The sequence below is a fragment of the Megascapheus bottae genome, chromosome 10 (genome assembly GCF_031878675.1).
Source record: "Megascapheus bottae isolate mThoBot1 chromosome 10, mThoBot2.hap1, whole genome shotgun sequence".
Lineage (NCBI taxonomy): Eukaryota > Metazoa > Chordata > Mammalia > Rodentia > Geomyidae > Megascapheus > Megascapheus bottae.
Genome location: NC_143518.1, coordinates 33417048 through 33561226, shown reverse-complemented (window position 1 = coordinate 33561226; position 144179 = coordinate 33417048). Strand labels below are relative to the sequence as shown.

Sequence of the window (144179 nt, the reverse complement as noted above, 5' to 3'; positions counted from 1 at the left end):
AGAGTGCTTGCCTAGCATGCATGAGGCCCTGGTTTCAATTCTTCAGTACCCATAAACATAAATAAATTAATAAAATTAAAAAAACTAAAAAATATAATTAGCCTGCATATACATATTGAACTCATCTATGTCCAGAGAATAGCATTCCATCTTACTAAGCATACAGGATACAGTTCCATTGGAGTTGGTTGTCAGTGTGCTAGTCATTCTTCCAGGGGTAGGAAGTGACAACTGGTCTCAGTGAAAGTTATGCCCTTAGTGAGGATGGCCTCAGAGTTACTCTGCCTTCATGAAATGAAGCCACTTAGGAACATGGAAAATTGGGCTAGGAGTTTGGACTAGTGATAGAGTGCTTGCCTAGCATGCACGAAGACCCAAGTTCGATTCCTTAGCACCACAGAAGTGGGGTTGTGGCTCAAGTGGCAGAGCAGTAGGTCTTGAGAAAAGCCAACAGAAGTGCTCAAACCCGGAGTTAACCCCCAGGATTGGGAAAAAAAAGGAACATGGAAAATCTTGGGGATGACCTCATGCAAGGAACTTGCTGATAAAATAGCAGTGTAGGTTAGACCCGAGAACCTTGCATTCTCAGAGTATTCATTAGGATTTTCTGAAATCTCTGACCCCTATAATTTCATCATTGTTTACATTATTTAATTATGGCCTCTGATAGACTCATTTTTGTTCTGTTATTAGACATGAATTTTAGCGGAATAACCATCAGCCCAAACATACCTCTCGATTCTTTGCCATATCCTACCTTTCAAGATAAATCAATATGTCATTAAAATGTTCGTGCATGGGAAGATCTCTCAGAAGGCAGCTGGGGGAGCCAGGAGGTGTTTTTGCAGGAAGGGATGTAGTCAGGAGTCTTTACACAGCCCGTTTCCCCAGAGTGGTGTGCTTCATACCCAACAATCCAAGGGGGTAGGGCAGAGGACTCCTTTAATTCATATAGAATCATTTTTTCTTAATTTGGAATTGTAATGGTGATTTCAATGTTTAATGAGTCATGGGGGAGGAAAGATGTAATATTAGGGCAACCCTGCCCATCTACAAGTTAAAGAAAAATAAAGGCCAGATTCAGATGGCTCACATCTGTAATGTTAGCTACTCTGAAGATAAAGATCTGGAGGACTGAAGTTGGAAGCCAGAGCTCACAGCAGAGTCTGTTAGACTCCATCTTCAATTAACCAGCAAAATACCAGCATGGAAGTGTGGCCCAAATGTGTTCTAGTGGAACTAGGCTTCTAAGTAAGAGTAAATTCATTGCAGTGTGTGTGTGTGTGTGTGTGTGTGTGTGTGTGTGTGTGCGCACATGTGCACAGAAAATGGCTTTTTCCTCCCTGATGCTGTCATACATACCACTATCGTTCTTAGTTTATGTTGATATTCCTTCTTTCAGGGCCATGAATTCCTTGAGGATGAAAAGAATGTAATTTATGGGTTTCTTCCCTGCATCTTGCTCATAATAGGTTCTTAGGTAATATCTACTAAATGAGATAAGATAAAAGGCACACATTTTGTAGCTCAATAAATCAAAGCACAGATCCTTCAAACTAAAATGTTCTTATTGCCTCCTGTGCCTTTGGTAAACAACAACTTACCGTTTATGAAGAATGTACTGGATTGGTTCCATATCTTAGCTATGGTGAATGATGCTTCAATGAACATGCTTGTGCTGATAGCTTTAGTATGACCTTGCTGTGGTCATTTGGATAATTGCCCAGTAGTGGGACTGCTGGGTCACAGGGGAAAGCAAACTTTACAAGTTGGTTTTCAGCTCCTTGTGTCTTTTCCTAATGGGTTTTCCTTGTCATGGGTGACGCCAAGAGAAAGAAGAGGAGCCCAGATGAACCTCTCTTATATGATCAGGTTAAGGTAACCAAGGGAGGTCTGTCTTTAGGGGAGTAGGGAGGGGAAAGTGGAAGAAAATGAGGGAGAGGGTAACTGTTCAAAATGAAATGTACTGGGGCCAGGAGCATAGCGTAGTGGTAGAGTGCTTGCCTAGCATGCATGAAGCCCCGGCTTCAGTTCCTCTGTAGGACATACACAGAAGAAGCTGTAAGTGGTGCTGTGGCTCAAGTTGCAGAGTGCTAGCCTTGAACAAAATGTGTCCGAGGAGAGTGCCCAGGTCCTGAGTTCAAGCTGCAGAACTGACAAAAAAAAAGAAATGCACTCATTACCTTACGTATATGTAACTGTAACTGCCTTTGTCATCATCTTTACAAAAAATATAGTACATGCTAGGCATTGATTAGTAGCATATACTTATAATCGTAGCTACTCAAGAGACTGAGATCTGAGCATCATGATTTGAAGCCAGTCTAGGCAGAGAAATCAGAGACGATTGTTCATCTCCAATTAGCTACCAAAAAGCTGGCTCAAGTGGTAGAGCACCAGCCTTTGGGCAGAAAAGCCAAGTGACAACATGAGATCTTGGATTCAAGCCCCACTACTAGCGTGTGGACACGCGCGCACACACACACACACACACACACACACACGAAAAGAAAGTACATCTACTATGTACTGGGAATTGTATCAAGCATGTTTGATATAATGTTTTGACCATTAACAAGTCATTGACTTGTTAACGTTGTTAACATTGACTATTAACATGTCATCAATTGTCTTGTACAGATGAAGAAGCAGAGCTCATCAAGCTTAGATAATTTGCCAGATCACATAGTTAGAAAGTAGTGGTACTATCTAGTATATTGTATATGTTTATTTGTTTATTTGAAATAGGATAAGGAAGGGGGAAAACGAGGGGAGGGGGTGAGGGGAGGGAAATGGGGACAAAAACATGAGAAGGGGTGTCAATGTTTGTGAAGTAATGCCCCTTCTATCTGGTGAATGTAATGTAACCCTTTTGTTAATTATAATTAAAAAAATAAAATAGTGGTACAATTGAAATCAAAGCCTGAGCTCTTAACACAGGCTCTGGAGCCTTCCATTTCCTATGATTGATATTCTGTGCACAACCTTCTATTTCTCATACAAATGGAAAAGCCACTGCCCTTCCTTCCTGAAATAAAAAGAAACAAGGCCTCTTCCATGCTCTAGGCAGTTTGGCTACTCAGAGAGGATAAACCAATATTATCTAGGAATCATGGTTAACTTGGGTTTGCTTCAGCTGCTAAATCCCAAGGAGCACGTGAGGAATTCGAAGTGTTCCCATTAGATCTGAGTCTGGGGTGAGTTGAAGAAAAGATTGTTCTTCCCTCAAATGACTACTCTGTTGTCTTCCAACCCTGGAGTCCCAGCAGGAAGCTCTCTCTCTCAGAGGGAGCTGTTTCAAATCTTGCCCAGTTTCAGGGTGGGAAATACCAACTAGAGGAAGGATTAGCTCTTTCCAACTCTGTTACTTACTATTGTAGACAGGAAAAGCGAAGATATTGTTGCGATTCAATGACTTATTTTCAGAAGGATTTTTTTTGGACTGTCCTGGAGCCCAGGCACTGTATCTGAGCTTCTTTTTGCTTAAGACTAGTATTCTACCATGAGACACAGTACCACTTTTGACCTTTTCTGAGTAGTTTATTGGAGATAAGAGTTTCGTAGACTTCTGCCCTGGCTGGCTTCTATCATGATCCTCTGACTTCAGCCTCCTAATTAGCAAGGATTACAGGCATGAGGCATAGGCACCCAGCTTTGAGAGGGATCTTAATTGGCTGGTTACTCTTTGCAAGGTCCTATTCCTGGAGAAACCTCAGTTGGTTTTCAGCTCCATGTGTCTTTTCCTAATGGGTTTTCCTTGTCATGGGTGATGCCAAGAGAAAGAAGAGGAGCCCAGATGAACCTCTGAACCTCTCTTATATGATCAGGTTAAGGTAACCAAAGGAGGTCTATCTTTTCTTTCTGCCTGCCTTTGCCTTTTTTTTTTGCCAGTCCTGGGCTTGAGCTCAGGGCTTGAGCACTGTCCTTGGACTTTCTCAAGGCTAGAGCTCTACCACTTGAGCCTCAGCACTACCTCTGGCTTTTTCTATGTATATGGTACCGAGGAATCAAACCTGGGTATTCATGCATGCATCTGTGGAAAGATGTTTCTCCCGCAATAATTGCAGTTAAAAAGATGGCTCTGGAGACAATGTGGCCTTAGCAGGTTTAAGTAATCTTAGATAATTTTTGTAAACATTAGTGACACTAAAATATCTGTGTCATAAGTTTCTGTGGGATTAAGTTTCTGTGCTAGAAATGTGAATGACACATAGTAAAGGCGTTTTAAAGTGAGCTGTTACTGATATTTGGTTGATGAACTTTTGTAATACCCCCACCCCCGCACTGAGGACCAACCTCATAAATCGGGTGGGATTTACTGTTAGACAGCTAGGCATTCAGAAAATTAGAACTCAGTGAAGACCGAGGATCCTGGAGACCTATGGGTCACTGAGGACCCTGAGATCTTGAGGTAATTTAATATGGAGAGAGACAGATACACATCTTATTTTTTTTTTTTTGCCAGTCCTGGGACTTGAACTCAGGGCCTGGGCACTGTCCTTAGACACATTTTGCTCAAGGCTAGTACTCTGTCACTTGAGCCACAGCACCACTTTCAGCTTTTTCTGTGTATGTGGTGCTAAGGAATCAAACCCAGGGCTTTGTGCATGCTAGGTGAGCACTCTACCACTAGGCTATGCTCCTGGCCCCACACATGTTATTTTATTTTATTTTATTTTTTTTGCCAGTCATGGTCTTAAGCTCAGGGCCTGTCCTTGGATTTTTCTCAAGGCTAGGACTCTACCACTTGAGCTTCAGCACCACTTCTGGCTTTTTTTTTCTAAGTATTTGGTACCAAGGAATCGAACCTGGGTCTTCGTGCATGCTAGGTAAGCACTCTACCACTAGGCCAAACTCCTGCCCCATATGTTATTTTTAAGACAGGAACTAGGGTGTGTTTTTTGTAAGGATGTTATCTTACAGGGCTGAGGCATATTCTTGCCAAGAGTGTCAATCACCAGCTCATTTCTTTCTGGTTGAAGGCATTCTTAAATCCAATGACTGTAGATGTATTTGGAATGGTATTTAGGAAAATGGACTTCTTTATTAAAAACAGTGTAAAAATAATATAATCCAAAGTTAGAGAAAGGCTTTTAGGAGGTGGGCTGAGAAAGGGGAGAGGACTTTGCCCCTCATCCTATTTACTGAACATATTATAGTCATTTTCTATAAAAACATAACTTTTGCTAAATTGAAATTTCAGTCATGACATTTATACAAGTTTGGTCAGGGACTTGCTGAATATCTTCAGGGAAAAGATTATGGATCCTTTTTGGGGGGGAGGGAGGAGCATCTTAACCTACCTGGATCTGGTTTCTAGTTTTGATGAAAATAGATGACGATAGCCGGGGGCTGGTGGCTCATGCCTGTATTCCTAGCTACTCAGGAGGATGAGATCTGAGGATTACGGTTCAAAGCCAGCTCAGACATGAAAGTCTGAGAGACTTTTATCTCTAATTAACCACCAGAAAACTGGAAGTGGCGCTGAGGCTCAAGTGGTATAGCAGTAATCTTGAGGTGAAGAGCTCGGGGACAGTGCCCAGGCCCAGTTCAAGTCTCACAACCAACAGGGAAAAAAAAAAGAAATAGATGAGTGTATCTTAGCTTGTTCACTGTGTATTGTGCTCAGCTATAACATACAGGCTAAAGGTTTCCAAAGACTCAGGATTCAGATGTCATCCATATGGCTTTTGGTTGATAGATTTATATAGTTTATGTGGTGAATTTACTCAGCATTTTTTAAAATTGTATTTTATTGTTGTATTTTATTGAGGGGTTGCAGTTACATTTGTCAGGTAATGGGTGCATTACTTCTTGAACCTTCTCATGTTTTTGTCCCCCTTTTCTACCACCCCCTCCCTATCATCTTGTTTTTCCCCTCACCTTCCCTATTTCAAATAAACAAACGTATATACAATATACCAGGTAATAAAGTCAAATACAGTAACCACATGAGATAAACCATAAAGGGAAAAAAAGAGAAAAGAAACTTCACATAGTACATTAAGAACAACAATCACAAGGGTAAACCTCTTGTCTGCTTTGTCTTTATGGTAGTCCCCATATCCTCTGTTTCTATGCTGGTCTATCTAGGTCTTTGGTCAGATTATCTTGTCCCTTTCTCCTTCATCAATTAGGCCACCCAAATTGTAGGAAACTATGCACGGAGAAGGGAGTATTGAATAATACCTTTTATATGTTGGTTATAATAAACTACACAGACGCTGAGGCTTATACATCACAACAGCAATTTATTTCTTACAATTTTGGTAGGTGAGAGTCCCAGATAAAAGTGCTAGCAGAGCTGGTGTCTGGTGAAGGTCTCTTTCCAGGTTTGCAGGCAGAGACTTTATATTATCCTTTACATGAATGATAAAAGGGAGAAGGGAGATCCCTGGATTCCTTCTTAAATCTCATTTATATAAGAGGGCCCTTCTCTTATGACCTATCCATTCACTGAAGGCTCTAGAATCACCATACTCGAGATTTCATTTCAACATAGGCACTTGGGGAGAGGGCGTGACGTCTATAGCTGAGTTCTGTTCATAGCAGAGGAAGGCCATGAGTTGTATGTTCCACTCCCCTTACTGAGTCATCTTATAAATGGCTTCATTTCAAGAGAAAAAGGTTAGTTTCGGGTCCCTCTTGAAACATTTACATGACGCTAGCCAAATGCAGGAGAGACTGGATCTATAACCTCTGGAGAGGCCTTGTGTGTCTGCTTTGGGCCACATCCAGGGCCCTGCCCAGACTTCGACCAGCCTCCTCCATCCTCTTTCCTGGAGAAGTCCACAGTGAGGGTAGGAGTCAGTGTTTATCTTGGTGGGCCTCCCTGATGTGGACACTGCTGCTCTGTTTGCCTGCCTCAAGTGAGCTGCTCTTCTTTAAGTGGGTCAGGCACTGTCCCCCAGTTGCTTGGCCTGCCAGTGATGTTGGTCCTGGTTTCCCAGGGCCTCTTGGATCCTAAGGACAGGACTGATAACCTCTATTTGTACCAACCTATCAAGAAGAGCAGCCAGTTATGATCTGCAGCCAGGCCTGCAAGCACCCTTAACCCAAAGTCTTGAACAGTGAGTTGAAACTTCACTTCTCTTTTATATCGGGCTGAGTCATTGAACAGGTGGACCTGTTTAATTATGCATAGCCTGTACCAAACCCAGCTCTAGGGGTGAGAATGAGCCAGGTCTGCTTGCTGGCAGCCGAAGCTGGTGAATTATACTGGGTATAAGAAAGAATGATAGAATCAGACTGTGCTCAAATTCCAATTCCATTGCTTCCTGGATGTGTTAACGTTGGCAAACACTTTTCCTTCTCTGTGTCTGAAATTTCCCCTGTAGAGAATACACATACTTTGAGGATATCATTTTAAGGATTGAATACATTAGATTAGCACTGAGGATTGATATATTTAGAGTAAGAACGTAAGTAGTAATGATAGTTGGTTATTTTGAACCTAAGAGCAGGACAAAGATTGGCACAGTATTTTCAAAACATGATTCAACTATTTGGTGTCTATAAGAAATTCTCTTCAAATATTGATACACAAGAAGAGATAGGTAGACCATGGCTTTAGACTGTCCCAGGTAAAAGTATGAGACTCTATGTGAAAATAGAGTCAAAACAGAAAGGGTTTGGGGTATGTAACTCAAGTTGTAGAGTATCAGCGTAGTAAGTGCAAGACCCTGAGATCAAACCTCAGTACTAACAACAAAAAAATCCCAAGTAAATAAAGAGAATAAACACAAAGATACAGGCATATTGAAATAAAAGAAAATATTTTATCATACAAATACTAATCAAATAAAAGCAGGACCAGCCATATTAATAGATATGAAAATCTCAACAAAATATCAGAAAATGTAGTATATGAAAAAATTACATGTTATAGTTGTTGGATTCATTTCAGATGTGCAATACTAATTTTTACATCATATTAATTATGATGAAATTATGATAAAATATCTTTTTGGAAATAGGGCATAAAAAGGAATTACCTTGACTTAAATAAAGGACATTTATAATAAATCTACAGCTAACCTTATCTGTAATGAGGAAGGGCCTTCTCCCTAAGACTGGAATTAGGGCAAGGATCCTGCCTCTGCTCCTCTCACTCTTAATCAGTATAGTTCTGGAAGCAGTAGTAACTGCAATAAATAAATAAGGAAGTAAAATTATAATTGAAGGTGACGAAGTGGGTTTTTTATTTCCCTTAGTCTTGGGGCTTGTACTCGAGGCCTGGGCTCTGTCCTTGAGGGTCTCTGCTCAATGCCAGCATTCTACCACTTGAGCCACAGTGCCACTTCCAACTTTTTTCTGTTTATGTGGTACAGAGGACTCAAACCCAGGGTTTCACGCATGCGAGGCAAGTACTCTACAACTAAGCCACATTTCTAGCTCTGACATTTTCTTATGTAAAAAGTTCGAAGAAATCCTCTTAGAACAAATTAATGGGTTTAGTAAATACAAGCATCAAGTAAATTTCTGTATGACAATAATGAATATGGAAACACCCAATTTAAAAATACAATGGGGTGGGCACAGTGGCTCACTCCTGTAATCCTAGCTGCTCAGGAGGCTGAGATCTGAGAATCAAGGTTCAAAGCCAGCCTGGGCACAAAAGAACCTGAGACTCTTATCTCCAATTAACCTCTAGAAAATGGGAAGTGGGGCTTGGCCAAGGATAGGGTGGTAGCCTTGAGCTGAAGAGTTCAGGGACAGAAACCAGGCCCAGAGTTCAAGCCAGATGACCCACAAAAAAACCCCTCAAAAACCACCCCCCCCAAAACCAACTTAGTCTAAATGAGATCTTTGGGTCCTTACTAAATATCACTTTTATTGATGATAATGAAGATAATATTGGTGGCTCAAACTGGTTACAATCTTTCAGGTCACTTAGAGCAAGGTTCACCATGTTAGCTTTTCTTTTTTCTTTGGTCGGTCATGGGACTTGAACTCTGGGCCTGGACACTGTCCCTGAGATCTTCAGCTCAAGGCTACTGCCCAACCCCTTGAGCAACAACACCACTTCTGGTTTTCTGGTGGTAAATTGGAGATGAGAGTCTCACGGGACTTTTATGCTTTGAACCAAGATCCTCAGATCTCAGCCTCCTGAGTAGCTAGGATAACAGGCATGAGCCATCTGCACTCAACAGGTTTCCTTTTTCTTTTTTTTCCATATATTTTTATTGTAATTAATAGAAGGGTTATATTATATTCATCAGATAGAGGGTGCATTACTTCACATACATTGATACCCTTTCTCATGTCTTGGTCCCCATTTCCCTCTCCCCACCCCTGTCCCTCATCTTGTTTTCCTTCCTTCCCTATCTGATTTCAAATAACCAAATACACATATATCAGATAACAAGGTGAAATACTGTAACAATATGAGATAACCAAGGGACAGCAAAAGAGATGAGAGATAACACAGTACATTAAGGACAACAATCACTCAATATGGCTTTTGTTTCTATATCCTGGAGGTCCTTTCATTTAGTGTCATACTATATGGCCTTATGTATCTAGGTTTTGTTCTATTGTAAATCTCTGGTAGGAGAGCCCAAGGTTTCTACTGATTATGACAAATGAGGGAAACCATTGAGCCTATGTTCCTTTGAGTCTGGCTTACTTCACTTAATATGATTTTTTCTAAGTCATTCCATTTCCTTACAAATGGGGAGATGTCGTTCTTTCTGACAGCAGCATAGAATTCCATTGTGTATAAATACCACATCTTGTTGATCCACTCATCAACTGAGGGACATCTGGGTTGGTTCCCTATCTTTGCTGTGGTAAATAGTGCTGCAACGAACATCATTGTGCTAGTGGATTTAGTATGTCCTTGTTTCTGGACGCTAAGGAAAGGTAAATGCCAAGTAGTGGGATTGCTGGGTCATAGGGAAGCTCTATGTTTAGTCTTTTGAGGAACTGCCATATTGCTTTCCATAGTGGTTGAATGAGTTTGCACTCCCACCAGCAATGTTGTAGTGATCCCTCCTGGCCACATTCCCTCCAGCATGTATTGTTAGTAGATTTCTCGATCATGGCCATTCTAACTGGAGTGAGGTGGAATCTTGGAGTTGTTTTGATTTGCATTTCTTTTATGGCCAGAGATGTTGAGCATTTCTTCATGTGTCTGTCTATAGGCCATTCTTATTTCTTTTTCAGAGAATACTCTCTTTAAGTCTTTGGCCCATCTTTTGATGGGATGGTTATTTCTTTGGAGATTAGTTTTGGAGTGAGTCAAGTTTTTGAGCTGTTGATATATTTTAGATATGAGGCCTTTGTCCCTTATATAGCTAGTGAAGATCTTTTCCTACTCTGTAGGCTTTCTAGTTAATTTGCTAGTTATGTCCTTTGCCATACAGAAGCTCTGCAGTTCAATGCAGTCCCACTTATCCAGGATTTCTCTGATTTGTTGTGTTTCTGGGTCCTTATTAAGAAAGTTTCGACCTGTGCCAAGGAGACCTAGTGTATCTCCTATTCTTCCTTATAAAGTTTCCAGTGTATCTGCTTTTACTTCGAGGTGTTTGATCCATTTGGAGTTAATCCTGGTGCAGGGTGACCAATAAGTATCCAACTTTATTTTTCTGCAGGTGCTTAACCAATTCTGCCAGCACCATTTGTTGAAGAGGCTGTCTTTTTTCCATTCTACCTTTTTGGCTCCATTGTTAAAGATTATGTGGCCATAGGTCTGTAGGTTAATATCTGGGTTCTCAGTTCTATTCCATTGGTCTTCAGGCTTGTTCTTGTCCAGCAGGTTTTCTTTTCTTTCTTTTCTTTCATTCTCTTCCCTTCCCCTTCCCCTTTCCTCCCGTCCTGTTCTCCTTCCTTTCCCCTTCCCTTCCCCTCCACTTTCCTTCTCTTTCCCCTCCCCTTTCCCCTTCCCCCCCCTCTCTCTCTCTTTCTCTCTCTCTCTTTCTTTCTTTCTTTCTTTCTTTCTTTCTTTCTTTCTTTCCTTCCTTCCTTCCTTCCTTCTTTCTTTCTTTCTTTCTTTCTTTCTTTCTTTCTTTCTTTCTTTCTTTCTATCTTTCTGACACTCTTGGAGCTTGAACTCAGGGCCCGAACACTGCCATCAGGCCTTTTCCTCCACTAATGCCTTGCCACTTGAGCCACAGCACCACTTCTGGCTTTTCTATGTATATGGTATTGAGGAATCAAATCTGGGCTTTGTACCTCTCTACAAGAAAGATTGTCATGACTCACAGAGTAGGGGCATCCAGAGTGTGTCAGTAGATGTGAGACACCCCAAAATTGTCCTGGATTAAACTGAGTTGTTCTGTCAGAACATTGGCTAGAGAAGGCTTTAGGAAAGTACCAAGGAACAGAAAGGGAACCTGAGAGTCTGAGTCCCAATGTATCCCTAGACAACTGCCAATGGATGGTTCTCAGGTTTTCCATTCTTTTATCAGTGGATTGGTATATTGGAATTGGTATTCATGAATGATGAAGACACAAGGCCCCTGGGTTCTTCTTACAATGTTCTGCCAGAAAACTGCCCCTCCTTTTGTTGTGACTTCTGAGTTTCATAATTCAGATTGATTGTCACGGATCTCATTCTGGTAAGCAGCACTGGCTTTGCACACTATTTGTACATCTCTTCAAACTAAGGTCTGGGCTGCACTGTGGATTTGACTCTGGTTCTGGTTCCAATTGCTATGTGATCTTCAGGGATAGTGGAGAGCAAAATGCCAGGCCCTGTTTAGTCTTTCCCACAGCCCTATAAGTGCAGTTATTAAACTTGTTTGAGAACTGAAGGAGCATAAACACACAGAGAGAAAATAACTTGCCCTAGGTCATACAGTAAACAAATAGAAGAATTAGGATTTAAACCTAGGCAGTGAAACATGAACATATGTGCATTTTGACTACTAAGTTAGTTTACCGGTCCAATGTCGGGCTTTGTAGGGGATGATTATCTCCATTTTTATCAAAAAGGAAATTGAGATTTAGGGGTGTTATAAAACCCATATGCAGTCACACAGCTCATAGAAGATGGGCTATGTACGTTCCCAGGCTGCCTGGCTCCAGACACCACATTCCTAATTAACCACCACTCCAGTGTGGAAAAATCACCAGGCTTGGGGTTAAGATACTCAGGCCAACTTTGCTAAAATGCAACACATGGAACAGACTGACTCACTTCTCCTGTATGGTTCTCCCTCATTTACCCAACAACTATTTCTAGCAGACCTACTGTGCACAAGGCACGATTAGTGCTGGATACATACTAGTAAAAATGGTCTGTGGTTCCTTGACTCTTCTGTTTCCTCATGTGTGAAAGATGACTAATTCTCCTTTTCAAAAAACAGACCTCTTTTTTCATAAACACGGTCAGGCCTTCCTAATGGTCTTTACCATGACTAAAAACAAATGAAAGCATTAATAAGGTGGAGCGGTTTTTGTTGAATCACATAGGCCTTCACTCCCATCCTTGAGGAGATGTGTACACTGCTTCCTGCTCCCTGTCCACATTCTTTTAAGAAGCATTGGATGGATCCCAACAATAAAATTAAAAATTAAAAAAAAGGAGAAAAAGGAGACATTGGATGCGATTTTTTTTTTAAAAAACAAAGGGATCTACAGCTAAATTTCTTAATTGCTTTGAAATGCTGGGATTGTGTTTAATTCGTATTCTTTTTTCTTTTTTTTTCCCTACCAAAGTTTGGTTCTTGGCATAATACAATAAATAAAACTTTACTCATTGCTTTTACTGAAAAACTGTTCCTCCCCAAGGGGCATTGCTGGTGTGAGTCATGTGTTCTCTCACCAGCTGACATTTCCCCATCCTGTTTTTGGAGGGCCAGAGTCTGACACAGCAAGCCTGCAGGCTCTTCATTTAGGCCCTTGTGAGTTTCGATGAGCTTTTGGCGCTAGGAAATGCCTGGGCTGCTTTCACTCTAGAATTTCATGGGAAAGGATACTTCACAGACCTCTTAGGAATAGCATTTGGCTTATGAAGATCTCCTGAGGACTGGGTGCTGGGAAGAATGGCTTCTCTGAAATTCATTCTGAATTACTTCACATTGTTCTCCGAGAGCTTCTTGAGTTCATGCATAAACTGTCAGGGTTAGCATCCCCACATGTAAGAAGTGATCATGTCATACTTGAGGCTTGTACGAAAGAATAGAGAGCAGGAGGGTTAGTTTGAGGGTCTTAAAAGGAGTGATAGGTGTTATGGAAAACTGTAATTGAATTCAACAAACACGGATGCAGGCATGTTTGGTGAGAGGCACATAGAGGAATTAGGCCAGGGTCTTGTGGCTCTGTTGAAGAGTTGGCTCATCCTGATATATAGCCTCTGCCCACTTCCATGTTAGAAATCATCTTCTCATGGCTGATTTCAAGATACCCCCACAGTACTAACTGGCTCCAAGAATTCTTGAAAACATAATATTGTACTCTGTGCTCTTGCTGCCACATGTGCTTTCATAGCTGACAGTCCACTGGGAATCTACATCAACTGTAGAGATGTACAGGATAGAAAAGCATCCAGGGGCAGCAATTCAGCTCTGTGGTAGGCACAGTTACACGGTCACATGCAGGGAAAGGGAGGGAAGGCAGCCGAGGAAGGCTTCCTGGCAGGGACATACATCCTGAAGATCTTCCTGCCTCCCAGCAAGGAGTTATGGCTCAGTCTGGCTTTAAGATCCCTCAGACTAGCCTGCATTTGCCTGTCTAATCTCTTCTCTCACTTTTGGCAACATAAATCTTCCGCTCTAGCAGGTCCAGTACAGTGTTTTCAGTCTTGAGAACACGTGCTCACCCTGGCTTACCCCACCCTCGTCATTTAGAAGGAGCTTTCTCTTCACCTCCATGCCCCTGACTCACACATCCTCCTTTATGCACAACAATTCCAAGTCATGGAAAGCACTGCCATAAAGGGAAAAGCTGATAAAATAGGTGGCATGAAAGTGGAGGATTTATGTTCATGAAAAGTCACTGTTAAGAGAGGCGAATAAATCAAAGAAAATACTGAAACACTTATACCTAATAAGGATATGAATTCAGAACATAGAGAATGATGGCAAATCAATAATGGAGACTAGAGCAGGAACTTCACACGAGCGCATCTCCAAAGGACATTTGTGAAAAGTTGCCTATCTTTAGTACATTTACATTTCATCCAAATGGCTGAAAGGGAAAAGACTTGCGCTGTCAAGTATTGTTGAGGATTTGAACCAACAGAAAATACAAACCTATAAATAAGTCAGGTACAACCCTGTTGTTCTCACCGTGTGAATGTCATGCCCAGGCGCAATTATTTGTCTTTTGCTGTCCATTGGGTTTACTTGTAGGCACATTCTAGTTATTACAAATGAGGCTAGTTCTGTATCCTTAGTACTTACTACAGTTCTTTAGATTTAGAAATTGTTCAATAAATATTAAACAATCGAATGCTTTTTGAGCTAGATGTTTATGACAGGAGGAGACTCCAAAGATAATTTTATTAATAACAAATAGAAATATATTATAGTTAAAACAATTTTCATGATCATACAAAAGCCAGACCAACTTTATGTGTGAATATTTTAATTCCTGATAATTTTATGTTTTATAGTTTGTCAAGCATATAAATTATATGTTATTTCACTGAGTCACTTATAAAATTTCAGTTTTCATGACTCTGAAAAATCTAAATGTGAAGATTCACAAATATCTCACTCTGGTTTCAGGCCAGTGTGACTACTGTGGCTTATTTCTAGAACGGAGATTTCATTTCTAGATTAAAATTCTGGAACTTTGTTAGTTTTGTAAAAGTTTTGGTATGTGAGGTAGAAATTCTTTGCGATTTGCCTTGGCCTTGCAATGAAAGATCGTCACGCAACGTGAGTGGGGTAGACCAGCTAGGATGAGTAAGACGCTTCTAGGCGCATACTCTGTAACCACATTAGAAAAGGCATGATTGATCCCCATGGGGGTAAGAGAATGGAGTGGAGCAGGGACTAAAATTGGGGAAATGTAGCACCATTTCAAGAAAACTTCTTTTCTTGGTTTGTACTTGGGTTTGAACTTGAGGCCACACACTTGTTAGGCAGGTGTTACACCACTTGAGCCTATTTTGGTTATTTTGCAGTGGGATCTTGTGTTTTACCTGGGCTAGCCTGGCCTGTGATCTTTCTCTTTCTGTTTCTATTTCCTACGTTGTTGGGATGATGGGAAGATGATAGAAACGTACGATGGTGCTTAGCTTTTTCTGTTGAGATGATCACTAGTGCACACATCCCCCCCCACCCACTCGCCAAGCAAAGCTGGACTTGAATCGTGATCCTTCCATTTTTGGCCTCCTGAGTAGCTAGGATTACAATGTGATACAGCAAGACCAGCTTCAAAGTCTTTTAAAAGTTATTTTAACAGCACAGGATGCACTCAGAATCACTCTATGTTGTAAAATCACTAATATTCCAGATGCTAGCTTAACTTCTCTAAATGTACTTTCTTGCTTAATCTTGACAACCAATGAGATCAATATCATCATTCCATTTTACAGATGAGCCAATTAAGGCTGAGAGAAGTTAAATGTTTTACCTAAGGTCACCGAGCAGGGGCATGGTAGTGCTGTGTTATGGAACCTAGAATCTCTACCTTGAAATTTACTAGGCCATAAGTCATTGGGTTCTATAACCACCATATTGGAAAAAACATATAATTCTTTCTACAGTGAAGTAACTCATTCTAGTAGCTAACTCAGTCTTCCCCTATGTTCTTGCTGGGAATTACACATGACATAATACCCTCACCATGCTCCAGTTTTGGCAAATTATGGCAAATTCTCCTGGTTCAGCAGCACATCTAACCCAGAGAACACACAGAAACAAAACCATCTATACCAAATAACGTTGATGTCATGAAATTGAAATTGTAGGTGAGGCAGTTGAATACACAGACTGAGCTAAAAGGGTCACCTCTGGGAGAAATCCTGACTGCTGAAAAGGAGACCAGGAACAGCTGGGTACCTTTCCCTGTAGGCCAGAACCCCTACTCAGGCCTCTGGACACAGGACTCCAGCTGAGGGTGTGTTTGCTTGGCTATAACTCCTTCCCTTCAGAGTTCCTCTCTGGGTGTCCTATTTCGTGAGCTCCACAGAGTTCCAGGCTTCCGCCTGCTGCAGCCCGGACTCTGGCTCTAATGGTTGCCTCCTTGGCCAGAGCTGGGTGAAGGTTTGAAAAATGACACTGATTGGATGCACATTTAGTGGAGGCAACTGTTGGATCAACACCTCACCAATCTTCAGTTCCAAATAAAACTGATAGCGACCCGCACCTAGTTGGGACCCAGACCAATGGCTAAAGAGAGGCCTCTTCCCCTCTCCTGTCCACAACACACCCTTACTGAATGCTCTGCCTGCTGAAAGCAGAGGAAGCCCTGTGCCTCCAGCCTCCTTCCTTGTCTCTCTTCCTCATTCAGCCACCAGTTTCCTCTGATGGAAAGCCTCCACTTGGCCGACTGGGTAATCCTCTGTTTGAAGATGCAGAATTTACTTCCCAATTTCTGGACCTAGATTTTTGTGTTCAGCTGCCAAGAATCTCCACTGTTTTCTTTTTGGCAAAGATTTTTACTTTATAGGAAGCTCAAGTAGAGTCCTCTCCTTGGGCTTCTACATCTTTTTTGATGGATCCTCCCATATCATTCTGTACCGATGAAGACTGGGAGACACATTTGTACCAGGAGAATTTAGAAAAGAGATCACACCTCTATGACAGTTCTTTCTCTGTCACTTTGCTTGTTGAACGTTATGGAAGTCATAGATAGGGATTATTGGCTAGAGTGTCTGTTTCTTAGAAAACATGAAGTTATAGACACTTAAAAAAAGAACCAAGGAATCTCTTACAGTCATTTTCTGACAACTGAAAGATTTCTATAAATTTATAACAAATATAAGATTAGATGTACATGGAGAAATATGTTCCAGGAAAAGACTGAGCCTGACAACCTTGCATGCTAATATGGACTGTTACTTATTAGAGGAAAGGATGTGGGACCCTTTGTTTGCTTTTGGTATGTTTGTTTTTACTAAGGTGTTGTCATGTCATGATTATTTAATGTGCATGGGCTCTAGCCACATACTAGGGACAGTCAAAATGTATTTACTATGAAATGTGATTTGTTCCAGTTGTTAAAACAGCTCCAGTTGTAATAATAGAGGTAAGACTTCATGCCAAGCACTATTATAAGTATTAACTCATTTACTTCCTATGCTGAACCTCTCAGATGGAACTGCTTTTTAACATCCCACTTTTAGGTGAGTGTTAGTGGTGTGCTTAAGAGCATAATGCTAATAAAGGTCAGAGTTTAAACTGAACACCAGGCACTCTGTATCATTCACTGAGGAATAAAGCTTGGTAGGGCTACTGATTTAAACAGGCTGAGACTTTCCTTAATCACCCTGCAGTTATGGATGCGGATGCCAGCAACTGCCAATTAAAGAGATCCTTTATAGACTAGGAATAAAATTGGTTAACTTGTTAGTCACTCACATGTGCAGTTGACCTACTTATTCTATTACAACTTCCTTCTTAGAATACTTTGCAGAGTCAAAATTAAGACTGGAGCAAACTGAGGAGAAAATTGAGAAGATAGGATAGTTGAGAAGGAGAACTATAGATGGCAAAGCTCAATGTGATATTGAGTCCTAGCACAGAACACTGCAGCAGTCTGGGTAGATGCTTTGCTTGCTAAAGCAGATAGCCCTACTGGTTTCATACTTGAGGTTGTTCAGGTCTCCAGGCAGCAGTGTCTATGATTTTTCATTTCTGTACCTCCAGAGATGTTTCTGATTCCCAGTATGACTTTCTTAGGAAGTATCATTTGCTGTGCCCTGCATTGTAAACTTACATTATTTTTTTCTATTAAAAATTGGATAGCTGGGCACAGTGGTTCATGCCTATAATCCTAGCAACTCAAGAGGCTAAAATCTGAGGATCACAGTTCAGAGTGAGCTCAGGCACTAAAAAGTCCACGAGGGGCCGGGAGTTTGGCCTAGTGGTTAAAGTGCTTGCCTAGCATGCATGAAGACCCGGGTTCGATTCCTTGCTACCACATACATAAAAAAAAGCCTGAAGTGGTGCTGAGGCTCAAGTGGTAGAGCTCTAGCCTTGAGAAAGTCCAAGGACAGTGCTCAGGCCCTGAGCTCAAGCCCAGGACTGGCAAAAAAAAAAAAAAAAAAAAAAGTCCATGAGACTTCCAATTAATCACCAGAAAACCGGAAGTGGAGCTGTGGCTCAAAGGGTGGGGTGATAGGCTGAGTGTGATTATGTAATCTGGTTCCCACAAGCCATTCCACTGGTGGTTGGTATATGCCAATCTGTATTTCTTGACTTGCTCCCCCTTCTTTCCCTCTCTCTCTCTCTCTCCCTCTCTCTTTCTTTTCCTCTTTTTTTCTTTTCTTTTTATACCAGTCCTGGGGCTTGAACTCTGGGCCTAGATGCTGTCCTGGAGCTTTTGTACTTTAAGGCTGTGCTATAGCACTTGAGGTACAGCTATAGTTCTAACCTTCCCCCCCTCGCTCCCCCCCCCCAGGGAGGGAGTAGTTAATTGGAGATCAGAGTCTCATGGGCTGGCTTTGAACCACAATCCTTAGATTTCAGCCTCTGAGTAGCTAATACTACAGTTGTGAGCCACTTGCTCCTGGCAATTCTCTATTTCTTGTTTAAGCCAACAAAAGTATGGAAAAAAATAATGAAACCAAAAGGAATGTTTTCAATGCATTTAACTTCCTTTAAATGCACTCTGATTTCTATTCTGCCATCCATTTTTTATCTATGTGAAAGTCTCATTTCAGTTTCACAATCCACTGAAAAAAAATTAGAGCCAAGTTTCTCTCCAAAATTCTTAAACCTAAAGGATGTGATTTGGAGATTTTCATGAAACTAGTTTTGATAACTCTCAGATTTTCTTTCTAGTCAGCCTCCATTCTTGCCTCTCTTTTATTAGCCCATACACCACTCCTTTAGTCAGAGAAAGTGATATCCCACAAAAGCTCAAACTATAATCATAAGCATCTGCAACTCTGTTTTCAAATAAACATCATTACTCAGGAGAGCTTCTTTAAACAGCCTTAGACCATGCGGAGGTGGGGGGTCTGCTACGTTAGCAATCACCATGACTGTGCCCTAGCTTATCTCTTGCCAAGTTCCTCATTTCTAATATGGCAGGAAGACAAGACTATGGGTTTTCAGTCTTAGCCCACTGATTACTTGATATTTAATAACAATATTCAGATTTCTACCAACAACACAATCACCCAATGCTCTTTTTTATTTTTTATGGTCGGGGTAATGTATAGAGGGGTTATAGTTACATTCACCAGGTAGTAGGTGCATTACTTCTCACACCTTGATACCGCTTCTCATTTTTTTTTTGTGGGTCATGGGGCTTGAACTTGGCCTGGGCACTGTCCCTGAGCTCTTCAGCTCAAGGCTACCACTCTACCCTTAAGTCATAGCCCCCATTTTATAGAGGCTAATTGGAAATAAGAGTCTCAGGTTCTTTTGTGCCCCTGCTGGCTTTGAACTGGGATTCTCAGATCTCAGCCTCCTTAGTAGCTAGGATTACAGGTGTGAGCCACCGTGTCTGGCTGCTTCTCCTGTTTTTATCCCCATTTACCACTTGCCGCCCCTTCCCAATCAGCTTGTTTTCCCCGTTCCCTTTTCTATTTCAAATAAACAAATAAATGTATATACAATATACCAAGTAACAAAGTCAGATACTGTAACAAAATATTAACCAAAGGGCAAAAAAAGAGAAGAGAAATAACAGTGCATTAAGAACAACCACACAAGATAAAGCTCTTGTTTCCATAACCTAGAGATCCTTTCATTTATTCTCATCCTATATGAACTTATGTACCTAGATTTTGTGCTATTGTAATCCTCTGCTAGGAGAGTCATATATGTGTACTATTACAAATGAGGGAAACCATGGAGCCTATGTTTCTTTGGGTCTGGCTTACTTTACTTTATATAATTTTTTCCAAATCTTTCCATTTCCTTACAAATGGGGTGATGCCATTCTTTCTGATGGCAGCATGGAATTCCATTGTGTATAAGTACCACATCTTGTTGATTCAATCATCTACTGAGGGGCATCTGGGTTGGTTGCATATCTTTGCTATGGTAAATATTGCTACAGTGAACATCGTTGTGCTAGTAGCTTTAGTATGTCCTTGTTTCTGGACGATTGGGTAAATGCCAAGGAGTGGAATTGCTGGGTCATTGGGGAGCTCTATGTTTAGTCTTTTGAGGAATCACCATATTGCCCTCCATTAATAGTTACTGATAAAGACAAAGAGAAAACTTTAAGCTAGCAATTTCTTTTCCCATTCTTTCTTCTACCTGTGGTGTTGTTAAGTGAAATGGGAGAAAAGCCACTAATGCTAGTTTTAATGATATTCAAGACTCTTATAAAAATTTACGATTTGGAGATATGAGAACATGGGAAACTGGAAAAAAACCCAATAGATGTTGTTAGATTAAAATACTTGAGTAGGATTTTATATGTCAGAGTTGATATAATTATTTCATGCAACTATTCAATAGCAATATATATTCTTTTGGTAAAGCAATTGAGTTTGCCTTCCAGATCTCCCATATTAAGTTTTTATTTTTGTGGTACTGGAGTTGAAAGTGTGTGCTACACAATGGCTGAGCAGGTGCTCTAGCACTCGAGTCACACCCCAGAAATACTACTGTTCTTTTTATTTTTTGGCTTTAGTTATTTTACATGTAGGGCTTCATGTTACCCTGGGCCAGTTTTAGACTACCATGCTCTACCTATGGCTTCCTGTGTAGTTAGGGATACAGCATTCAACTAAATAACTTACTTGGTTTTATTCATGAAATAGGATTAAGCGGTGGTATTTATGATATCTCTGTCTGCCTCTCTGTTTCTTTCTCTTTCTCTGCACACCCCTCCTATCACCTACCAAAGTGTGGTATCCAATAACTTCTTAACATATTCTGACAAATTAGTATTGAAAACAGTTTTCTCTTTTGGAAAGTTTGAAAAATATTTTAAAAGACTGGATTTAGCAATGTGGCATGCATTAGGATGTTATCGCTCGGGAGACTCTGAAGTGTGTTCAGAAATATCTGAAGTATTTTCTGATTGCCACGTAGCCTATAATAGATATATCTATTGCCTACTCCTTGATCTCGGAGTTTATAATGACATAAATATAGTTGGCACAATATAAATAAGATAAAAATGGAGATAAGAATAGATCATATGAAAGAAAACCTTAGCCCCATTCAACAGAAGGTAGTTAATGTCAACAAGGAGTTGAAAGAGGGAAGGTAAGAGTAGAAAAGGGAAACATGTTTTCTAGAGGAATCCTGTGCATTTAGTACCAGCAATGCTTGACAGAGTCCACCGACACACAATTAGCATAGGGTATTGAGACAAGACACAATATACTTGTACATTGATACATTGAATGAAACCCATCTGTCTGACCATTTAAAGATAATAAAGCATGCATTTAAAGTATACTCATTCAACAAATATTCTTGATCACCTTAAGTGTAGCATGCAACTGTGTTAGAGATTCATTGGTGATGACAAAAGGGGTTATTTTTTTACCTTCATGGAATGTAAACTTAAGAGTAGGCTAGTATCTACCCTTCGTTAGACACCCCAAAACCTAGCTCAGTAAGGAGTCTGTGAAATCTTGCAATCAACTCTTTTGCAGGTATTGCAGGTTCTTGTTTATTTTTATATGCTATGGATTTGGTAATAGCTTCTCCCTTTTCATCTAATCCTAGGTTTTTCTTGAGTCTGTCTGTCTTTCCCAAGCCTAGTTCTATATTCTTTGAGCATACAAAGATCCCCAAGGGATTGGTGATACCATTCTGGGGACACCAATGGATCTAGTTGCTTTATGCACATTCCTGTGATTAATGATCCTTTAGCCCAGACACTGGCTAAAGAGCTTAATCTTCAGTTTCACTTTGGATCTTCAATCTTCCAATTGATACAGAGAATACTCATCCTGTAATGAACACATGTTTAGAAAAGAGCCACCTGTGTGGACTGCTATTCAACAAAAATTATTAGCAAATCTTCTATCTACTATTTGTTCTGGTGGAAGTACAATATACAGAGTTCAAGGCATGAGACAGACAAGGTATAGACAGTATTTCTCTGACCCTGCCTCTGCCTGTCTTTAGATTAGTAAGTTCTAGTCGCATACCTTCATCATCAGAGAATGCCTTGCATCTATGGAATTGAATAGCCTGATTGGTAGGTAGAGGGGGTTCATATTTGCAGGGTAAGTGTGCACATGGGAACCTGATTCCCTCTCTGTGTGGAAGACTGCTTAGTATACTCATCCGTCCTTCACATGTGATTTTTTTTTCTTCACATGTGATTCTTACTAGCCTCAAATAGCTTTCTTAGTCCTTTGGACTGCCATAACAAAATATGCTAAGTTGGGTGCCTTACCAATGACAGAAATTCATTTCTCATAGGAGGCTGTTAAGCCTAAGATCAAGGTAGCAGCTTCTTGGGAAATCTGGTCAAGATTTATTTCCTAGGTTATATAGTTGGTGCCTTCTCACTGTGTAGCCACGTAGAGATACATAGTAGAACAGATAAGGAATCTCTCTGGAGTATTATTTTTTACAAGAGGCATTTTTATTAGTTTATATTATATAGAGGAAGATTTCATAATTACATTTCCATATATATGTACAACACATTTCAATCTATCTCATCCCCTAAGAGTGCATTCCCCCCACCCCTGTTTTTGTTTTTGTTTTTCTGATCCTGGAGCTTGAACTCAGGTCCTGTGCACTGTCCCTGAGCCTCTTGATGCTCAAGGCTAGCACACTGCCCTTTGAGTCACAGTGCCACTTCTGGCTTTCTCTGAATATTCAATTGGAGATAAGAATCTTATAGACTGTCCTGCCTGGGCTGGCTTTGAATCACAATACCCAGATCTCAGTCTTGTAGTAGGCTAGTATTACAGGTGTGAGTCATAGGTGCCTGGCCTCACCTACCCTTTCCTCACTTTTAAAAAATAAGGGAACCTGAAGATCTCCCTGCCATGACCCTACCTCTTAGGACCATCACATTGGGGTTTAGGATTTCAACCTATGAATTCTGGGGGAACATATATGCATTCAGACTCTAGCATAATCAATAAGCCCGCTGAAACATCATGATGGTTTTGCAAGATGAGTTCACGAAGAGTCTGTAGTGAACTGGACAGCTTAGTTAGTTCTAGCTTCCAGTTCTCCTTGAAGGCTCTGCCAGATCCCACTGCAGAATTGCCATTTTGTTTGGGGGCAAGCACCAAGGGATAAAGTCCCAGCTCCAGTCCTTTTCACAGACTCACCCAATCTTTCTTTGCAGATATGAGCGCTTGTTGTTTTGCTTTGAAGATACCTCCAGGTCCCAAAGGAGATGTTAGCCTCATTTCTGCAGAGGCCTTTGGCTGGACTCTCTTGGTACTCCCAGAGGTGAGAGGCCGCGGTTCCTGCAGCCTCAGGCTTGGCACTAGCTCCTCCCTGGTGGGCCCAGGAGCCCAGATCTCCAGTCTGACTCCAGCCAGGGCCTTTCTCTGTCCTAGAGTGACCTCTCAGGCTCTCCTGCTGACTGGCTCTTAACAGCTGCTGCCATTGGTGATTTTCATTCCAGATCTGAGCCAATGGGTTTCTGAAAGGGACGGTGCGGGCTTCTCTCTCACTTCCACTCTGGCCTGGGTCTGGCTGGGCTCTCCTCTGTGGTCTGGATGAGGAATGATGATGAACTTGGGCTGCCCCTGGTTTTGTTTGGTGATATTTAAAGCAGCCAAAGCTCTCATTACTGTAATACAGTACGTGCCCAGGCAGGACAGGGTAGCAGAATCCTTCCTGGATCTGGAGGGAGCTCAGCTGTGTTATGGAGAATGTTTAGAACTATGGCTGATAGAATTTTTAGAGTGCCTGGCCTGTGAGGTGCCTTGAGGCTCCTCCGTTCTCATCCATCCTAACTTCTTTGGATGAAGAGAGGGAGCTGAGTCCATTTTGGAAAGGGATGACTGTCCTGGCTCTAGGAGGATGTATAGCAGAGCTAGCCCAGAAGTGGATTTACTGGCCCAGCAGGTGTAGTTTCTGATGATGTCCTTCTTACTGGCTCAAGATGATTCTAAGGCTTTGGATCAAATGAGGAAGATTCATGCAAAGCTTAGCACACTGCCTGTTGTATCAAAAATGTTCTATAAATGGTTACTATGATGCTCAGAAACCCTGAGGAAAGGAAGATCAGGCATTCAAGGTCTTATTGAGAAAAAAAAGAATTCAAATACAATTAGAAGTAGTGTACATACTATGTGATTATATCTAAGTTATGAGGTATAGATTCAATGAGTCTAGTGAGAGAAGAGCTAGATTATTGACAGTTTATTATTTCAGGCACTGATCTAGGGAAATACCATAGAGGAGGGAATGACCTGTGGAGAGAGCCTCTGTGCTCCATCCACGAGGTTCACACGCCAACAGAACCTTGAAGCAACCCCCTTCTACCACCCTATCAGCTGCCTAACCCGCTTGCTGATGACTGACAAGCTCTGTGTTCTGATCGGGAGCTCACAGCTTAGACAAGGAAGTGAGCGTCTGTAAAAGATGTTACCACTAGCAAATGCTACATTCAAGTGTATGCATATTCCCAAAGGAACCGTGTCAGCCAATAGGTGGGATGAAATAACTCATACAGGAGCTCAGAACGAGAGATAGAAAGCAAGTATGCATTTACCTGGTTAATAAAAGGCCAACTCAAACACACCAGCCCTTGTCCAAAGGAGCTGGAATTGAGTCTTTCTGCAGACGATGCGGCATTGGTGAGGGATTAGACCCCAAAATAACATTCTGAAATTGTACTGAGAAATCTCCCTGGCCAGCATTGGATGGACTCTTGGCCATGGCAATGTGGCACTGGGCTAGGAAGTGTAGAGGGTGAGATTGGGGTGGGGGCAGGCTCTTACACATCCATTTTAAGTGCCAGGTGCTGGTGACTCGGGGAAACTTCCTAAATGGAGATGGAAGCTGCAGCTGTTTAATCACTTCAAATAAATGTATATTTTCTGCTCTGGTTCAGAGGCTGCCGGTTAAAGTAACATAGAAGGGAATATCCAGCCATCAATGTGAAGGAAACATAAAATAGAAAGGGCAAAAAGCTGAACTTGTTTTTGATCAATGGCATTATTGTTTTGGCAAACATTACAGGTGCTGTGGGTATAATTGACTCTAGTGGAAGGAGTAGGGTCCAGGAAAGCAATTCCAGACACCCCAAACCAACTGCTGAATGAATCTTTGAGGATGGGATTTGTCCAAGATATTAGGGCCTTTAAACCTTTATTCTTAGTTTCTATATGTCCTGGGGCCCCAACAAATAACACCCCATCTTCCTCATAGGCAGGTAAAGGTGAGAACAGTTTTTGAAGCCCTAGAAGGCCTTCTGAGTCAATGAGAGAGTCTGCAGGTGTCGGATCCATGGAGATGGGGAACAAACTGGTTCCCTACTTTTTCTATCTCCCAATTTTGAAAGCCTTCCTGAGACTTTTACGTCTTTCATTGGCCAGGATGTTGAAACTTGGCATTAAAAGAGATTCCTCTTTTTTTTTAAAAAAAAATTATTATTTTGTCCCTTCCATTCCCTTCTTGTTCTACTTGAACTAAAGGCTTTGTACTCACTTTTGGCTTTTTCACTCAAGGGTGGCACCCTGATATGTTAGCTGTAGGTCTGCTTCAGGTTTGGCTGGTTAATTGCAGATAAGAGTCTCATGGACTTGTCTGCCTGGGCTGGCTTCAAATAGTAATTTTCAGATCTCAGGTCCTGAGTAGCTATTATTATAGGCACGAGCCACCAGTACCAGGCTTTTTCATATATTATTTTCTCTTGGCTTCTCTTAGAGTTTATCTGTTGTTCATGTAAGCCCATGTCTATGCCTCCTGCTGTATGGTCCCATCCCTGAGCCATGTGCTAGAGAAAACCAAACCAACCAACCAGACAAACCTGTTGCTGTATTTTGATATATTGCTGCCAGGTGACTCAACCCGTGCCAGACTCACATGGATACCCAATAAATTGTACTTGGCTAATTAATTTGTTTTTCCTCTGCACTATGCTCCCACCATTAAATTAAGTGACAATAGGTACTTACTTCCCCCCAGCAACTGTCTTATAAGTTGCACATATATATATATATCTCATTTTAAAAGAATGGATATTACTTTGTACTTTTAGTTGTGTCCAGATATACCTCAATATATCTATATAGATACCCAGCAGAAAGTGAGTGTCTGGCTTGTTTGGAAGTATCTGACTTGTCACATGTTTGAATTTATCTCTACAGAACAGGCTCAAGAGGTGAAATATTCCTTATTTCCCTTAGCACATGTCTCAGAAAAAGTGATTCCTGACTCTTTGTGGCAAGAGTACCAGGGTTATCCTTGATTATATAATCTGGGTCCCGAACATGTGAAAAGAGAAAGATATTTAGCTTGCTCTGCCAACAAACCCTGGATGGTGTCTGGAAAAGTAGATTCCAGTCTTTTCTTTTATGGAGGATCCCCATAGAGAATATGAAGGAGGCTTCATTGGCATCACATATAATGTCTTCTAGGTTCAAGAGGGTCCTCTATTGCTTGATGAAATAGAATTTATGTCTCAGGGATGTCCCAAGCCCATGTCTCAAGCACCTAGCCAGGCTGTGCACATTTTTGTTGTTTTTAAGAGATAGCACAGCCGGGGATTTCTAGAGTAACATGGTCCTGGGATTATCACAAGCAAAGTAAGTTTCTTGACCCTGTGGCCTTGGGCAGCTGTATTGGAAGGCTGTTGGGGTGTGTACACCCTCTCACCCAAGGATAGGTCAATACTAAATCAAGCAGAATGATCACATTGTTGTTTCTACAGACCTCCACCCATGCTTGGCAGCTTTTCAGACTTCTGCTGTGCCTGTACAAGGCTAAGACACTGGACCTTGAGCACTGTCAAAGGCCAAGTCTCTACCAGAGTGGAGTATACCCAGCGAAGACTCACAAAATAAACCCAGGAAAGTTTTGTGTGCTGGCTGTAATTAGGGAATTTCTATAGTTGTTGTCACAATTTATTGCAACTTAAATGGCAGGCCAATCAATCAATAGATACCAATAGATAGATATTCTTTGAGTTTTACAAAATAAAGAGATGCCCAGGGGAGAAATTCCTTTTTTATCTAACTTCCAAGCATAGAAATGTATGATAGAAATACAAGTACATGTTCACATTTATGAGCCAGGCACTATTCTAAGCACTTTTTATATGCTATACTCAAAACATTTTTACTAATGAAGAAACTGGAGTGTCAAGATCAGTTGTGTGTCTGGGTGAAAACAGGGGGTCTGGCTTCACACAAGGCAACTGCCAAGGGGTGCTGAGGGAGGGAGCCTGGAGAAGAGTATTGAATGAGGAGACCCAGGGGCCAAGAGCAATGCTGCTTCTGACTCACCCCTGAGTCCTCAGAGGAAACGTGTCTTATACAAGCAGGCCCATCCAAGTTTGTCATCAGCTTACTTCCAAGATTCAGGAGAGAGACATAGCCATTGGATGTTATTATATCTCATGTGGTTTCTTTACTATGAATCCTGCAATCTCCAAGGCAATGGAAGGATTGATGATGAGTTAAAAGCTCAGCAATATTCAAATATGAATATCTAGGTTTGGGGGACCATCAGTTACCTGATTGTCAGAGCTCTTTCTAGGGCAATAGTCCTAGGAAAGAGAAACAAGTAGAAGTGTGTCTTCTTGAGGATCTCTGAGGGGTTACAGCCATCATTTTCACTCCTTCCATTTTGATGGAAATAAGTCAGTTATGATTATGCTCAAGGGGGAGGGAAATTGAAAGCTGGATGTCTATGGGAGACTGCCAAAAATTCTGTGGGCATAAATTCAAAGCACCACAGAGATTTTCCAAATAATTTCATTTTCATTTAAAGAAAAGTTACCTGACACAGACAAAACCTAAAGAAAGTATACATAGCTTTGAATTTCTGGAAAGAAAAGCCAGGAGAGGCAGAACAATAGAGAAGAAAGTGGTAGCCTAGATGACCAGAGGCATGGCTCCACTTCTGTCCAGATGTTGTCTTTGGAGAGAAGTCATCTGATTGTGGGGTTGCTTTGCTTTCCTTGCCACTAACTGGAGAAGATTGTGAAGGATAACGTCTCAGGACAACAGCTTGCGCTGTGGTTCCTTGTGGTTCTGTGATTTGGAAGGATTCACGTGTTTCTCAGGTCACTTCCAAGATCTCTCCTATTGACCTTCCCATATTAGAATTTGGACAGATAGCTTCTTTGCTCACCAGCACGTGCTTCAGAAAGCTGAGGAGCTGGAGATAGAGGTGGGATGGGGGAAGGAAAACGAGGGAGGGTGGATAGGAAGGATACCCATGAAAAAGATGATGTTCAGCTGTTTGGAATGCAGAGAAAGGAGTAAAAGACCCCAGGGAAGGGCCAAGGACTGTGGGTGCTCAGTGAGACCTGGCCCACGGTTTAGAAGGCCAAGGGCAATGGTCCAGCGTCTAATCTACTGTTTTGCGTTTGAAAGTGGTTTGCCTATATTTTATAATCATAGCCTTCTTCCTGGTGATCATATAGTGGCATTTGATTCGACATTCCTACTAAGTATAAATCAGGTAGAAGACAGATGAATGATGTTATAGCATCACTGGTGATTTATTTCTGCCTTGGTGTGGGGGGGGGCGTGCTCTGTAGCAGTGACTGCTTAGCATCTTTTCTTCTTGGAACAGGGAAAGAATGAGAGAACTCGCTGGTTCTTTTCCTCCCTCAGCTCTAGTAAACCCTGATTGTCTCATTGATACAGATGAAAAGACAGAGATGGAGGTAAACAAAGTGCTTTTCTAATGAAGGCAGAAACAGAGCTTGCCGTTCCATCCCACTTTAATCAGTGTGGGTCAACCCTACTGCATCCTGAGACACTTAGGCATTGGGCCATTGTAGGTCTTTGGCTCAGCTCGCAGGGATGGTATTTTGCAAAGCATGCAGTTGGGACTCCCAGAGCAAAGCTGGGAGTGAGGAAGACTTGGACAAATCCTCAGGAGTCAAGATAAAACAAATACCTGTCTGGGATGGTTTTTGTTGTGTGTAGATGTGTTTGTCAGTGGGGGATGGGGGGGGAGGGTGGGCATCATTTGCCAAAATCAAGGTCATTTCTTCATATTTATTGGCTGAATATGAAACTGTCTCCAAAGATTACTCTTCATATTTGTTGAATCTGAAATGAAAATGACTCAACAGAGAGGATAAACAAGTTTTGAATGAACTCTGGATTCAAGGCATGGCTTTAAAGTGTGGGGGATTTCTTCCCCATACCAAAGCCTGATCTTCACCTACATGCAAGTGCCATGTGCAGTTATTTACACACACACACACACACACACACACACACACCCCAGTGCGCGCGTGTGTGTTTGTGTTTTGTGTGCCTAATCCAAGTCCCTTTGTCTCATTTGTCCTCGTGCTGTAGCTTTTCTAGGTCCCCACCCTTTTCTGCATGGAAGGCCAGTCTGTGCTTAGGTGGAGGGGCTTGGGCTGCAGGCCAGGGGTGATTTTGCAAGAGGGCCAATACTTCTTTCTAGTCCCTGTCACCTACTCAGTGACATGATCTCTGAAGGCAATCTGAATTTTTATTCTCCAGCAGAGTCAGGACCACCTAAGATTATTCCTATCTCTTCAGTCTGGGAAAACAGACCAGGAAGAATGACCCCTGCTCTATCAGACACACTTTGTTTTGTATGCTAGCTGTTTTATTGAAAAGTTGGGTAGACAGTAGGTTTGGGGTATATTGAATTGCATTTGGTATGTACTGAAAGCATTGGCTATCTGAAGGTCCTCAATATCGGATCCCTTTGTAAAGTGAAAAATGTTTTGGTACTGTTGGCTACTCACTCAGTGAGTAAGTAGATGGAATGTGTTTGTAGACTAAATGTTGTTATAAATGTCTTGTGTGGGATTTGTTTTCCAAAGTTATCCTGCATTGCATCCTTCTGCAAAGAACTATTTTGTAACAGCTTATGATTTATGAGTTTGTCAAGGTCAGCTATTTATTACACTGGGATATACCTCAAGTTCTGCTTCAGATCAAAAGGTGATATTCAGATACAGGGAATAGGACCTCTGCTCTCTGGGAAGTATGTCTACTCTAGGGAGCTGAGGAGGAAGGGAAGTATTTAAATCTTTCCATTGTGTTAGTGCAAAATACCCTAGGGGCTGCCTGTTCCGCTTATTCTTCATATTATCATGGGGGAGAAAGTTGGGGTTATTTTTCTAAAAGGATGTTAGCTATTAGAGATCTATTTATACAGATGTTTCTCTTTATGTCTATACCATCTAAATCTATCTATCTATCTATCTATCTATCTATCTATCTATCTATCTAGTTAGTTATCTGTCATGTGTTGTCACACACACTTAAGAAACTTGTTTCTTAGATCAAGATGTCACTTCACTCCCCCTGACACAAAGAGCAAAGCCCTGTGTGGAGACTACTGAGCTTCTGAATCAGGTGCTAGGGAGACCTTAATTTCCTCTTCACCTTTTCTCACGTAGTAGCTCAAAAAATATTTTAGCCCAACTGGGCAACAATGGCTCTTGCCTGTATTACTAGCTACCCAGGAGGCTGAGATCTGAGGCTCATGGTTCAAAGTCAGCCTGGGCATGAAAGTCCATGAGACTCTTATCTCCTATGAACTACCAGAAAACTGGAAGAGATGCTGTGGTTCACAGTAGAAGAGTACTAGCCTTGAGTTGAAGAGCTCAGAGACAGTACCGAGGCCCTGAGTTCAAGCCTTGCGACCGACAAAAACAAAAATAGCCCTTGGCTCTCCAGTTTCCTTTGACCTATGACCTCTCCACAACCTGGTGAAGGGAGGACTGGAGATGAAGAATGATCCATCTCCAATCAGATATTGCAAAATTTATGGGAGGTCCCTTGCCGCAGTTTCTTCTGGAGTCAGTCTGGATTATTCATCTATGCTGGCAAGGAAAGTGGGATTCTTGGCTACAAAGGACAATTCTCTCTGAGTCCACATGCCCATTGATGTTCCTCAGAAAGTGTTTGGCTGTGGGTGCAGAAAGATTGGACTTGGAGTTAGCAGAGCTGGAGTCACTGCTAACCATGTCTCTTTGTGAGCCAGGCAAGTCCAAGTTAATTGCAATTTAATAGAGAGTGAGACAATTTTTCTGCCCTTAAATGACTTGTGGGCTGATTCGATAGACAGAGAAGTCAACAAGAGGACTCTATTTAGTATGAGGGGTGGAAAACTGCAGTAAGTGACCTTATCTTCCCACTTTGTAAAGGGATGATGGCAATTCCTCTCCACAAGATTGCTGTGAGGCTCGATGATGTAATACATTTTTAAAAGGCCTAAGGTGTAAGGTTCAAAGCATTCTAAGATAGAAACACAGAAGTGAAAATTCTCTGGAGACAATTCCTGCTTCCACTATGTTCATACTCAAAGTAGATTGATCATATTATCTCAGTATTACAAGTGACTCTTGACGTGTAAAGTATGTTTTCCCCAGGCTCTTGACTCAACAGATAGTCTGCTGCCAGGAATAATGTTTTCTTATTTTTGTCTGAAAAGCTAATATAATTTATTAATAAGGAATGTATTTTTCCTCATTAACTATCAACACATTACAAGTAGGGCTAAAAATCTCCTTTTGATCACCATTCAAAATCTCCCTTGCCAAATACTACCATGTAGCTTGCAATTCCTCTTCTGAGGGAACTGTTTCTGGAGGCGTGGCGTTTAACCTGCTAGATCTTCTATGTATATATAAAAGTGTGTACATCCATAAAAACTTACGGTGTGCCTTACACACACCTTTCAACTTTCTTGTTTACCTCAAAATATCACAGATTGCATACCATGCAATAAAATCTAGCTCTCACTCATGCTCCTTTATGATTGTCTAGTATTTCACAGTGGAGATATACAATAATTTAGATTATTTCCTTATGAATGGCCATTTTCTCAACTCAAGTTTTTGTTCTTTGAAAAACATTTCAAAACACTTCTTTATGAATGTCTCATTTTGTATACATACATCTTTCTTTGAGGTAAGTAATAGTAAGTGGAACATATGGAGTACATTTTATATAAATTATCCTTAATTTATATACCCAATGGAAGAACATGGGAGTTTGCATTTCTCTAATTATTGCCAAATTTCATATTACATTTGAAAACTTTACCAATCTGTTGGGTAGGATTGGGATCCAGTTACAGCTTTAAACTTTGATTTTCTGACTCCCAGAGAAGTTAAATAATTGTAGGTGTTAACCCACATTCTACTGCTCCCTCATGTCTATCACCCTCATTAAATGATGTCTATTTGCTTAGACCATCCTTTGTAGTACCTGAAAGTGATCTATAGTTGAACACTGGTGGCTGTAATTTTAACTACTCAGGAGGCTGGAGTATAAGGATAATGGTTCGAAGCCAAAGGACAATGCCTAGGCCTTGAGTTTCAAGTTCTAGTATCATTACACAAAAAAGTGACTTACTGAGATTATTTATACAAAAAGTTATTTTGTTACACAGTTCTAAGTATTGATCTTTGAATTGTCTGCCTATGGAGTTATGGTTTCTTCTATTGCAATGAAGTGTTGAAAAAAAGAATCACTTCATTTATGGATTTTTTTTAAAGTTTTTTCTTCTATCAATTTCTTTTTAGGCAGACTTTTCTTACCTCTTGCTTAAAACAAATTATTTTGTATTTCTTAAATTCTTTTATGATAGTTCTATCCTGTGGGGGGTTGTGTGTGTGTGTGTGTGTGTGTGTGTGTGTGTGTGTGTGTGTGTGTATGGGTACTGGGAATTGAACTTAGGACCTCACCTTCTTGTTTAGCCTTTTTACGTAAGTCTGGCATTCTACCTACCTGCTGAGATTCTCCAATTTTGGCTTTTTGCTACTAATTGGGTATAAAAATCTCATGGATTTTTCTGCTTAGGTTGGCTTTAAACTATGACTCTCAGATCTCAGCATACTGTGCAGTCAGGATTTTAGGCATGAGCTACTAGTTCCTGACAGTGGTTCTATATTCACATCTTGGATTATTTATTTTTGTTCAAAATATGTATAAGCTTTTGCTTTTGGTACTAAGGTTGTAACTCAGACCCTTGCATTTGCTAACAGGTACTTTACTGCCTGAGCCAAGCTTCTCATAACTTTTGCTCTGATTAGTGTTGAGATAGGATCTCACATTTTGCTTGACTGTCCTGGAAGTGCAAACAAATCAGAGAAGACCCTGTGGTCCATATTTCCCACTTATTATCTACCCCAAAGAAAAATGCCTTTTCTTCTCTCTTTTGTCTCTTTTTCTGATTTCTGTACCCTTTGTCTTGTATGTAAGTTTATCTCATTTGGGAAGGGTAAGGGAAAGCACAGAAACAGTGGAAAAAGGGTGAACTAATTCAACAGTGATATTCACTATGTTGGAAATGAACTTTACAGCTTTTGGGGGGAAAGCGACTCAGGAGGGAAAAACCTGGGAGAAAATGAGGGAAGGGGGTGACACTGTTCAAAAAGAAATGTACTTATTACCTGACTGTAACTGTAACCCTTCTGTACATCATCTTTACAAAAAAAATGTCAATAGAGCAAAATGAAAGCAAATGCACAGAGACGGTACAGCATAACAAGAGAGCATATGGATTTGGGACCAATATGAAATCTAGATGCACAACCTTGACAGATTGAAAGATAATTCCTCAGGAACTTTTTGCCATGTCCACGGACATTTTGTCTGATGTTTTTCTCATGAACTAACTAACTGGAATAATGATTATTTAGGAGGAAGAACATAGGCATTTGAATTATATCAAGGGAAAAATATGTCAATAGGACTTTTCAGGATTGTGTTAACCACAATCACGTGATGGAGTGGTGATTTCTCATTTTTGCAGAGAAAAGATAGTTTTTTTTTTTTCTGACTCCTTTCCTGTGCTGCACCCTTTGCAGGAAAGTAACATGCAATTGACAGCTAAGGAGTATGAAGGAAAGAAAATAGCCATACTTTTCCTCCTTGTGAGCAAATTAGCTATGTAAATCATGTGGAATTCTTTTGCATGGGAAATAGTCTACTCTCCACTACTCTCCATTCGTTTATTTAATCATTTGTTTACATCAGTGTGGACTCATGGATATTTATTTTATACTCTAGGTCATAATCTTATTTCATTGCTCAAGTTTATCTAGCTTTGATTTTTTTGAAGATCTTTCAATTGGGTTCCTATGTCTCTTTTACATATTCCATCAGTTTTTGGTATGTGTTTTATGTGTCACTTCCTTAATTTCTGGCATTAAAAGATGTTCTCTTTTGCATGTTCCTGACCCAGTCCTGGGACCAGAATTCTTTTTAAAGAATCCTTAGTTCCTTTTGTGAGAGAATAGAATTAGAAAACAAGATCTGGGTACTAGGTTTGAATATTATCACTGAATGTTGAAAACTAGCATGGTCAAGCCCTCTCAGCTAATGGGGGAATATGTACACTTCTTAACCTATATATAGAAACAACTATCAATATTTCAAAAGATAAGCACCCCTACCTTTAATAAGCTAACTCTGAGTTCATAGTGGTATGTCCTTACGTGATCTATTATCGCAGGACCATTCTGAGGAAAATCATAAACATAAACATAGGCTGAGTGCTCATGCCTGTAATCCTAGCTTCTCAGGAGGCTTAGATCTGAGGAAGGTCCATGAGGCTCAAATCTTCAGTTATCTATGGAAAAAGCCAGAAGTGGAATTGTGGTTCAAGTGGTTGAGTGCTATCCTTGAGCAAAGGAAAAAAAGAAGCTCAAGGACAGCCCTCAGACCCTGAGTTAATACTGTGGACCAGTACAGACACACACACACACACACACACACACACACACACACACACTCCAAAGCAAACAAAACAAAAGAAATTCCCACGATCCCAGTTATCACTCTAGAAATAATCAATCAGGAGAAATTTTGAACTTAGGTAAGTTGAAATGCAAACGGATTAAAATTATTGAATGCTTATTTTCTGAGTTTGATATTATAATCAGTACTGAAACTGTGAAAACATCACTAGACAGCATAAATGAGTTTTATTTTACTATTAGTATTATTTAAGTACTTATTTATCATACTAAAACATTATTACTTGACTACAGTTTTGTTTGATTCTAATTTCATGAGTATATAATCTAGTGAGATTTGAAATTTCTCTATGCTAGTCAACTCTCAAAGTCTGTGATTTAGAGTTCTACATGTAGAAATAAACACTGCAAGAGCAAAGAATCAGATGTGCAAACTGTGTTCTCTTATATTGGTGATATCTGACATTCCCCTCTCTTCTTCTCTTTCTGGTTCCTTGAAATGCAGGCTCCAGTTTCAGGTCCATCTTCTGAGATGATCCTGATTCCCAGAATGCCCTGGGTGCTGCTCTTGCTGCTGCCTCTCTGGAGTTCCACAAAAGCTCAGGTTAATCCAGGTAACAGAGTTATCTGCTGGAACATCTGCTGCATGCCCATATTCAAGTGTTGATCTTCGGAAGAGCCCTGCTCAATGGCAGGTCATTTGTCAACTCAGAAACAGAAAGTAATATACTCCTCCTCTCTTGATGTCTTGCATTTTGAATATTGTGAAAGAATCACTGATATGAGGGACTGGTAGTGCCCTTCTTTTTGAAGCTGGAAGGGGAATGGAACAACTACTTGCTTCTTTAACTTCTAGGACAAACAGAAGGAGAGAACTTTTAGGTAACTTGGAGAATTCTGCAGGTCAATGATCAGCTAGGCCTGGATTTTACCTGGAGAACTTGTCATCCATCTGGGAACCTGTTCCAGTGTAATCCCTGTCTATTTTTCTTGTATTCGATCATGTGCAAAATAGATACGTTACAGCCAAAAAGATTTTTTTTCATTATACACATTTCTAACATCAACCTGAAGTGTTACAATTATCATACGATAATGTGGTTCAGTAGCCTCTCTATATTCAACTACTTAAAGCAAGAGTTCGTTGTGTTTATGAGTTTATAATTTAATGGTTTTTGCTGGACTGGGTTGGATTGCTTTCTGAACCTTCTTGGTTTACAAGCATATTTTGGAGCCAGCTGGCTATTGGCTCATCTTTGATGGCGCTGGCTCTGATGACTAGGGAAACTTGGCAGTGTTTTGCTTTACCGTCCAGCAAACTAGCTCAGGTATGTTTACATGGAAGTTGTTCAGAAACAGCAGAAGAAGGAATGTGCATGCATTGTTTTTCCTAGTTGCTATTCTGGTCACATTTGTTAGGACCTCATTCGTTGATCAAAGTAAGTCACACGGCTGTGCTCAGACTCAGCGGTGGGGGAGGAAATAAAACTTTTGCACAGTAAAGGGCTAGATACAGGGTTGGGTAAAGAATTAGAGCCATTTTGATTCTTCTATAGATATAAACATATAAGAGTTTATGTAGTCATATTGAACGCATCTCTCAAAATAGATCCCAAATCAGGAAATAGAATTTATCAGCACTTCAAAGTCCTTTTCACATTGCATTCCCATTTTATGCTGTTTTCTAGTAAGATAGTGTAGTTTTTGCTATTTCTTTTTTTTTTTTTGCCAGTCCTGGGCTTAAGCTCAGGGCCTGAGCACTGTCCTTGGATTTTTTCTCAAGGCTAGAGCTCTACCACTTGAGCCTTAGCACCACTTCTGGCTTTTTCTAAGTATGTGGTACCGAGGAATCGAACCTGGGTCTTCATGCATGCTAGGCAAGCACTCTACCACTAGGCCAAACTCCCGGCCCTATTGCTATTTCTTTTGTATAAATGGAATCATATGATAGAAAAATATTTTAGGTCTGAGCTCCTTTATTCAACATTTTGTTTATGAAATATATCCTATTGCTGTTGATAGTTATTGACTGTTGCTGCCCCACTGTACAATAGAAACTTGTTTGAATACTTTAGCTAGTCTACTATGAATGGAAATTTGGATAATTTCTTATCAAGAACAGTTACAAATATGGCTCCTATAGGACCCATATACAACATTATATTGTATAGAAATTATGAGAAAGATAAATACTTCAATGTATATGAAAGTTTAAGTCCTGGGTCATATGAAATAGGTGATGTATGAGTTTTCTAAAACGATTTTTATCACTTTCTCACCCCACAGCATGGAATTTAATTGCTCCATTTAGCTGTGATCAGATTCTTCGCGCGTGCATGTGTGCGTGTCTTGGGGCTTGAACTTGGCCTGGGCGCTGTCCCTGAGCTCTTCAACTCAAGGCTACCACCCAACCCCTGGACCTGGGTGCCGTCCCTGAGCTCTTCAGTTTAATACTGCCCTACCCCTGAGCCATAGCCCCACTTCCCATTTTCTTTTTTTTTTGCCATATATTTTTTATTGTAATGATTACTTTAATAAATCTCTGTTTTTGGTACAAACCAAAACAGTTGTTTTTGGCACTAATGAAGTACTCAAGACAAATCAACTTTATTAAAAAAAAAAGGTTCATTAAGCTTACATTATTGGGACTCTAACAGCAGATGGTAAGTGATTAGGAAGTCAGAAGGTGAGAGGGGCAGGTTTGACTTTTATAAGAAACATCTTTTCAGAACTGTTATGAGGTCCCACGAGAAACTGCCTTAATCCTCTTTTAGGGTAGGACCCTCAGTGACCTGAGGACTGGACACTGGCCTAGCCTCTCCCCCGCCACCTTAAAGTTTCTCATATTGCTGCACTGGGGGAACAAAGTCCCAACACATGGATTCCTTGGGTACAATCAGAATTTATCAGCACTCACCATGCGGGCATTTGGGCTTACAATGTACGGACACCTTTCTTTCCTGCCACAGTGTTATTATGGGGGATCACATGAAGTCATGATGAAAGTGATAAGGGTGTGGGGAGAGTTTTAGGCAAATATTGAGCTGGGATTTGTTCTCTGAGAAGAGAAGGGAATTAAAATCACCCCAATACTACAAAACTGTAGTTTCTTAGATCGGATGATGATGGAGAGAAGGGAAAAGGAACCATTATGATCTGACATCTCCAAGACAGACTCGAGTTGCCTGTGAGATATGGAGTTTTCTACCAGCACTGATTCTAACAGCCATTCTGACTCCAAGGAGATACAGCTCTCTGTACCCAAGCTGACTGTATCTATTACAGTGTGTTTTCCCTAACTATTGTGCTTGTTGACTTAAAACTCTTGTTGGTTTTAACAGGCAGCTCTCTGAAGAGCCCTGATGGAGCTAGATAGGCCTCAGGAGCTTTGATGGTTTAGAAACATACATAATAAAGTAAACAAAAGTTAAGGCAGTTAAAGCTTTGAGGGATTTTTTTTATGAGCATAAGTGGGAGGTGATGAGTTGCTAAAAAATAGGCAGCTTGGACAAATAGTAACTCAGAGAGGAGGATGAACTTAGGTCTCTGAGCTGTAACTACTAATGAACAACTAAAGGGCACATCTTCTGATGTCCAGATCTGAGAGAGTCTGTGTGCGTGCAGAGGTGGAGCAAGCCTGCAGTACATAGGGGCGTGAGGTCTCTGCCTTCATTCTTTAATGCTTGTATTTGCCCTGCTCTTATTTTATTTATTTATTTATTTATTTTTCAATCTATTTTTTATTGTAATTAATAGAAGGGTTACATGATATTTGCCAGATAGATGGTGCATTAATTCACATACATTGATACCCTTTCACATGTCTTGGTCCCCATTTCCCTTCCCCCCCACCCCCACCCCTCATCTTGTTTTCCTCCCTTCCCTACCCAATTTCAAATAACAAATATAAATATATCTGATATATCAGGTAACAAAGTGAGATACTGTAACAATATGAGATAACCAAGGGACAGCAAAAGAGATGAGAGGTAACATAGTACCTTAAGAACAACAATCATTCATTATATGGCTTTTGTTTCTATATCCTAGAGGTCCTTTCATTTAGCGTCATACTATATTTTCCCTGCTTTTATTTATAGGGAGAGTATTTTGGTGGTTACAAATAAAAGGGAGAAGTGTCTAAATTTTGTGCAGATCTCTTACTCTGGCACTTCAAGGGAGGAATTAAGATTTTCTCTTTTGAGTATTACAACTTGCTATAAAGATTTAAAGTCCAACAATGTTCCTTTTATGTTCCAAGGATTTCTAACGTACAAAATGACTCATCCTGCACATAAGGATAGCACAAGCTCTAGGTGTAGAGATAAAATTATAGTCTTTTTCAAAGTATTGAGTAAATATACTCTAATTTATTTGTTTGCCTTCCATAGGTTGGAGCAATGTCTAAGATTGGTAGTATATTTTCTTATTGAAGAACTTGCTGAACAGTGATAGATTAATCCGACCAAAGGAAGAAAAAACAATAAAGATAATGTGATATATTTCTGGCTATTAGTATATATATTTTTCTTTTTGTCAGTTGTGGGACCTGAACGCTGGAGCCGTGTGCAGTCCTTGAGCTTTTCAGCCCAAGGCTAACATTCTACCACTTTGAGCTACAGCACTACTTCCAGTTTCCTGGTGTTTAATTGGACATAAGGGTCTTACAGACCCTCATGCTGGTCTGGCTTTGAACTGTGATCCTCAGATCTCAGCCTCCTAAATAGCTAGGATTACAGGTGTGAGCCACCAGTGTCCAGCTTCTTGATATATTTCTTGAATAAACAAAATAAATACCATTTCTGTTACAGAGAGGAGATATTTCTTTTGTTTTAAATGCCTTGTTAGTAATATTGAACCTTATATCGTGAATATGTGCTATAATACTGAAAAGAATAAACCTGATTTTCTCCCATGAAATGTAAAAATTTATGGAGTTCTGGATATTTGAAGTATGTTATTCTTTTATTTTTCCGTCGTGGGGCTTGAACTCTGGGCTTGGTCGCTGTCCCTGAGCTCTTCAGCTCAAAGCTAGTGCTCTACCACTTGATCCACAGCACCACTTCCTATGTTATTCTTTTTTCGTATTTTTATTGTAATTATTAGAAGGGTTACATTATATTAACTAGGTAGAAGGTGCATTACTTCACAAACATTGATACCCTTTCTCATGCTTGATCCCCATTTCCCGCCCCCCACCCCCACCCCTCATCTTGTTTTCCCCCTTACCTATCCTACTTCAATTTATGTTATTCTTTATACCTCTAAAATACTCAGAGCTTTAGTAAAAAACAAGCTTGCCTTGGCTCCATAGGGAGCTAAGGTGTCTTCTCTTGGAGAAGGAATGTTAGTTTTCAAAGACAATGTAAATTCAACATCCAGATTAGCTGGTGGTTGAAGCAGCTGCATCTGCTCATACATCTGCACTCTGAGTTGTTACTGGGTATGAGCATGAGTTGTTGCTCGCACAGCTTCTCAAAGAGTTCTGTGTGCTCTTACTCCCTCACAAGGCTAGAATAGTTAGGTTTTTTTTGTTGTTGTTGTTGTTTCTCTTTTCTTCCTCCTCCTCCTCTTCTTCTTCTTCTTCTTCTTCTTCTTCTTCTTCTTCTTCTTCTTCTTCTTCTTCTTCTTCTTCTTCTTCTTCTTTTTCTTCACATTCCCACTCCTCTGTCAGTGCCAGTATTTGGGACATGTTCTGGATAAGAACAAAACTATAATGAATGATTGTTGTCCTTAATGTACTATGTTGTCTCTCATCTCCTTTGCTGTCCCTTGTTATCTCATATTGGTATAGTATCTCACTTTGTTATCTAATATATTGAATTTATTTGTATTTGGATATTTGAAATTTGATAGGGAAGGGGGGAAAACCAAGACGGGTGGGGGGTGTGGGGGGGGAGGGAAATGGGTACCAAGACATGTGAAAGGGTATCAATGTATGTGAATTAACGCACCTTCTATCTGGCAAATATCATGTAACCCTTTTACTAATTACAATAAAAAATAAAAAATAAAAAAAATAAAAAAAATAAAAGATATAAAAAAAAAAGAACAAAACTTTTTGTGTTTTACATAGCCCAGATCTTCCCCAGCTCTGCTGTTTTTGTCCCAAATCAATCCCCTACCAGTATACGATTCAGAAGCATCCTCCCACCACTTCTCTAAACTAGCACAGGCTGAAAGTGGCAGTAAATCTCATGCCTCTCTGCGATTGCCCTTTCTCTGATGTCTTAAGCTTTCCATTCTTTTTTTTTTTTTTTTTTTTTTTTTTTTTTTTTTGCCAGTCCTGGGGCTTGAGCTCAGGGCCTGAGCACTGTCCTTGGGATTTCTCAAGGATAGACCTCTACCACTCGAGTCACAGCATCACTTCTGGCGTTTTTCTATGTATGTGGTACCAAGGAAATGAACCTGGGTCTTTGTGCATGCGAGGCAAGCACTTTACCACTAGGCCAAATTCCTGCCCCGGCTTTCCATTCTTTTTTTTTTTTTTTTTGGCCAGTCCTGGGCTTGAGCTCAAGGGCCTGAGCACTGTCCTTGGACTTTCTCAAGGCTAGAGCTCCACCACTTGCGCCTCAGCACCACTTCCAGCTTTTTTCTATGTGTGTGGTACCGAGGAATTGAACCTGGGTCTTCCTGCATGCAAGGCAAGCACTTTAATCACTAGGCCAAACTCCTGGCCCCTGGCTTTCCATTCTTATAGTGTCAATAACAACCAGTTGTCTTCAAAGAGATGATTTAAGATTTTTAGCTTTTCCGGTTACTCTCAAGGGGAGCACTGTTTCTGACAATTTGTGCTATTCCATCTAGAAACAAAAAAAAATAATTTTTACTTTGTTTCCAATGTGATTCATATCAACTTATTTGTTTCACATTTTGAGTTTACTACTTGGAAGCTCAGGATCAAAGTTAAAGCTCATGACCAGACAAGGGTAAAGAACCAAATATAATATATTTTAGATATTAGCCTTTATTCTTATTTCCTATTCTCTTTTCTTGTAACTCACATTTCATCATATATTCATTTGAATTTTATTTTATTGTTTTACATTCAAAATTATCTTTAAATAGTTATACAAAGAAGTTGCTATTTAACAAAGCAGTTTTATAAATACAATGTATATAATGCAACTTTCGAAGCCAATCCAGTCATTGTTAAAATGAGTCAGAGTGAAAATAATTGAAGAATTAATGATGTCTAATGTTTATTAAATAAGATTACTTTAAGTTTTTTACATAGGTTAACTCCAAATTTTTTACAAGAATCCTAACCACATATACCATACTATTACTAAACTTAGAATGCAATCTTATGTAAATTTTATTGTGTGTACTCTACTGGAGCTTAAAGTCTGGGCCCCATATTCTTCCTTAGCTTACGATTGGTACTTTCTCACCTAAGCCATGTCTCTACTTTCTGATATTTGCTGGTTAATTGGAGATGAGAATCTTAAGGTTTTGTCTGCCCTGGACAACTTTAAATTGTGATTCCTCAGCCTCTTGAGAAGCTAGGATTATAAAAGTAAACCAGTACATTTCATAAAATATGCTACATTCTTTGCTTACGTTATATCAAATCTTTATACAACCCCGTTTGGCAAGATAATTAAGGATAGGAAGCTTAAGTTCACAAAGGGATAAGACATAGTAACTTAGCCATGAGGTCATATAATTTGGAAGCAACACAATCAAATTTTAAGCACAGACCTATAATGTTTCCAAACAATGCCCAGTTTTCCCTCTAAATTCTTGAACTTCACTGAACCCTGTTTTTTCTTTTCAATACATCTCCTCCTTTTAGGGAAAGGACATAGTGTTTTCCTATTAAGGTTTCACTGACTTATTTAACGAGAAAGAAGAACATGTCTGATTCATACCTCAGCACTCTGAATAAGTCTCTACAATTTAGAGACTTATTTCCTGGAGCTCTGTAATATTCATTTCTAGAAAAATTTGTAGGTGTCAAGTAATATCATGATCACGGAGAGTTTTATTTCCTGAGGAGATTTTAACATAGAAAAAGAGGTAGTCATAGATAGACCATATACCTGAAGAATAGCTCTATAGACCAAAGAAATGAATCCACATAATCTTTCTTGGTCCCCTGCAAGATCCCATTGTACAGCTATTTACCTGCACAGAGAATCAAGGTGAGTGGTTGGTATCCAGCACATGTGGAACAGGGAATTAGGTAATGGATTCTTTGATTGAACTTGTCCTTTCTGGAACTGGAATTATCTTTCTGGAACTGGAAGACCTAGATCTTAGTGGTCTGGGGCTACAGAAGAAGGAAGAACTGGGGATCAGGAGACCTGAATTCTAGTCTTGGTTATGTTTGTGCCTTGTACATCCTTCAGCAAGTCAGTTCACTTTTGGGGGGGGGGCTCAAAGGTTCTGGTAATTAGTGTGGAGCAATGGAGTAGCTGGGAGCTTTAGATCTATTCCTATACTTAAGTCATTGCAGATGCTCCTTTAGATCTTAGATTGGCCTGGGCCCCATTTTTGACCTCAATGTGCCCTCTAATCAGTGGTGTTTTCCCAGAGAGGGCCAGGGGCCAGATCTCTGGGCTCAGGCCTCACGTGTGCTGTGTGTATTTTCCTGGAAGCTGCATATAGGACATTCACTGACAGAGAGTCTGTGGCCTGCAGTGCATAGTGAGATGGTAAACATAGTGAAACAAGCAGCTCTTTCAGCCTTTCAAACTTGGCAGGAGAGCATGAAAAATAATTCTTGGGAAGCTGGGGACTGGTGGCAGCTGCTTCTCCTCAGACTGTCTGCCAGGCCCAACTGGAGCTTGGGATGGATGGATGGGGCCCTCAGCTGGGCCAGTTGCAGTTTATGCTGGTACTTTTCCACTCTGGGAAACTGGAAAAGTCAATTGGCTTTCCTGTCTGGGAGATTGGTGTGTAGTGGAAACCACCAAGACAACACAGGAGGCAAAATCAAGAGCTATGTCTTTGTTGCAGGGTCTCTTGCTTCCCATGTGATTGATCTAGCGCTTGCCTTTTTTTTCTCTATCTTTCATGGTACAGCGAAGGCAGATTGGTGGGATCTGATGAACAGGGAAGAGAGCCAAGAAGAAAGAATAGGACCTGATATTTAGAACTTGGGCCAACTTTTGGCACTTCTGAATCTACCCTAATGGCTGGGATTCCTTCCACAGAGTTTGCCCAAAATAGGCATGTTCAATAGGAAAACCACACTGGTACTGCTGAGAAGTGCCACGTTGGTTACCCTGAGCCAAAGCTTCTTTTGGTTCCAAAGTTTTAGTAGGATGAGAAAGGCCATCCAAGATCAGCTTGTACTTTTTCCTGTGTCTTTTCTGTGAGGGCCCTAAGAAACCATTAGTCTTAGTAGCCATGTGACCATGGCTACTTTACTGTTTCTTAGCTCTCATTCTTTATTTTCATCTCTACATTCCCAATGTCTAAATCTCAGCCTAACTCCCTTTGTCCAAGTATGGTTTGTACAGTAGTAATCCCTTATCTATGGTTTTGCTTCCTGTGGTTTTAGTGGCCCAAGAATGACTACACTCTGAAGATATGAAATGGAAAATTTGAGAAATAAACAATCCCTAAATTTTAAGTCTAGCATAATGAAATTGCATGGCCTCCCATTCTGTCCCAACCAAGTCTCACATCATTTTATTTTATTTTATCTCATTATGTAGAAGGCTTTATAATAGTCCAGATGTGAAGTGATGGAAGTTAGGTTTTATGTGGGAGGAGAGAAATAGCCGAGCTTCAAGAAATGCACAAGAGGTGGAAGTTGCTATACTTGCTTATGGAACTGTATGGTACTCAAAAGCCATACTTAACTTCTGCCTTGATCTGTTTGGTGATGCTCCAGTGCAATGCCACAGATTGTAACTTAAAAGGAAAGGAAACTATTTCTTATAGTTCTGAAGTCTGGAAAGTCTAAGCATGGCTTTGGAACCCAGGGACATATGTCTTATTATATCACAGAATGGTGGAGTGCCTTGTGGGCTAGAACAAGTGGGTTATCATATCACCTTTCCTTTTATAAAGCCACTAACACCATCATAGAAACTCATTCTTTTAGACCTTATCCAATCCTAATTCTCTATGTAAGGCCCCACCTCCAAATATCATTAACATATGACTTTGAGAATTAAGTTTCTAGTGCACGAATTCCAAGAGGACATATCCAAACCATGGCAACTGCTCACCCTTCAATTGTTTCCTGGCAGGAATCATAAGTTATCTGTCACTCCTGAATGCTTCCTCTGCAAATATTCTCTATTGGTCTTTGGGTAGAAGTTAGGACTTAGGAAAGCCTCTGTCATTGCTGATACTATGCTATTGAATCCTTCCATGAAGAGAAGGCTGGAAAGAAAAAAGAAGGGCAGAAGACAATGACATACTCATTATTTCTTATTTATTTATTTATTTATTTAGTGCTAGTACTGGGGCTTAAACCCAAGGACTTGTGCTTTCCCTTAGGGTTTTTTTTGTTGTTGTTGTTGCTGTTGTTGTTCAAGGCTGGTGCTCTATATCTCTACTTTCAGCCTTTTCTGATAAGAGATAAGAATATCTTAGATTTTTCTGCCTGGGGCTGGCTTTGAACTACAATTCTTAGACCTCAGCCTCTTGATCCTGACCTAAATAAATCTGAGTTGCAGACTTTTGCGTGTTTAACTAGTTCCAAGGTAATACTGATACTTCCCTAAAAAGAAGTGGAATATAGTCATGATAAGAATAGAATAGAGCTTGCAGGAAGGCATTGGAATTCTACTGAAATCAATATTCAGGGTATCCTGTATAGATTTCTGTCTTCCTACTCCCTTCCAGTCTTTCTGTCATATATTTTTCAAATCCCTTTTAATTTGTTTGCTCCATTGTTAAATAAGGGAAGTTCATGGGAAGTGTTCAGTTAGGACTCTTCCACCCTCAAAATAAAATATTTTGGTGGACTAGAATCTCATAGGACATTAGCAGTTACTTGGTTAAGATATCCTGGTTGCTGTCCCAGAGATGAGCTAGTCCTTGGTGGGGAACTTACAACAATATCAATGACTCACTGTTGATTCTCTTTCCCATTTTCTGGCTTACTTTAGCTGTTCTGGGAAGCAGAGGTTGTCATTCCATTCATGGGCCTAGTGTTTGGCAATGAATGATGGCCAAGAATGAGCCTTAAGGACTGTGCATGGTGTATTTCTCTTATTACCAGCATGGTCCTAGAGAACCATCACATGTCCAGTCTAAGTGGGACCTCGAGCAATGGCTCCTGAACCTCAATATATATCAGAATAACTGGAGAGCTTTACAAGTGTGCATTTTTGGACTCAGATGCAGATATAATAAAAGTGAATCTCTAAGACTGTTCATAGATGTGTATGCTGAGACCTCTCCAGATGATTCTGAAGAGACTGGTGCATGGATTGGCTTAGGGGTCTTACCCAGATTCTTTGGTTTCTACCTGACAAGACTGAGGCCCAAAGAGGGTTAGGAGTTTGCTCAGGTCCCATCTGATATAAATGGTAGACTCAGATGTGGATTTGAAATCTTAGTGTTACACCTTGGTGGATCATAGACTTCAAATTCTAAGATAATTTAGCTTCCTTTTTAGCGGGTCATGGGGCTTGAACTCGGCCTGGGCACTGTCCCTGAGCATTTTAGCTCAAGGCTACTGCCTTACCCCTGGGCCTGGGCGTTGTCCCTGAGTTCTTCAGCTCAAGGCTACCACCCTACCCTTGAGCTAAGCCCCACTTCCTGTTTTTTTCTAGGGGTTAATTGGAGATAAGAATCTCAGGTCCTTCTGTGCTCAGGCTGGCCAAAGCCTTGATCCTCAGATCTCAGCCTCTTGAGTAGGTAGAATTACAGGCGTGAGCCACCACTCCCAGTGATAATTTATCTTTTATTGGTGAAAAGTCCTACTTGGTTAAGCTCTTATTTACAAACTATAGAATTATGAGGAACAGGAAACACTGAATAAAAAAATGCTCACATTACCCAACATTCAATAAGTGTCCTAACTGGATATATATTGCTATATTTCACCATGTTTATTAGACTACTGACTCCCAGATATGTGATCACTTTGTATGCTCTTAAGAAAGAAAGGAAGAAAAAAACCCTGACAGTTAAACAAGGACACTGCTTATAGGATGCAACTAGATTTGGTGGGTGTTAATGTGAAAAAAATTGAGACTACGATAAATCTCTTTTGATCTTATGAAAATTCTTGCCTCTGAATTAAATTCTTGTCTACACACTAAATGCAGATTCTGGAAGGATGGTCATAATAGTATGGCTTATGGTGGACTGGGGATTAGATGAAACTCAGCAAGGGAACAGGTTACACAGACCCTTCAAGGTCATGAAAAGAATTTGAATTTATTTATGTATTTTTGTGCTGGTCCTGGGCCTAGGTGCTGACCCTGAACTTCTTTTGCACAAGGGCTAGCACTCTACCATTTGAGCAACAACACCACTTCCAGCTTTTTCTGAGTAGTTTATTGGAGATAAGAGTCTTATGGACTTTCCTGCTCAGGGTGGCTTCCAAATGCAATCCTCAGATCTTAGTTTCCTGAATAGCTAGGATCACTTTTGCTCTATCTTGGTTGAAAGCAAGGGGCCATACATACTGCTCAATGAGACAAAAAATTCGCATTAGTTTTCTTCATAGGGGAGTATCCTGATTTTGTTCTATAGTTTTGTGTAATCAACTACCTATGTATAAACAAGTGCTATGAAGCATGGAGTTTCCTGGTGGCCACAAGAATAACTGCTATTAGAATACTGATTAGAAGTACACATCTGCTATAGTTTATTTCTGAATAACACTGAGTGGCCAGGAGCCAGTGGCTCACACCAAGAATCCTAGCTACTAGGAGGCAGAGTCGAGGTTCAAAGCCAGCCAGGGCAGGTATGTCTATGAGACTCTTATCTCCATATAACCACCCCACACATGCACACAACAAACAACAACAACAACTAAATAAAGCTGATGGACAGCCAGATTTTTACTGACTAAAAGGATAAATAATTGCCTTATTTTATGTTACTTGTCAGAGTTTTGATCAAAAGATGTTTGGCTGAAGGTCAAATCTTGAATGCTTAATGATGTTTGGAGTCAGGGTCAGGAAGAAAAGTCTTGTAGAGTTAGGGTGATATAATTGGAACCACGGAGCAATTTAGTGAGATTTCAGTTCTCTCCTACTAAGTTCAATGATCAATTCTAGTCTTCCTGGTAGGCTTTGGGAGTAAAGATGAAAGCATTTCCTCTCTTTTTGGTTTTTCTTGGTCCAGCTATATGCCGCTATCCTTTGGGCATGTCAGGAGGCCACATTCCAGATGAGGACATCACAGCTTCCAGTCAGTGGTCAGAGTCCACAGCTGCCAAATACGGAAGGTGAGGATGACTATATTAAGAAGCGCTGAATTCTGTGTTAAATGGATTTCCTACAGTCAGAACCCTGATTCAAAGAGGGGGTGATTCTGATGAGAGCTGATAGGGATGGAGAGGAGAGGTTTAGTGAGCTGGTCCTACTCAGAATGCTTCAGGAAGAGAATGCAGGCATTTGGCCGCATTCTGATTTGGCAAGCTCAACCCAACCACAGGAGCCCAGAGCCACACCACACACAGTGAATGGACTCATTGATATGCCATGCACAGCTTTGTACCTGACCTCACTGCTCTGAGCTTCTCCAGAGGGAGGTCAAAGCTGCAGATACAAGAAGGTGCAGATGGTGTGGGGTGCTGAGAAGGAGGAGCTTTGCCTTACTTTCCAGAGGCTGTCTGTGAAGCATCACCCACAAGGGCTTAACCAGACCCCGAGGTCTCCAACAAGCTCTTCCCTTCTCCCAAGGAAATCTCACACAGAAGGGCCATAGTCTTCCATAAACAGGGTATGGTGGGTTCCTTGTGGTACTGTTTCATGAAGTTCTTTAAACCAGCACACCCCCACTTTAACAATTGCTCTGCTAGTTGAGACCTAAAGCTCCTCCTGGAATCAATGTTTTTCAGTGTTGAGGTACTTAGATTGTTGAACTGAATGATCACCCATGAGGAAAGCAAACCTTGTAAACCTTTCCCATCATATTTAGCTTAGTGTGTTAGTGGTGGTTGGTGGGGTTTGAAGGGAGTAACAACTGAGCAAGTAACAGAAGGGAACATTCCAGAGAAGAGGGAAAGTGGTAAGAGGTTCCCAAAGTAAACCCTGTACTGATTTCACAATTTTTCTGAGTAGCCCCACCTGGAGGTAATGAAACAAAAGCAGATTATTTACTGTTCCCTTGACATACTCTCAGCCCTCTCCATGGGTTTCTATGGCTTTTACTGGGTGGTCATACCCTTCCCACTGGTTAAAATTCCACTGCATTGCCTACCCACACTGAAGCTTCTACTATCCCTCCATCCCTGCTCCCCTAACTTCATATCCATGTCTAAAAGAACTAGAAGTAAGTGAGGGGATGGTGCAATGACTTGCTGGAGGATCGGGAGTATAAGAAGTTTCATTTCCTTTGACATGTCTGAATCAAAATGGAAAATGAAGTCTACATGTGATCGGAGAGCTTCCGTGTCCATGGGAAGTTGTGGGGGGGGGGGGGGAAGGTGCACTGTCTTTGAGTTCCATGGTTCTCGAGGGAGAGGAAATTGACTGTGAGTGAGAACGAAAAAAATTTCATTTAGACGGGACTTCCAGTCTGCTCCTTCCTCTCAGGGCAGGACAGCTGCATGCTATAAACAGCTCTAGCATTTCATAACTGTTCATTCTCTGCCCAATCTTTTTCTCTCAAGGTTGGACTCAGAAGAAGGAGATGGAGCCTGGTGCCCTGAGATCCCAGTGGAACCTGATGACCTGAAAGAATTTCTGCAGATTGATTTGCACACCCTACACTTTATCACTCTTGTGGGGACCCAGGGGCGCCATGCTGGGGGCCATGGCATTGAGTTTGCACCAATGTACAAAATCAACTACAGTCGGGATGGCACTCGTTGGATTTCTTGGCGGAATCGGCATGGGAAACAGGTAGGAAGAAGAGACATCCACACTTTGGAGGTGTCCAAGATCATGTTATGACTTAGGCTACGAGAAGAGCACACATTGTCTCTGCAGGTATGTGTGTCTTCAGACTTGGCATTATCTCAGAACTGAGATCCCAAGGTGAGGGGGATGGGCCAAAGAGAAATATTAAGACTGTCAGGAAAGTTGAGGAGCTACTCTCTGCTCTTTAAAAGAGTAGATCAAAAAATGAAATAATAATAAAAAAGAGTAGATCAAAAGGGTGATGGGGGTAAGAAGGTGATCATCATTTTATGTCCCCTCCGCTCTCTTTCCTTAGGTTCTGGATGGAAATAGTAACCCCTATGACATTTTCCTAAAGGACTTGGAGCCACCCATTGTGGCTAGATTCGTTCGCTTCATTCCAGTCACAGACCACTCCATGAATGTGTGCATGAGGGTGGAGCTCTATGGCTGTGTTTGGCTAGGTAAGTGTTGAGCACAAGGTCCTTATAGACCTATGAAATATTCCAACCCCAGGGATGGGATTGGTTACCCCTGGAATAGAGCGATTCCCTCTGGGACATTGTTCATCCACCCAGGGTTTGGTGCTTCCCCACACATCTGGACTCATGGATCCATGAGTCATGCTGCTGACTGCCACTGAGAAGAAAGGGCTCCCCGATGTCAAATTGAGCCCCAGTTAGCATGCTATGTAAGATTATACCCTTGAAGCTCATCTAGCTTCATGTCTTAACAAGCATGTCTCTTTCCCCTAGGCACTGACAGTTGTGTTTCCTTTGGCAGATGGCTTGGTGTCTTACAATGCTCCAGCTGGGCAGCAGTTTGAACTCCCTGGAGGCTCCATCATTTATCTGAATGATTCTGTGTATGATGGAGCAGTTGGATACAGGTAAATTCAGGGCAATATTGACTGTCACCATGGGAGAGTGGCCATTAGAAAAGGAATGTTTCACTGTGACTTCATTGATGACCAAATAACCAACCAAATAGTATTTATTTAGCCCCTGTACTAAATTTGTGAGATACTTTAGGTGAAGTAAACCATATAGTCTTTATTTCCAAGGAACTTAAAAACCAGCTTTGAGAGGATAAGATAACCACACAGGAAACAACCATAAATTTCCCAAAGCAAGGGCTAAAATTTGGAAGTATGGCTGTAAGGGTGGTAGCCATATTTTTGAAGCCAGAACAACCATGTGTTCTGACATAAATCTCATTCTTTTTATGGAGATGAAGGTCCAGAACAATTGACATAATAAAAGGATTAAACTAGGAAAGTCACAAAGCTCAGAGCGACTCGATTTTAAAATATCAACAATTTAAAAACTGAGAAAAGAAAGAACTTGGTAGTGATTATGATATGCAATACAAAGAAGTTTCTAGAAAGAGATGGGAATTGATGCAGGAGCAGGCACATGTTAGAGAATAGAGAAAACCAGGCAAAGTACCTCAATGATCTGATTACGTTAGAAGGTGAAGCTAGAAATAGTAGAAATGACAAATGCATAAGCTGGTAGATATAAGCCGTGGTGGAGAAGCAGCATGGAAGTGAATGAAGGGTGTCTTTACTCATTCTAGTCCACTCTCAGCTTTAGCATTCTAGTGACCCACTCCCAACATTTTTCTCTCTTAGCATAGTCTTTATAAGCAATGCTATATAAGCATTGCACCTGGGAGAGAGGTGCAATCATAGTAAAATTCAGATGAGGTGGTAGAGACTTGCAGGAGATGAGAGAAGAAGTTTTAATGAGTTTTCACAAGGGGTTGTTGAAGGACAGCACTTCCACTGTTTTCAGCATGGAGGATAATCCATTGCTCAATCCATTGCTCCTCAGCTGCCATCCCTGGTGATGTCTGATTTACTCAGTCTTCTCTTCCTTTATCACTTTCTTTCCATCTTTTTAGTCACTGTTGTCTCCCATTTTCTTAAACTCCCTTAGCACAATTTCATAGCCTGATTGGCATATAATGATGGCATAGACAAAATTAGAGATCAGTCAAACTCACTTTAGTGTAACCAATTATTTCTCCTTGACTGTTACTATGTGCAAGGAGTTTGGCTAGGCATTGTAAGTATTTAAAGACAATCAGGTCATTAATCTTAAGCACTCACAGTTTGGAATAGGGGCTACATGAGTATATAATTTATTATGATACAAAGATATGAGAAAGAGATATTTAATTAATGCTATGGAACTTGTCAAAGAAAGAGTAAGCTGTAGTAGGAAAGCACAGGATTGTGGTTCATATAATGAAACTACTTCTGATTTCTCTGAGGTATATGTGGTTAAAATATGTAAGAAAACCATTTTGTAAAGGTAAAATACTCTACATATGTACATTATTCTCTGATACATCGGAACAGATAAAACCTGGGTAGAACTTCCACACAGGAAAGTCTAAAATGGCATTTGAATCCAAGTTACTAACACTAAGAAAAGAAAACTTTGTGAAGTCTAGAAGAATGTCTGGGAGAATCTCCAGTTCAGCTGATGTAGCAAGGCACTAAAGGAGAAGAGGGACAGATGAGGATAGATTCCTTTTGGAGGGTTTAGGAAGATTAAGAAGAAAAAGGATAAGAAAGGAAGGAGGAGGATAAGGAAGAGCAGGAGAAAGTTGAGGAGGAGGAAGAGAAGAAGGGGGTTAGAAAAAGGAGTGGAAAGAATGCTCATCGTGATGAGTCACTGGAGAGTCCAAAAGGTGCAAAAGGCCCTGACTGGATTTATGCTTTAGACAGGCCAATCAAGCATCATCCAAATAGCAGATCTGAATGGAATGAGAAAACAATGAAAGAAATTTTGAATTTTACATTCTGTCAGGCAAAAGACTTAATGCCCAGGACCATATTATTGCCTAGAAAGGGGAATGAAGAAGAGATGTCTGTTTAAGAGGGTATCTGTAATGTGATTAGGCATAACGAGCAGGCAGTATAGTGAGAAAAAGAGATGAAACAGGAGAGTATAAGTAATTGAAACAGTGGAGCTGACATTTCTCCATTCAATAACTACATCTCGAATGCTTAATATGCATGCACCAATTCCAGTGACTATGTAAGAGAAAACAACCAACAAGAATGGGAAACCAAGATGAAAGACTCAATTTTATTGGGGTGGGAAGTGATGAATTTATTTCGATATACAGATTAAGAGACAATAAAGATGACAAATAGAGAACTGGTGAAGGGAGCTGGAAATATAGCTTGGGATTCAGTGGGAAGACAAAATAATTAAATAAATTTCGATACTTATTAACTTGTAATGACGTATCTGGTTGAGCTGTGGCTGAGTGAGGGAAATCAACATACCTGGATGAGAGTCTCAGGAAATAGAGTTGTAATGTACATTTTTTAAAATTAAAAATATGGGAGTAATTTTTGTTATTCTAACACACACTTCTGAATTATATATAGTACATTTCCTTGTTTATTCTCCATTTGACTTCATTTTAATCATGGAGAAAATGAGTACTTATTTCTTTTAATTTTTATTGCTTCTCATAAAACTTTCATGGAATCTATTTTTTCCTGGGGACAATAGGAACTATATTTATTGCAAGTAAATGTATGTTCTCCTAACCTTCTGATCTCTAGAAAGAAGAAAAGGATGACAAACCTTGGAAGGGGGAATTTAGGCTCTAGTCACTGTGACTAAGGGCAGTCACATTTTATAATTTGTCAAACATTTATTTAATGAATATAGATATAGATATAGGTTTAAAGTGTATTTGTAGAGCTGGTATAATCCCTCCTGATCATTCCTTTTTCTTTTCTTTTTAACAAGTCACCAATTTTATATATACTGTTAATTCTGGCTATAAACTTCAGTAGTTATGTTCAATCCTGCATAAGGATAACTATTCCAATCTCTTCTTTTGGGAGACTCCAGACATATTTTCTAGAACTTGAAGACAAAGAAATGGATTCTCTTTCACATGGTGTATTCTCATGCTGTCACTCTCTAAAAAGAAAGGAGTCCTCTTTAAGTTCTTTTCGTGGTCAAATCAATATAAATATACCTACATCCCATCTAGTAGTCCAGCAAACTCCAACTATTCAAAATAGTCTCTGGCTCAAAAGTGGAATAGGCTGACAAGCTAGAAAAGAAAATTAGATCTAATACTTGAGACTTTTGTGAAATGATCATGCATTTTACTCCATTAGTCTAGCATTCTATATGTTTACTCAAAATTAATTATAAATTTGCAATTGAATTTGGTAGAGATTTTGATTTGTGCCCTCAGTTTAATTGAGTTGTTGGAGATGGGGGTATATAAGGGCTGATTGGCTTCTCTGAACAATGACAACATATAGCCAAAGAGTCTGAAGAATTTCTAGTAACGGTGGAGAAAGTGGCACTATTTACTGTGGTGTTCATCTTATCTCTTCACTTGTTGACTCATTAATGAATGACATCATCAAAGTGCGCTTGACAATGTTGAGTCATTATGTTAATGCATATGAATAGGCAAGGGTATAATAAATTATGCAAAGTGTTCATGTAAAATGTGAAAATGATGTTAGAAAGTGGATACTATAAAGGGATAGGCCTTGAGTATTTTATAAAATTTTATTTATGTGAAATTACTTAATTCTCTATTGGTGCAAGATAAATGACCTACTCCTATAAAGGATTTTTCAAAATCCTCAACCTCCAGGCCAATGAGCTCTTATAAAGCCAAGGTCAAACAGTAGTATGATGGATGCTCTTCCTGAAATGTGTGATTAACTCATTCTTTTCTCCTTACCTTCTCTTTTTTTTTGGAGCAGCATGACTGAAGGTCTGGGCCAGTTGACAGATGGGGTGTCTGGCTTGGATGATTTCACCCAGACCCATGAATACCACGTGTGGCCGGGCTATGACTACGTGGGCTGGAGGAATGAGAGTGCTACTAATGGCTACATCGAGATCATGTTTGAATTTGACCGCATCAGGAACTTTACCACCATGAAGGTCAGTGGAGTTAGGTGTGGTAGTCCTTTCTCAAGGAAGCCAAAATCATAGTGTGGGAGAGGAAAGACATTCGAGAAATGACCATGAGCTGATTAGGCTCAAGGCGTAAGCTGTGAATCTAATCAGGTTCCGATGTGTAGCTCACAACTACCTCATTACATGCATTTCAAAGTCACTTTATCAGTAAGGGCTTGTTTCTTTATTTGTAAAAATGCTAAATGGGGCAGCATAGAGCAGGTTAGTTGTTCTCGATGCTTGCTTGCTTGCTTGCTTGCTTTCTTTCTTTCTTTCTTTCTTTCTTTCTTTCTTTCTTTCTTTCTTTCTTTCTTTCTTTCTTTCTTTCTTTCTTCCCAGTACGAGAGCCAAATATATCTATTGTATCAACGTATTGCAGACTAGTTCAGAGAGAATAAGTCAATTTTGTTGAGTAGTTGAATGGAAGGCAAAGGTTTGGAAAACATCTTAAAACTGTTTCATGATGGACTGTAGTAAATACAAAAATATAAGCACTGAAGGAGGAGGCTGCAGGATCGTACCTATTTCACCAATAACACTTGCTGGTTTATGGAGAAAACATGAGACCTTCATATTAAGAGTGGGGAAGGAATTTGACCCTATACATGACTTATGGTTTGCTTTTCCCCCTCCCTATTAAATGCTGGACAATGACTACAGAATTAGTGACTCTGACTGTGTTTATATTCACTGCTCAGCTTCAGTGTTGGTTGCTAGGATACATCTATAGCTTGTAGTTTGTTAATATTTATGAACTGGGGCCAGGAGTTTGGCCTAGTGGTAGAGTGCTTGCCTACCATGCATGAAGACCCAGGTTTGATTCCTCGGTACCACATACATAGAAAAAAAAAGCCGGAAGGGGTGCTGAGGCTCAAGTGGTAGAGCTCTAGCCTTGAGAAAGTCCAAGGACAGTGCTCAGGCCCTGAGCCCAAGCCCAGGACTGGCAAAAAAATATTTATGAACTGTCATTGGAACATACACAACACTGTGCTATGTTTGAGTGTAAACAGATGAATAAGAAGTGATCTCTGTTTTGGAACAATTTTCTGTTCAGTGGAGAAGGAGATATGTAAAAAAAGGATATATGTAAAGTGGCAAGATATCTGAAAGAAGGAAATTTGTGCTATTATCAAAGTTTCCAATTGCAAAAAATATTCTTTCCTATGCAAACTAGGCTTAAAAATATTCATGTCTCATTATTCTCAGATATCAAAATGGTGATATCTCTTAATCAGATGAACAACTATTAGTTAAGTGAACAAACATTTAAGACAAGAACAGATGTATCAATGCATATCCAAATCTGGTAGTTTGTTCAAGGATGTATTTTTCTTTCACAATTGTAAAATGTAACATATAACTATGTAGAACACATTTTGACTATGTTTTTGAGAAGAGAGGGAAGAGAAAGGAAATGTACATAGTAACAAAAATATAATGTAAGGGGAACAGTTTCATATACCAATATATATATTCACATGTACCCAAGAACATATATATGTATATAATTTCACAAATATATACTGGGAGAGTAACTAGTCAAATAAATAATGAGTTACATTTTACCCTATCCATAAAGTTCTAATATTCAACCAGTAAACTTGATCTTCCTGCATCACTAAGATTCTGTTTAACTAGTTAATCGCAGTCAAAACTGAAATGACAAGGCACTTAAAACCTCTAAGGAGAAAATTTAGTAAAGCCTTTTCAAGGTCACATATACCTTTAGCACATCTTAATTATTCCAGATAGATATAAAGTAAAAATGCTGACTTGCAGTATACTGAGATCTTCTAGAAAGTATTTTCCCTCTAGTATTTTCCACTCATCTTCTCCTTTGAATGATGGTTAAAATATACTACCAACACATATTAATTGTTTAAAAATGTATTGTTTTATTAAATAAATATGTAAGACCATATGGGAATAAAATCCTATTTATTTGCATTCCAGAAGAATTCCCAAGACATCTGTTAGAAAGATTATGACTTTCCCCACAGGACACTTATCCAATAGTTTGCAGATTTTAAAAACATCTGAAAAATCTATTGAAGTTGTAGATGGTATTTCTTTGATTTTTTTCTTACCCTTATTCTATTGACTTTTATTCAATAAAATGAAATGAGTAACTCACTCCAAGGAAGGCATTAACCTATGTTTTCATCAGTAAAACATTTGGACAAAAATCTAAATGGAAAAGTTAAAACAATTTGCTACATTTCTGTGTGGCATATTGTGTGGAAAATAAGTTGGACTAGAAGTCCAAAGCTTTAGGTTCAGTACTGTTGAAAAGTCTCCATAGGTAAGACAAACCACTTTGAGCACTAGTATTTCATTAGTAAATAAAGAGTTGAGGCAGAAGACTTTTAAAAACCATCTCTAATAGCTCCAGTATTCTATCATTAGAATATAACTAGTCTTGTCATTAGTCATTGTTTAGGTTGGACTATAAAATCTCTTCCATAGGCATATATATATGTATATATGTATATATATATATATATATATTACATGCTTGGTTTCCAGATGATAGTATTGTTTTGAGAAGTTCTAGAAACATTTGTCAGTAGTACCTCATTGGAGGAAATAGTTTATAGGTTTCTTCTTCACTCTCTGCTTCCTGTCCACCATGAGGTGAAGAGCTTCCTCTTTTATATGCTCCCACCATTATGGGCCAAGCCACATGGACGGAACTCTCTAAAATTATCAAACACACACACACACACACATACACACACACACACACACACACACACACACACACACACACACACAATTAATACCAGAGATGTGGGGCTGTCACTGTGACTAAATCAGACCATGTGGTTTTAAAGCCATTGGAACTGGTTTGTGGGACGAATTTGGAAAAGTTTGGATCTGTGTGCTAGAGAAAGCTGAGGAAGAACTTAGAACTTAATGAGGGATTCTTATGGAATCTCAGAACAGAATGCCAATAGAAATGCCCATAGTAGAGTTAACAGATGGAAATGAAGATTCTATTGGGAATTTGACTAGAGGCCATTCTGGTTATAATCTGGCAAATAGTTTGTTTATATTTTTTCCATTTCCTGAGTCATTGAGTGAGAATGAATAGAAAAGGAATGGACTAATTAATTTGTTGCAGGAAATTTCAAGACAGCATAATAACATTCAGGCTGTGGAATGATTATTGCTGGCTGCTTTTAATCAAGCTTACAGTGAGAATAAGGAATAAAAAGCCCAAGAGAAAGATTTGAAAACATGCAATTTGTCTAGAAGAAGAGCATGTGTTAAGTTGCATATTAAGAGGGCATGGTAGTTAAAGATATTAGTGCCATTAAAAATAAATCAAGGGGCCAGGAGTTTGGCCTAGTGGTGAAAGTGCTTGCCTACCATGTACAAAGACCAGGATTTAATTCCTTGGTACCACATACACAGAAAAAGCTGGAAGTGGTGCTGTGGCTCAAGTGGTAGAGCTCTAGCCTCCAGAAAGCCCAAAGACAGTACTCAGGCCCGGGGTTTAAGCCTCAGGACTGGCAATCAATCAATCAAGCAAGCAAGCAAGCAAGCAAGCTGGGCACTGGTAGCTCATGCCTTGAATACTAGCTACTCAGGGTGTTGAGAATCAAGGATCACAGTTAGAAGCCAGCCTAAGCAGGAGAGGCTATGAGACTCTCATCTATAATTAACCATCAGAAAACTAGAAGTAGAGCTGTGGCTCAATATGGTAGAGCACTAGCCTTGAGCGAAAAAGCTCAAGGACAGCATCCATGTCCTGTGTTCAAGACCCAAGATCAACAAAATGCAATTAATCAATGATTCAATACCTGGAGATGTGACTCAATGGTAGTGCACCTGCTTAGCATTGGTGAGGTCTGAGTTCCAGTGCTGGAAAAAGAAAAGAAATTATTTGATCTAGGCACAATGGTTCACACACTGCTAATTGTAGTTACTCAGGACCCCTCCTCAACCAATAGTTGATAGGTCCAAGGAAGCACTTGGGCAACAAGTAAGGCCCTATTTCAAAACAATTAGTGCAAAAAAACCCCAAAACCAAACCAAATATGTGGCCTATCAAGTATAAGTATAAGGCCTTGAGTGCAATCCCTAGTACCACAGAAAATAAGTGAGAATTTTGTATTGGGATGAGAAGAAAGATGCCTTGAAGATATTTCAAGAAATGGCCATTCTCTTGCCCATCACAGTCTCTAGGGGTTAATGTTGTAAACTCACTTGAAAGAGAAAAGGAGAGTGTCTATGGAGCACTTTGTAATCACAGCACTGACTAGGGAAGAGTTTTTTCCTGGGTTCAGCTAACCAGGCAATCAGAAGCCACCTGGAGGAGGTCTTGGCATCATTTATGGATGCTAGTTTTTCAGACATATGAAATTCTAGAGTTACAGAGGCCTAAAGGCTTCCGCTCAGATTTTAAAGGGAGACCTAGGAGTGGAGACAACATGTAGGAGAGGCAGGATCCCTGTGGGCAGCCGAGACAAGGGTAATGAATGCGGCTGTGAAGGTGGAGTCTGAGCTGGGGCAGAGAGCCCAGGATGTTGGATAACCTGCAGTCAGTGTGCAGAGCCAGTACAAGAGAGGGGGTGGGCTATAGATGGCAAAGCTAAGGGGGTAGGGATGCCCAGGCCCTTCGGAGGTCACCTCATGATGCCCAGTACCCCAGGCGCTAGACTGCAGTGATTTAGTGTGTATCCTGCTGAGTTTTGGTCTTGCTCTGGTGTGCTTCCCTTTCAGGATGGAAGTATTTTCTCTGTGATAGTGAATCTTAGAAGTATGTTAACTTTTCCTCGCAGCTAAAGGATGGCTTTGAGTCTTAGGAAAGACTCAGGACATAAACTTTCAAATAATGTTGGTACTATTAAGACTTTGGGCACTCTTGGAGATGGACTAAATACATTTTGCATCATAAAATAACCAGAAACATTTGGAATTCAGGAATGATAGGGTGTGCTGATCAAATCCCTCACCTAGGATCACATGTGGAATGTTCGACTCCTGGCTGGTGTTTTGGAAGGTACTCCAGATTTTAAGAGGTGGTATCAATTGGGAGAGAGCAGGTCCATGTCTATACCTGGTCCTTAGTTTCTTTCTTGCTTTCTTCTTCCTGTCCACCATCTTCCTTCTACATGCTTCTACCAGCATGTTGTTCTGTTGAAGTACATAATACCAAGAAACCATGGACTAAACCATCTGGAATCTTGAGCCCCAAGAAATCTTTTCTCTGTCAAGTTGTTCCCTAGATGTTCTGGTCACAGCTACACAAAATAATAACATACGGTTAATAAGTTTGTGTCATCATTACTGCTATTACACATTAATTTTGTATATTAGTGATTTATTGACCACCCAGAAACCACAGAAAGTTACTGAAGACACAGGACTATAATTCAGGGCCCAAGCAACACATGAAAAGACAAATGTATCTCTTGAATGACAAATAGATGTCTCCAACCTGTGATGCAATTAAATTTAAGAGATAGTGGCCAAGAAGCATCCATTTCTTACATAAGATTGAGTTGGAGGAAATGATATTGAACAAGAGTCCTCAGTTATAAGAATTCACACTTCTCTTTTGTGGACTGTGAAACATAGGTGTTAAAAAAAGGTTGTTGTGTCATCTTTGTGCCTGGTGACATTAACAGCACGGCAAACATGAAAGGGTCATGGAAGTAGGCAAGATAATGATGGTTACCTTATATTAGTTTTGCTGTATTCTTTCAGATTTTTTTACCTAGCTCTGTTGAAACGAGATGATAAGGCTTTGAAATGCTTCTGGGAGAAAGTAAGGCAGCAGTCTGCCTCACATTTCAGATTAGAGTGACTCAAATGTGGGTAGATAGCAATTGTGGTTGTAAGGGTTGCAGAAAGGAAAGTTTAGGAAAAAGAAAGGACCTGAAAGGCTGCTAGCTCATTCCTATGTAAAGCTGAGAATGCTTCTGCTCAGAACCACAAAGGGAGGTTGCCAGCATACACAGTTACACAGTGCTAACAGCCATTGCAGCCTGGGCTTTATAAACCCCCACCAACATATCACTGCTATTCTGAAGTCTCTACAAGAGAAAATCCACAAGACTGCAGCGTACCCACTATTCACCAGCACCAGTGGTACTCAAGGAAACTGACATTACTGGAGTGGCTTGTGCCATGTTGTATGCAGCTTAGCAGGATTAAGCTGTCACTCTCATGCTTCTTTCTTTGCCAGGTCCATTGCAATAACATGTTTGCTAAGGGTGTGAAGATCTTTAAGGAGGTCCAGTGCTACTTCCGCTCTGAAGCCAATGAATGGGAGCCTAATGCCATCTCCTTCCCTCTTGTCTTGGATGATGTCAACCCCAGTGCTCGGTTTGTCACGGTGCCTCTCCACCACCGAATGGCCAGTGCCATCAAATGTCAATACCACTTTGCTGACACTTGGATGATGTTCAGTGAGATCACTTTCCAATCAGGTAGGAAGCCTGGGGCTGCACAGGGGAAGTGGGAGCAGGGTGATGAGGGCAGAAGAGAAGCATCTGGGCTGCTTACTGATAGGCCTCTGAGAGAACTTGTGTTTTACAGCTGACCGTTGTCAGTTATTGTTGTTGTTGGTCATGGGGCTTGAATTCTGGGCCTGAGCACTGTCCATGAGCTCTTCAGCTCAAGGCTACTGCCCTACCTCTTGAGCCACAACATCACATCTGGTTTTCTAGTAGTGGATTGGAGATTATAGAGTCTCACGGTCTTTAGTACCCATGCTGGCTTTGAACCATGATCCTCCTGTGTAGCTAGGATTACTGGTGTGAGCTACTGTGCCCAGCTGCAGCCGACTTCTTATCGACAGAGAGAAAACATCCTTTGTGTATCAAGGATTTTAATTACAGAAGAGCGAGGATCAGAATGGAAATGAATAGAATACTTGCTTTCCTTCTGCATACATTTGCCTGGAAGTGACTTCTGTTCTCTGATATTTCTATAGACTTTAAGTTATAGCTACAAAGTTATATTAATTGGAGGACAAACTGATTCTTATCTGTCTTTGATAATTCTTTTCATAGAGTAATTGGTACAATTACCTTATTTTTGCTAATCATAGTTATGGGTTATGTTTTCTAAGTTTTAACATCAATATAGTGGCCATTTAGTTTTCACTGAGCTTTGAGAAAACTTGAGAATCTTGGAAGGATTGTCTCTTATAAGGGAAATGTATATTCTTTATTTTGTTATTTGTTTTGGTAGTAGTGAGGCTTGAACTTGTCTTCAGGCTTGCTAGGTAGGGGCTGTCTGACTTGATTCTCACCTCCAGTCATGATACATATTTTAAATCTTGATCACCTTGAATAGACATGTAAGAGGAGAAAATTTTGTTTTCAACTTCAATCTGGTAAGTACACTTTTGGCATCCAGTCTTGAAAGTTGCCCCATAAAATAAGTACAGTTTGGTGTCAAGAATCTTTCTCTAAAGATAAATGGATAAGGCTCATTTTACAATGAGGCATGGTGGGAACCCTTTCATTAAAATTATTTTCTAGGAAGGAAGGATATAACATGTTGCCATTTAGCCTTTCTCATGAGCACTTACCCAGTATGTTCTCCTTACATTTTGCTGGATTTGGGTCCACTTTTTATGTACATTTTAGGATAATGTGTGATCACATCCTATGAACCATTTTTTTTTGCCAGTCCTGGGCTTGCACTCAGGACCTAGGCACTGTCCTTGAGCTTTTTTTGCTTGAGGCTAACACTCTACTACTAATACTTGAGCCACAGTGCCACTTATGACTTTTTCTGTGTATGTGGTACTGAGGAATGGAACCCAGGGCTTCATGTGTGCTAGGCAAGTACCCTACCACTAAGCCACCTTCCCAGCCCTGAATCATTTCCTAAGTTTTGGCACTGTAACATCTAGCATCTAATATTTGAGGCAAGCATTTTTGTAAAGAAAAAGTTGCTTTCATATGAATGATTATGTTTTTATTTTATATTATGATTTTATTTTTATATTTATGGTGTACAGTGAGAAGTTTTAATAAATGTACAATCTGTATAATAATCAAACCAAAGGCCAGATCTAGCGGTTTAGGCCTGTAATTGTAGTAACTTGGGAGAAGGAGATCAGAGGAGAGCCATTTGAGGAGAGCCTGGAGAAAGTAAACAAGATTTGGGAGATTTCATTTCAATCAGTAACTGAGTACAATGAAGCATACTATCCCACATGAAAGGACAAACAGGAAGATCAGAGTTCAGGCATGATGTGAGCCCCTACTTGGCAAATAAATACAAATTGACTGATGGAATGCCTCCAGTGTTAGAGTAGCTGCCTAACAAGAAAGAGGGTCTGAATTCAAACACCAGTACCACCAAATTGAAACTCAAGCTAGGGTATTTTCCCTTTTAAGAAGGATGTCAGAGATAGGTACTGGTTGCTCATGCCTGTAATTCTAACTTTTTGAGAGCCTGAGAATGGAAATATTGCAGTTTAAAGCCAGCACATGCACAAAAGTCCAAGAGACTCCATTTCTGTCCATAGAAGGAAACTGGGCTTTGTTGTATGTATTTATCATCCCAGAAATGATGGTAAAACTTAAACATTGACAAATTGTGGTCCCTACTCTAAAAAGATGAACAATGTTGCCCTCTTCACCCAAGCTGTGTCTCTCCCCTTCACCAAACTAAAAGCATGGCTCAGCACTATTGCACCAGCGTAGTAAGGCCTTGAGTTCAAACTCCAGTACCACTTTAAAAAAAGAAGAGAGAAGAAAGAAAGAAAGAAATGGAAGGAAAGAAGGCTAAAAGGAAGGAAGGAAGGAAGATTAAAAGGAAGGAAGGTTAAAAGCAAGCAAGAAAGGAAGATGGACAGGAAGAAAGAAAGATAGAACAGAAGGAAGGAAGGAAGGAAAGAAAGAGGAAGGAAGGAAGGAAGGAAGGAAGGAAGGAAGGAAGGAAGGAAGGAAGGAAGAAAGGAAGGAAGGAAGGAAGGAAGGAAGGAGAAAAGCCTGTTAGCACATCGATTTCACAATGTCCTTGTCAGGAATTGCAGTCAGTTACCCCATCACTTGGATTCCTTCTTCCTGCTCTAACTTGGCTCTTGTTCTGCCATAGATGCAGCCATGTATAACAACTCTGGAGCCCTGCCCACTTCCCCCATGGCACCTACAACCTATGGTACGTGTGACTCCTAGTCATAAAACTGAAGTCAGTGCATGTTCCAGGGAATGGAGGCTGGGAATTGGCAAAGGCCTGACTACCTGTGTTGGGGGCTTGATTCCAGGTGGCTTTGGATAAAAAGAATCCCTGAAAAGGCAAGACAGCTCACTTCCAAAGTTAGAAGTGCAACTGTGTGACAGAATCGAGACTATTCCAATGGCTACCTGAATGATCCAGAAGCTTTGGGCAGAAATAGGGTGAGGGCTGTTTCTAAGTGAGATCCATCAGGAAGATCTTAATGAATGGGAGGATGTCTCTGAAACCCAATGCTGGAGATTAAACTCTAACTGGAGATTAAATGTAAAGTGCTTCAGAGAGTCCACCTGCAATCCAGGAAACATATGACTGAGTATCTACAGCACGGATTTTCAACAACCCGAGCCTGTCTCAAAATGTGAGGAGAGTGCAATTCCTTTCTTGGGGTGTAATTAGGAGCCTGTAGATTCAGGCCTTAGTGACATGGGAGCACATTTTTAAAAACTGAAAAGCTCCTCTTTATCCTATGTGAGACATGGAGATAGAGTGTTGTAGGATATAGGAGAAAAGTGATAAAATAGTAGCAATAGTAATAAAAACAGTAGCAAGTATCAGGAAGCAGAGATCGAAAGGCGGGATCCTCTGGAGTTATCCTCCAGGAAGGGTCTAGGTGCATGACCCGTCCTTCATCCTTCATGCTTCCATTCATCCTGTGGTTATAATATCTTTTTTCTGTTCTTGGTTTTAGATCCAATGCTTAAGGTTGATGACAGCAACACTCGGATCCTGATTGGCTGCTTGGTGGCCATCATCTTTATCCTTCTGGCTATCATTGTCATCATCCTCTGGAGACAATTTTGGCAGAAAATGCTAGAGAAGGTGAGGAAAGTTGTGTTTCTTTCCTAAACTGTGTTTGTACCAGGAGTACAAGGCAGATTACAGGATTTAACACTAAAGTGTTACCTGAGGCTGCATAGAGATGGAAATGATTGTTGCCAAAGGAGTTAGAAAAGAATTAGTTGGGTTCATTTTCTCATTTTTAGCAGGGATGAGGAAGGGAGACATTATTGGGGTGAGCTCTGTGGTATGGGTGGCTTCACAGAGGAGAAAAAAGCCCATGTGGAGTGTATTCTAGGTGTGTGAGAGAGTAGTATGAGAATGGTTTTGTGTGTGTGTGTGTGTGTGTGTGTGTGTGTGTGTGTGTGTGTGTGCAATGGGGCTTAAACTCAGAGCTTCATGCTCTTGCCAGGGCTTTGTCACTCAAGGCTGGCACTCTACCACTTTAGCCGCAAATCCACTTCTGGTCTTTGACTTGTTAAGTGAAGATAAGAGTCTCATAGACTTTCCTGCCAGGGCTGGCTTTGAACCACTTAGCCTTCTAAGTAGCTAGGATTATGGGCATGAACCTCTAGTGCCTGAATGAAAATAATTGGAATCGCCAGGATTCTGCATGTAGGACAGGAAGAAAAGAGCTCACACCCAAGTCAGAGGAGGGACTTACACAAATCAAAGCAGTTGAAAGGGTAAGCCAGTAACATCTATACATTATTAGAACGCAGAAAACTTGCGTTGAGCTACAGGTCACAGATAGACTTGTCTAGCATCATACACATAATACTTTTAAGTCTTTCAATGAACGTAAATGAAGGTTGGCAGCATAGAAATTAGAGATGAATCTCTGCCATGAAGAAACAAAGGATTTTTTAATCATCTTTTTAAAATTTAATTTAATTTTATTTTTTTGCCAGTCGTGGGCTTGAGCTCAGGGCCTGAGCACTGTCCTTGGACTTTCTCAAGGCCAGAGCTCTACCACTTGAGCCTCAGCACTACTTCTGGCTTTTTTTCCATGTATGTGGTACTGGGGAATCGAACCTGGGTCTTTGTGCATGGTAAGCAAGCACTTTACCACTAGGCCAAACTCCCGGCCAAACAAAGGATTTTTAAAGCTTCTTGAACACAGGAAGACATCATTATGTTGCCTGCAGTGTTTCAAAGGGCTCACGCGAGTAAACAGAGTGAAAGGGCTAGGTCTCAAAAGGACACTCCTTTGTGCCATGATGTCCTACTCCCAATCTTCTCTTCCAGGCTTCCCGCAGGATGTTGGATGACGAAATGACAGTCAGCCTTTCCCTCCCAAGCGAGTCCAGCATGTTCAACAATAACCGCTCCTCCTCACCAAGCGAACAGGAGTCCAACTCAACTTATGATCGCATTTTCCCCCTTCGCCCCGACTACCAGGAGCCATCCAGGCTGATAAGAAAGCTCCCAGAATTTGCACCAGGGGAGGACGAGCCAGGTGAGGACAACATACCAGAGTGGGATTTGAGGAAGAAGCTGAGACACCCCATTTTCTAAGATTAACCAGCAAAGTTGTTCATGGTCATGTATCATGAGAAAAAAAAAACATAGAGAAACAAAGCCAAGTGCTGTGGTATGTACCTATAGTCTTAGCTACCCTAGAGGTAGAGGATTATAAATTCTAGGTCAGCCTAAGCAAAGTTATTGAGAATTTATTTCAAAAACAAAACAATGCCAGCAAAAAAAAAAAATACTAGTCACCAGTTGCTCACTTAGCTACTCAGAAGGCTGAGCTCTGAGGACTGCAGTGCAGGTGTGGTTTACACACCCTTCTACCACCACCAACAAAAGGACTGAAGGCAAGTTCGAGTGATAGAATGCTTGCATTAGCACATATGAGGCCCTGATGTCAGTCCACAACACACACACACACACACACACACACACACACACACACACACACACACACACAGAGGTAAAATGGTAGCCTACTTTGTGAAGGGAGCATTTCCAGAGAAAACCAACACTGTTCTTCCAGTAAGAATGCTACAAAGTAAGTTGGCTGAGACAAGGACATGCTCTAGCCTTCCTCTCAGATTGTCTTCCTTAACAATGTATCCAAAGATGCCCCAAAGATACAAAAACACTCTGCCTGTGTCCTCCCAGGATGCAGTGGTGTTGTGAAGCCAGTCCAACCCAGTGGGCCTGATGGGGCGCCACACTATGCGGAGGCTGACATAGTGAATCTCCAGGGAGTCACAGGAGGCAACACTTATTCAGTGCCTGCTGTTACCATGGACCTCCTCTCAGGAAAAGATGTGGCTGTGGAAGAGTTCCCCAGGAAGCTTTTGACTTTCAAGGAGAAGCTTGGAGAAGGCCAGTTTGGGGAGGTGAGTTTGATCCTTTGAGTGAGACCTCTAGGCCCTCCCAGCTTGAAGGAAATGAGTGAGTAGATGTGATGATTAGCATTACCTAGTATGGATTCCAGAAGGGAGTTAACAAATGACTTGTCTCCATGTGTCTTCTTTTGCATTGTTTTTTTTAAACATTTTTTTGCATAGCTAGTATTAGATCAATCTCATGTTTTTCCAATAGCTGTGGAGTTCTTGAGACTTCTGCTTTCTAAAAGGTCTTTTGAAGTTAGGTGAGTCACTTGAAGTCAGACATTGCACAGAAGTTCTAGTGTTTTCAAAATGTGTTTCAAGCGTGTTGTTGGGGGTGGGGCTCACAAGATGTGATCATCTTTTATGAATTGTCCAGGGACAATCAATCTATTGTTTAAAAATACTTGTTCTTTTTTCCTTAAAAGATATATATCCCTTGCTTTAGTCCCAGAATTTGCCCTTAAGGAGTGAATCGCTAGCTAAGCTAAGGAGGAGTCTTCTTCTCAACTTTCCTCAGAGGGGCACATGAAATATTGCTTTTTTGGATGAGTTCATGTGGCTTGAACTCTGGGCCTAGCCACTGTCCCTGAGCTCTTCCGCTCAAGGCTGTTGCCCTACCCCTGGAGCCAGAGCCTCACTTTCCATTTTCCAGTGATTACCTGGAGATAAGTGTCTCAGGTTCTTTGGTGCCTAGGCTGGCTTTGAACTTCAGTCTTCAGATCTCAGCCTCCTTAGTAGCTAGGAGTACAGACATGAGCCATCATGCCCAGCTCAATATTACTTAAAAAAACCCCAGTCACTCGCAGAACTCAGAGCCATCTTTTAAGTCATGACTTAAAATGACTTATAGGTGCTCTTCTATATTGCTGTCTAAATCTTAAATATAATGCTTGTTTTCATGGAGTATGTTACTGGTTTCTGTATGAGTCAAATGCCCCTTCCTCCCCAAACAAAGCAGGTATAGTAAAACCCTACACTAAGTGGTTATCTGGGGCTGACTTACGTTTTATGTGATCTAATAACTGACCTTTTTAAAATCAAACTTTAAACATTTGTACTGGATGATATGCTTAATACAATACTAGGATATTGATTTATTCATTTTGTTACCTAGTGTTCCAGTCAATCTAGATTTCTTTTATAAGGCAATGGCATGCTGTTATGTGATGCGTTATTTCAGCCAAAGATATGTTACACACATCTTCTTTCCGGTCTTTGGATTATTTTGCCTGAGTTGTAAGAATGAATCTATCTGCATGTAATGCCCGGCAAATGTACTGAGCCACCTTCAGGAGAAATGCTGATGCCGAGACTCCCTGACTTTTGTCTAGGTTCATCTCTGTGAAGTGGAGGGAATGGAAAAATTCAAAGACAAAGAGTTTGCACTAGATGTCAGTGCCAACCAGCCTGTCCTGGTGGCTGTGAAAATGCTCCGAGCAGATGCCAACAAGAATGCCAGGTGTGTATTTAAAATATTTCTTTTACTTAATTCCTGGAAATTTCTGAGCATATTATTTTTCTTTTGATATGGGAAGGTCTGGGAGCTGCCTCCCCACTTTGCGATTGCTGTGCTTTATTTCTGTGATAGAGCCAGAACACCTCTTTTTCTCCATCTCTCTCAAATACCAATGTGTATTTCTATTGCATTTATCACATACTTCCTTCCTGACTCCCACTGCACAGCACTGTACTTCCCATCACACACAGCAGTCTGGATACAGACTTCTTCAGGCACTCCACAGACATATGCCTCAACGTCATTACCTAATTTTCCAGTGACTTTTTCATATCACATGCATATCCCCTGCCAATCCTGTTCTGCTCTCCTTTGTTCGCCTCTCTACTTACCTATCCTTTTTTCTCTTTTATGATCCTTTTCTTCTATCTTCAGCATCCCCCTCCCCAAAGAGAAGCTACCTCTATTTGGAAATATAACCATGGACCTCAAAGCAAAATAATCCACAGTCTTTTAGCAGTTTTCCAATTGGGTAATAATCTCTTGGATCCTTTACTACATAAATCACAAGTTTCCAGCCACACTCTGCTGTCTGACAACCTTTCCATTACAGTGATGGTGAGTTAATCCTCAGCCAGAGAGGCATGCTGACTGTTTGTGTCCCTGAGAAACCTGCACATCTGGATGGCATATGCATCTTCCCATTGTATTGTCTCACTGATAACTCATAATGAGAGTAACTAATTGTTCTTATTCCCCCAATTATCATTAATTCCCTGGATGGCAATAGGTTTCATTAAACATCTTCCAATCAACAGGATATAAAAGGAAGAGGAGAGAAAGTTGAGGGAATAGAGCTGTGAAGGTTTTCACATGTTAATTGAGAATTTTAGTCTGAAAGAATGATGGTGATGATCTCTGAGTTCTGTAGAGAAATGTTGTAGTCTTTGTATTATTATTAGCAGATGACTGGAAACAGAGGCAAGGAGAAAAAAAATGCAGAGAATATGGAAATTCTTTATCTAGTGTTTTGGTTAGTGAAATTTGTTGGACTCCATCTATGCCCACTCTGTTTTGCAGTGATGGATGGTCTAGGCTCTGAGCCCTCCAGTGCCACTGAAGTTAATAGAAAAATACCAAAAAGGAGATATTTAATAAGGAGTCCATTGTCATAGTAGGACTGCTATTTCAGAGAGCCTATAAAACTACAAGAGGCTTGCATGTTCCAGCAATCACTCTAGCAAGTCACCATCCTTGGCTAAGTGAATTATTTTGAAATAGCCTTGCTTTACTACAGTAACCTTTAAATAGCTCTTTTTAAACACACTACTAAATTTTGTTGTAATTAATTTCTGGTGCCCACTGTATACATATACATATTCATATACATATACATACATACATAGACACACATACAGACCTATTGATGTATACATACATGAATACCTAGAAAATAAAATAGTAGAAAATAAAGAATTATCAGAGCATGTTTATCTACTTTGCCAAAAGATCCATTGTTTTATTAATAGTATGATTCTAGCCGGGCGTGGTGGCTCACTCCTGTAATCCTAGCTACTCAGGAGGCTGAGATCTGAGGATCTCAGTTCAAAGCATTAAAGAATGTGAGACTCTTATCTCTAATTAACCACTAGGAAACAGGAAGTGGGGCTGTGGCTCAGGGGTAGGGTGGTAGCTTTGAGCTAAAAAGCTCAGGGATAACACCCAGACCCAGAATTCAAGCCCTATGACACCCCCCCCCCCAAAGTATGATTCTGTGTTGTTTTTTTTAATGGTAAACACCCTCACCCATTTAAGACACTATCTTCAGTGAAAAATTCATTTTTTCCAAGGAGTTTTAAGCACCATATATTTGATCCTGTCAATATTAGGTGCATTCTGTATGGCAGACATGTTAAATACTAGGGATGCAAATGTGAGCAAATCATGGCTGTTCTTAAAAATGCATCATATTGGCCGGGCATTTGTGGATCACTCCTTTAATCCTAGCTGCTCAGGGGGCTGAGATCTGAGGGGTCACAATTCAATGTCAGCCTGGGGCAGTCAAGTTCCTGTGAGACTCTTATTCCAAATTACCACACAAAACTATAATTGGTGCTATGGCTCCAGTGGCAGAGCCTTGAGCACAAAGAGGTTCAGAGACAGCACTCAGGCTCTAAATAAGGATTCATCACACCCTACGAAGCGTCAGATAAGACTGCTGTAGGTAGCGGATTTTCTGTCCTTTCTAAGTTTACCCAAGGGGAAGGAAGGCTTGTTGTAGAGGATAAGAATAGATATTCACTGTGTACATTTTCTCTCTTGGTTCGGACTCTGGAAACCTCTGGTTTTATATCTGTGTCCTCTGAAGAAATGATTTTCTTAAGGAGATAAAAATCATGTCCCGGCTCAAGGACCCCAACATCATCCGACTGTTAGCCGTGTGCATCACAGATGATCCTCTCTGCATGATCACGGAGTACATGGAAAATGGAGACCTCAATCAGTTTCTTTCCCGCCACGAGCCCCCCGCCTCTGGCTCTGACCACGCGGCCACTGTCAGGTAACTCGACCAGGGGTCACTTCTTCTCAGTGGCCATGCAAGTCACCTGGTCTGAACGTGGAAGTGGGGAGTCTGGTTGCTCTGGGCTGGCAGGGCAAGTTGGCTGCTGTGGAGGAACTGGAAAGGATTCATTAAGGATAGAGATGTTAGGGTTGCATCAGCCTGACGATGTGTACTCTTCATGCCTTTGTGCTTCCTTCTTCTTCTTTTTCTCAGCTATGCTAACCTGAAGTTTATGGCTACCCAGATTGCCTCTGGCATGAAGTACCTTTCCTCTCTTAATTTTGTCCATCGAGATCTGGCCACACGAAACTGCCTGGTGGGTAAGAACTGTACCATCAAGATAGCGGACTTTGGCATGAGCAGAAACCTGTACAGTGGGGACTACTACCGGATCCAGGGCCGCGCGGTGCTTCCCATCCGCTGGATGTCCTGGGAGAGCATCCTGCTGGTGAGTTCCCAGGGCGGGTAAGCTCTGGCCCAGCCATGGAGGGGCCCGGAGCCAGAGAGGGGTGGGGACCAACCTGAAGCTGTAGGAGGAAAACTCCGCAGGCCTCGGTATTTCCTCTGGTTTAAGCGATCTTTATATATTTATTATTATTGTTGTTGTTTATTACATATTCTATTTATTTACTTGATTGTTTCGTGGGTCATGGGGCTTGGACTCGGCCTGGGCGCTGTCCCTGAGCTCTTCAGCTGAAGGATAACGCCCTACCCCTTGAGCCAAGCCCTATTTCTCATTTTCCAGAGGTTAATTGGAGATAAGAGTCTCAGGTCCTTTTGTGCCCGGGCTGGCTTTGAGATCCTCAGATCTCAGCCTCTTGAGTAGCTAAAACTTCAGGTGTGGGCCACCTTGCCCGGCTTGTATATATTTTATATACTTATTTATTACTACTTACCACTTGTGTATTTCTTTTTTTAATTGTATTTTATTGTCTGGGTAACATATACACTTGTGTGCTTCTGCTGAACATTTTCATACTCTATTACAGAAACTTTAGAAGAAAAACACTAAACATTATGATTAAGGATTTAGTACACATTTTTTCCCACTCTTTCCACCTACTGAATGGTCTTTTAATTTAAAATGTTATCATTTAAAGAAATGTTATTCACCTGTAATATTTTTCATTCACATTAATTTTTCCCATATATCTTTTATTGTAATTAATAGAAGGGTTACAGTATATACACCAGATAGAAGGTGCATTACTTCACAAACATCGATACCCTTTCTCATGTCTTGGTCCCCATTTCCCTCCTCCCACCCCGCCCCTCATCTTGTTTTCCCCTTTCCTATCCAATTTCAAATAACCAAATAAGCATATATACAATATGTCAAATAACAAGGTAAAATACTGTAACATTATGAGATAACCAAGGGACAGCAAAAGAGGTGAGAGATAACAGTACATTAAAGACAATAATCACTCATTCTATGGCTTTTGTTTCTATATCCTGGAGGTCCTTTCATTTAGTCTTTCACATTAATTTTATAGCCATGTTTCTCATTATTTAGGTAGATCATAAGGTATTTGAAAGACTTTTGCCATTCACATTTTAATTTCATTATTCTTTGATTTATGACTTGGGAATAGAATTCTGGGTATCCTGCAGCATGGATAAGTAATATTTTTTCAAACATCCCTTAGGGAGTATGATTTCTGACTGACTTTTCATTGCTAATTTTGCAACTATTCAGCTAACTTAAGAGACTAGTAGACTATAACTTTTTATTTCCTCCAATGTTGTACTTTTTGCCTTTTATAATACAGAAAAAAATCTGAGGAAAATTCTTTTCTTTTATAATCAACCTACTTATATCTAGATCACATGCTAAGAGGATTCATAAATTCATTTTGAAATAAAAGACATATTGCGATCTCTTCTCTCATCAGGATAAACACTATTAATGTTTTCATATATTTTCTTTGAGGATGTTTCTTTTGCATGTATTTCCGAATGAAATTTTAATTAAATAGTCATATACAAATTATGTTATATATCTTTAAAAAATTTTTTGTTGGTCCTGGGGCTTGAACACTGAGCACTGTCCTTCGGCTTTCCTCAATGCTAGCACTTGAGCCACAGCACCATTTCCAGCTTTTCTATGTACGTGGTACTAAGGAATCGAACCTGGGTCTTTGTACATGCTAGGCAAGCACTCTACCACTAGGACAAACTCCTGGCCCATATCTTTATCTTTTACTTAATATTTTGCTGTTTCTAATGTCATTAAATATCTTTGAAAACATTATTTAAATGACCACATACTATTCTATTGTATGATGTAGCCTGTAAACTGGTAATGTCTCTATAACTTAATATACTTATAAACTTTGTAATTTTCTATTAGTAAGAACAATTTATGGCATCAGCCAGTTTTAAAAAAGATCCAGGCAAAGTGGCTTGTGCCTGTAATCCAGGCAAAGTTAAAGGTAGAAATCAGAAGGATAATGATGACTATCAGCCCAGGCAAAAAGTTGGGTAGTAAAACCTTAGCCAATGAAACAAAAACCAAACCAAACAACAACCATCTGGGTATGATGGCATGCCCTTGTCACTCCAGCTATGTAGGAACTGTAAGTAGGATTGTGTTTCAGGCTGACCCGACCCAGACAAAAAAAAAAAACAGTTCGAGACTATATCTGAAAAAAACTAAAACAGAAGCTGGCTTTCTTGCTCAAGTGGTAGAGTGCCTGCCTAGAAAGTATGAGGCTCTGAGTTTAAACCTCAGTACTGTTCCTCAGTCTTCATAATGGTCTTCTTTAATCAATATATGTGAATGTCTCTATTTTTACCAGTTTCTAATATACCTAAGCATTGCTCTCCCTAAAGATTATATGTAGTGTCAAAATGACATATGGGGGGATCTCAGTTCATATCTATAAAATTAATACAATTTAGAGGAACGTTGGGGTTGGAAGTGATGAGGAAAAATGATGAAAGGCGTAACATCAATCAACTTGTATAACTGCTTTGTTGAATGGCAGGCAACTCCTTTGCAGAAAAGTATAACTAGAATGATACCTGATTAGCTTTCGACTTTAATTATAAACTCAGTTCTACATCAGTATATCAAATACATTCCTTTATAGTGTTTTAGAGTCCCTGAGATAATGGATAGGTGAATAAATAACGCCATTGGAAACAGGCTACTTATGTTGGCAGATGGGAAATTTAAATGATTTGTTGGGTTTTACATTTAATATTGTGGGACATCAATTCTCCATAAAAGTTTAAGCAAAATTGCCAGTATTTTTCAAGAGTTCTTGGGAGGAAGATTTATTCTGGAAAACGTAGAGAAGCAACTAAGAAATGCAAAGATAATTTTAATATTCATTTTTGTATTCTATTCAAACACTGTGTTTGACAAGCAATATCTATAACTGAAATATTTAATTTTAATTATAGTACACGTGACATTATATTGTATCAAAATGCAATAACCCAAAATACATAGCAAGTTTGTTCTCAACTAGTGCATAATCATGGGGAAAAAAGATATATTAGTCTAAAATTCAGAGAAACTTGGTTCAAATCCCACTTTTTCCATTATTACTGGTCCCATTAACCATGGTAATTTAGTAAAACTCTTGGTATCATTTTTCCAATCTAAAATTTAATATCCTCTACTAGTAGCGTTATTGTCTGCACTCAGTTGAAAATGTGTAAGCATTTAAGGCATCCTAATGACATTTGAATCTTGTTGCTGTCACTTGTAATGTCTGTTTTTCAAGACTGATTATCACTGCCTGGGGAAATGACAGTCTTGGATTTGTCCAGGGACTATAACTAGATTCCTCTCTATCGCTAACATAATGACAGTTGACTTCCTGGTCAAATTTTGGTTTTCCAAGAGATGTATTCCCAAATCTACCTGAGAGCTTAAAAGTGACCCCTTTGACATTCAGTTGGAGAATTAAGGTGGTTGACGGCTGTAGTCCTTTCCATTTTGAGCCTCATGTCCAAGAAAAGGGAAATGTAGCTGGGATCATGAAGAATGGCCTGCTTTCTGATACCTTCATGAACACCTTGGCAGGGTTAGCATTCTTTTCCCTTGGGAAAGGAGGAAGGAACAACTACATTATGAAAATATAACCTGCTCCCATGAGGACAGGAGTTGTTCTGATTCCCCTCCCCACCTTCCTTTTCTTTTTACTTAAACAGGGCAAATTCACTACAGCAAGTGATGTGTGGGCCTTTGGGGTGACTTTGTGGGAGACTTTCACCTTTTGCCAGGAGCAACCATATTCCCAGCTGTCAGATGAACAGGTTATCGAGAATACTGGAGAGTTTTTCCGGGACCAAGGGAGGCAGGTAAGAAATGCTGATGGTAGGTGGATTGTTCTAGAGTGGTCTTGAAGAAAGGAATATCCTGATTTAATTAGGGCAAGCCTAAACTGAATGATGAATTCTCTGGATAATTATCCAGACAATACGAAAGACATTCTCCAGGCATCACGGATGTATCTATTGGTTAATCTATTGGTTCTTATAAATTGATTCACAAAAGTCACTGTCAGACTCCTGTCACAAAGGTAGTAGAAAAGAATATCTTACTTCTTCAATCAATACTTTGATCTATATCTTGATTTATATTATCTGATTTGTCTTCCTTGTTGAAAGAAAAAGTAAGGGTAAAAGGGAATTAAGGATTATTGGTATTTGCCTAAATATATCTTAGTATAAAATATGGCTGTGGTTTGGACTAACTTGCAAAGTTTCTGGACTTGTATGTCCAGAAATAGACAGATATAACCTGAACTTTCTATTCCTGGAAGGACTTTGTTTTACTGAGCCAAACTATTGATGCTTTCCATGACTTGGGGAAAACTGGGTTCTCAATCCTAGAAGGCAGCAGAGATGACCTGGAATTGGCAGAGTAGCTTCTTAGTGTAGAAATAGTATTTGGCAATTTCAGAATCATAGGCTAGAATTTAGTCCTAAACCCACCCATAGTGGTGTGTACTGGAAAGCAGAAATCAGATCTCTTCTTGATGGGGCCAGTACAGGGAGAGAACTTTAGGATTAGGAGCTCCACGAACACACTGCCTGCATCCCAGTTTCTAAATCTGGCTAAGATTTATTCAGGAAATGGCAGCTTCCATCTCAGTTATGATTAGCTAAGCTGGGAAACAACTTCCTATGAGTGGACCATAAATTACAGATTTGAGCTCCTTTTGCTTCAGTTCTGTTTTTACATGAAGGTAGAGCTTTCCAAAGGGTTCATTAGAAAACCTTGTTCCAGAGAATTGGAGAGGACAAAGGGAGCCTGAAAGGGCTGGTATATAGGCTAAAACCCTTAACGAGTAGGAAAACTACGTATCACATCGATTTCAGGAAAGTGAGAGCAAATAAAGCACCCTTCTTTTTGTTCCCCTCATTTTATTAAGACACATTTTCTCTCTTTCCCTTTTCTTTCCCCCCACCCCAAAGATTTACCTTCCTCAACCAGATATTTGCCCCGACTTGGTGTATAAGTTGATGCTTAGCTGCTGGAGAAGAGACACCAAGCATCGCCCCTCCTTTCAAGAAATCCACCTTCTGCTCCTTCAGCAAGGGGATGAATGATGCTGCCAGCGCCTGCCAGCATTCTGAGGGACCAGGTCTTTCCGCAAGATCTACCACTCACCTGCACCTAAGCCACTCCATCTGGACATATAATGGACCTGAGAGATAGAGGCTTGTTCACTTAGCTCTCTCTGTCTCTCTCTCACACTCTCTGTGTCCCTTCTTCCCACTCCCTACCACTGACTCACAAGTACCTTTTATATATATATATATGAAAGAACTAAAAAAAGAAAAACTAGCCTAGGACAGATCAAATCTAGTGAAAGAAATTGTACTTGATGTACCAAGTATTAGATAATGAGGGCTAGAAAATTCAGATAATTTATAAAAGTGCTGATTATGTGTATAACTGTGTGAATTCTACAATCATTTTTTAATGTTAACCTTTTATAAAATAACTTCAGAAAGAAAAAAACACTTGAAGAATAATAATATCTTGAGGAACGTGATATTGGACTTAGGGTGAATACTTGGTTGCCATGGCAGATGGGAAATCTTGGCATGCAGGAACCAATTCCAAGGAGCTTTCTGGCTTGGCCTTTGGACATGGCCCACTGTCAGATTTCCTTTTCCTATAAATTGGATGACACATGCTCAAAAAGCCCTAAGTTCTTGAAATATGTATTTCCTTCATTCACAAGTAGGTTGAAGACAGCACAGGAAACATTGGAAGCTATGGGTAGGACTGGCTGCCTGCTGCAAAGTTGTATGAAGGGCAATTTGTCTTTTTATGTACTTCCTGCATGGAAGGACTCTTGAATAGATGTTAGTTATGGAAAAGGAGGTCTATGGAGGACAGGTGATGCTATTCATTATTCATTTGTGAGGGTCCTCTTGCTTGTCTTGTTTACATGTTTGATGTGCATGTTGTTATGACAGCCTGCTTTAAAAAAATCAGAGACTAATGTTTTGACATCTTCATGGAAGCTTCTTTGTTTCATCTTGATTTTTTTTTATTAGGGCTGGATTTCTCAGGCACAAATACCTAAAGGCCCATGTGTCGTAGATCTGTTCTGAGCATCCCCCGAAGGTTAACCTAGGATCAATTAAAGGAAATTGCAGGGAGACTGATTCCTTCTCCTTACCGAATACATCACCAGAATCAGATATTCAGGATTGGATAGGCTGCTCCAGAGTGGGAGAGTATTTGTCATCACAAAGCCTCATGGCACAAGCTAAAGAACTCTGCAAGAAAGATGGAGGCTTTTCCACATCAGATAGGTTATTGTATCAGATTATATTTAATGTGCTTTTAGCCTCAACAGTCCTCACATCCAAGGAGGCAAAGAATGCCAAACCACTGCTATTGCTTAGTGTACTTGATATGATTGGAAGAGAAATGCCAGGCTTTGGTGGCAGAATTCATGGAACTTGGTACACTCCCCAGCAGGAGTCTCCTTAGAGCAGATTCTAAATTCCCACACTGGCAAAGTGAAACTTTAATTCCCACTGAGGAAAACCAAGAAAAGACAACAGAGTAAACTTCCCAAGTTGAGAAGAAATAATGTTGACCCACAAGTCTGCCTCTGTTTCCTTCTGAGTCACCTTTCCTACAGTCTCTCAGAAATGTGAATGTTTCTCTGTTGAGCCTTTGGTGTCATTCCAGGCTACAACAGGAGTGTACATCTAAGTCCTTATGTTTCATTTTGCAACTCATTTTCTGACCCTAGCAAATGGCCTTTTGCCATGGTTAAGCTATGATTCTGGGCTTTATTCCTTCTTAAGGTTCTCTTTGGAGAGAGCATTGATTTGAGAGGCAAGAGAATATTGCCATGAGAAATTTTATTGCCCTTCTCCCTCAAACCAAGTATGCCATGTTAGACAAGTTTTGATGTCTGAATTTTCCTTCATCTGTACAGTAGAAATTGAATTAGATGGTACTGAAGTCTCTTCTAATCCTGATATGTCTGTCTAATGGTTTTGGGAATAACTGGATCTATAATTGTGGTTGATTCAATACATCTCCTCCTCTGAAAATTGAGGTCCTGGGATAAGTCAGTGTATTAGTAGCAACAGTAACACCTTCCCTATTCTATACTGGTTTAGACTGCCAACGGGCTTCCACATACATTCTCTCATTTGATATGTGCAATGACAGATATTTTTTGTTTTATAAATATGAATTGCCATACTCTAATTTCTAAGTGTTAACTTTCTTAGAAGAGCTGTAAACTATACCCTAGATCATGCCAAGACTTTTATGTAGCAATAATAATAATAGCACCTCTCCTTTCAATGCCTCACATCTCCACTTAGTACCTTTTAGGATTTTCTATCCCAATTAACTGTATCCTATGATGATGTATATATTTAAAATGAAATTTCAACATCTGGATTTCTTTTATCTTGAGTCATAAAAGTGACTGCTTTCCAATGGTTGCCAAATGCATATTTCCACACATAGGTACTTAGTTTCTGAGTGAAAAAGGTTCCATCTTCCAACAGTCAGACCTCTCTAAATCATGTGTTTAATGTCTAACCTCTTCACATTAGTTAAATTTAGAGTTTAAAGATAATTCATACCTAGATTAGAAGAATGAAGCTCAGGTTTGTTTGGAAAAGAAAACAGGTAAAAGGATGAGAAGCTGTAGGTCTTCATTATCCTTGAGTTTAGTTAACTTCTTCTTGATCTAGATGACCATCCTGTCAAGTTTGTGATTTTAGACTGTGAGGTATAAATTTATACACTTGTTGGTTAATGAGCTGGTCACTAGGCCCAGATCTTGTCCTGCTGCCCAGAAACATTTACATGCATGAAATGCCCTGGAGGAACATACTGTGGAAAGATCACTGTTTAAGACTGTACAATGAAGAGAGTTGTATGCAAGTTGAATTTTTTAAAAAGTGGATATATGAATGTGCATGTGATTGGATGGAAGGGGTAGACAGAAGGCTCCATTAGGAGGGGCAGTGAGAAGGCTGAGGACCTTGGGAAGGAAGGTCTTGCAAGGTAGCTGGTGATTGCTTATAGAATCTTGTCTGAAGCATGAAAGGAAGTCTCTAAAGAGAGAGCTGAGAGAGACTAGAAAAAAATAAGTGAGTTGATTAAAGTGTGGATATTAAGGAATTCTGGGCTAGAGAGATTATAGACATAGTTGTTAAAAATGGAAAGTCAGATACTTTATGGGAAATGTGAGGGAGCTTTCATTGTTTCATATTTTGGGGAAAGAGGATGTCTTCTGTGGGTATAAAAACATACAACCATCGGAAAATGAATGGCCTGTTTATTTCAGAAAAATTGATTGAGGAAAGCAGTTGGGTCCACTTTGTGCTATAGACCACTTTGAGTTCAGGTAAGCTGAACTCAAACAGCTAAGCTGTTAAAATGATTCTTTTTGGTACAGGAATAATGAGAGATAGGGAGTTTATCATAGTTCCAGATTCTCTGTTTTCTTTCCTCTTAGACTGTTTTAATGAAATTCATTTCCCACAATGCATCATTGCTAGAACTAGAATGGCCATAGGCAAATGTGGAAATGGTAGGCAAAGTTAGGCAAGTCCGATATCTACCCAGAGAGATGTGCCATGTTGTGAACACATGTTTGTCTAGTCTCATTTAGGCATCCCACAAAAAAGTCCTGGCATGGGGCTAGGGCATGTGTTTTAGGTAAAGGAGAACAGAAGGAGGGGCAGGTCTGAATTAGAAAACGGGAGGAAGATGTTCCCAGGAAATATTCTGAAACAGAACAGCATCTGTTTTGCCCCAGACTACAAAAATGAAGAGAATTACAGTATAGGACTATTAAGACTTTGATCCCAAGTTGAATTCATAGATCTGGAATTTACCATCTTGGTCCTTTCTTCTCTGTAAGGTCTTTGCCCTATGGCAATGCAAGTGCATGTGGTAGGTCCCTGAAGCTTCTGGAAGATGCAAATTCTGTTGTTCTCTGGGAAATCCTTTTGAAGTGAAATTTTACATTCTTATAGAAACAGATGAATATCTTTCCCCCTGGGAAGATTAGGAGTGCTAGATTAGGATAGTTTATGGTGGTTTGATTTCTACCATTTTGTGTTGTCTGCTGCAGCTGGATGTGTTACTTGGTGATAGAAGACTGGTTAGTGGGGTTTTTTTTTTTTTTTGGTTGCTGTTTCCTTTTGGAAAACTAGTTTATTTGAATTAATTTAAGACTCCCAATACTTCTTTTGCTTTTACAAAAGAACAGAGTGGCCTTTCACTAGATCTAGTTTTTCTTCACTGACAGTGTTTCACATAGTCCATTTTTTAAAATGTGTGTTTGTTCTGGCATTTGAACCCAGAGCCTGACCATTGTTCTAAATGCTTTTGTGCAAGGTTACCACTCTGTCACTTAAGCCACAGTTTCACATTGGGCTTTTTGGTGAATTGGAAATAAGAATCTCTTCGACTTTCCTGGCTGGGCTGCCTTTGAACTCTGACCCACAAATCTCAGACTATCTAAGTAGCTAGGACTATAGTCACGAACCACTGGCATCTCAGTCCATTTTTAGCCATAAGATACCACCATGTATTCTGAGCCATTTTCAAAACCTGGACATTAATATTGGTATACCTAAACTACTGGATTTATTTTGGCTTCTGCCATTTTCCCACACAAACTCATTTAGTAGCTCGATATGTTTAACTCTTGCTGATTGGTAACTTGGTCTAGTTTGGATGCATCAGGCAAGATATTATCTGGATATGAGAATAAGAGACTAACAAATTGAATAAGAGAATAACAAATTCAAGAGAATAACAAAATGACTTTTTTATTATCAATAGGAAGTATCAGAAACATCCTGCTTATTCTGCTTCTAACTTTTACGATAAGTTTATTTGGCACCTGGAACAAGGTAAGAACAAATTAGGATTAGACAATATAGAAAAGAGACTAAGAGCATCTTGTTGATAGGGAATTAGGTATGGAAGAAAGTTCTAGATGGCTCTTGCTGTTCCTACAGATGAGTAAGATTTTCATCCATGACAAGAAGAGGAATTTAGAATTAACGGGTATATTGGTGAAGAATTAGAGGACACCATAGATAGCAAATGAAATAAATGTAGCAGAGTTTGTATATGAAGGGTAAGGATAAAAAAACCTTAATGTATGATAAAACACGGTTTTCAGAGCAACAGAGTGGTTTTGTTTAGGAACATATTCTTACTTTGAAGAGCAATCGCATTGCAGTCAATTAAGTGCCAACAAGCAACAACCTGGGGAGAAGTTGAAACTGCTTTTTTTTGGATTCTAACTTTGAGTTCTGTGGTCTCCCCTTTTAAGTTGTCCTGTGTATATAAGAGTCACAAGATAAGAATAGAATGTGTTTTGTAAAGTTTTTAGCACATAAATAAACACTTTATTAATGTAGTGTTCAAGTCTGAGTTTTGAATGAATAAAACATGGAAATAAAAATGTGTCATCTAGTGTAGTGCGTGTGAATTTAGGGAAAATACCTTTGCTATGTATAGAGGGCTTACTTACAAATAAGAAAAGAGGGAAGAGCATGCCCACACTTGCACCAGGTACAGTAAATCTTTCATTTACGTGTTTTGTAATATTGCAATTGATCTATGTCTCAGTCTAAAAGATAAGAACTATGTGTAAGACACATTTACAGAAATGTCAGATAGTTCTTGAAAGGGAACTAGATCTAAAGTAAAGGCCAGACTTTGGCTCCAAACCCAGCCAATCATTACTTTCTCTTCTAGACACAGTCAACAACATTTTGTGTTTCTCCAGGCAATATCATCCAAGCTAATCTGTGTTCATCCATAATCACAACTGCATGTCAAGGGAGAATTTGCCAAAAGTCTTAAGAAAAAGACTTAGTTTTTTCTTGTTTTCTAAAACAGAAAAGAAAGCAACTATTTTCTGAAATAGAAGCATGAAAGTAATTGAAAGGTGGAAGCATTTCTACAAGCACGTTAAAAGTCTGAAATCTAGCCTGTGCATTTAACCATTTTTCTATTCTTCTCCCTATTGTCTGGTAACTTTTTCTGAGGACCAAGTCTCTGTGGCTATGTGGTACACTCTTCAGTGAAGAGGAAACATCTGGAATTTGTTCTGCAGGCTGTGGAGTACAGTTTGTCTTGTCAAGGGGTAAATAACAAACAGATTTAATTTTTGCTGAAAATTATCATAGCCATTCAAAAATAGAATACATAAAATTTCTTTGTATTAGAAAAGTGTGATACTAATGTATATTTTCTTTATTTATTCTCCGTAAGTCTGTTGGATGATAACTTGTAAATGACAATGATTAAAGATTCATGCTACTGATGGAGCCTTATTTTCTGTGTTCGTAGCACCAGTTCTGGGCCTCATTACTCTTACTTTACATCATTTTGGAGATTTGATGGGCTACAGAGGCAGAGTTAGGTGGTATGTGTGGTATGGACCCCTATTTGTTGGGTCTATTCAACAGAAGGTTATTTCAGTCTGTTTGTAACATATTAGTTTACTGTAAGAACTTCACAATTTTTGGTCCTGTTCAGAGTTAACTGATGATCCTTTGTTATTGTTACTGTTTTCTTTTTTAAAATTTTTTACAGATTTTATTAACATTGATTTTAACATCATATTTCAAATGTCATGTTTAACAAACAAGTATTCAAGAAGGGAATATTTTTTAAATGCAATGATATTTTATTAATGTCTAAAGCACATACAACAAAAATGCATTGTAAGTTTCTAATAGAATGTTCTACAACTTTTTTCCCATATATTTATTATTGTAATTAATAGAAGGGTTACATGATATTTGCCAGATAGATGGTGCATTAATTCCCATACATTGATACCCTTTCACATGTTCAAGAAGGGAATTTCTATATACAATCACTGGAACATAGATTTTAGAACATAATTAAAATTAAGATGAGGGTTTGTATGTCATAGATACATATTAATCTATATAATATGTTATGTGTATAGAGTATATAGCCCTTTATAGATTTTTTATTGTGATTAATAGAAGGGTTACATTATATTCACCAGATAGAAGGTGCATAACTTCACAAACATTGATACCCTTTCTCATGACATGGTCCCCATTTCCCTCTGTTACTGAGTTTTCTTATGTGATAGAATCCAAATGAAGTCTGTCCTAGACTGCCTACACATTTGCAAAGTAACAAAGTGACGTGTAGCCAGAATACAGATCCAAGCTTCATAATAGAGATGACAATGAAATCACCAAAATTTTATTTGTTGTTTGGCTTCTGTTTTTTTTCTACCTGAAGAACAAGCTTATATTTTTATTTCCTTGAATAATAACATGGACATATTTCTTTTGGCTATGCTTATGGCAGGTAAGAGAGTAGATATAAATCATGGAAGTCTGACCAGATACTCATGGGACTACACTCTGACACTATAGGATCTGAATTGATTTGAAGATTAAAGGCCAGTTGATGTAGTAGCTGTGTAGTGGGACTGGTGAAAGTGAAGGAGGAAATGAAACAGCTGCAGCAGAGATGTGCAGAGCTGAACAAGTGTATTGTCAATAACTGTTGTCAAAGTTTAAAGGTGGATAGGAGTGATGAATCTCTCACACTAACATGACATGCCTGTATCTTAGCATAAAGATTGTTAATGAGGCAGAGGTTATGTCTACTATTATATTTTAAGTAGCAGCTTAATGGACTCTGTATTTTGTTAAGTGTTGAGGACTGGAAAATGGGTCCATGTACAGTTTTACATTGATTTCATATTTAGAAATGAACACACTTACACCTGTAAATATTTCTTTCATGTGATCTTTGAATCCCACATAAGACTGATTTCCAATATATAGGCAACAGAGACCCCTTTACCACTAATGAATTGTATAAAATCTACCCCTGAAGTAGTCTTGGGCCAGGCTGATTGTATACTGATTTTAAGGGAAGATGAATAAAAGATATGAACAAGAAATGTTACATGGCTTGACTGAAAGCTCTTCTTTTGTACTTGTTTGCAAACTAGAGACACATGGTTATGGGAAGAAAAGACAGCTCATTCATCCTGTTCATCTATGGATTAATTTTAGGCACCATAATAGGAATCAGAGATCAGTTTCAGGTCTTAGGGTAGAAACAAGTTTATCATTATGTATATAGTCAATGGAGTTGACATATTTATTATTAAAAACATAAAGCTGAAATTTGTCAGTGATGGAGAAATCATTTCTCTTGTGGTTTCCAGAAAATCAGAATGACTACACCTGAACAATACAAACCTAAGATGAATTGTTTGGGATGATTGAGTGATTGCTTCCTGATCATGAACAAAAACAGAAATTATATTGATTGAATCTAATGAAAAAAAATGTGGCTTGTAATTTGAGCATTTCTTTGTGTGTGCGCCAATTTCTTGGGCTTGAATTCAGGGCCTGGAGGCTCTCTCCCTGAGCGCGCTCTCTGTCTCTCTCTAAGCTAGTAAGCCAGGTAAGCCACAGCTGGCTTTGAACCTGGCTCCTCACAGCTCTGGCTTCCGAGTAGCTAGGATTCTAGGAGGGAGGTCCTCCGTCGCCTGGCTCCACAGAGGATTCTTCCCGGAGGAGACGTGTGGGATCAGAGGCTGGGTCTACCCATGCCAGAAGCACTGGAAAGCGAAGCAGATCTGCCTGGAACGGAAGCCCCTGGATTCGGCCCTTTCCTCTACATTAAATGCGGCCCTAACTCGACAATCCTGATGCGAGGCTCGGGGAGTCACCGGGGCCTGCCGTCCTAGGCTCCGCAGAGCCTTCTTCCGGCGGCGCGCGCTCCCACCACACAAACACATCGAGCCCGAGCCGTCAAGGGCGGATGCCGGGAGGCGTGGCCTTCCCGGATCGGTTGAGACGTACGCGTCACGAGGCTCCGCCCCTCGTCTCATCGGACGAGGGCGCGGCCTAGCGACGCAGGAGTGGTGTTAGCGAGTCCGGGTCAGAGTGGATGACGTCAGGAGAGGCGGGACATTCCCGGTCTCTGATTGGTGGGGATGCGAGTGGGCAGGGCGGGGAGGTGGGGCCTAGGACTCCGGGGGTTTTCGACCACTGAGACCAGCGTCCCGGGAACCTTCCAATCCTGCAGCCTGACAAGATGCGCAAGGTGGTTTTGATCACTGGCGCGAGCAGGTGAGGACGCCTTCGGGATTGCCGAGGCTGAGTTGCGGAGTGCAGACGTCCCCCGTGGCGTCCACTCTTGACTCTGCCCCGCCTGAGTGGGAGACTCGAGCCCAGATCCTCCATTCGCTGGCTCTCTCACGGGTGTGTGTGTGCGTGTGTGTGTGTGTGTGTGTGTGTGTGTGTGTGTGTGCGTGTGTGAGGTACCCAGAAAGTGATGCTTTGAATTAAACATGACAGTGGAACGGAGAACGCGAGCCTCAGATAGCGATCAGCTTTGCAGCGAACTGGAGAAGAACTGGAGCTTTCCACCTGCACTCTGCCCTCTGCCTATGACTTGCCCAAAGTTTCTGGCCTCTTGGCTGTGTCCTGTACTCCAGGTGTTTTGAGTTCAACATTCATGAAAATTAGGGGAGGGGAAAAAATCACATTCCATCCAGCACATCATATATACTTTATAGGAAAATGTATCCTCTTGTTAAAGCATAGTCCTGGTAACCAGCTTGGTAGGGTTTTGTTTGTGCCCTCTCCTTTGAGTATAAATCTTTAGGATTGATTATGATTTTCTCTCGCATATATGGTGATATGTCCCATTGTGTACGCGTATGTCATACTCTTATTGACGGGGGAACAAATTACTGATGGTTCTAGACTTTTTTATGGGATTCTGTTTACCTGCATTTAGCCTTGGAAGATTTCATATCCAGGTTTTCACTGCAGTTATTCAGGGTGGTCTGACTGCTTTCTCCATCTACTGGGCATTTTTATAATATCCTTTTGAAGTTTATTTAAAGTCTTTCAGAAGTATATGACTTCCTGCTTCTCTCTTCTGGTTCCTACCTACTATTATTCTTATCTTCTGCTTAGTTATGTGAGGTCTTCCCCTTTCCATTGATTATTCAGTCATACTGGTTGATTGTATTTGGCCCCTGCTATGTTCTGAGAGCCTCATCCATCCCTGCATTCTTGGTGTTTTTTGTAATGGAGGTGGTATTATAGACAGGAGGAGCCTGGCCCATGAGGAACATAGACAGCAAGCAAAACATGTATACATACAGATACAACTAACGTGATGTTCATTTATTTTTTAAAAAGCACTTTCGTGTCATCTATTGATTCACTTTTATGAAAACATGGTAAGTATAAACAAAAGTCAGACACTGTGCCATTGAACTTTTTTTGCAATGGGACAAACAAACTGGGTTCTCATCCTGTGCAGTGGCTATTGGACTAGGGAATTCCTCAGTTTTGAATATTTTCTGTGTGCCTGGGCTCCTCCTCACTGAAGCTCATATGGATCAGAGAGAAATACCTTCATTTGGAATCTCAATTAACCACATCCTGGTCTGCATTGTGTTTCCAGTGGCATTGGCCTAGCTCTTTGCAAGAGGCTGTTGGCTGAAGATGATGAGCTGCACCTGTGTCTGGCCTGCAGGAACATGAGTAAGGCTGAAGCTGTCTGTGCAGCCCTGCAAGCCTCTCACCCTACCGCGGAGGTCAGCACTGTGCAGGTAGATGTCAGCAACTTGAAGTCAGTGATCTGGGCTGCCAAAGTATTAAAGCAAAGGTATGTATTGTTGACACGTTTCTTTGATGTGAAGATGTAGTATACCATTTCATGTAATAAAGCAGGTTAAGAAAGTCTGAACAATGAGCAAATACAGTAGAAGTTATTCTAAGCAGGACCTTGGTGGCTCACACCTATAATCCTAACTACTCAGAAGGCTGAGATCTGAGGCTTGTGGTTTACTAGCCCGGATTGGAACGTCTATGAGACTCTTATCTCCAATTAACCAGCAAAAAACACAAAGTAGAGCCATGATTCATATGGTAGAGTGCCAGTACCTCTTTTCTAGTTGATAGGTGAAAGTTGATAGCGATTTCAGTTTCATCCAGAAGACAGCAACTGTGTCAGTCATTTCATTTTATAGTATATGTTAAGTATATTCTTTTACTGAAGCTAGAACTTAATTTGGAGCTTTAGTGCAATTTTTATACCTTGCTAAACATTTCGTCTTCATGCCTAGCAAAACAGGTGACAATCCATACAGGAAAGTATATGAATGAGACAATGGAGTAACCAACAGTAGATGGAAGCATTGTCTTTGTGACACTTGAAGCAATGACCCAGTGGTAACAATCCCGTCATTTTAAATATTCAGTTTGTAATCACTTCCATTTGGCTGTTAATTATTTACAAGATGATCAAGAAATACTTCTATGCCATCCATACTGACAACTATATTTTCTATATTTCAAGGTCAACTTTTAGTATCTATGGACTTGTCATGGGTTATACAGAGGACCTTGTGTGTTGCTTAGAATTCTGGGATGTATTCTGAATGTGTCTGGTGTATGTGAGCATCATGGACTCAGACTCTACTTGTCTTACTAGTTCAAAAGGAGAACACTTAGATTAAGGCTCATGTAGGTTTAAGAATGAAAAAGTCAAATCTGTACTTAACAGTATCCTCCCAGCGCCTACAAAGAGTACCTTATCCCCTTTAGCTTTACAGTCTCATAATCATACAGGAAATTTTTATCATTTTGCAATTTATAGCTCCAATCCACGATCACTGAATAATTTCCCTATGTCTTCTGTTATTAAAGAATTTATTAACATTGATTTTTACATCATATTTCAAATGACATGTTTAACAAACGAGTGTTCAAGAAGGGAATCTCTATATACAATCACTGGCACATAGTTTTTAGAACTTAATCAAAATTAGGCTAAGGGTTTGTTTATCATAGATACATATTAATTTATGTAGTAAAACATTATATCTATAGAGTCATAGGTTTATGTCTTCTGTTTTGTCAGATGTCTTAGCATTCAAATTCCAGCACTGATAGATTAGGTTAGGTATGCTAAACATTATGTATAATTTCAGATATCAATATGGAAAATGTGAAGTGGTTTTAAAGTCAGAAAACTTTGTAAGACTAGCAGGAAGATAGATTTAGTAGAGGATTACCGCAGTACTTCATCGGTCGCACCCAGGGTAGAAGAATTTGTAGATCGGGCCAGGAGTTTGGCCTAGTGGTTAAAGTGCTTGCCTAGCATGCATGGAGACCCGGGTTCAATTCCTCGGTACCACATACATAGAAAAAAAGCCGGAAGTGGTGCTGAGGCTCAAGTGGTAGAGCTCTAGCCTTGAGAAACTCCAAGGACAGTGCTCAGGCCCTGAGCTCAAGCCCAGGACTGGCAAAAAAAAAAAAAAAAAAGAATTTGTAGAGAAGATTGGACTTCAAGTCTATGGGAATTTCTATGGGTTAATAAAAGATACTCAGATATTTATTATAGCTAAAGAAAAACTGTTGATTAGAAATAACGGACATGTTGCAACCCAAATGTTATTTAGCAGGCAGTACCCATTGAAATTTGCTCAGCATGTTTTCTGTCCCCAGATTTTCTGCATTCTGGAGATAGAGGATGCAGTCTTATCTTGGTTATTCTAACTGTGTTATTTTGATGTTTTACTTGCAGGTTTCAAAGATTAGATTATGTATACCTAAATGCTGGGATCATGCCCAGTCCACAGCTAAATTTGAAAGCAGTTTTGTCTAGCCTCTTTTCAAGGTAATTTCTGTTTTCTAAATGAACTGATTGAAAGGACAGTGTTCACTTTTCTGCCTAAACTTTTTGTCTTTGGTGGCCTGAATTGGGGGGTGGAAAGTAAGAGGGTATTGTGAAGGATGGTGACCCAGTAGGGGATCCTTCCATAGTGTGAATGAAGAGTACTCACTCATCTTCCATGCCAAATACACAAGTCACATGGTTCTGTGGCATTCCATGTCACATGTCAGATATTTCAGGATCTCAGCTCTGGTTGTTTGAATGTGCCTATTAGCAAGAACATGGCTAACCTAGGCAGAGTTCTGAGACTCTAAAACCGAGGAAGGCTGCTTTGGAGAAGCACCTGTTTGTCAGTGCATTGCCCAGTAGGTGGAGGAAGTGTAGGGAACTAATGTCTACCTGTGAGAGTCTCCACCCACATTCCTGCAGTAGTTTTCAGAAATGTTTACCCCCAAAGCCAGCATATATGCAACCCAGTATACTTACTCACAAATAGTCATTCTTACTGGTTTTACTTTTCTTGCTACACCAATACTTCGCTTTGCTTTCCTTCCATGGAAGCAAAGGCCAGACACTTATCACCCATTCCTGTAATCCAGCTAACTTGGGGAGGTAGAGGTCAGGAAGATCATGGTGTGAGGCCAGCCCACGAAAAACTTGTGATACTCCATTTCAATCAATAGCTGAATGTGTGGTATATGCCTGTCATTCCAGCTACATTGGAGGCTGAGATAGGGAGGATTCTGCTTCTTGGGTAGGCCGGGCCAGAAAAAAAATTCTCATGTCCCATCTCAACAGAAGAAACTAGATATAGTGGTATATACTTGTCATTCCAGATAAATCAGGAAAAGTGTAACTAGGATTGTGGTCAAGGCTGGCCTAGGCCAAAAATGAGACCCTATCTCAAAAATAACCAGAGAAAACCTGGCACACTGGTGGCTCCTCACTGTAATTGTAGCTACTCAGGGGGTGAGATCTGAGGATTATAGTTTGAAGCCAGGCAGGAAAGTCTGGGAGACTCTTATCGCCAATTAAATACGTTAAAAAAGTAAGATGTGGAGCCATGGCTCAAGAGGCAGAACACCAGCCTTGAGCAAAAAACCTCAGGGATAGCACCAGGCCCTGAGTTCAAGCCATAGGACTAGTCAAACAAACAACAACAACAAAAATAAAAGCAAAGCAAAACGAAACAAAAAACCCAAATACACAACCAGAGCAAAAGGGCTAAGGATGTGACTCAGAGTGGCAGATTACATATCTGCCTAGGTGTAAAGCCTTGAGTTAAAACCCTAGTACCACCAAAACCTAAACTATATACAAATATCACACTAGTTTTGGCTTACTAAATTGACCTCTAAGCAACCCCTGTAGTTAGTATGTTCAATGTGCTAATAATTCCTGGTGAGGGATAACCTTAAACATTTCAGCAGTTTAATATGTTTGGTGCAAGTGAAATTTTTTTTCTTACTGTCATAACTATTCATTCTTTAAGACCATGTACTTGTAATGTGAGTTAGAAGCAGGTGAAGAGAGCACTGGCAACAGGATTTTAAGAGATTCAGGTTTCTTCTGGTAGTTTAAACTGTAAGTTTGTTAAGTGTATCTGTGAATGGGTGGAGAAGGCAATGTATCATCTCATTTTATACAATCATCTGATCTGAAACATAGTCCTTGTTTATTCCTGTCATAACAGAAGCAGCAAATGTAGTGTGTGCATGTGTTGGTGGGGTACGGTTTGAAGTTGGGTTGCAGAGGAAGCATCTTCAATGGTCAGTTAGAGGTGCTTTGAAAAGTGACACCTCTGTCTTCTGTTTCAGAAATGTGATTCACGTGTTTTCCACAGCTGATGGACTGTTGACCCAGAATGACAGGGTCACTGCAGATGGGTTTCAGGAGGTATTTGAAACCAATGTCTTCGGCCACTTTATGCTGGTAAAACAACTTTGGGCTTATTAAACCTATCCTTTGTGCTGTGCTCTTGAGGGCTTTCACGGACATGTGACAGTGATGTATTGTTCAGTTTCCTCTATGATTAATATTCTGTATTAGTTTCATCCAGTACTCAAAATCAATGACATTGACACATGCTTCTTCACTAAATTCTAGACCTTATTCAATTGCTCAACTTTTGCCTCCTGTCCATTTTTCAGTTCTGGGACTTCATCCAAGACATCACATTACATTCTGTAGTCCCGACTCCTCAGGCGCTCCTTAGCTGTGACTGTTTTATAGACATTGCTTGTTTTTGAGGGCAATGTGTAGAATGTGGTCTAGGTGTTCGGTGGACTGTCCCTTAGGTGGGATTCACTGAGGTGTGTCTCATGATTGCACTGGGAAATCTGTGTCAGGAAGAGGGCAGTGTAAGTGGAACATCATTCTCATGACAGAGTATACACACTCAATGTGACTTACCAAGGTTGATATTCGCCTCCATCCCATAGTTGGAGGCAGTATTTGTTTTCTCCATTGTAAAGTCATTCATTTTCTTTGTCCTTTTCCCTACTGAATACTATATTCTTTGTAAGAAAGTTGCAGTAAGTAGCCTACACTTAAGGTCTGCTTCCTTAAGAGTGGTTATCTATAGGAACTATCTGAAACTTTTCTGCTAGGGAAATTTGTCTCTTCTCCATGTTGTAAATGTATGTATTCAATTCATTGTTATATTCCTAGGGGTAATGGAGGCGTATTTGCTATTCTGAAGCTGTAAATAATATGTAATATTTTTCAGTTTGACATCTCTGTCTCTTGGACATACCCCATCATTATTGTTTTCTGCTTTTGATTTGAACACTGTCTTGTTGTAGGCTCTAGATGGAACTCTAAAGCTGATTTTGTATGCATCTTAACTTGGTTCTGGAGTTAGTTTCTTAAGGAGATCTAATTACTGTTACTGGAGAATTGTTACTAGAGGTCAAGATCTAGAATTTGTTACTACTGAAATATCAATTGCTTCTAGGCCCTCGGGATGAAGAAGATAAGTATATGTGTGTACATAGTTATAAATATTTTACTGTAGATGTTGAGTTACTCTTATGTCACTAACCCTGGTCTGTTAGGGCATGGGTCATCCTAGCCTTCTGTTGTGACATCAGCTTCCTCTTCTTCCATCCATTTACTAATTACTTTTTTTCATTATATACAAATAATAATATCAAAACTGTTACCTTATATCTCTTAGTAGGTCTTGAATAATTTTCTACTTTTTTTCTTCTACTCAGATTCGGGAGCTGGAACCCCTCCTGTGTTACGGTGACAGTCCATCTCAGCTCATCTGGACGTCATCACGCAATGCGAAGAAATCGAATTTCAGCCTTGAGGACATCCAGCACAGGAAAGGCCAGGAGCCCTACAGCTCTTCCAAATATGCCACTGACCTTCTGAGTGTGGCTCTGAACAGGAACTTCAACCAGAAGGTTCGGCCTCCCTCCATGATAAAGAAATAACAGTGTGGTGTTTTCTGATTTAACTGCTGATTTCCCATGGGGCTGGATTCCCACTAACTGTTGTAATGTAGGCTGAGTTAGTGTGCATAAAAGCTTTAAGGCAGAGATACTTAACTCCTGGTCTTTAGGCATGTGTGGTGCTTCATTTACTGTTCTATAACCTTCAGGAACTCTTCTGACTGCCACACCACTGACCATAGCAACAGCCACTGTTTAAGTGCTTGATATTTTCAGGTGCTATATTCTCTATGTGTGTTATATTTGGTACTTTCTCTGTTGTAGCTAGTTGGGTTTGATTATTCCTATTTTTGGATGTATATGTGTGTATATGGGTATGTCTACATATATGTATATACATATATGTGTCTATGTCTATGTGTATGTGTGTTCAACATATGGCTATGCATATTACATAGATGGATCTTGTGAGTGTGTGCATGTATGTATGAGCATATATGTGGGATTTGTGGGATATTTATATGTGTGTAGAAACATGCGTGTGTTATTCATACATTGACTGTTACCATAGCTTGAGTTCAGTGTATGAGCCTTGGGTTCATTGTATGTCCAATTATGAACCTTCTTCTGACATTTCTTTTTTTTAAATATATTTTTGTTATTATTGTGATATACAGAAAGGTTACAGTTATACAGGTAATGAGTGCATTTCTTTTGGAACAATGTCACCCCTTTTGACATGTCTTAAGAGAAAGGAAAACTTGCTTGCAATTGTTCCTTTGTAGTCTGGGGATTTCCTTCTAGAATATGAGGCCAAGATTTTCCTGCCATAAAAAAAAAGCTCTGGGATTTTATTTAAGTTTCAGGTGTTAAGTAAGATTTTGAGATTTCATTTTCTATAGAGAGAAAGAGAGACATTTAGTTAATGTTGCTTTCTCCTAAACTGTTGAGGTTGGCTTCCAAGAGTCTGTGACGATTCCTCCTGGGCATAGAGGAAAGAAATGTAGAAAGATCTACATTAGGGGATTTCTACTGAAGTCTTCTATTGTTGGAATCCTCGTTAAGTTCTGTATTTGGACCCTGAAGATTTTGATTACCCACCAATGGTCCCCCAAGCAAGCCATATACATTCTTAGTATCAACACAATTAAAATATGAATTGTCAGTTCATATAAATTCCTGACATTCTCAGGAATTCTCAATTAGTCCTATGTAATAAGCATGTGAAGAAACTGCAGTCTTGGCTAAGACTGTTTCTTTATTTCTTTTGCTTATCCATATCAGGAAGTTATCCATGTTGAATCCCCTAGAATTTAGTTCAAAGATTAATCATTCAGAACTAAGTAGTCCCTAACTGCTCCTGCTCCAGATATTTCCCGGAATAAGAATTTTTTTTAAAACTATCTTTGGTACAAGATATGGTACTCTCTTGGGCAGAATGCTTGAGCTATAATGATGAATCTCATCTCTTGACTTTTGCTCAGATGGTAAATCCAGGAGATCTTCGTGATCTTGACAAAGATGAGCTGTGCCAGGGACTTTCCAGCCACTGCAGCACTAATTAAAGGAAGGAAACCATTTATCTTCTGCGGGCCATCAATCTGTGTCACACCTACACTTCCTATTTAAAAGAAAAGAACGAGACAAAAAATAAAGATATAAGTTAAAGTAATCATTGTAGAAAGCAATAGAAAATGGAGTTAAAAAATAAATTAAAATAGTAAAAGCAATCCTAGTGCATAGAGCTGACTGTACATGACCTAGCATTCTTGTTAACATAAGCTGTGTGTTAGGAAGGGCTCTCTTCCTGGAACAGAACTTTCTAAAATGAGGAGTCTTATAATAAGGATCTGATTTATAGATATTCTAGCTATCTAGAGAGAGATAGGGGTCTTTTGTATCTATAGGGAATTATATAAGAATCGGAAACTTTTTAAATGCAAAGACTGTACTCTGAGTATTTTTTAATCTTAAGTGCTTATTAGGATTCATAAACGGATCTTCCACTAACCTAACAGTAAGTGAAACTTAGGTATCCAAATCCTACTTTGTCCCTCCCCCAGCTTCAAGATTGGTAATTCTTTATAAGTTCTTGAGAATATAGATTTTATTTCAAGTCCTGTGGCTTGAACTCAGGGCCTAGGCACTGTCCTTGGATACCTTTTGCACAAGGTTAGCACTCTACCCGTTGAGTTACAGTGCCATTTCTGGCTTTTCCTGTGTATGTGGTACCAAGAAATTGAACCCAGGGCGTTATGCATGCTAGGCAAGCACTCTACTACTAGGCTATGCTCCCAGCCCCATATGATTGTGTGTGTGTGTGTGTGTGTGTGTGTGTGAAGAAGAAGAAGAAGAAGAAGAAGAAGAAGAAGAAGAAGAAGGAGGAAGGGAGGGAGGGGGAGAGAGGGGGGGGGGCTGGGTGCTGTCCCTGAGCTCTTCAGCTCAAGGCTATCACCTTACCCCTAGGCCTGGGCATTGTTCTTCAGCTCAAGGCTCAAGGCTACCAACTTACCCTCAAGCCAAGCCCCACTTCCCATTTTATAGAGGTTAATTGGAGATAAGAGTCTCAGTTCCTTTTGTGCCCTGGCTGGCTTTGAATCTTGATCCTCAAATCTTAGCCTCCTGAGTAGCTAGGATTACAGGCATGAGCCACCACACCTGGCATGATTTTTTTTTTAACATTCATTTTCTCTATATTCTGTAGTTTTAAAAATATTTGTATTTTATTTATTTTTTTCTGAACTTCAAAAAGTTGTATGAGAGGTTTACAATTCAATAATTCATCTAAGTATCCAATCCGCACATGATTCTTAAGCTAAAATAGTCTACTCAATTTTTTTTCTTTTTTAAAAAAATTATCAGGGTGATATATAGAGGGCTTACAGTTACATTTGTCAGGTAGGGGGTACACTACTTCTTGAACATTGATACCCCTTCCCTTGCTTTTCTCCTACGTCTCCCCAATAACTCAAAGCACAAATTCTTCATCCCCTGGCTTTCTGACTTAAATGTGTGAATCTTGTAATTAACTAATATAGTTAAAAGAGGTAATGTACATTGCATCAAAATCTTATCATATCCCCTGTCTGCTTCCAGGGTCTGTATTCTGGTGTGGTGTGCCCAGGAACGGTAATGACCAATCTGACCTACGGAATTCTACCTCCCTTTATGTGGACACTATTGCTGCCAATTATATGGATAGTGAGTACTTGAGTACTGAATACTTTTTTTTTAATTTAGCAGTTGAGGAATGATTACAAAAATAAAATCAGAACATGGCAGATCTGGATATGAACTTCTTGATGTTACGTTATGTAACATCAAGAGAAATGGTATTACCATTTCTCTAGTACCTAAAATTCTTTTCTTCAGTCATGCACTACACATCCAAGAGTTAATCACAGAATTTTTGGAAAACTGCGTTAAGCAATGTTAACCTGGATTTCTCTGAGACTTCAGTGTGTTCATTAAATGTTCTCAAGGCTGAGCACATGGTGGCTTCATGTCTGTAATCTTGGGTACTCAGGAGGCAGAGATTTGAGGATCACAGTTTGAGGCCAGCCTGGGCAGGAACATCTGTGAGACTCTTATCTCTAATAAACTAGTCAAAAAAGCCAGAAGTCAAGTAGTATTATGCTAGTCTTGAGCACAAAGAGTCTCAGGGACTGTCTGTGCCAAGGGCCAGACCGAGGTCAAGCCCCAGGACCACAAAATACAAAACAAAATAAAAAATATTTCAAGGTCAGGGTGATTGCACATTGTGTGATCATTTCTTTTAAGAATCTCAGGAGATGACTGTTTCTTCAGCACACATTGCAAAATGCTTCTTTTAGGAAGTGTATCTCCTATTAAGTGTCAGGAAGAAATGGTTGTCCATTATGACAGGCCTAGAAAAAAAATCAGAAATAAAAAGATGTTTTATGCTAAAAGTATTACTTGCAGAGGAAGAAATTAAGTGAATTTTTGGATACTCAGAAATATTAGTTTATCATTAGAAATGTGAGTTTTTTCAATAAGATATAAGTGAATAGTTCTTTTGTAACTGTTCTAAACCACTTCAAAATGTCTGTTCTTTTCCTCAGCTTCGTTTTTTTGCAAATTCTTTCACTCTGACACCATACAATGGAGCAGAAGTACTGGTAAGTCACTAAAGATTTTAGCAGCTTCTATAAAGGTTTAGTGGATGTAACTGTCAGGTTACTGAAAAGAGAATAAAAGAACATGCTGTGTGGATTATCACAGTTCTATTTGGGACTAAGGTAGATCATCACTCTAGATGCAGAAGATTAGGAATCAGTTTTGAAATTTGACATCTACCATGGTACTGGTTACCAAGATTATAAAGAAAGCAAGATATACTAGCAGCTCGGGGACAGACTGCAGAAAGCAAGATGGTGGCATTCAGGGAGTGATTTCCAGTGGAAGAGGAGTAACCATGTTTATTTCATCTATCCCTTATTGGAAAACCTGGATTTCCTTAAGTCACACCGCGTAATGGATTGCATGCATTTCAAGCTTGAACTTGATCTTGAGACACCTAAAACATATTGTTTAAAAGGGAGGGTGTTGGATGAGTGGAAGAAAATAGAAACATTATTTTTGAATTTTAGTACACATTTCTGCTACATTAAAGTGAGGCTCCTGAGCAGTTTTCAAGCTGAAGGGCCCCAGACCTTACAGGCCTCCTCTGAGGATATGTCACAATTCTTATCCAAGATAAAACTTGTCATTTGTTCTTCTCAGCATCTGGTTGGATTGTCATTGTGTTACCATCAGTCCTTTGTGTGCTCACTCCTTCCTTTGTGCTCCTTCAGGATTTTTTTTTCTCATCATCCTGGGAACTTGCGAGTCTTATGTTATAATGTCAACTTCAGTTTAACTGAGGAAAATAAGAAGGGAATTGGCGTGGAGCTCTTGTTTTGGTAGGCATTACAGAGTCATATGCATTTACTATAGGATTGGCTGTAGAAGTTATATATTTAAGTTGATTCTTTTTAAAAAAAATATTTATTTATTTATTTTTGTGGGTCATGGTCCTTGAAGTTGGCCTTGGTGCTATCCCTGAGCTCTTCAGCTCAAGGCTACCAACCTACCCTTGAGCCAAGCCCCACTTTCCATTTTCTAGCGATTAATTGGAGATAAAGAGTCTCAAGTCCTTTTATGCCCGGGCTGGCTTTGAATCTTGATCCTCAGATCTCAGCCTCCTGAGTAACTAGGATCACAGGTGTGAGCCACCTTGCCCAGTTTACATTGATTCTTAATATAGTTGATATACTCCTTTAGAAGGGTATTCGTTCTGCCCATCTGCACACTGAAAATCAAATCTGAGAGAAGGATGTGTTCAGTTTCAGTGTGTGGGGTATTTAGAAGATGAAAATATCTGACTAAATGGCTTAGTATTATATTTAGAAGAAAAAAATCCATAAAGTAGATATCCTGTAATAGAATGCTCTTATGCATAGTCAGATAGCAGGACTGGTGAGGGGCTGGGAAGTCTTTTGCTTACTGAGTGGGGTTGATATAGGTCTGAGGAGGCTGGATTTGAATAGAATGGACAGTGTGACTATCATTGTTCAGAAAGAAATCAGGGTGACCTTCCTGTAATTTCCTAAAATGCTGTTGCCTTCATACCAGCCACCTAGCGATAGTTGTAGGTGCTGGTAAGTATGGCTGCCCATTCAAGCACTCAGCCTGAGGAACATCAGTCTTTTTTCAGTCTCTGGTGAAGTCGCCTTAAAAGGGGATCTTGAACTTGATCTTGAGACACCTAAAACATCTTGTTTAAAAGGGAAGGTGTCCTCTCATCTCCTTTGCTGTCCCTTGGTTATCTCATATTGTTACAGTATCTCACTTTGTTATCTGATATATTGAATTTATTTGTATTTGGTTATTTGAAATTTGATAGGGAAGGGGTGAAAACCAAGACGGGTGGGGGGTGTGAGGGGGAGGGAAATGGGTACCAAGACATGTGAAAGGGTATCAATGTATGTGAATTAATGCACCTTCTATCTGGCAAATATCATGTAACCCTTTTACTAATTACAATAAAAGAATTACCTTAAAAAAAAGGGAAGGTGTCCAATAAGCGGAAGAAAATAGAAAGCTCAGAAATGGCCCACAAATGTTCAGAGATTTAGTATATGATGAAGATGACATTCCATAATCAGAGGAAGAGATGAGTTACTCAGTAAATGTTTTCGAGAGTTAGATTAGGGTCTTTTCTTACATGAAAATAATGTTGCAGCTGAGTTAGATTAAATATTAAAAATTAAAATATAAAATTTCTGGAATAAAAGATGAGGCAGTTGTAACTAGTTTCATTGTAGAAACTGTAAAAGGCTGAATATTTCGACTAAAAATTTAAAAACTTGCATGTTTCAAAATCCCCACTCTAAATAAAACCCCCAGACTGACAAGTGCAAGAAACATATCTGTCAATCATAGATAAAAGGCTAGATATTTTAGTAGCTAAGGAGTTTCAGCAACTTAGGAAAATCAGTCTACTGGGATGATGAGCAAAGGACAGGGAGTTTCTGAACTGTTGCAGTCATGTGAAAAGATGCTAAAGATGACTCAGATAAAGAGAAATGCAAATTGAATGTGTAATTAAGCTAAGTGTGGTGGCTCATATCTGTGATCCCAGCTATTTGGAAGGCTGAAATAAAAGCATTACAGTTGCTGGCCCAAGAAAAATAAAAGTGAGACTATCTCAAAGAGCAAACCACTCATGGTGATTCATATCTATAATCCTAGTTACATGTGAGGCAGAGGTAAGAAGTTACAATCTGAGTCTGGACTCTGGTAAAAGTGAGACCTTCCCTGAAAAATGAAATAAAATCACTGAACGTTTGAGCTCTAAGCTCGACTCCCAGTACTAGCAGACAAAAATATTTTTTTGATTAAAAGTTGTTTTTTTTTTAAAAAAAAAAACAACTCAGATTAGCAAAGATTAGGGAATTGGACAATGCACTCTATTTGCAAAGGTATGTGGAAATGAGAACTTTTCTACATTGTTGGGAGCAAAGTAAGTAAATACAGTTTCATCGAGCACTCTTTGGCCGAGGCCAATCAATATTCAATCTACATACTCTTCACCCAGCAGATCCACCTTGGGTATTTATATTTAATCTTTCACAAGAAGAATTTTGTGCAGTAGAATTTGTAACAGAAAGACCAGAAACAAGGGGGAAAACAATATGAGTGGGAGGGGGTGGGGAAAGGGAAATGGGGACAAAAACATGAGAAAGGGTGTGAGAAATAACATACCTACTACCTGAGGAATGTAACTGTATCCTCCCTATTCATTACCCCGACAATTAAAAAAAAAGACCAGAAACAACCTGTATGCCTTTAGTTAGAAATAGCTTATGGTCAACTTTTGGAAAGAATGACATAGCTGTTACACTAATTTGCAAATGCTTCTAAGGCATAGTCACATGAAAATTTCTAAATTATGCTCTCTTTTGACTAAGAGAAAGTGAGAATGCTCTTAAATGAATAGATTTTCTCTGAAAGAATACAAAGCTACCAATAAGAGTGGTTGTTTCCAGAGGGAGAACCCAGTTAATTGGAAAATTGGAAAGAGAGGAAAATGTTTTAGATCATGTACATCTTTTGAATGCTGTATGTACAATTCCTATTATTGCAGCAGTAAGCGATGCATACCTTACTGTGGCATGAACTGAAATTATCTCTTCATAAGTAGTGTACATGCCACGCCATGGAATGTATATGGCAATTAAAGGAAAAGACAGCTAAAGTGTGATGATTCTCTTACCTTGAAGAATGCTTAGTTGAAATGGTGCTGTGGCTCAAGAGGTAGAGCTCTAGCCTTGAGCTGAAGAGCTCAGGAACAGTGCCCAGGCCCAGGCTTCAAGTCCCACGACTGACCAAAAAAAAAAGAAAAGAAATTTGGTTAGGAGCAAGGCCTAGCCTAGTGGTAGAGTACTTACCTAACATGTACAAAGCTCTGGATTCGATTCCTCAGTACCATAGACATAGAAAAAGCTGGGAGTGGTGCAGTGACTCAAGTGGTAGAGTGCTAGCCTTGAGAAAGCCCAAGGACAGTGCAGAGGCCTGGAGTTCAAGCCCCAGGACTGGCCAAAAAAAACCCAAAAAAGAATGCTAAAAAAAAAAAAAAAAGCTTTCTTTCTCTGGGTTATACTAGTGATTCATGGCATCATCATAGTTAGCTGAGTATTTTCAAAAGAATCTTTAGGATTTAGTTGGAGGACTCTGCAGAGTACTGACTACTAATTTCTACCAGCCTCACTCTCCCGGAGCAGAAGAAACCAATCATTGATGCATTCTTCCTTTCCAGGTATGGATGTTCCATCAAAAACCCGAGTCTCTCAACCCTCTGACCAAATACATGAGTGCTACCACAGGTTTTGGAAGCAATTATATCACCAGGCAAAAGGTAATGGTGTTCTCATTGTTCCACTGGGGGTGCCTGCTGCTACACTGACCAGTCCAGCTCTGTGCTCCTGACCATACCCAGCGCTGCCCAGATTCCATTCCTTGGTTCTTTTCTCTGTTCATAGGCATCACTATGGCCCATTTCCATTTCTTATTGGTTGTCCTTGTTGTTTTCCTGCCTCTTAGCTTTCCAAATCTCACTCTATCTACATGAACTATTCTGATTGACTTCTGAGATCCTTCATATCTCAGCTTATTCCCAGGTCCAATGCCTCCATCCATGGGCTTTTCTGTATATGTCTTATGGAACAGTCCCCACTGGGCTCTGTTGTCAGCCTGTAAGCTCTGTGAGGAGGTCAGCTCCCCTTCTTCCCCCACGAGAAGCACTCAGTAAACACATTGTCAGTTGAAGCAAGTATAGAGTCTCTAGACTATGTAAAGCTATTGGCCCTTTCAGTATTCAAATTCTGTTTGGGATAGTTATCAGCCTTATAGATTGATGTTTGATAAGACAGGCAGTGGAATCTAGGGAAAATCACATGAATACTGCATTTGTTTTGAAGATTCTGTATATCTTCTAAAAAAATCGAATGGTTACAATTTGGGGCAGCGGAAAATGTAATTCTCAAATATAAGATCTATTTATTGCAAGTGGATTTACTTTGGCCTCATATTTTTCTCTGCCTAGTTTGTAAAGAGGCCTTAGCAGAAATCAGAACTGGACCTCAGTCCAAATAAGACATTCCAGCTGAATGAGGATCTGTGTCTACTATACCAGTGTGCTATACCAGTAGCACAAGATCTCAGAAGCCTCACAATTATTGATTCAGATGCTATGAATGGACTAAAAGTGAATCTGTGCTTTGGGATCCTAGTTTTCTGCAAAGATTTGTAAGAAGCTCCCGATGAGTAAATTGAGAAATGGTTCATGTTATGTTCCCATGTTTCAATAGTGGCACAATTCATTAGCCCTGTAAAGATGTTGAAAAGTTAAGAAATGGAGATTGAGAAATTGAGTGTTGCGGGCACATTTATAATCCCAGCACTCAGGAGAGCTAAGACAGAAGAATCATGAGGCTGAAGCTAGAGCAAAGCGAAAGACAGAGACAGAGAGTACAAGGACATGGTGTGGGGGGCGGGGCAGGGGAAGCAGATAAAAGACAGAGAGAGGAGGGAGGGAGGAAGGGAGGAAATTACAGTAGTTTAATTATGATATTTCCAAAATTGTTCTTAACTATGTGACTTTTCCCCCCTAAATTGTACATAACACTTTAACATCCCAAATTATAAATTTTATAAATTCATAAGCCTACTTTTAGGCTCTAAGAACTGTTATGAATTTACCATATAGTTACCTAATGGGACTGATTTATGTATCAAGGGGAGAAAATGTTTAATTCTACAAACCAAAGTATTTCATTGTCATTCTGTGAAGTTCAGTGAAGAAAATATTCTAACTTTTGGTTGGTTTGGGGCAGTTGGATTTCTCCTCTGTTAGAAGATAGAACTTTTTCAACATGGAAAAATGCTAATGTGATTGAAATACTTTTTAGAAAGAGTCTTTGTTACTCTTTCAGTTTTGCTAAGAAGGCCTATTCTTGACATTTAGGCTGTGTTTTTGTGGAGGGAAAGTTTGTTTCTCCTATCAGTTAAAATGAAATTTTCTGCATGAAACTCAAGACTAGACAACTACAGTGACTTAAGACAGAATCTTATTTTCTTGCATGTGGAAGTATGTATAAAATCTCTCTTCTCTCCTATAGTAATAGTGTTGGTTTTAGTTTTTCTTTGTAATCGTCACTCTTTTTGGTTTATTTTCCAGATGGACATAGAGGAACACAGGGCACAAATGTTTTACCAAAAATTACTGGAACTAGAAAAATGTGTGAAGGGCTCCCTTCGAAAATCAGATCACCAGCGATGAAGATGCTTCCCTGGAGTGCTACCCATGCATTCTGAGACACATGGCTCTGCATGTGGCATTTGTGAAATAGGGTGCTATGATGATCTGTCCCTTCCTTCCAGAGTTATCTCTCCACACATGTGTACGTGTGTGTGTGTGTGTGTGTGTGTGCATGTGTACACGAGATAACGATCAGTCAAGTAAAAGTATCAGACAAATGGTCCCCAGAATGGTGTAAGAACATTTGTTTATATTCTTCTGCTAGGTGGGATGCAAATTCGAATTCAAGTGGTAAGGCACCAATCTTCAGTAATTATGACACAGGCAACAACCTGGATTTACTTTTGACCCACCCTGGTTGGAGAGGGAACTGCTCACTCTCTGAGTTCCTTTTCTTATGCGCAGTTTTCCCCTCCTGTGGTCTTTTGCTTTATTTTCTTTTCCATGCTACTTCTAAAAAAAATCTGGTAGAAACCAAACAATGTTAATGTGGTGGGGTACCTCTGTGGTTAATTACAGGAAGAAAACATGTGTGTCTCTTGATCACTTGAATTATTATTCTTATTTTAAAAGTATTTTTATTGCTATTGGCATAGTAGATGCTAACATTGGGCTCAACTCAGCAATATTTTTCAGATTTATTCACTAGGGACGAACTTGTTTTCATGATCAGAGTTTTTAATGGCTACAAATTTGTAGTATAAAATTATTCACTCATGAAGTTTCAATAAAAGTTTCTAAATGAATAACTATTAGTCATATATCTGCTGGTTATAAGGGGCACTGTGGTGAAAGAAAGAAAAGTGATTAACTTAATTTGCATGTGTTAGAGAGTTAAGCAAAACTATATCTGAAAAGGGCCACATCCTAGTCTCTTTGAGGATATAAACAATATGTTAAAATGCTTACCTGGTTTCTTTTTCTTTCAAAGATATCACCAGCATTAAAGTCAGTAAGTTTTTGAATGCACAAATAAAAATGAACAATGTCACACGATTTTCATACAACTTGAAGTGGGAAATGTTTTGATTATAGTTTCTCTAATGCTGTTGAGATTTTTCATGAAGATAGACATTCTACAGGTGAAAATGAGGGCTCTGCCTGAGGGCCCTGGGCCTTTGAGGGGAGAAGAGAAGCTTCAGGTAGGGCTGGTTTTCACTCTCGCCTGGGCTCCATTATCTCAGCCCCGTGACTCCTGGATCCTTCTCTTGTCCTGAAAAGGAGAATGATAATTGTTTCTCTCCTTCTCAACTCATGTATATGGAGAGCTAGGAGAATGCAATAGTGTAGGTCAATGAATGAATAGTTTTTGTTCAAAGAATAATGAGTATCTTGTTTTTATTAGGACAGGATGTTTTCAGTAGGGCAGGATATCCTGGTTCTGGTGTAATGTAAGGCACTGAGTGACCATGGATCCCCTGATTGAGACTAAGATAAAATCTTTAGACAGAAATTTTAGGGTACCAGAAGATACACTTGCTATATTAAAAGTTACAAGTGAGATACACGAAAACAATTGTGAAGAAAGAAGTTTTCAGTCATGCAGGTTGTTTACTTCGTACAACAATAATAAAAATAATAAAAGGGACCAGTTTCAAGGGAAAAAGACAGAAACATAAAGAGGGAGTATTGATTAGAATGAAGGCATTCTTAGTCCATTCATAGTAATAAAACTCAGACATTAACATTTGCGATGCAGCTACTAACATTTTAGTGATTCAGAAACAAAACATACATTTCCTAGACCAGGAGATTTAAAAAGGAAATAAGGAAAATCTATGCCACCTAAAGTAGAATGGAAGGTGAGTGTTGTGGTGCATACATGTGCTCTGGAGGCTGAGGTGAAAGGATCACAGGTGCCAGGCCAGCTTGAGCTACAGAGTGAGGCAAACAACAAAATGAAAAGGAAGAAGAGAGGATATTGGACAGAACACCCCCATCTTCGATTTAAGAACTATATGTGAATAGATCAAATGGAATAAAATGGGAAGAAACTAGTTGGTAAAAAGATAAATTACCAAAATGAGTTTTTTAAAAAAGTACTCTCTCAATAACAGCCATTCTGGGTGCGAGTGGCTCATGCCTGTAATTTTAGCTACTCAGGAAGTTGAGAGTGGGATTTGACAGAAAATTAACCAGCAAAATGACCAAGCTGAAAGTGTGTCTTAAGGGGTAGAGTGCCAGTCTGAGCAGCCTGAGCAGGGCCCTGAGTTCAAGCCCTAGAACTGACAAATAATTAAAAAGAGCAGCAACAAAAACCCTGTTAAAGCATGTGCTGACTCATGCCACATGCAAGCTTCTCTGGAGGCCAAGATCTGAGGATCTCAAAGCCAGCTCAGGTAAGAAAGTCGGTGAGACTTAATCGTCAATTAACTACCAGAAAACTGGAAGTGGAGTTGTGGCTCAAAGTAGCAGAGCACTAGCTTTCAGCAAAAAGAGCTCATGGACAGCGCTTGGGTCCTGAGTTCAAGCTCCACAAATGATGAAACAAAACCCCCAAACTGAAATATAAAGACACAAAGATTGAGAACAAGTCCCAATAATTGTCTAGGAATTGGATTGTGATACTTAGATTGTGCTTCTGGATATCCAGAAATGACAACACCTACATCAACTAAGTAAAAATCTAAGGGAAGACATTGAGATTATTGAAAATACAAATAAAAACCATGGACTATATGATCGAATCATAGACAACCAACTCTCCTACGCAAACACATTTTAACAACTGGAGTGATTTCTTCAGCCATGCTGAGTTCTGAGTTCTGTCTTTCCATAGCTCAGCCAGGTGTTTAAAGGTTGCAGCAACCTGAAAGCCACTTTTGTAAAGTGCCAGATCCTTGGAAATAGAAGTGAATAGGACTTTTGTTCCATAGCTAGGATATGAGTGAAGGAGAGGCCACTGTCTTGGCTCCAATGACTTCGTTTCCCTAGGACACCAGGTCATCCCTGGCTATTATTCCTCAGTTATAATGAGATTTGACCTTCAAGATCCAATCCTCTCCCTCATGTTAAAACGTTAGCTCTTTACAGGATAGCCACTATGCTGGAGCCCCACGCATCTCTCTCTCTCATGGGTACTCTGAGCTGGGGAACCATGGATCTGGCCCTAGGATGGAACTGTTCTTTTCAGCATTAGAACTGGCAAACATTGATCTCCTGTCCTCAACGAAGGATGGGTATGAGGATAAAGGCTTGGTACTTCCCAAATAATGAACATTTCTGAATTATCCAGAAATCGAAATTTCAAAGAACCTAACAGATGGGTTTTTCATTTTCTCTAATTCATATGATGATATACTTACACACTGTATCCATCCATTTTCTGCGGTCAGTCATGTAATATCACAGGGTAGGTGAATTACAGAAAAAGGAAGCTTTCCTGGAGGTGCATCTGAAGCCAAATAGATTGTTATTAGTGATTTAGTCAAAATAATTTTGGAACCAGTGGTTAGAAATTTGGGCAAAAAATATTGGAGCCTTCTTCATTGCAGTAATAGGCAACATTCAAATTCTCCCTTGGTATCTTTGTTCAGGTTACGATTTCTTTGTATGTCCTGTGGCATAGTTGGTCTTAAGACACAGAGGTGATCCAGGATTATTTGAGGGGCAAACAAGATAATCACATGATTTCTCCAATGTAAAAGATGTGGAATCAAGTTGGAGAAGGTAGAAGCTTCAGCAGGTGCTCTTCTCTGGTCCCCAAAGATGAACCTCAGATCAAGGACCACAAAGTAAGGAATGAGCGAGGTTTCTGAAGGTTGAAGATGGCGCCTCAGCTGACAAGCAGGCATGACATGGGGACCACAGACCTTTCGTAGGACTCACTGAATTCTGCCTAGCCTGAGTGAACTTGAGAACAGGTTTCTACCCAGATGCTGAGGCTTTTAGTCAAGGTCCAGATGCTGGACCTTGAGTTTTGTTATAAGGTGCTGGACTTCTGACTGAGAGAATGGAGAAGAAATATACTTGTGTTGTTTTTCTTTGCCCAATTTGTGACAATTTCTTATGGAGCAGTAGGTGAATACAATTTCTTATGCTAAAATAAATTCCATATGGAACAATGTTGAATACATATGATTTAAAAAAAGTCCTGTGTATTATGGTAAAATTATAAGTAAAATATAAATCAACTAGAAAAATATGGGTAGTATGTATGAGTCAATGGCATTTATTCCAATATTTAAAGAATGTACTCAAATCAACCATCAATTTTAGATGCTTCATCTGACCTATAATAATATGAGCTTACATTAAAATACATGAGTATTTCATTTCTCTTTTATCAGCGAACATCAAAAGGTTTCTCTTGGATGGAAATAACAGGCACTTACATGTAATTATTTATGATGTAAATAATTGAGTTCTTGGAAGAGCAACTTTTTGATAGCATCTATCCAATTTAAAATTTACAAACCTTATTAGCAACTTTGCTTTTCCAAATTTATCCTAAGACTCATAAATATGTACAAAATGACATGGCTACTGTTACTTATCCAGAACTCTCAGTGCTGAATATGCTTCAAAACTTAAAACTGCTTGGATTTTAGAAAGATAACGTTGATGCATACAATACAGGGTGTTTTATAACAACTCTAGTGGGAGTTGGGATAACAACCTGTAATCAAACCTAGCTATATGTCAGCGAAAAAGATACATGAATTCACATTAAGCAGTTTAAATAAACACTATAAATAGTCTTATATCAGCTCAGCTATAGTTTAGCTGCTGAATAAATGTGCCAACCTTTTGAAAAGACTTTTCTAAGCTGTTTGGGCTTTGGAATTGCAGATAAGGGGATCTTAGACTTGTAGAAGAACATTTTTTACAGCCTTATTTTTTTTTCCTGTAGCAGCAAAAGCGTAGAGGAACTTAGGCATCTTTATCCAGTCTCTAGGTTTCTGGTTAAAGAATGATGTCCTACCTTTAAAATACATTAAAAGTAATAAAAATTATAAAAAAAAGAAACAAAAAAGATGAAGCCAATATATGCAAATGGTAGATTAGGTGAATGAAGCAATACTGTAAAATGTATATTTTTGTTGTTATGTCTAACACACGATCACAACTCAGAATCAGGAAGAATCTATATATTATTTTTTTAAAAAAAATCCTGAGTTTGTGTTGGTGACAGTGGAAAAATGAACTAACCAAAGCAAGAGAAGAGCTGAACAATCTTTCCATCCTTGTACTGAAGTAATGCTTCATATCCTTCATTGTATTTTTATTATCAAATACATATTGCTCAATGTCTAGAATTTTATATGGTTAGTTAAGTTCAGTTCTTTGGACCTCTGATACTAGAGTCCACTTTCCCCATGAAAGATGTGTGGAGAGACAGCCCTGAGAAGCAGAGAGACAAACAGAAGGCTTTCATGAAGGTTCAGTTTTAAGTGTAAGCAGCTGAAGTGGACAACCCTGGTTTGCACTATAAAATTGTAGATAATTGTGATAATACATACCCTTCCTTATTGAGATCTAGATCTAGATCTAGATTACATTCTACTTTTAAAAGAAAGACATCAAGACAAAAAAGAATGCCTTGGGCCGGGAGTTTGGCCCAGTGGTTGAGTGCTTGCCTAGCATGCACAAAGACCCGGGTTCGATTCCTCGGTACCACATACATAGAAAAAAAAAAGCCAGAAGTGGTGCTGAGGCTCAAGTGGTAGAGCTCTAGCCTTGAGAAAGTCCAAGGACAGTGCTCAGACCCTGAGCTCAAGCCCAGAACTGGCAAAAAAAAAAAGCCTTTACAAAAGGAAAATCCTCTTCTTTCAAGCTCATTTAAAAATTTTTCATTACTTTTCCCCTTTAACTCCTATGCTTCTAGTGCCTCACTGTCACACTGTCTAGTGACATGCCTGTGTCACAAGGTTGTTCCCAGTATAGCCAGGTCCCATTCAAATCCTAATCTCTCTTTTCCTCCATCTGTCACAGAGTTCAAGGTGTTTTTACTTCTGTGCCACTATGACTTTGGTTCTTGCTCTTTGATTGGAAAGACATTTAAAATTTGTCAACAACTTCTTCATAGCAAGAGTTTCTGCCGGTCACACATTTCTCTCAGCCAGAGCCTCGTCTTCAACACAGCTCTAAGCTGTGGCTATATCTTCCAGTGTGTGCTTTCAGTTCAGCCAGTGGAAACATGTCCAAGAATATATACCTCACAGATTCAGTTCTTTCTCCTTGCTTGAATAGTAAAGCTTTGACTAGCTTTTGCTGGACATATCTAGTCCTGGACTGCTCTTCTGGCTTCCATACCTCCCCTTTCAAATGTCCCCTTTCTTCTGCCTGATTCTTAAAGGTATGTGTGGTTTTAACCTCTACCTTTCCAGTTTCTGTTACCTTAAAGTTTGCCAGTCAATGCTTTCATTTTGGTGCTGGTCTTCCTTTCATAGCTACCTCCAGGTGTTGCATCGTCTGTAAGGGTAGTGATGAATGGACAGGCAAGTGTGTGCTCTGGTGCTGAGAAGTCATTTCAGTTTGTCTCTCTTGCTCTTCTTCAAAGCCAGTTGCATTTGCATGTCCTGAAGAAACTAAGTTAGAGTGTCTTATTTATTTTCTCTTCTTGAGATCTGAGGTTTTGTAGAGCCGCAGTTGTCAAGGGAGACTTGAGACTCTGTTCTGTACAAAAGGGAAGAAGCTCATAATAGGATGCTCTTGTCTGAGCAGACTGATGACTTTCTTGATGAGGAAGAACTCAAGCACGGTGTTCATATAGAAGACTGACACTGTTGATAGGTGTCATGTTTCATAGGCACAGAACAACAGATCTACATTGTTCACATACTGCTTATGGAAAGTCTTAGGATTGCCTGAAATTTCCCTTGGATTAAATTTGTGATCAGAGTCCACGAGGCCCTGACCTTCTGCCTTAATTATTTTGCAACATGGATGTCCTAAAGATTGAGTTTAGTGTACACTTTCATCAACCAGGAACTGAGTAGTTCTAAAAGTCAGATTGCAACACAGCTCTCTCAGCTCTTCTGCGTAAGACTCACATCTTGGAAGAGGGGAGGAATCCTAGGTTGATATTTATAAAATGCTTACCACAGTATCTGCATATGGTAGTTATATTATTAGTGTTTATTAAAATAAATTAAAAATAAATAAGTAATGAGTCACTGAGAGCTCTGGTGTGTTGAGCGTAAGCCTTTTCACCTGACCATGCCCGGAAGAATTCATGGGATTCTTATTTTCCCACACAGGGAAATCAACAGGAAATCTGCTTGAAGTGCGATCATACTTTTGCTCACCAAGGGTAGCTCCTTTTATTTGGGGCACAGGCCAAGTGTGGATTATTTAATTTTCATTGACATTTTCTATTCCTTACCTAAGTGACTCCAACTAAGACAGAAAATAAAGTTTACATTCAAATCAATTTATAATAACATACAATTACAAATAATCACAATGGTATCTATTAGGACTGTATTGGTAATTATTCCAAGTAAGTTAAAATTAAAATGGAGAAGAATGGCCATTATCAAGAAATCCAATAACAACAGATAGTGGTGGGGATGTGACCAGGAGAGATCACTACTACACTGTTGGTAGGAGTGTAAACTTGTTCAACCACTAGGAAAAGTGGTATGGCGATTCCTCAAAAACACAGAGCTCCCCTATGACCCGGCAATTCCACTCTTGGGCATTTACTCACATGTCCAGAAACAAGGCCCCACTAAAGCCACTGGCACAACGATGTTCATTGTAACATTATTCACCATAGCTAAAATATGAAACCAACCCAGATGCCCTTCAGTAGGTGATTGGATCAAGAAGATGTGGTATTTATACACAATGAAATTCTAGGCTTCCATCAGAAATAATGACGTCATCCTATTCTTAAGGAAATGGAAAGACTTGAAAAAAGTTATATTAAGTGAGGTAAGCCAGACTCAAAGGAACATAGGCTTCATGTTTTCCTTCATTTGTAATAATTAGTACACATTTAGGATTCTCCTAGCAGAGGATCACAGTATCAAAAGCTATGTACATATGGCCTTATTGAATGAGACTTAGTAAAATGAGCTCTAGGATTGTTGTTCTTTTTTTTTTTTTTTTTTTTTTTTTTTTTGCCAGTCCTGGGCTTGAGCTCAGGGCCTGAGCACTGTCCTTGGACTTTCTCAAGGTTAGAGCTCTACCACTTGAGCCTTAGCACCACTTCCGGCTTTTTTCTATGTATGTGGTACCGAGGAATAGAACCTGGGTCTTCATGCATGCTAGGCAAGCATTTTAACCACTCGGCCAAACTCCCGGCCCTAGGATTGTTGTTCTTAATGTATTATGTGAAATTATTTCTTTTCTCTTTTTTCCCCTACTGGTTTATCTCATGTGGTTACTGTATCTGACTTTATTCCCCGGTATATCTGTTTATTTGTTTATTTGAAATAGGGAAAGGAAGGGGAAAAACAAGATGACTGTGGGAGTGGGGAAAGGGAAGGGAAAGTGGGAGAAAAACATAAGAAGGTTATCAACGTTCAAGAAGTAATGTACATACTATCTGAAGAATGTAACTGTAACTCCTTTATTTGTTACCCCAACAGTAAAATGCAATCAGAAAAAAGAAATATGTCTTAACTGGAAAAAAATGCATTCACTGTGGGATCATAGAATATCAGTGTTAGGTTGTAAAAATGTACGTAGCAGTTTTTCAACGTTTTCAAGTTTGAAAATTTATTTTGTTTTATAAATTCTGGACGGCACATCGTGGTGAGGATTTATGGGACAGTTTTTTTTTGCTCACACAGTGCTTTCTGAAGCAGCATGCCTCAGCAGGGGCCACCAGGTGCAATTCAAGCACTTACTGTCTCTCATGAGCAAGGTTGGATTCCCTCTGGTTGGCTTCCTGGCCTTGAGGAACAGAAAAATATGAGACCTGATTATTCCCATTTCAAGTGGGAATTGCAGGGTTTTTTTTTTTTTTTAAAGAAAATTGACCTGCCGAAGTGTGCTATGCAGAAACCCTGTTCTCCTGCAAGATTTTAGTAGGTAATAGCAGAAGGGAAGCAAAGCAGGAAACAAAAGGAAGGAAGAGAGGGAGAGAGGAAGGGAAGATGGGAGAGAGAGAGGGAGGGGGGAGGAAGGGTGGGAGGAAGAGAACAGGGAAAAGGAAAGGAGGGAGAAAGACAAAAGGGAAGGAAGGGAGGGAGAAAAAGAGAGAAAGAAAGAAAGGAAGCTAAAAGAAAGGAGAGAGAAAGGGAAAGAGAAGATAAAGAAGGAAGGAAGGGAAAGAGAGAAGGATGGAGGGAGGAAGGAGAAAGGAAAGGAGGGGAGTAAAGGATACAAGAAAGAATATAGGAAATGAAAGAAGGGAAGAAGAAAGGAGAGAAAGATGGAGAAGTGGAGGAAGAGAGGGAGGAAGGGAAGAAAGAAAGAAAGAGGGAGGAAGGAAGGGGGTTGAGGAGAGAGGGAGGGAAAGTTTCCATGGAAATGCATTTCTTTATTGTGAGCCTTGTCAAGATCCTTACTATGCTGCCATCACCTTATCTCCATCAGTTTCCTAAGGTGGCAATCATAAGATATAGTTTACTGCAAATGTACATAAGCATGGGCTTTTGAAAGCAAAGGGTGGCAAGAGTGCTCTGTGTCTATTGAGTCTGGAGAACTCAATACACTGTGGTTGTAAGGTGCCTTTTGTTTTTTTAAACAGAGCTTAGAATAAAGGAAGGAATGTGGTAGCAGTGTGTCTCTTGGAGGGTGAACTATGTTAACAAGTTTAGCCTTTTTTAAATGTCTTTGGACTTTCCAAATACCTACAGTCAACATGTATTACTTATTAAATCATAAAAACAAGGAAATAAAAATCACATCTCTGTGACTGTGGCTAAACTACCAAGGAAACTGTTAGTTGTTAACTTTTCTCCAGGAAAAATAATAAGGAAGCTACAGAGGGTGGTCATGTTCTGTACACTCACAGTAGTAGAAAATTAGGCAAGAGCAAGGTATTTATAGTTGCTTATGCTAAGAGATCCCAGGCATGCATAGATGACCACCAAATAACTGCACACACACATACATGCACATGCACACCTGCCTGTGCACACCCACCCAACCATGTGTGACATGGTGTGTGGGTTGATAAATCAATTTATCTAAATTTTGATAAGCATATGGGAAGCAACGAAATTTAAAAAAAAAGACTGTGTGAACTCAAGTTTTGAGATGGTGATGCAGAATGGGCGTGCCAGTAGTGCAGGGGAGTGGTCAGTGAGGCAGGCTTCATGCATTGACTGCATGGACTGAGTTACCCACAGGCGGAAGGAGACTTGTGCTGGGATATCTCCCCCTAAATAATTTTTGAGGATATTGCTAATTCATTTGTCCTATTTCCTTCCCATGTTTCCATCCTATTTCTACTCCATTTCCTTCTAAATATTTCCACTGGAGAGACCAGAAAGGAGGAAAAAGGGATTTGAGAGATTCAATCAGCCAATGGTAGTAGGTGGGCAATGCCAGAGTCCTCTTTTACCAACCAAGTGTCAATCACTCACAGCTCTATTTTCATATCCTCTGAATCCACTCATCAAATAAGATTACCACAGGCTCTGGAAACAATTATCTACATTTCAGTTTTTTTCACACTGTTCTACAAGAACAATTCTATACCAAAAAAGGGGGGAGAAATACATTGTTAGTCTACCAAAAAATTCATTTTATCTTGACTAAAAAGCTTACTGCAGCAGTGTCCCAAGTTCTGTGCTGTTTTAGCTCTTGTGTTTGATGTGGCCACTGAATTGGAGAGAAAGTTGGGGAACAGAATGGTTTACTCCACCTTCCCCCCCCCCAAAAAAAAAATAACACCAGCTCACCAGATGTCCTGTTGGGTTAGATTCATGACTATGATGCACAGTCTGAAAACTGGCTGTCAATATACTGGTTAGGCCTTATTTTCCAGCCTCATGATGCAAAGACAGGACCTGTAATGCAATGTTGCTTAATATTCCTATGGATTGAAAGCATGAGCGAATGAATAAATGAATTCCTAAGAAGTAGGGCAATGGGTGTTTTATCCTGACAGACAGCTGCCACGTGGTGTGTAATACTTAGCTCTGTTTCTCATCCTTAGTAAAATTCAGGGCCTGGATTATATTAAAACAGATAAAATTAATGAGAGAACATGAGTGGTAGTGGAGAATATTGGTTCCTGAAACAGAGAATGAGTTGATGATAGTCACAGTATGGATGTTAGTGAAAATCTAAGCCTAGAGTGATTCCTGGCTAGATTTTGTGTCCTTGATGTGCCCCTGTGTCAGACATGGAAACGTCTTCCTGTCGGCAGTTCCTATTGGAGTCCCAGTCACGACATCCTCCACTCAAGTCTTTTCTAGCATTACTGATCTCTGCTAGAAAGTCTGAGAGGAAGAGCAAAGTGGTCCCCAGGCCCAGGTTGCTTTCCACATGAAAACGGATGCTTTTCTAATGAGCTCAGCCTTCCAGGCTCTTCTGAGGTCTTCCCAAGGGGAAGTGTTGCTGGGAAATAGCATTGTCTTTCCTGTAGAGGGCCAAGGCAGGAACTTATGTGCCATCTTACAGTGCCATCTTCCTCAGCCCTTGGCACCTAAGTAACCACCAGATCCTCTGAACTCTTTTCTTGGTAAACATGACTCTAATCTGCCTCTATTCTTCTCTACGTCATCAATTCCCTCCACCTGCCTCCTATTGGTCACGTCTACTGTTTCACCCCAATTTAAGTCCCATCTCCAACTAGGAAGAAGTATCTCAGCTCTTCTTTAAATGCTGAGGAGTATCTAGACCCAGAAAAAGGCCACCTCCTCACCAGCGTGTACAGCTCAGTTTGTTTGCTTTCTCTTCTTAGCTTTTAGGCCCCTTTCCCTGGATATTTTGGTGACAAATCACATTGTCACTTCTTTAACTATGAAGATTTTCCTGCTCTTTTACTCTTCTCCAGCTTCTCGTACTGCTCATTATTTCCTGCGCCTCCTCCTCAGCCTGAGGCAACACAATTGCAGAGGTTCAGGAAATTATATCCATGTGCGGCCATGTCTAAAGGAAGAAAGCAAGTGTTTTCTCTAGGCCTTTTATTTCTCAGCAATGAGAATTCTTTTCCAAGAAATCCTCAGAGGACTTTACCTCATATTTAATTGGCAAAGGTTGAGTCACATGCCCTTTTCAAAGAGTTACTGGCAGACAGAACAGATAGACTGTGACTAGCTTCATTTGATCAGTTGAGGGGTGGATGTCAGGGAACAGATAAAAAATAAGTGGTGGTCACCTCCACTGAACTTGTTCTGAGCTCTGTAAATGCTGCTAGATGGTAGCCTGCTTGCGACCAGGGAAGGAAGAAAGACTTTCGTTACATTACATAAGGTAGGGGAGTTAACAGGGGCTTTGGAGCGGTACAGACACAGGCTTGTTCTCCACTCTTCTACCTGGTATCTGTCCAGAATCTGCAGGGCCTCTGAAGTTCATATCTCTGCCCTTCGGATTTCTCCCGTCAGATGAAGTGGAGACTACTTTCTGCCATCATAGATAGCAATTGCACAGCCACAAGAACTTCCATCCCTTATCATTTCTGTTATTTATACTCTATTTTCTTTTCAAGTGAGTTCATTGCTGCATTGGTATGTACGTGTGTGTGTGTGTGTGTGTGTGTGTGTGTCTGTGTAAGTGTATATATACTGTGGTTGTGTTTATTCATACCTTGAAAGATAAGGGGCAAAAATACCCCCTAAGAAACATGGCTTTTCTGTTATTACTTTCTGGAACTTATGTGATTTTTGTTGACAATTTGACTTGCTATATAAAAAAAAAAAACAAACCTATCTTAATCTATTTTTATCCCATGATTGTGTTTCCAATGTATCATTAGTGGTTTATTGTAGTCACTGGAGATTTTTTTTTCTTTTTGGAGATGATTTTTTTTTTTTTTTGCCAGTCCTGGGCTTGAGCTCAGGGCTTGAGCACTGTCCTTGGACTTTCTCAAGGCTAGAGCTCTACCACTTGAGCCTTAGCACCACTTCCGGCTTTTTGCTATGTATATGGGGTACCGAGGAATCGAACCCAGGTCTTGATGCATGCTAGGCAAACACTCTACTACTAGGCCAAACTCCCGGCCCTGGAGATGATTTTTATAGCAAGTTTTTTGTGGTTATAGCATTTAGAATAATGTAATTTACTCTCTAGACATTACACTGACCTCGAGCATAGTAAAGTCTTACAGAAGTCCCAAGTTTCCTCCAAACACTACAGTTCTGAGTCTTTTAAATTCCATTTTATCCAGTATCAGTTAGCAAAAACTATTGAAAAACAATTGGAGACATGATCTTAGTCTATGTCTAGCCTTCGGGTTAGACCTGTGCTCTTCACCACTAGGGGGTGACATGGGCATGCACAGGAAGAAATAACTACTCCAAAATTGGTTGATGAGAAATTCACAGAACACAAGCACTTTCATTGTGAAGAAGTCATTTCACATATTGGGACTAATAAAGCACCCCTAAAATCTCTATCAACTTCAGTGCCCTAGTGGAAAACTCTAGGATGGTTAGCACAGACACTAGTTACTTGTTACTGGAAGAAGTATTCACTATTTGTTGTCACGTTTGGAATTAAATAGAGAAGGTGGGGGAGCTGTGGAACTTGTTGAGCTAGAGATTCTGGTCACTCTGTGCTGGAATATATTTTCCTAATGGGAGTTCTTTCCAGTCTCTGGTGAGTTGGCTGTGCAGTAAAAAGAAAGAAAGCATATGTTTTCATGATGAAAGAATATCTACTGGGAATCAGTTGTATGAGGAAAAACTATTATTACTTTTGGGATTACAGGTATATATCACCACGCTCAAGCTTCGACCCAAAAATTTTTACAGAAAACTCTAATTTAAGATGTTCTTGACAAAGGTAATTTGAATTTGATTGAGCACAGGGAAATGCTTAAAAACTTTCTATTTTGACTTTAATAGATATGAAATAAAACAGGTTATTTTCTTTTATTAGGATTTCAAAAGTTTGTTATACATAGGTTCAAAATGGGAAAAGGAAAACTATAATAGAGTTAACTTGGGATGAAAAAATGGAAGGACAGATGGGGGGGGAATTTGTAAGGAAATGGAGACTTAGAAAAAAATCATATTAAGTGAACTAAGCCAGACGCAAAGGAACATAGGCTCAATGGTTTCCCTCATTTGTCATAATCAGTAGAAACCTTGGTCTCTCCTAGCAGAGATTAACAATAGAACAAAACCTAGATACATAAGGCCATATAGTATGACGCTAAATGTGAAGACCTCCAGGATATAGAAACAAAAGCCATATATTGAGTGATTGTTGTCCTTAATGTACTATGTTATCTCTCATCTCTTTTGCTGTCCCTTGGTTATCTCATATTGTTACAGTATTTTACCATGTTATCTGATATATTGTATATATGCGTATTTGGTTATTTGAAATAGGATAGGGAAGGGGGGAAACAAGATGAGGGGTGGAGGTGGGGGGAGGGAAATGGGGATCAAGACATGTGAAAGGGTATCAATGTTTGTGAAGTAATGCACCTTCTATCTGGTGAATATAATGTATCCCTTCTATTAATTACAAAAAATATGGAAAAAAGAGGGGGAATGTGTGAAAAGAAGCAGGTTTTACTTATAAACCCACATCACAGGACATACATACTTTAATCAAGTTTCCATGTTTACCACAAGTGAAACTAAAATAAGAGCTAGGCTATTGTGCCAGCAGGTGGTGCCATAAGCATCTCATAAAAATAGGAAGCATGGAAGCAGGATTTGATAATTTTCCTTAAAGAGTCCAGTCATCAATGCACATTTATACTTTTGGTGCCATTAGGAACACAGATTTATGAGTTAATTTCTTTCTCAAAGATTTATCCTTCTCTTCAATTTTATATTCTATCTATGTTCTATTATTTTCTTCTAAGCAGGAGATAGTCCAATAGATTTCAAATATAATTTCCATTTACTATTTCTGTGCATTACATAGTGTGTTTATTTGAGCCACAATCTTCCTTAGTGATTATTGTCTGCAGTATTGTTGGAGTATAGTAAGTAGCTAGAGAGGAGGGGATTTAGCTGGAACTGTTTTCACAATTAATCCAGTCCTGCTCAGAAGATTCTCCATGGCCAAAGATCTCCCCAATGCTAAGCAGCCTCTCTGACTCAGGGGGGACCCTGTGCCGGAGATAGTGAGCATTTTGGGCCTTTGCAAACAACTCGAAGTAGGTTGGGTTTGTGGACTCATCTTGGAAGCTTCCTGCACATCCCATGGACTCTGGGAGAATTTGTTTCCCAGCATTCCCACCTGGCTTTGAGTCAGTATTGAGGGATCTGGCCTCATCAGCATGGGTCATTGGGCTGTCATCAACTGGGCTGGAGCCATGGTCTTGCTCTATGGCACTGGCAGAAACCACTCGATCTTGAAGTGGAACAGAGATGCACTCGTTGGGGTCTGTGCCCTTAGGGAGAGTTACTGTATCTTCCTCCCCAGATGATGGCTTCTCTTCCATGAAGCAGGCACTGATACCGCTTGGAGACTGCTGAGGTTCTCTGTTCCTCAAGGGATCTCTCATCTGGTGTTTGGTTTTGTGTATTTCTGGGGTCATACTGGCTCCCAATGCTCTGGGTAAAGGGGTAAAAGAAAAGGAGATATCTCTGAAAACTGAGGAAAGGGCTCAAAGAGCTCATATTAGATCAGTCTGATATATACTATGACCCCTTCAGTATGACATCAGCTGATAAGCTGAAGTGATGAGAACAGGTATTGGATAGGAACAGTAAGTGACTATGTCCGGAAAAGGTCTGTGCTTCAGAAGGAGAAGAATGTAGTGGAGATCAGTGAAGAGGTTGATGCCACAGCCAGGAGTTTAACATTAATTTCTTACCTAGTTTTAGGCTCTGGGACTCGGCTCTTCTGTCCTCCCTGAGGCAAGAATGTGGAGGCTTGTGGCCTTTTCTGAATTTCACTTTTAAAATCAGAGGAAAATCTTTTCTTGAGGATCTCTGCTTTGAGTCAATTAGTAAGTGAGTTAATTAATTTACATTTAACACAATGAATACCAGGAAAGCAGAACATGTGTTGTGTGTGGGGAAGGCAAAGGGGGTGGGGGCAAATGAGTGGAGTGAGAAGAGGTGAGCAAATTCGGTCATAACATTCAATGTACGCCTGTGACAATGGAACCAAGTGATATGAGGGGACAGGTGGGGTTTGGGAGAGATGGGAGAGAACGATGGAAGGGGTGGCATTGATCAATGTGCATTGTACTTACCAATGAACATGTTGAATCAAAATCCCTTTGTACAACCACTTAAAAGTTTAACAGGAAATGTGTTAACATGGGGTGGATTCTAACCTTCCTAGAATTCACCTGCTGAAGTCTTAATCTCCAGTTTCTCCGTCTGTGATTTTATTTGGAAATAGGGTCCTTACAACGATGACCAAGTTAAAATGAGTTCACAGGATGGGTCTAATCTGGGTTGGTGGGCTGTCCTCATGAAAATACCAAGTTGGACAGAGACGCTCAGGGAGAGTACTATGTGAGGGGAGGGGTGTAGAGAGGAGACCTCATCCTCACCTAAGGGAAAGGGCTGCAGCAGCTCCTTTTGCCTGAGGAAGAGCCTGTTCTACTCACACAGAGATGTGGATTTGTCAAAGATGATTAGAAACATGGAGATCAGAGGTCTACACTGCCTTGGCTCAGGAAGGTTTTGTTTGACTGTTTACTTGGCAAGCATAGTGTTTTCAAGAATGAGATAACTGGGTTGGAAGCACTTTGTCTTAGGCACCACAGTAATGTGACTTCCTATTCATCGATTCATCGTCTGCAATGACCAGCCATGCTTAGGTGGGCCTCCCTCTCCTGGAGGGGACCGTGGAGTTTCTCGTCGTCATAGCTGCTACAGTGGGTCCAGTTCAGTTTCAGGACATCTTACATGATGGTCATTGGGACTTGAAATCTTGCATTCAGTTGCTTTAGGAATGAATTCCTTACATCTCCAGTGAGGTATACTTCAGTGGTATAGCACCTATCTAACCTGCGCAAAGTCTTGGGTTTGATGCTCAGCAGTACAAAAAACGATCAAGTATCTACAGTGGTTCTTAGACACAAAGCAGAAGGTTTATGATAATGTCATGAATCTGAAATTCACATTCAATTCATGTTTTGTCATCTGAATGTTTCTTTGTGAAGTAGCCAGGATAAGCAATAGTCAGTCTCTTTCTCTGTCCTGTCTTTGGAGACATCTAGGAGTATTTCCTATGGCAGAACCATATCTATTCTCTATAAATGAAAGGATTTTGAGCTACTTGTAGCTAAGCTTCTTTTCTGCAATAGAGGGTGACAGTGAATGCCAATAGATTCACACTTCTCTGCGATATGATCTTCCTGCCATGTTCTCTGCAGAGGCATGATACTGCTGTATCCATGTGCTTTGCCCCATTGAGAATCTGCTTTGTGCCAAGCAATACACTCAGGCTCACTGATGTGCCTTTCTTCTGAAAGTATCCCCACTCATCACCCCTCGTCTCTCTCACCCACATTCTCTTCCTACTTCTGGATTCTGCTCACACCGTCTCTCCTGGGACATCTTACATAAGGGTCCTTTTGACAGACATAGGACGCTTACACTACTCCGACCCTACTTTGTCAACAACTCTAATTTAGTGATTAGGATTTTTGAAGACAATATTGTGTAAGTACCTTCAACGAAACATGAGCATCTCTAGGACACAGGACATATTTTCTCAGATTTCTGTCCCAGCCTTTCTCTGAGTAGTTGTAATCATGTTTTGTGATGTCTGGTCTGAGAAATAAGCTGCCTTAGTATTTTTTTTTTTTGCCAGTCTTGGGACTCGAACTCCAGGCCTGAGCACTGTCCTTGGGATTTCTCAAGGCTAGAGCTCGATCACTTGAGCCACAGCACTACTCACTTGCCCCGCAGCAGATGGTGGACTCTGCCCATTGTCTCCATTCCCACCTCTACAGGAGACTGCGCCTGCCAGCCCCACAGGCCTTACCTTGCTGCAGCCTTTGCAGTTCTTTCTGGTGCTGCCTCTGCTCCCAGGCCAGTGATTTCATGTGGTAGAGACAGATGTCCTCCAGTCTCTGCACTCTCAGGCTGAGTCTGGCTTCTGCTTGCTTGGCATTCTTCCTCTCCCAATCAATATTATACAGTGGTCCCCTGACCATGGTCCTCTTCATCCTCCTCTGGGCTAGAGGCAGTGTGAAAAGGTCCTTTCTCAGGCCACCTCAACTCACTGAGGAGATACTGCTGAGAGGTCTGACCACTGCCCTTGCACCTGCAGCCAGGGTTTGAAGCCGCAGCTACTAATGATGGAAGCATCATTTACTAATGATGAGTCCATCATTAGTAAATACTATCTGTAGTAGAATGAGTTTTCAGAATGACAGAATGACGGCAGGTGAGCTGCTTTCCCTGAGTCGCAGCCTCCTTACCAGTTAAACAGTGATAGACACAGCCCCAATCACATGACATGAATAAGAGAAGTGTAGGAGCTACTCTTCGGGGAAGGAAACAAGGAGCCTGTATAGAGGCCCAGAGAGTATTTGAGGGATTAGGGGACAGATGGTTTGGGGCCCTCTCAGTTCATAATAGATAGTTCATCATAGACAGGCTCATTCAGGCTCCAATCTTGCCATATGCTTGTGCTATATTGAGATTCATAACTTGGGCCTTTACTAACTCAGGACAGTTAAGATCTCAAAGAGTGCAAGAAAGTTATGGAAACAACCCAGGTGATGAATGGAGTCAAGCAAATGTATATGGACATATCCATATACACACATATGCACATACATACATACATATATATTTGTATGTATATTATTCATCCCCTGGGAAGAATGATATTAGATCATTTTCAGAGAAACAGATAGATCTGGAAAATTATGTTAAGTAAAGTAACTCAGGCCCATATTTTGTCTCAGAAATGACAGATACATATGTAAGCATATACAAGGCCAAATATCCTAATATATTGACTAAATAATAAAAATGTATTAATCAAAGCATGATCTAGGCAGGGGAGGATTCCAATGGTGTGACTCTCTTAAAAAAATGAACTCACAGTTTAACACTACGAACACCAGAAAGTATGTATGTATTGCTGTGGGGGCTGGGAATGAAATCCAGAGATGGGCAGAGGAAGGAGAGAGGAAGGTGGGCAAATGCAGCCATAACATTCAATGTATATCTATGGAAATGGATCCAGGAAAACTGAGGGAGTAGGTGGAGTTGGGAGAGATGGGGAGAACAATGAAAGCGGTGATGAGATGCACTGCACTCATAATCTGACAGGGTGAATTGGAGACCCTTTTGAGCAATGACCGAAATAGAACACAAAGAGTGAAACAAGACAAATCAGTACAGTGAGATTTTCTGATTGCAAGCAGAACAGCATAAAAATGAAATAGCCCCAGTGGCACAGGAAAAATCAGATTGAGCCTAAATGCCTCTTCCTACACTTATCCATGTTTGAGACTTTACATCCTTTCTATCCTTTGTCACATAGCCCGATACCCAAATCCCCACTAATTCCTGTCTCCTTCAAGTTCCACAATAGTAACACCCAACTCCAAGAGAGACATCTTTTCTCTCTTTCACACTCCTCTCACAGCGATCAGCACAACATGGGAGCAGGATATAATTAGACTGCTAACAATAAAGCCTGGGTGGTAATTATACAGAAAAAAGAAACGATTAGTGTAAGACAGAGATGACACTCATAGACCAGCCACCTAGATTTAGAGCCTAAACAGCAGATTAAGCTTTCATTGAAGAATCAGGTAAGTTAACACTTACTTACACATGCAGGATTCTCAGCACCAGAGGGTTGCTTCTTTCTTTCCCTATGTTAGGCTGAGTCTTATATTCTTCAGTAAATGTGGAAGCCTTGTGTGAAGAGGGGCAGGAGGGGGAATCATTGGAGAAGGCTGTGGAGGAGAATGTTGACACACTCAAAAGCTCTCTTCTTGCCTTCTTAACTCCCTGATCTGGAAGATCTGGAATGCTATTTCCTTGGGCCAAGGGCACCAGTCCCTGCTCTAACGCATTCTGGGAGTGAAGGAAGGCAGCCAGCTTCTAGCCTCACAGGGCCCCAGTGCGCATTCTGGGTTCTTGGCAGTGTCCATGGAGGCTAAGAATGAAAGCAAGAATGCTTTACTGGGTTCTCTCTCTCTCTCTCCCTCCTCCTCTTCCTCCCTCCCTCCCTCCCTCCTTTTCAGTCTCTTTCTCTTCTTTCACCATGTTCTCTTTTGCTCCCTCACTCCCACTTCTCAGCTTCTCAGAAACCATGTCAGACAACCCCTCAGCCTCCACACAAAGCACTTTTTGTTTCTCTGTCGTGATTGCGCATATTTCATGAAGGAGAGTCCTCAATTTGTTTAATCTATATGATTGCACAATGATGGTTCCCAGGCTGCTCTCCTTGTTTAGTGCTCTTCAGACCTTATTCAGATGTTCAGGGTAGTGCAAACAAGCATTGCTAAAGTACATTAAAAAATCAACTTTTGTGCTCAGATGTGGGGAGCTAAGGTAGAAGTGAGAGAGGGCAGAATGGGACTGTGGGTTACCTAATAAGCTCCCCAGCAGGACTTTCACTGTTGCCCCATCTGAAAATAAAAGGCAACATAACACACTCACTCCAAAGAGAGCTGCCAGCACTGGGGCCTCATAATCCCCCCAGAGCTTAGGAGAGGCCACTGAATAGGCCCTATTATCCACAATCATCACCCAGCAAACAAACTATTCTAAGATTACAGGAGTCTTGGAGAAGGGGAGGGAGCATAATTATTCTCTCTGTGGGAAGTAGTTCCTGGCAATGTTTCCCCAGAGGCATTTCTCCCACTCCCAGGAAAGGGGTGGGGGTGGAGTCAAGGAAAAACCATAGGAGAATCAGATGCTATATAAGGGGGAGACTGGCACCTCAGTCTGTAACTAGAGGCTTGAAAAGAGACTGGCCAAACAATTCTTGCTGCATAGCCATTGCTACAGTGGCTCATGACAGTGAAGGCTCCTATGTGTTATCTTGAGAAAGAGCAATAATAGATGGACAAAGGTCTTTAAAAAATACTGTAAGTCAGGTGCAGTGGCTCACACTGCCTGTAATCCTAGCTACTTAGGAGGCTGAGATCTGAGGATCGTGCTTCAAAGCCAACTTGGGCACTAAAGACCTTGAGACTCTTTTCTCCAATTAACCACTAGAAAACCAGAAGTGGGGCTGTGGCTCAAGGGGTAGGGCTGTAGCCTTGAGGAAAAGCTCAGGGACAGTGCCCATGCCCAGATTCCAAACCCTGCGACCATCCCCACCAACAAAAATACCCCTCCCTCATTTCTCCAAGATTTTTACCTCCTGATTCCAACGTAGTGTCTAGTAAGTATTACTGCTGAACTTTCCACCCTTTGTCTCTATTTCTGTGCTTCCCCTTCCCCTCTCCAAATCAGAGAAACTTACATACAAGACAAAAGGTACACGAATAAAAAAAATCAGTGACATAGGAAAAAAAAGAACTGCAAAAAGGAAACTAGAAAAACTTCTTGCTTCCATTTCTTGAAGTTCATTTCAATAAGTATCATTTACTATGATCATATGCACATAGCTATTGGGCTATTGTGATCCTCTCCTAAGAATAGCCTCCTTTGTCCTTACCGTGTGAATGTTTATAGTCCTGTTTAATTTATCATGCCCAACTGTAATTTCCTTGTCTTTCACTATCTGTTTGGTTTACTTGTAGATGTATAGGCACATTCTAATGATCAAAAACTGAGGGAAACCCTTGAAGGACCCCCAGTGCAGTGTTCCTGGGAGGGAATCAGGCCCATCCTAGCCACCCCCAGTCCTTGTGCCATGAAGAATCTGGCTCCAGTGAAGGGAGCAAGAGGAATCACCTGCACAGCCAGAGCATCCTTCTAGGGCCTTCAGCATTGTCACTGTTGGTTGCCTAGGAAGACATTTTTTTCACATAGGTGGGTGACATTCAAGCGGTGGGTGACATTCAAGCAGTGGTTTCCCTGAGCTGAGGAGACAAGAGCAGATGTCCAAAGACCAAGGGGGAAGTTAGCCTTCATAGGATCTTAATAATAATTGTTTAAACAAAAGAATACTCCAACCTTATTTATTAAGTTGAGTATTGCCCTAGTGAAATCTGAAGGGACATTATCAAAAAGTAAAAAAAGGGAAATAAAGATCAACCCAAACTATACTGATATTCAATCTAACCCTCTCTCTCTCTCTCTCTCTCTCTCTGTATATATATATATATGCATATGTATATGTGGGTATGTATATATGTATATATAACAAAGCACAGAGCACATTTGTTATTATTACCATAATAAGTCATTCCAGAATAACCATTATTAAGCTGCTCTTTAAAATCTTAGCATCTTTTAACTATGTTTTCTATTTCTCCCACTGATGTTCCTTTGAGAATAGATTGATTTATTTTATCAGTTTTGGTATCTTCAGCATACAGCGCAATACCTAGCTCATGCCAAAATGTCCAATAACTATTGAACGATTAATTAGACAACATACCAACTTAAGCAAGCTTTCCTTCAAACAGACAATTCGACCCTTGAATTTCCCTATTACATACTGAAGAGCTTCTTTTGTGCCTGTCTAATGGAATGGGTTTTAAAAATAATGATGCATATCTTAATATTTTGAGCTTGGGAGATCACAGCTTATTTAATGCCTCCTCTTATCCTAGTAGGTTCCTTCATCACCTTCACCCTCCCCCACAAACACATGGCATCTATCTCGCCAGTTTATCCTATAATGAACACTTGCTGAGGTTTCTGAAAACCAGCAGCCAGGTGCCTGGAGTGGAAATGGCAGTGCTGGGAAAGCTAGCTGTTGGGGCCTCTTCACTTCTGGTAAGAAGGCTTTAGTTTCTAGTCACATAGTGACCAGATAACAGCAGTAGCCACCTTTATCAATGCAAAAGTACACACAGTTGTTGAACTAACACACTCCCAATCTCTCTGTTGGTTTAATGGGTAACTTGAGATACTGCAGGGTCTCTCTAGTGACCTACTCCTGCAGTGCTCCCCCCTCACCTACAAAACTGAACATGTACCTTCCCCATGTGCAAAACAAGAACTGCCTTCATTTTCTGTGGCTTCTATAGCAAGATACCACAAGTTGGAAGAGTCCTTTCGGTACTTGAGGCCAGCAAAGTGGAATCCAGGGGTTGATAGGGCCTTGCTCCTTCTGGAGGCTCAAGAGGACAATCCTCCTTGGTTTCTTCCAGCTTCTGGTGGGCCCAGACCTTGTTTTGCTTGTGGTACTGCAATTTCAGTCTCTCCTGGCCTCCATCTCCCCTCGACCTCTTTCCTCTGGGTCTGTCTTTATGTCCCTTCTCATCTTGGGTAAAGCTGTGCCCTCACATAGAATGAGCTCCTCTTACTTTGAACATATCCTCAAAGGCCTCATTTCTAAGCCAGGTCCTTTTCACAGGCATCAGGAAGTAGGGTTTGAGTAAATCCTCTTGGGACCACAGCTGAATCCATGACCTACAATAATGAGTCTGAAAGAAGCCCCACAGAGCCCTTTCTTTTAGGTTTTTGATATCCAAATTTTTTTCTTTCTAATTTTTGCTTGGCAGAATTTTCTTTCATCATAAGTTGCTCTCTTATTTATTACTGTGAGTTATATTATGCCACTTACTAAATGTATTCTACTAATCTAGTGTTACAAAGTTTCTAGGATCATTGTGTCATAACACTGATTTTTTTTTCTCATTTCGTTGTATATGCCTCCACCACCAACTCCTTTCTCCCTTAGTCTACTAGCACATTACCAAATCTGCTTCTGAACACACTTGAGTCATAATTCTTCTTTTGTTTCCTCCATAACCATTCTTGCCATCAGGCCTGGTAGTTCTCATGCCTATCTATGCCTGGTAATCAACTTGTTTCTTACCAAATTGAGAAATATTATTGCTTAAAAATTCGGATAATATATTTTTTTTGAGAAGTAAAAGTTCTTTCTTTTGGTGGTATGGAAATATAAATCTGGTTGTGGTGTGGTTAAAAGAACAGTTTGCCAAGATCTCTTACAAGTTCTATGTCCTGAAAAATTACATTTGTAGCCATGAACATTATGTCTTTGAAGATCCAATAAAAACTTAAAGTTTGTTACAATTTCCTTTCAAGGATAGAAGACAGAATGCATTACAACTTGGAAAGCAACTGAAGACATATTTATAGACAAGTTATTTCTTTTTTGTTGTTGAGTGTTAGGCAACTATGAAGTCAAGATTGGCAGAAAAATTGGCAAGTCTTGAAAAGTCTAAGGGAGAAAGTGAGAAAAGCTACCTGTGAACTCATCAACCTACTAACACTTTGAAATGCTTCCCACTAGGCCCTGTGGAGAAAAACTTTCCATTAAATAATGCTTTTATTCAGTTTTATTTCAGTTATCTCTACTCCATTAGTCATAGCCTATTTTTGGCAAACGAGCTTATGCCCATTCAATGTCAAATATTTTTCACAAATTTTCTTTGTATGCCATGGAGCTAGGTTTCAGAGGCTACTTCTCAAAATAATCTTTAGAGGATCTTGAAGTTTAACTTACTAATCCAAAATGCGTTTTTTAAACATCCCCTTAAAACAGTAGTAAGAAAATTATGACCAGAGAGAAATGATTTGAATATAAGTACCATTTGTTCCTGGGTAAGTAGAAGTATGACAGTAAATTGGGACACCATTTGCAATAAAAACTAAGAAAAAGTCCCCCCTTGAATTTACCACATTTCAGTTAATACATTTGCCTACTACCTCATGTATGAATGGATCAAGAAAATGTGATAAAAATATACACAAGGAATTTTACATATCCAGTAGAAGGAATTTGTTAAGAAACAGAAAGACCTGGAAAAGATTATGCTAAGTGAAATAAGTCAGATCCAGATATCTGCATCCACATTTTCTCTTATGTGTGGAAGCTAGATTTATCTTAAAAATCTGAATCTTTAGATCACAGTAGGTCAAGGGCATCCTATGTGAAGATGAGGAAGAAGATGATACTTAATTTCATGATTCTAGTTTGCTTTAAGATGGAATATTTGAAGCTAATCAATAGAAAAATCCTGTTTTGGAATTCAGGTTACAGATGCAATTACTAGCATGGAATTAGGTTCTGGTTGGAATGTCCAGATATCTGTAGCTGAAGCTGTTGTGTAGTCCTTCTGAAAACGTGCCATAGTTCCAAAGATGAACACAGGATGGCGCTACTAAACCAGTCACTAAACTGAAAATCCCCGCAGGTCCAAACAGAGCAAAGGTTCCCCTTTGACCCAGCAAGGGTGTCCTTTCCTCTTTTCCCCTTTCCCTTTATTTCACATTTTAGATTTGCTTCTCTTGAAGGCACAGAAAATGTTTCATAAAGTTGAATATTTCTAATTGCAGGTGATGCGTATGTAGTAAAGCTAGTTTTTCCTTGCTAGAAGTTAGGAAACATTAATTTTTTTTTTTGAAAGGGTAAAATGCTGTGAAATTCAGTTTTTTTTTCTTTTCTTCAGTGCCAAAGTGGAAGAGTCTACTTTTCTGTGTTGGAAAAAGTTACTTCTAGCCAGGCTTGGTGATTCATGCCTTTAGTCCCCCAGTGCTCAGGAACTAAAGCAGGAGTCTCATAAATTCTATGCCAGACTGGTGTCTCTAGTCAGTTCCAGGCCAACCTGTAGCTACGAAACAACTGCAGAAAAACAAATCCCGTTTCTAGAGGGTTCTACCTTAAAAATTATGTCAGTTCTTTATTCTGAACTCTAAAAGCTATTTTTGAAGTGAAATCCATAAAATAATAGAGTAAAAGGATTTAAAAACTTAAACTATTGGAAAAAAGCGCTTTGTAGTAATAATGGACTTGAGGTCTTTTGAATCCCTAAGGACATGGTTCCTTGCCTTCCTCCTCACAGCCATGTCCTTAGTTCTTGCTTTGCCCTTTGCAGCTGGCTAGTGCTTGCCATTCATGCAGAGTGGACATAGCAAGAGCTGCCTGTTCTCTCCCTGTTCTCTGTGAAGACATTCTTGCTTCATTGGGGGAACTGACTCTCTTGTTTATGTGACTCCTGGACGATCACCTTGGCCTCAGATCATGGGACCGCCCTTCCTGGCTTGGTATTGCTGCCCTTCCTCAGCACACCTCTCAGCCGTCTATCACCCATCCTCACAGTCTAATTCCTTAAATGTAGACCCAGGCTCTTCAGTATTTTACCACTTACACGTGGTGCTGTCCGGGCAAAGCCCTGTGCTTGCATCTTGGCTGTTTTGTGCTATAATTTCAAGGAACTTCCTACTCTGTTTTGACTCATCTCTCAGTGACACATTTCTTATTTCTGGACTTCAGTCTTCCATCTCAAAGGCCCAAACAATGACCTAAATCTCCTTCTTGTACTAATGGATCCATGATGACAGCTCTCCTACACCTCTGGATCGCTACTGAGGACCAATATGGATCTATTTTTTAAAAATAATTTTATTACTATCTTTAAGTAGTTGTCCAAAGGGGTTACATTTGACACGTTAGTTTATAATTGCAATGCAAGTTGATGCTATCACCCCTCCTATTGTTCTGCTCCATCCCTCTCAGCCCAACCCCTCCCTCTATTTTTCCTATTTTCATAGGATATGCACTGCATGCAATATGCATAGAATATGCGATGATCGCCTCCTCCCTCTCCTTCCTCTCTTCATTCATCTAATCCCCCTCCCTCTGACCTCACCCTTCACCTCTCAGGTACAAGTTTCCTGGTGTTCATTTTTGTCAGACCCTGAGTTAGTTTTCCTAAGAAGGCACACTGTTTGAATTTTCCTTTGCGTATGCGATATGTATCTTTACTTCAAATTCTCCAGGTTGTTCTTTTTCTTTGCTGAAGTCCCCCACCCAACCTCCAGGTTCTTTTAGCAGCTCTCCTTTATGATTTAGAGGGGGAAGAATAGGTGGGTGAATTCTAAAGGAATCAGTCAATTCTGCGAGCAAAGTTCTTAGCAACTTGCCCAGTGCATGGTGACCGTCCATTAAATGGGAGTTATTACTAGTTGAAATTTTCCAACCCATTTAATCTAATACATTATGAAATCCCTGCTTGACAATAGGCCCATTATACTGGAGGTGGCAAGAATTAATAAGCTTCTTTCGGAAGCTCATGGGCAAGGGAAGGAGATGAGTATGCAAATTAATCATTGAAAAACAGCATAATCCTCCTAATTAGGAATCCTTGGGCTGACAGGTACCAGAAGAGGAGCAAAGATTCTGATGGTATTTGTGGAATAGGGCACCTCCTTCTGTGTTCAGCATGGATCAGGATGATTTAAAATCCTTTGCATATACTTGTTCAATTCTTGTGAATCACTATTAAAAGCAACTCTAATTTTGTTATCATCTTTATGTGACAGAAAAGGTTAGAGGGATTTGAATCCAGGAGTTTCAACCTTTAAAGCAGTGTTTTGGACCATTCTCCTGCTCCCAGCATAGCTTACAAGGAAGGTTAGGGCTAGGAGGGCTCTGTGTGTGTGTGTGTGTGTGTGTGTGTGTGTGTGTGTGTGTGTGTGTGATTGTGTCTGTGTTGGGGGAGGGATGGGATGCGATGGGGAATGTACTAGTCACAGAAGCAGAAGACAGAAAGATACAGAAGTTTGCATAAAAATCCTGTTAGGCTGGGCACTGATGGCTCAATCCCTTAATCCTAGCTCCTCAGGAGGCTGAGAGCTGAAGATCTAGGTTTAAAGCCATCCCTAACAGGAAAGTCTGGGAGACTCTTATCTCCAGTTAAATGCCAGAAAACTTAGAATGTAAAAGTTCAGGGATGGCAACTGACCAAACAAACAAGCAAACAAAAGTCCCATTATGGCTGGGAGTTTGGCCTAGTGGTACAGTGCTTGTCTAGCATGCCCAAAGACCCGGGTCCGATTCCTCGGTACCACATGCATAGAAAAAAGCCAGAAGTGGTGCTGAGGCTCAAGTGGTAGAGCTTTAGCTTTGAGAAAACTCAAGGACAGAGCTCAGGCCCTGAGCTCAAGCCCAGGTCTGGCAAAAAAAAAAGTCCCATTAGGTGCAGGTACATCAGAGTGCACAGACAGATGGCATTCAGACTTCTCAGGCATTTATCTTTCTTTTCTGGTCCTGGGGCTTGGATTCAGGGCCTGAGTGCTGTCCCTGAGCCACTTTGTGCTCTACCACTTGAGCCACAGCACTGCTTCTGTTTTGTTTTTTTGTTTTTTTTTTTTTTGAGTAGTTAATTGGAGATAACTGTCTTGTGGGACTTTTCCACTTGGGCTGGTCTTGAACCATGATCCCCAGACCTCAGTCTCCACAGTAGCTAGGATTAAAGATGTGAGCTACTTGCACCTGACCTGGTTCATTTGATCATCTTGACCCTGAGTCGTCCTTAGGGAGGGAGCATTTGGGCTCTGTGCAGTGAGCAGGAGTTTCCCTGTGACCTCCTGTCATCTAAGGACCATCAGCCCCTGCCCCCAACATGGGGCCTTTCACAGGAGTACAGAGAAAGGACCACAAAGTTGAGATGCTGTTTCCTCACAGCACATGCCCACCTTGGCCTTGGTCTGAGCACCCGGTGGTCTCCGATCTGGTTACTGAGACCTGTGCTGTGTGCAGATGTGACTTGTACAAGTGGCTTTTTGCTTGACAGTCCTGGACATGATCAATCCTTTAAACCTGCTCTGGCCTTAACTCCCATTTCCCACAGTACCCCTGGCAGAATGGTGCCAGAGGAGTGTGTGCAAGTGTGCGCACATGTGCAGTGTTTCTCCCAGGTAGGGTGCAGGATGAAAGAAAAGCACTTCCACACCTTGTAGGGGCCCTGCCTTCTGCCTTCAGCCATGTGCCTGTGCATCTCCATCCCACGGACTGGCTGCGGTGCCCGCTTCCCTTGGGGAGAGGTGTCTCCTGTACCAGCCAGATGCTCCCTAGCATGTGATTTCAAGCCCGCGACAGCTGGGCTGAGAGAGGCTGATGTTTATAACTAGATTCGGCTGCCTGTTAAGTCTATAATGGGTGCTCTGAGTCCAGATGGCTGCCCTCTCGGTCAGCTCGCATCTGGCTGGGAATGCAGCGAAGCACGTAGCTAGCTGGAGCATGGGTGATGTCCCTCTTGGGGATATGAAGACAGAAGGGACTTGAGAGTGATGACGCCATGATCCCCCTGTATCTGAGATATGTCCCTCCTCAATCCATCCTTCCCACCACTCTCCAAGCACAGAGAACTAGAGCTCGTACCAGATCCACAGTGCCTCTGCCCAAGGCTTCGGATTGCCTTGTGATGGCAGAAAGAGGCATCCTGTGGGCACCCCTGGCAGAAATATCAAGTTACCGTGAATCAGTTGGGATCTCTACGCCAAGTCTTCTAACCAGAGCACGTACAAGCTTGAGCTGACAAGATCCCATGATGGAGGAGGGGCTTGGAAGTCTCTGGGAAATGATCGGGTCTCAAGGAGCAGGTGCTATGCCCATGTCCTGTACCCTCTCACAGGTGGAGATCTGTGGGTGCTGTGAATCTTCAGTAAAAGTATCTGCTTGGAGCAGTCCCCAGTTCTACAATAGCGAGCGCTCCCTTAGCAACCATTCATATTCCTGTCCAGGTGGCTTTGTTTCTTTGGAGAACAACTGGGGTGTAGAGGTGGAACTGGACTTGGTCACAGCTACACAGTGAGTAAGAAGCAGAGCCAGGACCTGGATCTGGGTTTTCAGTTCATCACTGGTAACATTTTTTAAACCCAGATGTTGTCAAAAGTTACCTTTCACCCTCAGCTGAGGCGATATGTTAATTTCCACGAAAGACATGCATTCTACAAACCAGTTTGGACCTTACTACGTACACTCCACCGCTGCCTGTCTGCCTGGCTCTGAAGCTTGGTTCACCCAGGTATTCCTGGCCTGGTCCTGAAGACACTGAGGTTGGCTAGCTGGGCACTGTTGGGTTTGCCTCTGGCCTAACTTTCTGCCTCTTGCTATTTTATCTGCCAGGGTCTCGTTACTGCTTGTCACCTTGATTTTCTGCCATTTTAAGTGTATACTCCACACTCCTGGTCCCAGTTCCCCAGGATGTTGCCTTATTTCTGGGAATAGGTAATTCTGTTTTCCTTGCTCTGGGGCTTTTCTCCTACATTTCTCTTCCCAAACTTGGTCTCTACCTCCTATCCTGCCTGGCTCTCCTCCATGGCCTTCTGTGATGGCAGCACAGATGCCTTTTACCCTTGCGCACACTCCCTGCCCCTGTCTCACCATCTCCCTCATGTGACTATGACAGGCAAAGCGGCATAGAGCTTTTCTTGGTCTCAGGAGAGAGAAACCACACATGAGACAGTTTTGATCAGAGCAGGGCAAAGAGGCATGCTTGGAAAGAAGCAAGCATGGCTTGTTTTGAAGCTGGCTCGAAATTGAAATCTCCAAGAACGTGATTGAGTCTACAGTGAGAATGAGTTAGATGATGTGTTTGTGAGACCGTTACTGAATCATTCCAAAGGCACCGACCATTGAACCACACTCCCAGTCCTTTTTCTTTTGCCATTATAAGGCTTGAACTCAGGATAGTTTGAGCACTATCCTTGGGATTTCTCAAAGCTAGTGCTATACTATTTGAGCCACCATACCAGTTCTGGCTTTTTTTTTTCCTGTGTAGGTGGTACCAAGGAATTGAACCCAGGGCTTCATGCACGCTAGGCATGTACTCTACCACTAGGCCCCACTAGGCTCCACTCACAGTCCTTTTTTTTTTTTTGCCAGTCCTGGGCTTGAGCTCAAGGCCTGAGCACTGTCCTTGGGCTTTCCTCAAGGCTAGTGTTCTACCCTGAGCCACCACACCACTTCTGGCTTTTTCTATGTATGTGGTACTGAGGAATCGAACCTGGGTCTTCATGCATGCTAGGCAGGCACTCTACCACTAGGCCAAACTCTTGGCCCTCACAGTCCTTTTTAACTTTTTGTTATTTTCCCTATAGGCCGTGAATTATGCCTTGGCTGTCTAGATTTCCAACCTCCTGCAGATCTGGGATGACACACACAAGTCACTGTGCCCAGTGTTTTGCTTGTAAAGTCATGTGGACCATGTTGCTTTTGAACTGTGCTCCCTTTGGGACCCTGAGTAGCTAGGATTACAGGCTTGAGTCACTGCACCTGGCCTCAAGATGAGTAACTTAGTTACTTCTAAAAAATATACTCTTCTATACTGGAATGGCTGTTCAGTATGAGATATAAAAGGTTTTCAGAGATGTGTGTGTGTGTGTGTGTGTGTGTGTGTGTGTGTGTGTGTGTGTGTGTGTTTAATTCAGCTGAGTGGTCCCTAATATGAAGACAAGTAGCTGCACATTAAAATTGCCTGGGAGATTTTTTTTAATGAAAGTTCTGATTACTATGTCATGATAGTACTAAATAAATCAGAATTTCCCTAGTTTGGAAGACCAGGAATTCCTATTCAAACTAGGCATTAGTGGCTCACAGCTATAACCTTAACCATTCAGGAGCCTGGGAGCTAAGAAATCACAGTTCTGGGGTAGCACAAGTCCACTGGACTCCATCTCCAAAATAAGTAGCAAAAAGCAGGGCTAAAGATGTGGCTTGATGGGAGAAGGCCAGACCTGCAAACTCGAGATTATGAATTCAGACAATATAGCCAATCAACAAAGAAACAAACAACTTTAGCATGCATCATAACCTTCTGCAAGGCCTTGGAAAATGCAGAACACTGAGTTTGCCCCAGAATTTCTAATTCAGCTGCCTGAGTGGCCTATAGCACTATTGCTGTGGGATTAGGCCTACACTTTGAAGATGATTAGAATCCCTCTGTATCAGAATCATGGCACTTCTATGAGTAGTGCAGATGAATATCTCTTCCCTCAACTTTATTATTTTTTTTGCGAGTTTTGGCGCTTGAACTCAGGGTCTGGGCACTGTCCTTGAGCTTCCTCAAGGCTAGCACTCTACCACTGGAGGCACAGCACCTCTCAGCTTTTACTGTATATGTGGTACTGAGGAATCCAATCCAGGCCTTCCGTCAAGCACTGTACCACCAGGCTACACTCCCAGACTCTTGCATAGCTTTTTAAAGCTGAATCTTATTAGCATAAAATGCTAGTTCATACTTCTTACCTGTTTGATATCTATAGGGCAGTCAGTATATTCATATTAAACCCCTACTACTTTAAGGAAAACAGTGCCTTCTAAAACACTTAGGGGCTGAAACTTCCGTCTCCTATGCATTTCCCTCTCCGCCTGGAGGCAGAAGATCACCAGGAAATCTGCATCACAGTCTGCACCACTGACTGTTGTTTCTGACCTCTACTTCGCTGCTTCTTAGATAACAAGCAAGCACTTATTTTTGTAGAGGGAAAAAAGTGCTTGTGTTTTCCAAAATGAACATCACCTGTTTTCGAGAATTATACTGGAGCTCATTATTATTTTTTTTTGCGGGGGGGAGGGATATGGCTAAGTGGTCCCTTGCTAAAAGCCATTTTCTGCTTTAAATTACAGTATGCATGTTGGGGGTGGGTGGGGGAGACCGTTGGGTCAGGACTGCAGGGGACATCAGTCTGTACCAAGGGAGGCTTATCCCCCTCACTTATACGAGTCGCTAGAAACTTCAGGGTAGGGTCCCCGCTTCACTGGACCTTGCTCATTTCCTGCTTCTATTTTAGTATTCCTTGTAAACAGACTAGATCAGATGAGTGTTATCTACCTCCCATCACAGCTGGTAGATAGATGATAAGCCACATCTAGCCTAGAATTAATGGGGCAGGTCTGTGTACATTTCTGGCAGACCTCAGCTAAGTTCACTGGGGCAGTTGTCTTTCAGAGTCGAAGCCAGGGGAGTTTCTGAAACCAAACAGCAGCTTGGCCACAGCCATGCTGATTCATGCAGTCTCAGTTGACCAGGGATTTGCAGATCTGCAGGGCTTGTCAGTCTGTGACAGGCTTTAAACACATCATTCCCGGGCTTCAGTTGCTAGAACTGTATCATTTCAGTTTGGAGGGGCATGCAATTACTCTCAACTTAGAAAGTGGGGAAGTAAATGGCCGAAGGAGATTACCGTGTCTTCCAGTCTTGTTCCACATTCGTGCACTCTTGCTTTTATCTAGCTAGGAGTCCCAGAGACTCTTGACATTGCACACCAAGGAAACTCCTTAGTGTGGATTTGGCTGAGATTCTTGAGGGCTCTTTGATATGGTCATAGTCATGTGTCCAGATACATGGTCAAAAAACAAAATCTACTTATGCTTGAGGGCCTGGTGCCTGGAGCCAGTACAGTCACAAGGATTGAGACATTTTCATTTGACAAGTAAATTTTGAGTACCTACGATGTCTCTGGTACCTTGTTCAGCAACGCAATGAGAAATATAAAGTCTGTGATGCTTGACTCCAGGAGGCTCAAGCCTCTCATTATTATTGATATTATTATTATTAATTTCTATGGCGTTCAAATCTGTGTTGCTCAAAACCAGATTTCAGAAAAATTCTTTTAAACTGGTGAATGGAGATCTCATTTGGAGAAAGAATCCCACATGAATTAGCATGCTGGGATGGCTGTTGTATGTATTCTTTTCTTTCACAAAGATTTGTTCTGGGGTCCCAGGGTGAACAAAAGAGCACAATGAATTTCTTACACTGTTGAGAGATTGTGTGTGTGTGTGTGTGTGTGTGTGTGTGTGTGTGTGTGTGTGTGTTGTGAGGGTCTTGAGAAGCCTGGCACTCACTTGCTTGGCTTTTTGGTCAAGACTGACACTCTACTACTTGAACCACACTGTACTTCTCTGACATTTTGGTGGTTATTTGGAGATAAGGCTTTCACAGACTTTCCTGCCCAGGCTGTCTTTAACCCATAGTCTTCCGATCTCAGCCTCTTGAGTAGCTGGGAATACAGGCTTGAACCACTAGTGGCAGGCTGAGAGAGGCACCCTCAGGCTGCTATAGGCTGTAGGTGGAATTTGGGAGCTTCTTTTTCAGAATGGAGGAATCATGGAACCATGTGGGTCTATTTGTCAAGGTCCTTTGTGTTTCCACAGGTTGGGGCATTGCTTCTCCTTCAGCCAGTCAGTACCTTTTTGCTTGAGACATGAAACTGCCTTGCAGAAAACAAGAACGTGGCTGAAACTACTAGAAAACTGGACAACACAAAGAGCACTTAACTTCAACAATTATGTATAATTAGGTGAAAGAAACATACACACGAACACTGAGATAGTGACATTTAATGCTGGAGCATCACAAGGAACTTCTTCCCTCCCCGCCCCCTGCCCCCTGATATTTAATAGAACTCTTTAGCTCCTGGAATGAGTGGAATTGAGAGCAAAAGGAGAGCTTGGTTTGAGCTCCAGCTCCATTGTCCCATCTGGTCAGGATGAGCCTCTGTTTAGTGATCTCTTTCCATAGAGATGTTCTGGGAGAATAGAAACAATGGGAATCAAAAAACAGTTGAAGAGGCACTGTGGTCCTTAGAAGCTGGCCTCACACCTCTAATCCTAGCTACTCAGAAGACTGAGATCTGAGGGTCAGTGCCTGAAGCCAGCCAGTGCAAGGAAGTCCTTGAAACTCTTAGCTCCAAGTAACTACCAAAACGTCAGAAGTGGAGCTATGGCTCAAGTGGTAGAGTGATAGCCTTGAGCAAAAGATATTTAAAAAAATCTCCAAACTTCCAAAGCCCCAAACCCCAAACAAACAAACAAACAACAACAACAACAACAAACCTCAGAGATAATGCCCAGGTCCTGAGTTCAAGCCCTAGTATCAGACACAGACACAGACAGACAGACAGACAGACAAACAGGCAGACACACACACACACACACACACACACACATACACACACACACACACACACACTCACAATGAAAGCAAAACAACATCCCAAAAAGTAGAACCATTATTTCATATTTTCACAGATTTTGTTAAGGGAGTCCCAGATGAGACCCAAAGTTCAAGTCCCAAGATCTGACTACTTATCCCACGGTAACAAATGGAGATTTCCCTACGAGTCATTGGTGTTACCCTGAGAAAACATCCTGAGCTGTCAGGACTCACTGTGTACTTTGTAGACCCATGGTCCTGGCTTGTGGTGGAGAAATTAATCCCTGATGGCTCATGGCTCTGGATGTGTCAGATGGGCAGACACCAGCGGACATGGCCAGAGATCTTGTCTTGGTGCCTGAGCGGTCATCCCAATCACCCATCAAGTCCTTTTGCTACTGTTTCCATGTCAGGATCCCTCTGAGGGGAGCAGAGTACAGTGACCTCTCTCCATTTCCACTCAAACATCTAGCCATTCTGGGCAGATAGGAGACGGGTGAAGAGAGGGCAGTTACTTCTGACCTAGAAAAGTGGGGAGGGGACAGGAAGCAAGCTCTCATGTGGACTTAAAAGTCACATACATGCCCCATTGTCCTGTCAAACTCCACTTTGCAGAAATAAGAGATAAGTGTGTGTGTGTGTGTGTGTGTGTGTGTGTGTGTGTGTTTGCTCGTGCCCTTGATCTTAGCATTTGGTAGGCTGAAGCAGGAGGATGTGGAACTGAAGGCTAGGCTGGGATAACAAGTGAGAGGATCAAATCAAACAAAAACAAAACAAAGGCAACAGCAAAACCAAATGAAAAACACAAGATAAAATTATTATGCTTCTGTCTTCTTAGGGCACCAGAATGAATTGGCACCTTGGTTTCTATTTGCATGGACAGAATATACAGGGATGATCTGGATACAAATACTACGAAACCCAGAAATAGGAGTAGGGAATCTCTCTACAAAGAAGCACTGGGGAAAGACGAATCTTGTTATCCCTTGCATACTAATAGTAATAGGTAACACTTCTGAATGTTCCTTATGTGCTAGACCCTTCCTACATGATAGGAACATTGTTTTCCCATTTTACACAAAGGCAAACTGAGCTGTGGAAAGTTGTTTCCCAAGGTCACAGGGTTAATTATTTTCCTTCCTTCCTTCCTTCCTTCCTTCCTTCCTTCCTTCCTTCCTTCCTTCCTTCCTTCCTTCCTTCCTTCCCCAGAATTGAGGTTGAACTCAGGGCCTTGGGCTCTTGGTCTTTTTTTTTTCTTTCCTTCTTTCTGCCTGCAAAAAGACTCACAGCTCCACTTCTGGATTTTTGGTGGTTAATTGGAGAATTGGAGATAAGAGTCTCATAGACTTATTTGCTTGCATTTGGCCATGATCCTGATGTTAGCCTCTTGAGTAGCTAGGATTACAAATACAAGCCACCAGTTCCTGGCTCATTTTATCCTTTAATTATCTATAAGAGCAGCGAGGCAGGGTAACTATAAGCCCTGGCTTTGCTATTTACTGCTCTATCTGAGCGGTTAATATCTGAAGAATTCTTCCCTTAATCTTACCTCTTCTTTACAGACCACTGTTCATTTCTATTTGTGTCTTTGAAAGCAGAAAATAAAATCTGTGTTTTCAAATGCCCCAAATATTCAATTTTCTTGTGAACCTCTATTTCTACCTTGGAGGCCCTCTTATACCTCGGGATTCCAGAATGAAGAAAGTGAACCTGCTAGAACAGGTAATCCACATTCCATACTCTTTCCACTGGTTCTCCTTGTTTCTCAGAGCCTAGCATAGGGTGACTTCCCATGCTGTCAAGTGGCCTGCACTTTCTGGCTTGAGTGGTATGAGTATTACATAATAGAATATAAGGGATACTAGAATATGTTCTTCTGGGCTTATTGACCATATAAAAATACAGTTCTGCTTTCTCCAGATCAAAAATGCAGAACTTTGTTCTTCTTTGTGCTTAACTACAAGTGTTTTTAATTAGATAAATTTCATTAATGGGCAATTAAGTTTCAATTTCGAGGTCATATTCAAACGCTGGCAGCCCCAACACAGCTTGGGCTCTGTGCAAAGTGACCCAGGTCTGGTCTTCCATCTGTTTAATGTTGCTTTGCCCATTAAGAGAAGTTAATGCTTCCCTAATTGTTTGTCTTGGGAGAGAAGCCAAGTTCTAGCCTTCTATAGCTTGCATGTTCCCAGCTGTGACTGTTGCTGCTGGGCAGAGGAAGGAGAACAGAGAGAAGAGAGAGGAGGGGGCAAGTCTGGGGCATTACCAAGAGTGAGGGAGTGCAGGCAAATGATTTCTCAGAAGGGTTTAGGGTGGTGGTAGTTTGAAGGGTTGATAGGGTCTCGTTATGCGGCACAGGTATGAAGTGTCATGAAGGCAGAGCTTGAACTCAGGGCTTGGGCACTGTCTCTGACCTTTTTTAATTCAAGGGCAGCACTCTGCCACTTGGGCCACAGCTCTCCTTCTGGCTTGTTTGAAGTAGTGTGCAGGCCAGTGGATGTGGAGGAAAAAAAATAACGTAATGAAAAGTCAAAGCTTTGGGAGAAAATCAACAGTATTTAATCTCAGAATGCAAGAATTGATCCTATGTGGCAGTAAAAGGAAGATGTGCTTTCGCAGCTTGGATTGAAGTTATTCTTTGTGTTCTATAAACCAGTTTATAAATTATAATCAGAATATCCATGGATCCATGTGCCATCATTTCAAGGGTACTTAAATACTAGAATTGCGGAAAGTCAGAGTCTAAAAGTTCTTTTGTCTCCTTGATATCTAAGTGTGATCTTGACAAAATAAAGGCCCCCAGGTTGCACTGGTTTGCTGAAAGTTGGAGGTGGATAGAGAAGGAACACAGTCCTAAATCTCAGGATTAGAAAATCAAGGATTTTCCTGCTACTCCACATTTCTTCACTCCATATTTTTATGCAAAGTTAGAGGGGGAAAGCTTAATTTCCTTACCCCTGACTCATATTGGGGGGTGGATTTAAGAATGCTGTCATCATCAGCAAACAAAGCCCACTGTCTTCTACCCTTTCATTCTCTCTATTCCACCCTTTCTTCTCTGTTCCCCTTGTGGCTATGCTCTGGACAAATCGCTTAAACAGTAAAACCAAAGTTAGAATTTATTTCAGATTGTATATTATATACTTGATGTTAGATTTCTGTGGAACAGAGGAGGAAAAGACAAAGAGTGGAAGTGGGTAGAGAGAAAAGAGAACAGGCCGGAGGTTGGAGATTGAGACCGCTGGATGCTTACTTACTTGCCATGAGAATTTTGCTATAGATCTGACTCTACTTGGCTATCACTTGCATTATTTTAACTGGAGAGCTGATCATTAGCAGAAACAAACATAGTAAGTAGTTAAATTGAATTCATCAAGTTTCACAATAAACTTTTATTATGCTCTATTTATAGACCATGCTGGTTTCCTGGGTTATAAATAGGTAACCACGGGACTAAATTAAATGTTGAGTACAACTTCGTCATGTTGTGGCTCTGCAAACATGAGAACATTACTGTAATCAGGTTTGTAAATAATCTTCTTCAATCCAAGGCGCTAAAGGATGTCCTAGACTCTACATAATTAATTTTGATTTCTTTTTGCATACCTAAAATGAGACAGTCATATTTCCAAAAGTGAAATGCTTTGTTCAAGATGGAGTTAGAATTTGGCAGGCTGAGCATGAGCTTTTGTGTGTGTGTGTGTGTGGGGCTTGAATTCAGCCTGGGTGCTGTCCCTGAGCTCTTCAACTCAAGGCTACCTCCTTACCCTTGAGCCAAGCCCCACGTCCCATTTTCATAGAGGTTAATTGGAGATAAGAGTCTCAGGTTCTTTTGTGCCAGGGCTGGCTTTGAACCTTGGCCCTCAGATATCAGCCTCCTGAATAGCTAGGATTACAGGTGTGAGCCACTGCACCCGGCTTGGTCATGAGCTTTGACATGAGACACCTGCATTTAACTCCTGGCTCTGACGTTTGCTTTCTAGTTATACAACAATGTCTGATTCCTTAAACTTTCTCCAACCCTTAGTTTTTCATTTGGAATGAGAATAATGCAGAGACTTTGATACATGTTTATTTTTTATTATCTTCTATCTTTCTTTCTTTTCCTTTACATTTATAAATGAAAACTCAGACTAGTCAATGGTGTCTGACTTCTTTAATCTCCCAGAGAAAGAATTTGCTTACTGAAAGGATCTAGTTTAAAATCCTGGTTAACAACCCTCTAGATACTGCTGAATCTCAAGACAGTCCTGCTGCTATGATTTTATGTGGAAAAAACATGGTTTGTTTTGATGAGCAACCACTCCCCTAATGAGACTCCCTCTGTACAACTACAACCAAGTGTCAGCCACTGGGTTTCTTCAGAATCACAGGAGGAATGATGGACAAGGGCAAGATCCAACCATCAAATGCCTTCTTTTCCTTCCTTCTATTCTTAATTTTCATTTTCTCTGTTCTTCTTGTTAATTCTGTGGATATCATATTTGTCTAGAAATAAATGCATTTAGGAGACAGCTAGGACTAAGGGTTATATGACTTCTTAGAATCATAATAACTCAAAGGATGTTTCTTTTTTCCTATGGATAGAGTTTAGCTAATCCTGGAAGTAATAATTGGCTTAGGGAACTTAGACTCTTATTCTGATTCTATGTCCATTAAGTATAGATAAGGATTTGGGATTTGGGTTTTCTCAGGACTAGAAGAATTGAGGATTTTAAAGGCTGTTCTTTAATCCCAGGACATTTTTTCTGGTTAGACAGCTTTCCAGGCAAACACTTGGTATTTAAAGGGCTCCCAATAATAAGACACCTTCCAAATCGAAAGGGATTAAGAGAAAAAGGAAACTATTCAGTTTCCCAACAAAGTTGGCAGAAGTGGAAATCTGTATTACTTACCAGAGAGTTACTTGAAAATATTTTTTAACATGCGCTCATCTTTGATTTGCTAATTTATGTTTCATCATCCCATTTCCACATTGTTGGAACTGTTATCATTGTACTACATGTATGAGGAATATTACATAGCCTTTCAAGATTATGCTTTTGAAGAGTTAAGTTCTGATGACTTAACCTTAAATTAAAAATCACTAATAAATTTATACATATGAACCCAATCTTATGAAAGGCTATAGTTGTGTCTAAAATAAAGTATTATCTTTGAGTGGGGAATTTACCGTTGGTTTTGTTTGCTTTCTTCCTTGCATTTTTCTATATCTTCTAAATTTTCTACTACGAGATATAATGAAAATAAATATAATGTAGTTAAATTAGAAAATGCTTTGCAAAAAATTAAAAGGATATATGGTACTGTTATTTCAGAATTAATGAATTGGAAAATATTTTAGGAAGCATTCTCAAAAATGTTCCTTATTCTTCCTGTGGAAAATAAAATTGGAATTGCAGATGGCATAAAGATTTCAGCATAAAATGACTCATTACACTTCCGAAAGATGTATGGAAGTGTTAGGGAGAAAAAAAAAACCCTAAGTATAATTTAGTATATACCAATAAAACATAACTAATATTCCTTTGAAAAAGAGATATAACTTAGTATGCTCGTGCATAAGAATTTAAAACAAGAAAGCATTGCTTGATATGTTATTCTTCGAATGAACAAGATATTTAAAAGAGAAAATCCAAAAGTTATACAGAAATAAGTTGATGGAGTATTTAAAGAAATTTATAAAAAAAATGATTGGCCAAAAGAAATGACTCAAATCTCATCAAAAGTTAAAGCCAGGTGCTGGTAGCTCCTGCCTGCAATCCCAGCTTGTTGAGAGGTTCAGATAGCAGGGATGGTGATTCCATTGATCCCAGACAGCCAAGTCCTCAAAATTTCATCTCAGCAGAGGACATGGTATCAGATACCTGCCATCATAGAAATGGCAGGAAGCCTGACACAGGTAGGCTATGGTCTAGGTGCACCAAATAACCACTGCAAAACAGAGCTAGAGGCATGGATCCATGGTAAAGAAAATTAAAGCCCAGTAGCTACTTAATATTCTTAATTTCAAAAGGTATTATACAAATCATTAGGAAGAGCAAAAGGGGCCACACTAATTAGAACTCACATGGATAAATTAGCTTGTGATTTTCGTAAGATGTAGTTCAGCATTCCAAATCCATTATTGTGATTTGGAAGAAAATGTACCTAACGATAATCAGAAAGCTTGCAAAAGACTGGATAATTAAGGACAACATCCTTAATGGTAGTAGTAAAGTCAACACACAAGGCTCATTGTCCCTGGGGGAACTTACTAGACTGGAAAAGGCAGTTG

General features: G+C 40.4%; 3 protein-coding genes across 5 annotated transcripts; 2 read left to right on the top strand and 1 right to left on the bottom strand.

Annotated features, from left to right (window-relative positions):
* The first annotated feature begins 35407 nt into the window (after positions 1-35407).
* Ddr2 (discoidin domain receptor tyrosine kinase 2) lies at positions 35408-83011 on the top strand. Its single transcript, XM_090340588.1, has 16 exons — positions 35408-35510; positions 48166-48268; positions 49658-49889; positions 50203-50350; positions 50670-50775; positions 54652-54835; positions 61047-61290; positions 63920-63982; positions 64749-64879; positions 66086-66296; positions 66965-67188; positions 68514-68641; positions 71007-71198; positions 71415-71649; positions 75369-75518; positions 76638-83011. The coding sequence occupies exons 1-16, from the start codon at positions 35429-35431 to the stop codon at positions 76770-76772; spliced, it is 2568 nt and encodes an 855-aa protein (XP_090196714.1). The 5' UTR covers positions 35408-35428; the 3' UTR covers positions 76773-83011.
* A 2714-nt stretch (positions 83012-85725) lies between these two features.
* On the top strand, positions 85726-104112 carry Hsd17b7 (hydroxysteroid 17-beta dehydrogenase 7). The gene is made up of 9 exons (XM_090340587.1): positions 85726-85829; positions 87181-87384; positions 89308-89400; positions 91215-91329; positions 92616-92810; positions 95895-95999; positions 96881-96937; positions 101119-101217; positions 103039-104112. Exons 1-9 carry the CDS (start codon positions 85795-85797, stop codon positions 103138-103140), a joined length of 1005 nt encoding a protein of 334 aa, XP_090196713.1. The 5' UTR covers positions 85726-85794; the 3' UTR covers positions 103141-104112.
* Positions 104113-117692: 13580 nt separating this feature from the next.
* On the bottom strand, positions 117693-123274 carry Ccdc190 (coiled-coil domain containing 190). 3 transcript variants are annotated; one of them, XM_090340586.1, is made up of 4 exons: positions 122907-123274; positions 121102-121296; positions 118970-119090; positions 117693-118706 (listed from the first exon to the last, which is right to left on the bottom strand). In XM_090340586.1, the coding sequence occupies exons 2-4, from the start codon at positions 121283-121285 to the stop codon at positions 118157-118159; spliced, it is 855 nt and encodes a 284-aa protein (XP_090196712.1). In that variant the 5' UTR covers positions 121286-121296; positions 122907-123274; the 3' UTR covers positions 117693-118156. The 3 variants fall into 3 exon arrangements, with proteins under 3 accessions (XP_090196712.1, XP_090196710.1, XP_090196711.1); XM_090340584.1 differs by having other exon boundaries at positions 122911-123274; XM_090340585.1 differs by having other exon boundaries at positions 118970-119087; positions 122911-123274.
* Positions 123275-144179: the final 20905 nt, after the last annotated feature.

Coding starts and splice junctions, on each gene's coding strand:
- Ccdc190 (XM_090340584.1), bottom strand. Junction 119,091..121,101: donor ACTGCAAAGGCTGCAGCAAG/GTAAGGCCTGTG, acceptor ATTGACTCAAAG/CAGAGATCCTCAAGAAAAGA. Junction 118,707..118,969: donor GTCCCAGAGCCTAAAACTAG/GTAAGAAATTAA, acceptor CCCTTTACCCAG/AGCATTGGGAGCCAGTATGA.
- Hsd17b7 (XM_090340587.1), top strand. CDS start 85,795: ATGCGCAAGGTGGTTTTGATCACTGGCGCGAGCAG. Junction 96,000..96,880: donor TGCTGCCAATTATATGGATA/GTGAGTACTTGA, acceptor TCTTTTCCTCAG/CTTCGTTTTTTTGCAAATTC. Junction 96,938..101,118: donor ACAATGGAGCAGAAGTACTG/GTAAGTCACTAA, acceptor CTTCCTTTCCAG/GTATGGATGTTCCATCAAAA.
- Ddr2 (XM_090340588.1), top strand. CDS start 35,429: ATGATCCTGATTCCCAGAATGCCCTGGGTGCTGCTCTTGCTGCTGCCT. Junction 66,297..66,964: donor ACCAGGGGAGGACGAGCCAG/GTGAGGACAACA, acceptor GTGTCCTCCCAG/GATGCAGTGGTGTTGTGAAG. Junction 71,650..75,368: donor CCTGGGAGAGCATCCTGCTG/GTGAGTTCCCAG, acceptor TTACTTAAACAG/GGCAAATTCACTACAGCAAG.